This window comes from Callospermophilus lateralis, chromosome 11 (genome assembly GCF_048772815.1).
Source record: "Callospermophilus lateralis isolate mCalLat2 chromosome 11, mCalLat2.hap1, whole genome shotgun sequence".
NCBI classification, from domain to species: domain Eukaryota; kingdom Metazoa; phylum Chordata; class Mammalia; order Rodentia; family Sciuridae; genus Callospermophilus; species Callospermophilus lateralis.
Window position 1 is genome coordinate 39979254 of NC_135315.1, and position 120195 is coordinate 40099448.

The window sequence follows — 120195 nt, forward strand, 5'->3', positions numbered from 1 at the left end:
GAAACCAATACACATTTTACACAGAAAATGGTGTAAGAGTGACAAATGCTATAAAGAAATATAAACAGAATAAAGGGTTAGAGAAGGATAGAAGATGCTATTTGGATAGGGAGGTCAAGGAAATGCTCTCTGAAGAGGGGACATGTCAGCAAAGATCTGAAGAAAGAGTCATGGCGGGCTGGGGATGTGGCTCAAGCGGTAGCGCGCTCGCCTGGAATGTGTGCGGCCCAGGTTCGATCCTCAGCACCACATACAAAGATGTTTGCCCGCCGATAACTAAAAATAAATATTAAAATTCTCTCTCTCTCTCTCTACCTCTCTCTCTCTCTCTCTTAAAAAAAAAAAAGAGTCATGACAAGTCTTTACCTATCTGAAACAAGACTGTATGAGGAAAAGTAAACAGGGAGTGCAAAGATCCTGGGGTGAGTACAGAGCTGTCCAACTCTATACTATGGTGCCTTGTTCATGCTGCTCCCTTTCCTACTGCAGCTGTCTCTCTCTGTTCACTAGCTGCCATGGGTCTAGCGAACTTCTGCTTCTATGACCAAATTCAAACCTTATTTCTTGCAGTCTGCCCTTACATCGCTTGTTCTCATAGTTTTTGTATCTCTGTCACAACAATCATTATTCTGTTCTACACTTGTTTTTTAACCTATTTTGTCTCAATCAGCAGTGTTTAAGCACAGATTGTCCTGTGCATTCTTGTACCCTTGATTGCCTAGCCAGTGTTGGGCCCAAAGTAATGTTGATTGTTCCATTTCTATGAAATGTTCAAGATGGGCTGATTCACAGAGACAGAAGGCAAATTAGTGTTTGCAGGGTGGGGTGTGTGTATGTGTCAGAAACTAGAGAATTACTGCTAAATGGGAATGAGGTCTCCTGTTAAGGTGTTGAAATGTTCTCAAACTAGACAGTGGAGACGGCTGCATAACACCATGAATGTACTAAATGCAGCTTAATTGCACACTAAAATTGTTAAAATGGTGGATTTTCTTATGTGAATCTTGCCACAACTTCAAAAGATAGTGGTTGACTTGAGTGGAGTTGAGACCATCAAGAGACAGGTAGTCCTGCTTATGAACGTCTGCATTCTGAATGAGACAGGGTGGCCAACAGAGAGTGAGAGAAATGAGAAATCTAGCCTTGGGACCCGAGGAACCAGAAAATAAATCCTGAGCAGACACAAGATGATTGTTTACAATTCACACCTTTACCTGGAACACTGAATGAGAAGTGAGTCAACCAGGTTTTAGTCATGGCTACAGGTGAAGGGATTGGAGTGACATCTGTTAAACTTCGAACATTGACAGGGAGAGGGGCGGGTCTCCAATGGAATCAGACTTTAAAAAATGGGCTCAAGAATCCCCAACTTCTCAAGCCATTGTGGCACACGCCTGTAATCCCAGCGGTTTGGAAGACTGAGACAGGAGGAGTTCAAAGCCAACCTCAGTGACTTAACAAGATGCTAAGCAACTCAGTGAGACTCTGTTTCTAAATAAAATACAAAATAGGGCTGGGGATGTGGTTCAGTGGCTGAGTGCCCCTGAGTTCAATCCCCAGTACCTCTCCCTGAAAAAAAAAATCCCCAACTTCTCTTTCCTTATGTTATTATACCTAAATTAACTGCATTAGAGACTGTCATAGAAAGCATCTGAGTATTTTTCTCTTGGGGCCTTTTTTTTTTTTTTTGACAACCACACTCATCTTAATCTATATACTCAGTTGTTTTATTAATAACATCTCTCCTTGCATAACACAGTTTACCAGTGATTCCTATAATATAATTTCCACAATAATCTTCTAAGAGTGATACTTTGAGCCTTAATTTGCAAAAGAGAAAACTTTTCTTATAGCAATAAACTGAGATATATACATAATATGTAGATATATACATAATATGTTGGAGCATGAGCCCAAGTATTCTGATTCTGGAATGTTGTGTGAATGTTGGTTTAAAACAAATTTTTTTTCCCCCTGGTACTGGGGATTGAACCCAGGGTCTCTTAACAGCTGTGTCACATTCACAGCCCTTTTTACTTTTTGTTTTGATTTTTTTTTTTTTTTTTTTTTTTTGGTGGTAGTGCTGGGGATTGAACCCAGGGCCTTGTACATGGGAGGTGAGCACTCTACCAACTGAACTATATCCCCAGCCCTACTTCTTGTTTTGAGAGAGTCTCACTAAATCACTTAGGGCTTCACTAAATTGCTGAGGGTTTTTAAAATTTTTGATCATTTGCTTAACAATATTAGTTCTGTACAATATTGAAAAAAATAAAATATAACATAAAAGCAGAAAAAAACCCCAAGACTTCTACTACACTAGGATTTGTAGAATCAATTATTTTTCTTCTATATCATAACACAGAGGTGGGGATGGGGCAAAGAGATACATGATGTGCTCCAGTCCCTGAACAATCCATCTAAGAACCAACAGCTCTTTCTTGGGAGTCTAGCTGCATTTGAAGACACAAATGACTCTGGGGGCTAAATAGAGTAGATTGTGTCACTACATCGACATTCAGACTTTATATGATACATACCTAATTCAATGTAATTTGGAGAATTAACCTTTCAAGTAATCTTTTATTAAAGTATAACAAATACAACTGTAACTGTGACTAAGCCTGGATGACACATATCATAAGCTTCAACTTGATGGATTTTACATTTAAAAAGTACCCAGAGCTTAAAAATACACAGAATATAAGACTCCCCCTCCATTCCCTCTTCAGGGACCAGTCCCAGAGGTAAACTGATTTTTATCAGATTAGTTTTGCCTGGTCCTATATTTTATATATAAGTGTGTGGATTCTTTAACCAGACATTATATTTATGAGATTCATCATGTTGCTGGATGTAGTTGAAATTTCTCAATATACCCACAATCATTTGACATTAATGTAGTCCATGTTTTGGCTAATACCAGACAGTATAAACACTCTTATAATCGCGTGAACACTCATTTAATCATGTGAAATTGCTATTTGTGTGTGTGTGTGGGGGGGGAGATAACCAAGGATTGAACTTGGAGGCACTCAACCACTGAGCCACATCCCCAGCCCTACTTTTTAAGTTTTATTTAGAGTAGGGTCTCACTAAGTTGTTTAATGCCATTGCCTCAGCCTCCTGAAGTGTGCCACCATGCCTGGCTGTGAAATTGCTATTTGACAGCTGTTAAATGTTGGCAATTTCATATGTGTAGTTCAACCAGTTATACATTTTAAAGTGAACATGTTTGCATTGCATTACATTGGACATACATCCAGGGATCAGATTGTCAGGCCACAGGTTATATATGTATCTTTGGCTTTTATTGGAAACTAGATATTGCCAGTATTCCAAAGGGTTGTACCAACCCACACTTTCATTAGCATGTATGAGATCTCCAGATGTTTCACATCCTTGCCAACACTCCAATCTCTTGATGCATTAATACTGTATTTTTCATTTTACCTATACTTGTGGGTATATAATAGTATCACAATGTGTTTTTAATTCACATTTCTCTAATAATGAGTAAAATTAAAATCTATTCATTTGCTTATTGGCCATTTGAATATCCTCCTTAGATGATGTATTTATTTAAGTCTTTGATTCCCCACCTTTTTTTTTTTTCCTTTTGGTACCAGGTATTGAACCAAGTGGCACTTAACCACTGAGACACATTCCCAGCCCCTTTTTAATATTTTATTTAGAGACAAGATCTCACTAGGTTGCTTACAGTCTCACTAAATTGCTGAAGCTGGCTTTGAACTTGTAATCCTCCTGCCTCAGCCTCCCCAGCTGCTGAGATTACAGATATGCATCATCATGCCCGGCCTTTGCCCATTTTTTAATTGGGCTACTCACCTTTCTTATATGAATTTGTAAGAATTTTGACGATATATTCTGGATACAAGTTGTCAGTTATAGCATTGTAAATATCTTCTCTCACCCTGTAACTTGCCTTTTCATTGTCTCAATGTGTCTTTTAATGAACAGACATTATAACTTTAATTAAATCCAATTTATCCATTTTTCTTTAAGTTTAATGCTTTTTATATCTTGATAAGAAATGTTTGGGGGCTGGGGATGTGGCTCAAGCGGTAGCGCGCTCGCCTGGAATGCGTGCGGCCCGGCCCGGGTTCGATCCTCAACACCACATACAAACAAAGATGTTGTGTCCACCGAAAACTAAAGAATAAAAAATATTAAAATTCTCTCTCCCTCTCTCTCTCTCACTCTCTCTCAAAAAAAAAAAAAAAAAAAAGAAATGTTTGTCTACTTCAAGGACATGATATTATAGAACATTAACCTTTGTTGTTTTCCCATACAGAATTAACCTGTGTTAATTAAACTAAGCCAGTGATTTCTTACATAGAATCAGGGAAGTGAGAAAGAGCTACTTTCTGAAGGAAGATGTATGATTTTTCATTTTGAATGCACTGATTCTGGTTTACAGTGAATCATGAGCACTACTTCCAGTCTGGTCAAAGTATAATTCTGAATGAATGCTCTGAGGAAAAAGGGCCTTTCTCCTCAAGGTCATTAGTTCTGAAGAAGAAGTGATGCTTCATGGAAAAACTAACATTTCTTGAAACTTTCATTACATCTTGGATACTCTATATCCTGTTTCTTGTGAATACTTCAAACAGTCTGTCTTTTGAGTTAGGTATCATTATCTCCATTTTACAAATGAGGAAGCTGAGGTTCAGAGGATAAAAAACTGCCTAAGTTTGTGAAGTAAGTGCTAAGTTGTGTCTTGCCAGACAACTACTCCATCTCTGAAAGCATAACCAGGATTCCTTATTAATTAGTTTCATCCAGATGTTGTAAGAAGTCACCATGAATTGGGAGGCTTAAAACAAGAGAAATTTATTCTCTCACAGTCCAGAAGGCTAGAAGTCTGAAATCAAGATGTCAGCAGGGTTGCTTCCTTCTGAGGGTTCTGAGGAGAATCTGTTCCATGCCTTTCTCCCAGCTTCTGGTGAATGCCTTCCTTGGCATGTAGTTCTATCATTCCATCCCTCTTCATCATGACATTCACATGGCCATCTTTTTATAAGGACAAGAGTCACACTGGATAAATCACTGCCCTAGGCCAGTGTCATCTCATGTTTTTCTGTTTGTGTTTGAGACTGGGGTATTACTATGTTGTCCAGGTTGGCCTCAAACTCTTGGACTCAAATGATCCTCCTATAGCCTCTGGAGCAGCTGGGATATAGGCAGTGACTGTGCCTGGCATTTTCACCTTTTTGTTCGTGTGGTGTGATCAGGTACTGGGGACTGCAATTTGTGCCTGGTGCATACTAGGCAAGCATGCGACCACTGAGCTACTCACCCAGACCCTACCTTATTTTAACTACTTACATCTACAATGCCTTTATTTTCAAACAAGGTCGCATGGTCACATTCTGAGATATTAGGGGTTAGGACTTCATCTTTTTTTTTTTTTTTTTGGCACCAGGTATTGAACCCAAATATGCTCAACCACGGAGCCTCATCCCCAGCACCCCTATCTTAAAAAACAATTTTTTTTAAAAGTGGGTGTAGTTGTAGATGGACATTACCTATTTTATTTATTTTTGTATGTGGTGCTAAGGTTCCAACACAGTGCCTCACATATGCTAGACAAGTGCTTGGCTACTGAGCCCCAGCTCCAGCTACGCCCCCAACTTTTTTGGGAAACAGGGCCTCTGCTAAGTTGCTGAGGCTGGCTTTGAACTTGAGGTCCTCCTGCCTCAGCTTCCTGAGCAGCTGGAATTACAGGTGTGTGCCACGGAACTCAGCTCAACTTTTATCTTTTTTGAAGAATGCAATTACAATATTTCATTAAGTTGCATAAGCTCTGGAGTGAAATGGGAATCATTTTCTCCTGATTTGGAGGATTTTGCACAAAAACTTAACTTTATTTCTTGTTAGATTCCTAACTTCCCCCGGAAACTGTCAGGATTCTTAGAATTCCTATTCTTAGAATTCTCATTAATATTTATTATTCCCCACATCCTCATTGCCTTCTGGGCAATATCCACAGGGACAATCAATCTATTGCTGCCCCACAAAAAACACAAACTCATTACCTTTTTCTTCCTCCTGACTTCCCATTTTTCACAAAATTGGCTAAAGCCTCCCCATTTTCCAGAAAGAATCCTTTTCTTTTCAGCCTCCTCACATCTCCCAGATTCAATTCCTTACTGTTCCCTGTCCCTTGGGAAGATAGTCTAGCTTCCCGACTGTTCTTCATGTTCCCAGGTTCTTCACCTTCAAGCCGGTCTCACATTGGCTATATACACAGCCATTTTTTTTTTTTTTTTTTCTAGAAAAGTTCCAATCTAACTTTGCAAAATCAAAGACCAGCGACCTGAGGTAGCTCTTCAACTGCTCCACCCTGCCTCAGATGACCAACCAAACAGAGCGCCACTCAACTTTCTCCAGCCAATCCAAATGGAATACTTCACCCAGGGGCAAAGCCTTCTCCTCCTTCCTCGTCCTCCCTGATATCTTGCCTGCCCTCTTTTCCTTGCTGAGCTTCTGAAACAATTCGGGCTTCCCTCACTTATCCCGCTCGACCCGAAGACATGGTTATTGGTGCACCTTTCTACTTCTCGTCTTTCCCATCCCCACCCGGCATTAAGCTCCAAGCTGGGTACCAACTGGAGCTCCTCCATCTATGCGTCTCTACTCAACCCAGGAAATTTTCCCCCCCAAGAGGGCCGTAACGAACTACAGATGAACCTAGCCTAGGTGTTTCCTTCCCGGAGATTCGGTCCAGCAGCTACCATGGATAGGTCAGAGCAAGAACATTTCCCGGAAGCAAAGAATGAGTCTGCGGGCCACCCGAGGCCTTGTGAGAAGCACACAGGGGTGTGGCCGCCGGCCAACCCACTGCGAAGCCAGGTGTGTCTCGGAACGACACTTCGGCCGGAATCTTTCCGCAGAGCCCAGGCCGGACGCTTTGTGGCGAAGCAAACAGGAACCGGAAGTCAGTGGAGGAAGCCTGTAGCGGTGGGACTGGAGGATGAGCGTGTCTTGTCTGCTCAAAGCGGGAGGTAGGGTACCTAGAATACAGGGTTGTTCTCCCATCTGCCGTTAGCCCCTGAACTTGGAGTGTTTGTCTTCTCCTGTTCCGTATCCAGGTCGTCCGCTTGGAGCTGTAGCCGAGCTGTCGGGACGGTTCTGTTCTCCGAACCTTGGAGCTTGTGTGCCTCCCTGGCCCATGGCTCCAAGAGGAGGATTGATCCCCCCCTCCCCCGCCCATTCTGGGGATCCAATCCAAGTGGATTCAGATTCCAACAGCGATTTGCTTACTTCTGGCTGCTTTATTCCCTGTGGCTGCGACCTCAGAGTGACTCTTCCTGGTTTTACAAAGTCATTTATTTTATGGTGTTTCTTTTGCTTGCAAAAACATAGTCATAGTAGAAATATTGAGGAGTTTATAGAAGAAAATTAAAACCACCCTTTAATAAGGCGCCTTTAAAATTGGCTAAAACTTTTCTTATAAACATAAAATTTAATTTTCTTAATTCCACCAGATGAAAATCCAGTGAAAATGGAAGTGAAGATAAATCTTTATTTTTTTTTTTTTTGAGAGAGAGAGGGAGAGAGAGAGAGAGAATTTTTAATACTTATTTTTTATTTTTCGGCGGACACAACATCTTTGTTTGTATGTGGTGCTGAGGATCCAACCGGGCCGCAGGCATGCCAGGCGAGCAGGCTACTGCTTGAGCCACATTCCCAGCCCCTGAAGATAAATCTTAAAGAGAGATCAGTTACAAAGAAGATCCCTCACATATCAAATATCAAAAAAAGTTAATCAGTTGAAATGATTATTTCAGCTAAAAACCAAGCGCTGCTGGAGATCAACCCAGGATCTCAAGAGTGCCAGGCCAGCGGTCTACCGGTGAATTATGACCCCAGCCCTTAACTACAACTTTTTGACGGGCATAAAATTACAAATTCTAGGTAGTGAAATTTAGGACTGATCCATAAAAATCAGAAGACAATTCTTGTGACTTAAAAACAACAAAAGCCCTAAAGGAAACGAAACTACAGGCCCATAGTGGCTCAGGCCTGTAACCCTAGTCATTCAAGAGGCTGAGATAGGAGGATAAGTTTGAGGCCAGTCTCAGAATCTTAGCAAGACTCTCTCAAAACAAAAAGTGAAAAGGACTGAGGATGGAGTTCAGTGGTGAAGTGTCCCTGTGTTTAATCCATAGTGCCAACCCTCCCCAAAACAAAACAAAAAATGTATATTTCCTATTTTAAAGTTGATTCTCTGTAATAATTTAATATGGCCCATTATTTCTTTTTACTTAGTAGTGTATTATTATTCTTGTTTTTGTACTTGGGTTGAGCCCAGGGGTGTTTTATCATGGAACTACTCCCCACCCATTTTTGAGACAAGGTCTTCCTAAGTTACTGAGGATTTTGCTAAACTGCTGAAGTTGCCCTTGAAATTTCTGACCTCTTGCCTCAGCCTCCAAAGTTTCTGGGATTACAGGTATGTCACTGCACTTGGCGAATATAGTCAAGTATTTCTTAAATTATTGGAAAGTCTGTGTGACTTTGCAAAGGATCTGGTCAAGCTTGTAACTAACACTATATAGAAGTAGGACATCTGGTTTATATTTTGTTAATTTTCCTTTTAGGGAGATGGAGATCCTTTCCAGTTCCAGTGGAGTTATCCTTGTTCCAGACCCTACGTAATTTCTGCTATAGGAAAAAATCTGCACCTGAGAAAACTATCAGCAGTGTTTCTTTTTATGATGAAAATGCAAAGGAGTCTGGAAATGCACTTGACAAGCTCTTCTCTTCAGAACAGCAGGCTTCCATCCTGCATGTGTTGAATACAGCATCTAATAAAGAACTTGAAGCTTTCAAATTGCTTCATGGAAAAAAGTCCACCAGTATTATAGAACACAGAGAAAAGTTTGGGCCATTTCAGGATTTGGAGAGTTTGATGAATGTGCCCTCCTTCCAGTTTAAAACTATTGTTCAAGTTTGTAACTCCATTCTTTGTCCAGAGGGTGAAAAGAAAAAAAGAAAATTCCAGGAAAACCGACTGTTGGGAAAGCTCATCAAACCAGACATAGAAAGAGAGAGACTTAAGGTATGTCATTTTCTTATACTGCTTAATGTTTGAGAAGTTTGTAAAGCACTGTTCTGGGCATTGTATGAGTAGGTTACTAAGATAAATTTCTTCATGCTTAGTTGGTGGATCTAGACATATAAATAGATGACCTATTACACAAAGTATCTCATTTGAGCACCATACATGAGATGTACAGACAGTAAATTGACAAGTGAGAGAAGGGAAAACTTAGATATGACTGTTGGGGAAAGTTTACTGGAAGAACTCAATTTGGATTTTGAAAATTAGGCTGGCTGAAAAAGGAGAGCATTATAGATAGAACAGTCATCAAGAAGTAGGTCTGTGCGAGGTTTATTTAAGAGGACTGTCGTGAACCAGGCGCAGTGGTGCCAGCCTGTAATCCCAGTGGTTCAGTGGGAATTTTAGACAGGAGCATTAAAAATACAAAGCCACCCTCAGCAATTTAGGGAGGCCCTAAACAACTTAGCAAGACCCTGTCTCAAAACAAAAAATAAAAGGTCTGGGAATTTGGCTCAGTGTTTAAGCATGTCTGGAATTGGGTCCCCTGTACAAAAAAAGAAAAAGGAAGACCCGGCCCACGTGGAGAGCCTGCAGGAGAAGGCACAAGTGGCCCTCACGGAGTACGTGCGGGCCCAGTACCCGTCCCAGCCCCAGAGCTTTGGCCGCCTGCTGCTGCAGCTCCCTGCCTTGCGAATGGTGCCTTCCTCCTTCATCTCCCAGCTGTTCTTCATGCGCCTGGTGGGCAAGACGCCCATCAAGACGCTGATCCCGGACATGCTGCTGTCAGGAAGTACCTTCAACTGGCCCTACTTGGGACAGTGACTGTGGGAGGGCTGGATGCACACTGGCTGATCTGCAGACCTCAAGGGACATGGATGCTGGGCATTGAGGGACCCAGGGTGAGGGCCCTGGCTTCTCTCCTGAGACACCTATTTTTTAAAGACTGGAATGTTTGTCTTTCCCGTTTTTTAAATGATCATAAAACCAAAAAGAGACTGATCTTCCAGGCCCAGCTGGCCCCTCCTGGAACCCAGCCCAAGGAGGGCCTAGGGATGGAGGGCCCAGTGCCAGGCCTGTCTTGTCCCTCTATGTCTCGAGCATGAACTTGCAGGAGGGTGGGGTTGACCTCCTGGTGATGTGGGCGAAGGCCTGGCCTCTGGCCTGGAGGGGCAGCCGCATGTGCAGGCAGCTCCTCCGGACATGGGGTCCGCGTTGGACACTAGGTGACACACATGAGGCCAATAATAAAGCTGTTTCCTACTTGTGTAAAAAAAAGAAAAGAAAAGAAAAGAAAAAAGAAAAAGGAGAAAAAGAAAAGAGAGAACTATTGTAAGATAGATACCCAGCTCTGTTTGAGGGTCATGTTGGAAATAATGAGAAGATATAAATATGTATTATGACTGAGGAATGATTCTAGAAGAGTATATCAGTCTTTCCAGCAAAATTTAAAATTATTTTCTGCCCCCACCACCACTTTGGTTTTTGGTACTGGAAATTGAACCCATGGTTGCTAAACCACTGAGCAACATCACCAGACTTTTTTCTTTTTCTTTTTTTTTTTTTTTAAAGAGAGAGAGAGAGAATTTTAATATTTATTTTTTAGTTTTTGGTGGACACAACATCTTTGTTTGTATGTGGTGCTGAGGATCGAACCCGGGCCGCATGCGTGCCAGGCGAGCGCGCTACCACTTGAGCCACATCCCCAGCCCTTTTTTATTTTTTTCAAGACAGGGTCTTGCTAAGTTGCTTAAGGCCTCACAACTGCTGAGACTGGCCTTGAACTTGTGATTCTCCTGCTGCAGCCTCCTGAGTTGCTGGGATTACAGGTGTATGCCACTATGCCCAACCCACTGCCACCTTTAACAGCGGTTCTAAAAGCCAATCTTTCAATGTTATGTTAAAAGATAAATATTCAGGGGCTGGGGATATAGCTCAGTTGGTAGAGTACTTGACTCACATGTACAAGGCCCAGTACTTGACTCACATGTTCAATCCCCAGCACTAAAAAAAAAAAGATAAGTAGTCACGTTACTTGACATGTTGGTCAAGTAATAAGCTTCGGAGCATTTAGGTCCTGTGTCACATTGCTTGATAAAATATTCACTTGTCCCATAATAAGTATCATTTTTATATGAAACAGTAGTTCTCAGGTTTTGGGGGGAATATGGATATTTTTAGTTAAATTTTTTTTTTTTGGTACTGGGGATTGAACCTGGGGGTGCTTAACCACTGAGCTGCATCTCCAGCCCTTTTTATTTTTTGACAAAGTTTCACTGAGTCGATGAGGTTGGCTTCAAACTCACGATCCTCCTGCCTTGGCCTCTCAAGTCACTGGGATTACAGATGTGCACCACCATACCCAGCAATATGGATAAGTTTGGTAAACAAACTTTCAACTATCATAGTTGAAAGCTATGGACCTTATCCCCCCCCAAAAAAAGCATTTTTTTTTGTGTGTGTGTGTATACACATACATACACACACACAGAACATCACACATGCTTTCAGAGGACTTGCAGATGCCATTACATATATCTGCAGGCTCAGGACAGAACTCCTGCTGCAGTTGATGTGGAATATATTTCATTCATATCTTTCAGGGAAGATTTTCATCCAAATTTATGGCTAAAACTATACTTGGACTATAGTAGGGCTGCATCTTGTTTATGGGTTTGGTTTTTTAAGTCAGTTTGTAGGGAGAAAATTGTGTAGCGCAATCCTTAAAATCTGTTGCCCAAGGAAATGCTATGCACAGTATGGCTCAGTGATGTTTATGCAACCTAAAACTAAAAGAATCAAAAGGAGGACTGTGTTTTGTAGATGTTTTTGCATCCAGATTATTCTGCCCGCAGATATTTATCCAGTGATTTATGTAGCAGTGAAAGGGAAATGGGTGTAGCATTATAAACTATTATAAACTATTCTTCTTTATCCTGTATCTATGGAACACATTAGTAGTGTCTCTCTCCATAAATGAGTCTTATGGGAGTGAGGTGACATCATTGTACTTTATCTCCAAACTAAACTCAGCAGAGCTAAATCCATATAGCCAATCAGCTGTTATACATCTTAGAAGCTCTATAGGTATCTCAAACTCATTAAAAGAAACAAAAACAAAAATGCCTCATCTCTGGGCTGGGATTGTGGCTCAATGGTAGAGTGCTTGCCTAGCACAGGCGGGACCCAGGTTCACTCCTCAGCACCAAATAAAAATAAAGGCATTGTGGAAAAAAAACAAAAAAACAACCTCATCTCCCACCATGTTCCTAGTTGATCTGCCTCTTACCTTCTTCTTTGAGTATCAGTTCTGTTCCCACTATTCCTTGGCAGGGTGGGGCAAGTACTGGGGATTGAACTCAGGGGCACTTGACCACTGAGCCACATCCCCAGCCTTATTTTGTGTTTTATTTAGAGACAGGGTCTCACTGAGTTGCTTAGTGCCTCATCATTGTTGGGGCTGGCTTTGAACTTGAGATCCTCCTGTCAGAGCCTCCAGAGCCATTGGGGTTATAGGCATGTGCTACCATACCGACTCTCCCACTCTTTTCCTTCTTGTCATTATGTTTTGTTCTTAATACTATTAAGAACAGTTCCTTACACAAATCCCTACCTTTTGTTAATCCCCTATCGTCCATCTCCCACACAGCTGTCAGTGATTTTTCTGAAATGTCAGTCTTATTATTTCTTAAATTAAATGTTATGTTCCTTGTTTCCCAATATCTATCATATTAATAATTCTCAGTTTAATTACTAAATAAATTTTATATTACATCAACTACTTTGGCATTCTGAGGTTGTAAATCAGGTTTTGCATCTGTTAAAATGTTTACATTCAATAAAAAAAAAAAAAAAAAAGTTTGTACTTGAGCCAGGCATAGTGGCATATGCCTGTAATCTCAATGACTTGGGAGGCTGAGATAGGAGGATCCCAAGTTTGAGGCCAGCCTCAGCAATTTAGTGAGAACTTGTCTCAAAATAATATAAAAAGTTCTGGAGTTTTATTGAAAATCCAATGAAAGCTATGGACTTTATTCCCATTTAAAAAAAAAAAAAATATATATATAGTACATATATACATGGTAGAGTGTCCTTGGGTTCAATCCCTGGTACTGCAAAAAAGAAAAAAAAAGTTTATTACACTTATAATTAAATCGGCTCTTTTCTTTTAGGCAGCCAATAGTATTTTATCTATTGTTTTTGGTACTCAAAGAATTGCCTGGGCTCTCCTTGATCGCAAATTGACAGTGCTGGACTGGCAGCAAAGTGACTATTGGAAATTAGTGAATAGAACCTACCCATCATCACTCTATTTAAAAGAGGTAAGACTGTTGCATCTCCACGTTCCTGTTACTGTATAGCTTCTTGTGTATGCCTGCATAGCTTCTTTGTAGTTTTTAATCTTCTGCTCCCAAAAAGAATGTAATAAAATAATGATATTGATTATTTTTTGTGATACTTATTACTCACCCACTCCTGTTGTTTTTGTCACTTTTGATTAGTTCAAGAAATGTCTTAGGTATCAAAGGCAGATATTGAGAAAATCAATGGTAAATATATAAAGGACAGGGGCTGGGGATGTGGCTCAAGTGGTAGCGCGCTCGCCTGGCATGCGTGCGGCCCGGGTTCGATTCTCAGCACCACGTACAAACAAAGATGTTGTGTCCGCCGATAACTAAAAAATAAATATTAAAAAATTCCCTCTCTCTCTCTCTCTCTCTCGCTCTCTCTCTCTCTCCCTCCTCTCTCACTTAAAAAAATATATTTAAAAAAAAAAAATATATAAAGGACACTATATAAAGTGTCCTTTATATATTCTGCATGTTATAAAAAACTTCACTATCTTGTATTCATAGCTTATTTTCAAAATGCTATCACTTGTTTCATTTAAGTCTTCAAAATCTTTTGAAATGGTAGGGAATTACTGTCTTGATTATACACATGAAAATTGCTGTTCAGTCATTTGCAGAGATTATTAATTCTTGGTTAGTTGTTAAAATCCTATGCTCTAGGTGGGTACTCCTGTAATCCTAGAAACTAGGGAGGCTGAGGCAGAGGATCTCAAGTTCAAAGCCAGCCTCAGCAAGAGCGAGGCACTAAGCAACTCAGTGAGATCCTGACTCTAAATAAAACACAAAATAGGGCTGGGGATGTGGCTCAGTGGTCGAGTGCTCCTTAGTTCAATCCCTGGTAGCTCTGACCCCCGCCCCCGCCCCCACCAAAAAAGATCCTATATTCTGCCCTAGATTATTATTATTTTTTGGATACTGGAGGATTGAATCCAGAGGTGCTTAAACACTGAATCACATCCCAGCCCTTTTTATTTTTTGAGACAGGATCCTATTTTTTGTTTTTAATACTTTTAGTTGTAGATGGGCACAGTGCCTTTGTTTATTCTTCTGTAGTGTTAAAGATTGAACCCATTGCCTCACATGTGCTAGGCAAGCACTCTACCACTGTGTTATAACCCCAGCCCATGCAGAGGCTGGTTTTGAACTTGTAATCTTCCTGCCTAAGCCTCCCGAGCCACTGGGATTACAGGTGTGCACCACGAACCTGGCTGTCGTAGTAAATTTTTTTTTTTTTAAAGAGAGAGAGAGAGAGAGAATTTTAAAATATTTATTTTTTTCAGTTTTTGGTGGACACAACATCTTTATTTTTTATTTTTATTTTAATGTGGTGCTGAGGATCGAACCAGCACCCCGCGCATGCCAGGTGAGCACGTTACCGCTTGAGCCACATCCCCAGCCCTAGAAAAAATTTTTTAAAATATTTTTTAGTTGTAGGACATAATACCTTTATTTTTTTTATGTGGTGCTGAGGATCAAACCCAAGCCTCATATGTGCTAGGTGAGCGCTGTACCGCTGAGCCACAACCCCAGTCCCTGTCATAGAAAATTTTAAATGGTTCATAAAAGTTCTGAGTTGGGTAATCTTTGTCTTTTTTTTTGGTACTGGGAATTGAAACCCGGGTGCTCTGCCAGTAGCTGCACCCCAAACCTTTTGATTTTTTATCTTGAGATGGGGTCTAAATTGCCAGGCTAGCCTTGAATTTGATCCTCCTCCTTCTGAATAGCTGGTATTACAGGTGTCTGCCCAGCAAATTGTCTAAAATTAAGTCCCTATAGGTTTTTAGAAATTATGAAGCCTATTTTACAGATGAAGAAACTGTACTGAGAACTAAACATTTTCTTAGCTTAGCCTGTTCCTGAAAAAATCATGACCAGAGCTTGACTATCCATAAAATGCTTTTTCTCTTATTTCAAATTGTCAACAGTAATATTATGTAAGTTACCTAATGAGAATATTTGAAGATAAAAATGGGGCTAAATATGAAACTAAATGAATTATTTCTGCTTATTTTGTCTTTTTTTTTTTTTTTTAATAAAGATTTCTTCAGTCATTTCAAAAATGCCTAAAGCAGATTTCTATGTTCTGGAAAAAACAGGACTTTCCATTCAGAACTCATCTCTGTTTCCTATACTGTTACATTTTCACATCATAGAAGCCATGCTGTATGCCTTATTAAATAAAACTTTCATCCAGGATGGCCAGCATCATGTGCTGAGCATGAATCGGAATGCAGTAGGGAAGCACTTTAAACTGATGATTGGCGACACTCGAACTAGTGGGAAAGAACTAGTGAAGCAGTTCCTCTCTGAATCTGTACTGAAGGCAAAGCCTCGGGTGTTCTTTCCACCAGACAAAGTGGTACACTATCGACAAATGTTTTCATCTGCTGACTCGCCTGACTCACACAGAAGAGAAGAGTTATATGATTCATTGTTACAAGCTGTTGCTTTCTATGAGTTAGCGGTTTTTGACACTGAGTCTTAGAATTCTGAGATGAATGTACCTGCTCTGTTGTACTATATATATTTATTCTAATTATAAAATCAGCTGTTCTGAACAACCAAGTTAATGGAGAATAAAACACATTTTGAGTATGTTTTAGATGTTTAATTAATGTCTGACTTTCAGTTATGAAATGGTATACACAATCATAAGCCAAGACTAGATCAATAAATATTTTGAGATTCTGTGCCTTTTGGGATTCAGCATCAATAAAATGCCCTGCCCAACTAAAAGAAAAACAAAGTTTTCTGCTTTTATCAAGTAGATACCATCTATATTGAGGATTTGCATTATTATGTTGTTAAAAAAATAGAGAAAAATGAGTTCTTATGGGTGACTTATGAGAATAAAGCTTAAGACAACAACAAAATTTTTAGACTCATTCTCTAGGAAGAATATGGTTTGGCATACTGTCTGCAGTTTTAATTAGCTCAAATGTAATAACCCACCCAGGCACAGTGGTATGCAGCTATAATTCTGCTAATTGAGAGGGTAAGGCAGGAAGACTGCAAGTTCAAGGCCAGCCTATCTGGCCTAACTTAGTGAAACCTTATCTCAAAACAAGAGGTTGGGGATGTAGCTTAGTGGTAAAGCATCCTTGGGTTTAATCCCTAATACTGGGGGATAAAAGTGAAATATGCTTCTTGGGAAAAAATTTCAAATAATTAAAAGTATATATATAAATAAATAAAGCAAGTAGAAGTCCTGCCTCATCAGCACCTCCAGCTGCCTGGAGTCGTGTACATTCTTGCCAGTCACATGTAAGTCTCCACATTTATGTTTGTGATTATGAATTTACACATCTCCCCTTAGAAATGTAGGCACATAAACTAAACGTGACTCACTAAAATCAGTCTGTCTTCTTTCAAATCATCACCTTTGACGCTGTTTTCTACCAGCAAATGGTTTTACAAAGTACACAGTTGTTCATGCCAGAAACATGGCATTCTTCTCCCACATGTTTCTGGAAATAATTGAAAACGTCAGCTTTAGACATTCATAGGATAATATGCAAAGTATTGAAAAGTCATCGAAACTTGATTACTTTTATCACAAAAGTGAATCTAAATCTTAGAGGAATTTATTAGTTTTAAGAAAGGGGCTGGGGATGTAGCTTAGTGCTAGAGCACTTGCCTAGCACGTATGAGGCCCTGGGTTTCATCCCTACCACCATTAAATAAATAAATAAATAAACCATTTCCCTAATAGGGAGGAAAATATTCCCATTATTTCTTGATTTTCGATGATTTAAATGTAGTTCCTATGGAGTTACTCTACTTTGGTTCATCAATTGTTGAGAATTATCACTTTCTAATAATAAAAAAACAAATTATCAGGGCTGGGGATGTGGCTCAAGGGGTAGCATGCTCGCCTGGCATGCGTGTGGCCCGGGTTCGATCCTCAGCACCACATACAAAGAAAGATGTTGTGTCCGCTGAAAACTAAATAAATAAATAAATTAAACAAATTATCAGGTAAGTGGTCTACTCAAAAGCTTTGTAGAGGGCTGGGGTTGTGGCTCACTGGTAGAGCACTTGCCTAGCAGGCATGGGGTGCTGGATTTGATCCTCAGCACCATATAAAAAATAAATAAATAAAGGTATTATGTCCATCTACAGCTAAAAGAAAAAAAAAATTGAAACAAAACCAAAAACCTTTAAAGCCTGGGTCAGGAGGATCACAAGTTCAAGGCCAGTCTCAGCAACTTAGTGAGACCTTGTTTCAAAAGGTTGGGGTATGGCTCAGTGGTTAAGTGCCCCTGGGTTCAATCCTTTGTACCATTAAAAAAATGCTTCAGAACACCTTATTTTCTCCTATGCAGGATGAAATCTGTAGAATTCAGCCTATATCTGACCCACCACAAATATACACATTTACCAAGATGAATACATCTTGAACTCCTACATAATACTATGTAAAGTCTTTAACCTTTAATTAGATCAATGTACTAATCAATACAAGAAGAGGTACGTTGAACAAATAAGGTAAAAACATCTTCATATACATTTGTAAACAGGTATGCATCTATGCTTTTAAAAACTATAAAATGAGGATCCTTGAGTTAAAAATACAATTCATCAGCTAAAATCTCTAAATATTAACATAAACATTTGAAATATAGATACAGCAATTTTAAACACACCTGATTATCCAATTGCAAAATGATCTCAAGTGATGGGATATTTTAAAGTCTTATCACTAAAATAAAAATATATACTCCCTCCCCACCCCCAAATCAACCTTTCTGGGAATGGTAGCATGTGCCTATAATTCCAGCTACTTTGGAAGCTGAAGCACAATTGCTTGAGCCTATGAATTCTGGGCTAGCCTGGCCAACATAGCAAGACCCTTTATCAAACAAACAGGGCTGGGGATATAGCTCAGTGGTAGACCACTTGCCTAGCATGCATAAGGTCCTGGGTTCCATCCCCAGCACTGCAAAAACAAATTTTAACATTAAGTAGAAATAGCTATTATGTAGAAACCTTATGGTAGAATCCACCTTTGTTACATTTTTAATGAACCCCAGCTTGGCCAAAATAGATATATAAAATGTAAGAAAAATTTACAAAGCAAATGATTTGAGTTGGCAAAATAAAGAAGATAGCACCCATGTAGGGGTCCTAAAAACAATTTAAGAAAACTATAATTTAGAATATTGATTTTACTTTGTCAATATTCAATGATTCAATGGTAAAATATGCTGAAGGAGTATACTAGATAAAAACACCAGGAAGTTCTTATGTTTTTGGAAAATGAGGCATAATTTTCTTCCTAGGAAGTTAATTGTTGAGTATTACATATGTAATTTTATGTTCTGTATTGTGTAAACTTATTATAAAAAGATTACCATTTAGGTGCTTCATATTTACAACTGGACAGAACACTGACACTTGTAAAGGGATGGATTACAGGTAACAGGAAAGGGAAAGATTATAGATTAGTTTTGTATTGAAACATCTTGAGAAATATCTTAGTGAACTCTACTTCCAATAAACAGCTCAGTCACATACAAAACAACATCAACAAAGCAAAACTAGATTATACATAAATGCAGAAAAAACTATGATCATATATACAATTTATAATCCAACTTTTTCACTTTAAATATTTGCACAATAAAAAAATACAAATAGTCTGTTTTAAATGTACATTAAGAGAAATAAACTCTTCCATGAAAATCAACATAATACAAAAATGCATCTTAAGGACCACATAATCTGTACAAGACATTATTAATGGAGAATATTAAGGGAATTCAGCTGCCAAAGTATTCACAGTCTCTTTTGGAATGTCAAGATGAATTCCTTCAAAATAGTGCAGAAACCTGTCAAAATTACAAAGAAAAATATAAGTTAACATTTTCATCTCTTGAGAATATTTATTAATCCTGAAATAGCTCTCTAAAATATTATTTTTTTATAGAGCCTTTACCTTCTTTTACTTTTTCCTTGTTCTTTTAGCTTCTCAGTCCTACAGATATTGCGGAGAACTGGCAGGTATTCAATTACACTAGCTTGTCTATTACCCAGGTTCAGAAGAGATCGACTAGAAAACACACTTTTAATGACTGATATCCTCTTCCAAGCACTGCTGGAAATTAATACATTACATAATTAAAAGTAATACATAATTTTTTAATGCCCAATAAAAATAACAATTGCAAACTTAACCAGTTTTTCTGCCTCTGATCTATACTGGATGATACTTCTAGATTAATTTCTTGTCATTAATTACTCTCATACATACTAAAAATTATATACATATATATATTTTTTTCAATTTTTACTTTTTTTTGTACCAGGGATTGAACTCAGGGGCACTTAACCACTGAGCCACATCTGCAGCCCTTTTTTTAATATTTTATTTAGAGATAGTCTCACTGAATTGCTTAGGGCCTTGCTAAATTGCTGGCTTTAACTGGCAATCCTGCCTCAGCCTCCACAGCCACTGGGATTACAGGTGTGTGCCACCACACCCAGCTCTTACTAAAAATCTTAATGGCTACCTGCTATCTGGCAAACTTGTTTTCCTGTCACTCAGGGATTTTTCACATCTAGCTCACCCTAATCTTCCTTATAAATCACTCTGATCTCCTTAATTTTCATTAGAAGCTACTTTATTATTTTTTTAAAAATATTTAGTTTTTAGTTGTAGTTGGACACAATACCTTTATTTTATTTATTTATTTTTATGTGGTGCTGAAGATGGAACCCAGGGCCTTACACGGCTAGGTGAGCACTCCACCACTGAGCCACAACCCCAGCCCAGAAGCTACATTATTAATATGAAGGACTTAACATGATCAATAGTCCAGCATTTTAAAATTAGTAAGAATAAATAAACTAGTTATTTCCCCTTTGTCATTTATCTGAAAAATAAAAAGCAAAAGAAGACTTACTCTAAATCAGTTGCTGACTGACTAAAGCATACATTATTGTGCTTCTGTGAAACACTAAAAGTAAGATCCTTGGTTGGATCTCTTCCTAATTTCTTGCAAGAATTCAAGGAGGATTCCAATTCTTTTGAAATAGTAGAAGAACATTTAGTAAAGGTAAGAGCTTCTGCAGTTGCCTTTAGTTCTCTAGAGCTTTGAGAAGTCCATCCATCATTACTCTCAAGACTAAACTCATCACAAAGTCCACTTTTAACCATTCCATCTGTCCAACGAAAGTCATTTTTCCCGAGTTCCTTCTGTTCCTTTATATCAGTTAAAAGGGCATCCAAGAAGGACATGTTATCCATAAACTCAGTGAGAGAATTTAAACAACGAGAGACAAGGACAGAACTTTTTTTCCCCGCTGGTGTTTTAGGAGGATGAGGAATAGATTCAATCCTAGACTCTAAACTATTGTTCAGGTTCTTTGTCCCTGAACTGCTGTCTCTGGTCTTGCTTTCTTCTAAATTTGAGGAAGATGCAGGCGATAGGTTAATAAATTCAGAAAAGTCCAAGTCACTGTCAAATAAATCACTATCATCTAGTGTCACGATCTTTTTCTTATGTTTCTTTTTCTGTGACTTATTCAATGGCCGCTCTCCTTCAGTACATTTCCTAGCAAGACACTTCATGCTTCTTGCTGCACTGGCATCCACATTTACTGATGAGCCACAAATGGTTTTTGATTCTGGAATGATATCAACTGGTAATGGTAGAATAAACTCAAGATTGCTATATAAAAAATCTACATCCTGCATGTGGAATTCTGTAAGAAGCTGGATGAGTTTATGCCATTCTTCCTTTGTAGTGATTTTGTGCTGAAAAGTAATTTTGAATACAGAAATGTTATAACAGTACATTATATCTACAGATATAAATACAGTGTTTTCTAACTTTAAATACTCAGTCACTTACCTCTTAAAATTTTATTAGACTCCACTTAATACATGAAAATAGAACTGAGTCTAAAAACTAAATTTAGACTGCTAATTTGGAGAAATTAAATGCTCTAATATTTAGTAATATACACCAACTCAATAATTAAAAAGTCTTTTAACAGCTACTCTGAAATTGTTGTTTTACAGATGACAAGGAATATAAATTTAACATTCCAAATACACATTAAAAATACCTTTAAAAATGAAAATAAATCTTCAGATGGGGAAAAAATATTCTTGAGTCCAAACAAGGTCTCAACACAGCCAGTGTCACATTTGGGAAGGTCCACATGATTGCTTTTGGTATTTCTAGTGTTATTTTTGGAAGCAGGGCCATTTTCAGAGCAAGATAGTTGTTCATTTTTGCTACTTCCTCCTACAATAAAACAAATTTTATCAAACAATTAGATGCTTTGACACCCTTTGGACCCATATTCTACTTTGTTTTCTATATATGCATTTAATTTATCAAGAGAATACCTACATCAAATAAGGTGATGATGGCTTTCAATATAACTCAATAGAAAAAGTGCAAAGACTGAATAGGTAAAAAAAATTAGGTAAAAATTACCTATTAAATTCATAAAAGATATGCAATAGAGGGTTTGGTGGTGTACCCCTGTAATCCTTGGGCAGGCTGAAGCAGGAAGACCACAAGTTCAAGGACAACTGGGCAACTCTCTGAGACCCTGATTCAAAATGTAAAAAGGGCTGGGGATATAATTCAGTGGTAGATCACCTTGGGTTCAATCCCCTGTATTAATCAAACAATAAATAAAAATGTAAACTGCTGAAGTTGTAGTTTAGTGGCAGAGGACCTTCTTAGCATGAAGAAAGTCCTGGGTTCAAAAACTAGGACTACAAGGGGGAAAAAAGATGTGTAATTTCTCTAGTGATCACAGAAATGCAAATTTAAAGTTAAATACTGTCCATGTTTCACCTTTTAAACTGGTAAGATTAAAAAGATTGATAATTGCTGGGCACAGTGGCACAATGTTTGTAATCCCAGCAACTCATGAGGCTGAGGTTGGAGGACTACTAGTTCAAAAGCCAGCCTCAGCAATTTAGTGAAGTCCTGTATCAAAATAAAAAAATAAAAAGGACTGGGGATGTGACTTAGTTATTAAGTACCCCTAGTTTAAATCTGCAGTACCAAAAAAAAAGAGGGGGGGACTGAAAAAGACTGGTAATCTAGTTCTATCAATATACACAGCTGGGCGTGGTGGCAGATGCCTATAATCCCAGGGGCTTGGGAGGTTGAGGCAGGAAGATAGCAAGTTCCAAGACAGCCTTAGCAAAAGCACCTCAGTAAGATCCTGTCTCTAAATAAAATACAAATAGGCTGGGGATGTGGCTCATGGGTCGAGTACCCCTGAGTTAAATCCCTGGTAATAACCACCCCCACAAAAAGAAGGTGGCGAATGCCTGTAATTCCAGAGGCTCGGGAGGCTGAGACAGGAGGATCACAAATTCCAAGCTAGCCTCAGCAAAAGTGAGGCACTGAGCAACTCAGTGAGACCCTATCTCTAAATAAAATACAAAATAGGAATGGGGATATGGTTTAGTGGTTGAGTGCCCCTGAATTCAAACCCCAGTTCAAAAAAAAGAAAGAAGAAAGAAAAAACCCACAAACAAAATCCAAAATACAAAACTATTTTTAGAGGGCAATCTGGCAATATAAAGTATATGTAACCTTTGACCCAATAACACACTTAAGTATTCTATCAGAATTATTCAGACTTGTTTAAGGATATATGTATAAAGATATTCACTGCACATCACTATGAAAACAAATAAGATAATTTAAATGTCCACGAATAAGTAATGATTAATGAAATTATAGTACTTCTATGGAATAGCATGCAGCTATGAAAAAGATTAGGATAGAACTGTACATGATACCAAAAAAATGCTGGGTTAAAAATCAGTGATTAGGCTGGGCACAGTGACACATGCCTGTCCCAGCGACTGGGGAGGCTGAAACAGGAGGATCGTGAGTTCAAAGTTAGCCTCAGCAAAAGTGAGGCACTAAGCAACTCAGTGAGACCCTGTCTCTAAATAAAATACAAAATAGGGCTGGGGATGTGGCTCAGTGGTCAAGTGCCCCTGAATTCAATCCCTGGCACCAACAAATAAATAATTAAATAAACCAAAAAGCAAATATATAAATAAATAAATTTATAAATAAATAAGCAAGCAAGCAATGGATAAATAAATAAATAAGTAAATAAATAAGTTCTTCCCTTAAAAAAAATTCAGTGATTAGAACTGGGGATAAAGCTTAGCGGCAGAGTGCTTGCCTAGCATGTGTGAGGCCCTGTGTTTAATTCTCAATATGTCCTCCCCCAAAAATAAAATTCCAAAAATTTACTTAAAAGAAATTAAGTAGGACTGGGGATGTGGCTCAGTGGTAGACTGCTTGCCTAGCATGCGTGAGGCACTGGGTTTGATTCTCAACACCACATATAAATAGATGAATAAAATTAAGGTCCATCAACATCTGGAGGTGTAGTTCAGTGGTATGGCACTTGCCAAATACATATAGGGCCCTAGTTCAGTGCCCAGCACAGTAATAACAAAACAAAAACATAACAATACATATAAAATCATATATATATATGATGTACAAACTTTGCTAAGTTTGTAGCAATATTATATATGATTAGATATAAAGGTTTAATGGGTGCTACCTTTAATAAGTAGAGGAAGGGGCTGAGGCTATAGCTCAGTGGCAGAGTGCTTACCTGATCCTTAGCACCACATGAAAATAAATACATAAAAATAAAGGTATTATGTCCATCTACAACTAAAAAAAAAAAGAGGTAGTAGAGAAATATTTTCATTTATATATATTTGAATTGCCAAGGATGGCCTTAATCTTGAGATCCTCCTGTCGTGGCTTCTTGAGTGACTAAGAATATAGGTATACACTATCATCTTGGGTGGTCTCTGTGTTTCTTTAAAAGCAGGAATGAAAAATGTAAGATCTTCAAGAACAGAAACTGTGTTATACTTAGTTTCTGCTTTCTAAAGTTCTTTTTTTTAGCTTCAGGTGGACACAATATCTTTATTTTATTTTTATTTGGTGCTGAGGATTGAACCTAGTACCTCAAACATGCTAGGGAAGCACTCTACCACTGAGCCACAACCCTGGCCAGTGCTTTCTGAAGTTCTTAAGGGGGTGGGAGACATAGTTCAGTGGTATAGTGCTTGCCCAGTGCTTGATACCTAGTACTGCCAAAAAGAAAAAAAAAATCTTGGGTATGGCAGTTTATATCAAGTGGCATGGCAATTGTTATTATTAACTCATTTTTTTAAAATATTTTTTTTTAGTTGTAAGTGGACACAATACCTTTATTTTATTTATTTATATGTGGTGCTAAGGACTGAACCCAGTGCCTCACAGGTGCTAGGTGAACACTCTACCGCTGAGCTACAACCCCAGCCCCAATTCATTTATTTTTAATACCAGGATGTTTCTCGTTTTCTATTTATTACATTCACCTTTTGAGAAATAGTTAAAGCTATCAGCTTACATTGAATTAAACATCGAGGTATGTCTACTTTGAAAAAAAAATAATATGTAAAAATTCTGAGCTTATTAGAGGCAAAAAATTATAGGGCATTAATATTATAGAACTTCATTTTGGTTCTATTTAAATATGTATTTCTCAGATCAGAATCTGTACCTACATAACAGTGTCTATGGAGCATGGAAAGCACAAACTAGCAACTTCTTCAGGGAAGAAACATGGCTTACTCATGATAACACAGGACCTGGCACAGAGAAAGTATTCAATAAGTGTCTGTGCTTTGAGTTAAGTCACAATGAAGACTGAAAAGCAATAAGAAACAAAAGCATTTCTGAAATAAAGTTCTTGGGAAACACAGAATTACAGACTACTAAATAAGCTAAAAGGAAGCTTATTTACAATATAGTCACATAAAAAGAATGAGATGTATCTATATACACTGATATATTGACATCATCAATATGCCTTTTTAAAAAATTTTATTTATATGCAGTGTTGAGAATTGAACTTAGTGCTTCACACATGCTAGGCAAGTGCTCTACCACTGAGCCACAACTCTAGCCACCAATATGACTTTAATAAGTGAAAAAAGGAAGTTGCTAAGTAATAATTATAATTCTATTTATTTTATACCAAACATGTTTATAAACATATAAATAATAGCTTAGAAAATTAAACAATCAAATGTTTGAGGAGGTAGGAAATGGGAGGGATTTTGTTTTTTGCTTTGCAGTGTTGGAGATGGAATCTAAGTCCTTGCATATATTAGGCAAGTGCTTTACTACTGAGCTACAACCAGTTACTTTTTTGAGAGAGAGAGAGAGAGAGAGAGAGAGAGAGAGAGAGAGAGAGAACTTCTAATTTTCCAGATGAAGAAACAAGTTCAAAGAGGTAAACTGAATTTTGGAGGTTACGCAGAAAGGAGAGAATAGGCAGGTGAAGATCTATTTCTAGGATCAGTTTAATAATCTTACTTACTTACTTGTTTTCACAGACTTTTTTTTTTTTTTTTAAACATTTATTTTGTTTAGTACTTGGCGGACACAACATCTTTTGTTTGTACGTGGTGCTGAGGATCGAACCCGGGCCGCACGCATGCCAGGCGAGCGCGCTACCACTTGAGCCACATCCCCAGCCCCTTTTACTTACTTACTTGTAAAGTTTACAAAACTTCTCATGAGCAAAGCTGAGATATGTATATGTATTTTGAAGATTAGCATGATAACTAGATGGTCAAAATTTTTAGTCTTTCAAATATTTTGATATATATTTTAAAATTAGGTCCTGCCAGGTGTGGTGGTGCATGCCCATAATCTCAGCAATTTGGAGACTGAGGCAGAAGGATCACAAGTTTGAAGTCATCCTTGGCAATTCAGTAAGACCTTGCCTCAAAATAAAAGTAAAAATAGGGCTGGGAGTGTAGCTCAGTAGTAGAGTGCCCCTGGGTTAAATCCCTAGTACAACCACATAATATATAATACAGATAGACAGACAGTCTCATAATGGAAATTTCTCTTATAACATATGGACTTACGACAATGGGATAATGGCCTTTCTTCTAAAAATCCACCTCCGCTTCTAATCCAAAATTGTAGGTAAAGGATACTTTTTCTGATATCACAACCATTTGCAGTTAACAAGGTTACAAAGTCTTTTACATCAGTTCTGAAATTTTCAGTTAAACATATCATTTGTAGGTAGGTGGCAACATTTAGCTTAAAAACAGGGACAGAGTGAGAAAGAGAAACATGGTTAGTTGCAATTAATAGAAAAAATATAGCAATAATAAATCTAAACATTATCTAAAAGAAATTTTGCTATAGTTCACAATATTTTAAAGAACGAAATTGCTCTAAAACATATAAAGCAATATACCAAATGAAAGGCATATATACATATACTATTTCTATTTATTGTATATAATCCAGGATAGCCAGGAAACTTTTAAAGAAGGTTCTCCAATCTGAACACATTTTACAAATCTTGAAAAACCCTTAGGATTGTGTAATGGTATAGCTCAAGAGAATATTTCATAGCCATCAAAATTATGAATAGTATAACAACACTGAAAAACATATGATTTTTTAAAACTGCAATTAGGAAACTATCAACAAGTGCATAAAAGCATATATGTATTAGGTGTGGGGTGTGTACCTAAAATCCTAGCTTACTCTGGAGGCTGAGGCAGGAGGATCACAAATTCAAGGCCACCTTGGGGAACTTAGCAAGACTCTGATTCAAAATAAAAAAAAAAAAAAAGAGAGCTAAGGATTTAGCTCAGTGGTACATCATCCCTTGGTTCAATCCACGGTACTTCAAAAAAGGAAAAAGAAAAAAACATATATGTACGTAAATAAGAAATAAAAGGGGAAAAATCTAAAACATTTTATTTGTTATGAGTTAACAGACTCATAACGAATTCTTTCATTTTATTTAGTATTCCAGTAGTATGTATGGTTTATAAAATATATGTGTGTGCATATATGGACACATATATGTACAATTCTCTTTACATTGTTTCCTGTGGAAAAATTTTTTTTTACCTTGAAAAACTAAAAGAAATAAGTTGTACTTAAATTTCATAGATTTTATAAACCATTATTGCATTTTCACTATACTAAATAAGGCAAGTAAAAAAAAATCCCTTTGAAATGTTTACCTTTATTCTACAAATAAACATTTACTCTTGCATACTTCTGGGATTTATGTTTACCATAAACTGGGAATTCTATATCCAATACAGAGTAGTGAATACCAGGAAAACTTGGCCTGTGTAAATAACTATAAACTTATAATTAACTGCAAATAAATTAGCCACTTGAAAGTACAAGACAGTGAACAAAAGTAGACAAAACTGAAGAGGGATTCATTAAATGGCCCTGGGTGAATCCCCTCTACCCCTTTAATTATTTTTGAGGGAATGCTGCAGCAGGGTGGATAAAATTCAGAGAGCAACTCCCAGCTACTGACTTAAACAACCGGAGGACAAAGTCTGGAATGATTTCAGTGTTTGGAAAGAGAGGAAAGGATCCAGAAAGTAAAGAAACAGAAATTCTAGCCAACAGGAGGACTCAAATCTGGCCTCTCTAAAAGCAGCCCAGCTGAAACTACAGGGACCAAGCACAAATTTGTGCTGCAATAAACTGCAGGCACATAGTTGTTCAGAGGAACTATCAGGATCCTGGTATCCATAATATCATTCACAAAGTCCAGGAGGAAAATCTAAACAGACACATGAAAATTGGAAAAATAACCAATACTTTAGAGACATGCTAATCAAGAACAACTGAACACAAGACAATAAAGATATTAGAATAGGCAGATAAGGATTTTTTTTTATAGATAGTAAAATTGCCAATAATGGTGGCATACACCTGTAATCCCAGCTACTCATGAAGCTTGAGGAGGAATTTCAAGTTCTAGGCCAGCCCCAGCAATTCAGTGAGACCCTTTCTCAAAGTGAAAAACTTAAAAGGCTAGAATGTAGCTCCGTGGTACAGCACCCTGGATCCACTCAATCCCTAGGACCCTCCCCTTTTCCCCCCAAAGAATAAATTCTACAGGAGCATTAAAAACATAAAATACCTAAGAATAATTTAAAGAAAGGTTTATTAAAAACCTAAAAACCACCAATACTGTTTAAAAAAAATCAAAGATAAATAAATGGTGAACTCTACCATGTTCATTAACTGAAAAATTCAATATTGAGATGCCAGTTTTCTCTTAAATTGATTTATGAATGTAACATAATCCCCATCAAAATGCTGGAAGTCTTTTTTTTGGTATCAGGGATTAAACTCAGAGGTGCTTAACCACTGAGCTATATCCTCAGCCCTTTTTTTTTGGGTGGGGAGTACTGGGGATTGAACTCAGGGGCACTCAATCACTGAGCCACATCCCCAGCACTGTTTTGGACTTAAAAAAAAAAAAAAAGAAAAGAAAAGAAAAGTTCTTTTTTGTTTTTGTAGTTGTAGATGGACAGAATGCCTTTATTTTTATGTGGCACTAAGGCTCAAACCCAGTGCTTCACACATGCTAGACAAGTGCTCTGCTATTGAGCCACAGCCCCAACTCCCTATTTTGTATTTTATTTAGAGACAAGGTCTCACTGAGTTGCTTATTGCTGAGGCTGGCTTGGAACTTGCGATCTTCCTGCCTCAGCCTCCTGAGCTGCTGGGATTATAGGCATGTGCCACCAGACCCAGCTCTGGCAGTCTTTTTTAAAGTAAAAAACAAGTTAGAGGTAAGTTTACTGGTCACATGTGTGCTTGACATGCTTTAGGCCCTGGGTTCAAGCCCCAATACTTAAAAAAGAAAGAGCAAGGAACTTAGAAAAACCAAAACAACTTGAAGAATGACGAAACTCGGGAACAAACTATCAGATATCAACATTAACTATAAAGTCATCAAAATTAAGAAATATGGTAAAGACAGGTGTGGTAGCAAACACCTATAATCCTAGTACTAAGTGAAAAGGCTGAAGTGAGAGGATCTCTTAAGTCCAGGAGCCTGAGATCAAACTGAGTGAAACTCTGCCTTAAAGTTGGCAATAATGATAAATACATCAGTGCAGCCAAATAAATAATCCTGAAAGAGATCGACATGTGTGTACAGAACTAAAATTATTTTTTAATATACCAAAGCAATTAAATGGGGGAAAGTAGATTCTATTCAGTAAATAAGGGTAGGAACCGGTGGAAATCCATGAGAAAAGAGAAATTTTGACTTACTATCCTATGCCAATCACAGAATTTAATTTGAAATGGATGATAGACCTAAATGAGAAAACTAAAAATATTAAAAATATTTAAATATTAAAAAGATCTAAGAAATGTAAGGAATTATATTCATAATTGTATTGTATGCTATTAAAATCAGAAAAAATCAGATTTCATAACAAAGAAAACTAAGTGGTAAAATGGGACATTTTATACTGATAAAATCAACTGATCAAGAGAATATAGCTGGGGCTGGGGTTGTGGCTCAGTGGCAGAACGCTCGCCTAGCATGTGCGAGGCCCTGGGTTCAATCCTCAGCACCACATATAAATAAAGGTATTGTGTGCAACTACAACTAAAAAATAAACAAATATTTAAAAAAAAAAAAAAAAGAGAATATAGCAATCCCAAATATAAATGCATAAAACAGTAGAACTTTAAAATCTATGAAGCATCCCAGTGACTTGGGAGGCTGAGACAGGAAGATCACAAGTTCGAGGGCAGCCTCAGCAACTTAGTGAGACCCTGTCTCAAAATAAAAAAATGAAAAGGGCTGGTAATGTAGCTCAGTGGTAAAGTGCCCATAGGTTAGATGCCTAGCACCCCTGCCCCCCCCAAAAAATTTATGAAGCAAAACCTAATAGAATTAAAAAGAAAAATAGATAAATCCAGGGGCTGGGGTTGTGGCTCAGTGGTAGAACGCTTGCCTATCACGTGTGAGGCACTGGGTTCGAACCTCAGCACCACATATAAATAAATAAATAAAAGTCTAACAACAAATAAAATAATTTATACACACACACACATACACACACACACACACACACATATGTCTATAATCAAAGATCAAGTTTTAATGTCTTTCCCTCATCAAATGATTGAATAATAAGTAGTAGAAAGGCTAATGGCCATCCTAACAGGTGTGAGATGATATCTTATTGTGGTTTAATCTGCATTTCCCTAATGACTAGTGATAATCAACATCTCTTCATATACCTGTTGGCCATATGTATTGTTTTATTTTTTGGAGAAATGTTTATTCAAGTCACTGGCTCATTTTAAAAACCTGGTTGTTTATTTTGGTATTGAGTTGTAGGAATTCCTTATGGTTTGGCTCTTAATCCCTTATTAGATAGTTGATAAATTTAATGGAAATTCTGTACTTTGCTGTTCACTCTGTTGATTTTTTTCTCCACATTGCAGGAGCTATTTGATATAGCTCAGGTGCTCCCTCCATTGTGGTGCCATCTTCAATGAGGCCTTCACAAGAGCTGAGCAGAAGCTGGCACTATTCCATTGGACCTCCATACTTGGGAGCTAAATTAAACCTCCTTTCTTTATAAAATTACACAGCTTCAGATATTTCCTTATAATAACAGAAATCGATACACCAAGGACTCAATTTTACAAAATATGTGCAAAGTGTGTACAATTAAAATTATAAAATCTTGCTTATAGAAATTAACATCTCCCTTTATGAATCAGAAGACTCAATATTGTTTAATGTCAGTTTTACCAAAATTGATCTGTAAGTTTAATGCAATTCCTAGAATAAACTATAAAGCTGTAAAGCTGTTTCTAAAATTAATAGAGAAATGAATAAGATGTACAATAGCCAGAAAAATTCCGTAAAAAACAAATTTGGGGGCTGGGGTTGTGGCTCAGTGGTAGAGCACTTGCCTAGCATGTTGAGACACTGGGTTTGATCCTCAGCACCACATAAAAATAAATAAAATAAAGTCATGTCCATCTACAACTAAAAATTTTTTAAAAAATGACTTCATTAGAAGTAACCCATATGTCTATCAACAGGTGAAATGATAAACACACTGAGGTACATCTATGACAGAACACTGCTAATTTAAAAGGAAAAAAAAAAAAAAAAGAACAGACACATTACATGACTAAATATTAAAAAAAAGTTTTGGGATGAATAAACACCAACTATTACATACTACAAGATTCTAGCCAGGCACAGTGACACTCCTGTAATCCTAGAGGCTTGGGAGGCCAAAACAGGAGGATTACAACTTCAAAGCCAGCCTCAGTAATTTAGTGAGACCCCATCTCAAAATAAAATATAAAAATGGCTGAGGATGTGGCTCAGTGGTTAGTGCCCCTGGATTCCACCCCTGGTTTAAAAAAAAAAAAAAAAGATTTCATTTACATTAAATTCTATAATAAGCAAAACTACAGTGACAGAAAAACAGACTGGTAGTTGACAGGGCTTAGGAGTAGGGGAAGGGTCTAAACACAATGGAATCTTTGAGGTGATGTTCATTTTGTTCCTTTATTTATTTATTTAGAGAATTTTAATATTTATTTTTTTTTAGTTTTCGGTGGACACAACATCTTTGTATGTGGTGCTGAGGCTTGAACCCAGGCCGCACGCATGCCAGGGGAGCGTGCTACCGCTTGAGCCACATCCCCAGCTCACATTTATGATTCTACCAAAGCCTAAATTTAAGGAGAGCATGGATTACTAAAAACATCCATGTTTACGTTGCCTAATGCTTTTAAATTTCAATCCTATTGGTAACTACATATTTGTTTCTTCCTAAGATTATATATTCAACCACCCCCCTGTTGAAAATATTTCTTTTTTTAAAAGAGAGAGAGAGAGAGAGAGAGAGAGAGAGAGAGAAGAGAAGAGAGAAGAGAGAGAATTTTTTTTTTTAGTATTTATTTTTCAGTTTTTGGTGGACACAACATCTTTATTTTTATGTGGCGCTGAGGATTGAATCAAGCGCCCCGCGCATGCCAGGCAAGCATGTTACTGCTTGAGCCACATCCCCAGCCCTGTTGAAAATATTTCTAATCCTCTTACTCATTTTATACTTTGTCTGATCTCCTAACTTATATATTGATATCTATTTTCTTACATATTTTCCCAAGTACATTCTTGTGACTGACTCTTCAATGTGTGCTGACATTTACATTCACTCTCTAACAGAAACCCTATTGCAAAAGGACTTTTGTTCCTTTTTTTAAAGTCATAGTCTCATATATTGCCCAAATTGGCCCAGAATGCACATCAACCTCCCAAATAGCTAGAATTACTTGGTGTATGCTACCACACTACACTTAAAAATATGTTCAAATCTTGATGCACATTTCCTATAGCTACATTTTGTCAAACTCATTGAACCATACACTTAGAGTGAGTAAATTTTACTATTATGTAAATTATATTTCAATAAAGCTAATTAACAAAAACACAAACACAGATGAATAACACCACTGTGGCTAAAGTTAAAAAAAGACTGATAACTACAATTCTCATGAACAGACCTATTTGGCAGATTCTTTTTTTTTTTTTTTTTTTTTGGCAGCACTGGGATTAAAAACAGGGTATTCAACCATTATGCAATATCCCCAAGCCCTATTTAATTTTTGTTTTGAGACAGGATCTTGCTAAGTTGCCCAGGTTGGCCTTGCCATTCCCTGCCTCAGCCTCCTGAGTTGCTGGCATTAGAGATACATACCATTGTACCTGGTTTATCTGGCAGACTCCTAAACAATTAAACAAATACCTACTGCATATGACTCAACAATTCCACAAACAGAACAGCATGGATGAATCCAAAAAACCTGGTGTTGAATGAAAGAAGCTAGATACGAAAGGGTGCTTAATATTTGTTTCCTATTATTTGAAATTTCAAAACTAATCTCAATTAATAGACATTAACATGAAGAAGTTTTATGGGGTGAGAGAATTATTCTGTATCCAAATTATAGTGATGGTTTCATGAATCTATATAGGTATTAAAGATCATAGAACATAACACCCCAAAAAGTCAATTTCAATGTATGTCATTTTAAAATTACAGAATTTTTTTCCCAAAGGTTAAAAGAAAAAATAAACAAAGTGCAATGTTCATCAGTGAAGAAAACCAGAAAGGGAATAATGGTTACTTCTAGTGGGGAAGGTCATGCTGACCAAAAGGCCATTAGGAAGTTTAGAAGGTGATGGAAATGTTGTATATTTTGATCTCAGTGATGATTTTATTGGGCTTTTACATATGATAACATTCATTGAACAGTACATCTAAGAAAAGTTCAAATTTCAACTATATTCATATTTTCCCTTAATTAAATACTGTTATTGGTGGGGGGGGACCCAAATGAACATTTGAGTCCAGAAAAAATTTAATTATTTTTTAGAAATCTTTTTTTAAGGAAAAAAAAAGCCAGAAGTTCCCTAAAACTAACAAAAGTTGTAATATATCCCTTAGCAAACACATTTTTAAATTATGATATCTAAGTTTAATAAGAAACCACTTTTCACATAATTATGGTGTACAATCTATGATCATCAAAATTCAAAACTTACCAGAGAAGGAGTACTGAAATTGATTTCTTCAAAGCAGCCATCAAACAGTAAACTAAATGTTGGATCTACAGAAAAAAAAAAAAAAAAATTAAACATTAACACCATTAAGTAACTTTTCCCAGTTATACTTGTCTATCAAAATATTAAACATTTCATTAATAATGAAAGTACAGTAGTCTACCCTTAGCCATGGTTTTGCTTTCTGCAGTTTCAGTTACTTACAGTCAACGATGATCCAAAGATATTAAGTAGAAAACTGTAAAACTAAACAATTCATAAATTTTAAATTGCATGACATGATGAGTAATGTGATGAAATCTCAAGCTATCCTGCTTGAGAGATGAATCATCACTTCATTAGGTATACCCATGCTGTATATGCTTCCCTCCTGTTAGTCATTTAGTTCTCTTGGTTATCAAATTGATTTTTGTGGCTATCACAGCGCTTGCATTCAAATAACTCTTATTTTACTTAATAATGGTCCCAAAGTCCAAAGAGTAATTTTTTACAGTATATCATTGTAATTATTCTAATTGATTCTTTGTTGTTAATCTGTTACTGTGCTTACTTATAAATTTAACTTATTATATAGGGCTTGGTGCTACTTGAGATTTCAGGTATCCACTGGGGGTCTGGAAGTATCCTCAGCAGGTAAGGGGAGTCTACTGTACAATAATACCATGCACATCATTGATCCTTATGGAACTAACTTTCCATCTTGACCTAAAGTAATTATGATCTTCTAATTAAACTACCACCTTATGATGAACAGGATTTTTATAAATATTTTTAGAACATAATCACTGTTAAATGGGTCATCAATTTGTAGGTAAAATCTAAAACAAACACATTTTCCTATAAGTCTATGGCAGAGCTAGTCTCCTGAAAAATGCAACGAAACATATTAGACAAAAATGAAAATATAATATTTGTAATTTTTTTTAAAAGAAAGGAAATTGTATGAGTTTTGAAAACTATGCAATGCTAATTCCCGAGAAAGGAGATTCTGTTAGGTTGATGATAGCTTACTTTAGCTAAAATGTGCAATAATCCATATTGGAAGTGTCATAAGGGGCTTAAATTCAATGTTAAGTAACTGTAGAAACGACTAGAAAATGAGGTCTGCTGATCTAATTACAGATACAATGAAGAAGAAAGAAAATTATCTAATATTTTTTCCTACTATAACACTAGCTAATCCATAAATCTATCTGTGTTCCAGGCTGTAGTCAGCTTACTAAATATTTAATACTTAACATGGTTATCCAATATAGTACCTATTTTTAAAAAGTCATTGCTATTTGTGAAATAATACATTAGTTTTATAATTACTGAAGGTTGCAAATCATTTTTTTTTTTTTTCCAAATTTGAAGAATCCTTAAATTTAAAAGTAAAAATGGCCAGGTCCAGTGGCACATACCTCTGATCCCTATGGCTCAGGAGGCTGAGACAGGAGGATTGTAAATTCATTGCCTGTCTCAGCAATTTAGCAAGACCCTGTCTCAAAATAAAAAATAAAAGGGCTGGGGATGTTGCTCAGTGGTTAAGCATCCCTGGGTACAATCCCCAGTACCAAAAAAAAAAAAAAAAAAATGGCTGGGGTTGTAGCTCAGTGGTAGGGGACTTCCTAGAATATATGAGGCCCTGGGTTCAATCCCCAGGAACACATACACACACATACATAAACACACAGAAAAAGAAAAACATCTAGGAGTATCCCAATTTCAGAAAACAGACTGTATTTGACAAGAGTGTATGTGTGTGTGTGTGTGTGTGTGTGTGTACTGAATCTAGGGCACTGCACATACTAGGCAAGGACTTTACCACTGAGCTACATCAGAACCATGTACAGTATACATGTGTGTTCTTTTTGTTTTAGAGACAGGATCCTGCTATTTGCTCAGGCTGGCCGTGAATTCCAGGGTTTAAGATATCCACTTGCCTCAGTCTGTAGAGCAGCTGGGACTATAGGCACACATCACTATTTAGACCAGTCTACTCATTTTTAAAGGAACAAAATTAGAGGCTCTCTCAAACATTTTAACCAAAAGTAATTTTTTATACTAAAATCACTGTTACATACCACTTGTAGTAAGGATTACAGGTCGTTTCGTTGTTGCCATGAATGTTTTGATTGCATTCAAAAACCCAGCATCTTCATCAAAAATGACATCAACCTACAAACCATTTATTAGAATATTAACAAGTAACAAAATACTTACTGGATCTCAATTATGTATACATAGTAAAAATACTATACGCCTGTGAGAGACAAAATTTATTAATTTTTAAAAAAGTATTGTCAGCCCATGATGAAAGCTTATATCTTATACTATAAAATTTTTTTTGATTATCAAATATTAAACACCTGTCACCTGTAAGTAGATAGATGAAGGTCAGAAGAATTTCTATGATCATTAAATAATTAGTAACATTGAATTGCATTAATTATCTTCCTAAAAAAATTTAAGAGATAACAGTTTCATTTGCTTTAATCAAATAGACTGGCTTTCTTATCTATTTCATTTTATTTTTAATTACAAAAACATAGTATAGGCTGGGGATGGAGCTCAGTGATAGAGCACTTAGCTAGCCTGTGTAAGACCCTGAGTTCAATCCCCAGCACCATGGGAGGAATGAGAGAAAGAGAGAGAGAGAGAATGTGTGTGTGTGTGTGTGTGTATATATATATCTTTTTAAAGAAATTTTTACCCTGAGATGTCATGAATGTTGTACCTCTGTAAGCCTACCTCCTCAAAAAGAATAAGAGATGTTGCATTTTTCCTGTTGGGTTCTTCGGCTCCAAATTCTTTGATGTTTGAATTAGGTGCACTTGCAGATTTAGTCTGAGTAATTTGCTTCTGTTCCAAAGAATTTTTAATTCCTGAATAAATAAAATATTGCTATTTTAGGCAAAATCAACATTTTTTTTCTTATGGAGATGAACCCAGGGGCTTACACATACTAGGCAAGTGTTTTACCATTAAGCTACATCCTCAGTCCTTTACATTATTTTTTTTTTTTTTAATTTTGAGATGGTCATATTAAGTTACATAGACTGCCCTTGAACTTGAGGTAGTTCCTGAAACAGCTTCTCAAGTAAATAGCCAGTAAAATCAAACACAGTATAAGCATCTTCTGAAATCCTTATCAAAACTGAAACGGGACTGAGCTTGTGGCTCCATGGTAGAGCACTTGCCTTGCATGTATGAGGCCCTGGGTTTGAATCTCAGCACCACATTTAAATAAAATAAAGGTCTATTATAACTAAAATAAATATATATTAAAAAAAAAAAACTGAAACAGAACATTAAAACTTCTAAATGTAGATCCTTCAGTATAATTCAGCTTTCAATAACAGCAATAGGAACTCATGAAATATCTTCATATTTTTATATATCCGGATCATTAGTATTAAAAAATGCCAAGTTTGGGCTAGGGTTGTGGCTCAGTGGTACAGCATTTGCCTAGCATGTATAAGGCACTGGGTTTGATTCTCTGCACCGCATATAAATAAAGTCCATTGACAACTAAAAAAAAAAACATTAAAAAAAAGCCAAGTTTATTTGTCAATTTAATGATTTACCTTTATTACTTTCTAGAAGTTCTCCTATTTCTTCATTTTTTTGGGACTTGGAAGATACTTTAAAGTAATTTGCCAAAGTTTTAGGGGGAAGTCCTCGCTTCTGCCCATTACTTTTTGGTGATGATGGAGGAAGTTTCCTTGGTGAAGTAACAACTTTCTTAGGAGAGTTTAATTTTTCTGCACAAAACAAACCGTGTTTAAGGATAAACATTCTAAAACTATACAGATAGCAAAATTGTATATTTCTCCTTATCAGGTAAAAATCAAAGATACAGAAATTTTCTTTCATTCTTACATTCAAATGCTCAATACAAAAAAAAAATTACTATATTGTTACTTATGCCCACTATAGAGAAGGACAAACCAACCATTTGGAAAATGGAAAATTTGGAAAACACTCTTTTCCAAAGAAATACATATTTTTGAAACAAGTAATGATCATAATCCCTTTAGTAAGTTGCTCAACATTTGCTTGAGGTCAGAAGAGGATAGAGGAAAAATGACAACAGAACATAAATTTTATTGTTCAACTTCAGCTTATCCCTACTGTAAATTGACTTTAGAAGTAAGAAATATATACTTCTAAAGATGCTTTGGAGGATAGAGTTAAAAAAATTAATTACTGATCTCTACCCCAAAAGCCCCAAGGCATTATTATTAATTCCAGAGCATATGTTCTTTTTCTAAGTACCTTGATTTAGTCATTACATGTCCTAATTATTATCTAGACCCAGAGAAGGATCTTTCTCATTTACCCTCTTAGGTGCACAATTTCCAAAACCTATTTTTGGTTCCTCATTCAACACATCTTATTATGTCCCTTTCATACTAGTGGTTCTCAATAAACTGGGCTCAGTGGTACACACTTATTATCCCAGCTATTCAGGAGCCTGAGGCAGGAGAATCGTAAGTTCAAGACAAGCTTTAGCAACTTAGCAAGGCCTTGTCTCAAAATTAAAAATAAAATGGGCTGGAGATGTGGCTCAGTGGTAAAACACCCCTGGGTTCAATCCTTGATAACCCTCCAAAATACATAAATAAGTAATAAAAAATTAAAAAGTAATAGATATCTGGGGTTGGGGTTTGAGCGCCCAGTGTTAGAGCACCCGCCTCGCATGTGTGAGACTCTGGGTTCTATCCTCAGCACCATATAAAAATAAATAAGTGAAATAAAGGTGTTGTGTCCAACTACAACTAAAAAAAAAAAAAAATTATAGTGGTCACACCTGTATCCAGTTACTCAGGAGGCTGAGGAAAGAGGATGGCAAGTTTGAGGCCAGCCTGGGCAACTTAGCAAGACTGTCACAAAATAACAATTAGAAAGGGCATGAATGGGGGCTGGGGATGTGGCTCAAGCGGTAGCGCGCTTGCCTGGCATGCGTGGGGCGCTGGGTTCGATCCTCAGCACCACATAAAATAAAATAAAGATGTTGTATCCACCGAAAATTGAAAAATAAATATTAAAAAATTCTCTCTTAAAAAAAAAAAAAAGAAAAAGAAAAAGAAAAAGAAAGGGCATGGGGCTGGGGATGTGGCTCAAGTGGTAGCGCACTCGCCTGTCATGCCTACGGCCCGGGTTCGATCCTCAGCACCACATACAAAGATGTTGTGTCCGCCAATAGCTAAATAAATAAATAAATATTAAAAAAAAAAAAAGGATATGAAGTAGAGGGAATAGTATTTAAAAAAGAAAGAAAGAAAGAAAGGGCATGAATGTAGCTCAGAGGTAGAGCACTTGCCTAGCATGCACAAGGCCCTAGTTTCAAATGCCAGTATTATCACCATAGATAAAAAAAACACAAAAGTTACAGTGAAAAATATTTCTTTATAAAAAATAAGTATCAACTTATAAGAAACACTCTTTTGTTTGTATTTTTCTTTTCTTTCTTTTTCAGTGGCACTAGGGATTGAACCAAGGGACTTATGCATGGTGGGCAAGTGCTACATCCCAGCCCTGCCTCCCTGTCCTCTACCCCTTACTGAGGATCAAACCCAGGGCATCACACATGCCAGACAAGCACTCTACTAGTGAACCACAATGCCAGCCATTATTTTTCTTGTTTTGACACAGAACAAAGGTTGTTTGATCACAGTCTGAAGACTGATTTTAAAAAAAATACATACCAACTTTCATTTTAAGAAACTCAAATTACAAATTTTTAAATGTTAACATTATCTAAAATGTAAATGATATATATTCTTTGGAAACAATTTCCACATAAAAAAATCACCTACCTGAAGAAATAAGTAACTAGGTCTGGGACATCTTAAAATGCCAGAAAGCAAATATCAACAATTGCTGGGGCTAAGTCAAAAGGACACAGACCATTTAAAATAGTTTCTAGCTAGTCAAAGATGGGCATATATGAGCACCAGAAGAAAAAAGATATTATTCTAGTTCTAGTCAAGAAATGGTAACTGGAACCAGATTTACTGTCCTATCTGAAAAAAAACGGACATAATACATGAAACAACATTTTTTTTTTTTTTTTTAAGACTTTGGCTATCATCCAACAAAGGACAGTAAGCCCAAAAAACAAGATAAAAGCTAGGATTGCCCAAATTATTGCTTTGAGAGAATTTCCAAGCCACAGTGGGGAGGGAAAACCTAGTCCAGTTTTTCCTGTGTCGATGAGACTCTACCAGATGCCTGGGGAACAAAAAAAGACAGCTGATGCAAGGACAGCTCTGGACATCTACAGAGTCCCCAAGTCAAAAATTAAGTGGTGAAGAATCAGAGGAAATAATCTCTGGGACTAGATTTACCATCTGTCTGAAACAACAAGACTAGGAATAGTTTTTTTTTCCCTCCAGGTGGAGTTTTAAACATCATAATTAATGGCTAGAGTGCTCAAAAAGATTTGGCTTAAGTAATGGGACAAAATTAGCCCTAATCTAATGCTGCTGTTGAAATGCCTAATACAGCTTAAAAGACCTGAAAAGAACAAACTAACTGTTTCTAAGTAACTTAACTGCATCCCAGAACAAAGTTCAAGTATAGTTACAGGATACAACAAGATCTAGCAACCAACAAGGTAAGGTGTAAAAAGTCTGACACCCAGTCAAAATTATCAGCTATCCAAAGAAACAGAAAAATACAATCCATAATGAAGAAAAAAAGAAAAAACAATCAATCGAAAAACCAAATCAGAGACAATACAGATAACAGATATACATAGATTAAAAATATTAAAATAGTTACTGTAATTATACTCCTTATGTTCATAAACCTCTATGTCAATGTGGCACACACCTGTAATCCCAGCAACTCAGGAAGCTGAGGCAGGAGAATCGAATGTTCAAAGCCAGCCTCAGAAACTTGGTGAGGCCCTAAGCAATTAGCAGGACCGTGTCTCAAAATAAAAAATAAAAAAAACAGACTGGGGATGTGGTTCAGTGGCTGAACAACCTTGGGTTCAATCCCCAGTACAAAAAAACAAAACAAAACAAAAAAACTATATACTCTATGTATGTATAATATGTCAAAATGTGCTCTACTAAAAAGAGTATATCTAAAAGAACAAATGAAAAAAAAAAAAAAAAACTATTGGAAAGACTGAGTACATGTTAAATAGAAATACATTAGAGTAAAACAGACCCAAATAAAAAGTACAGAAATGGGCTGAGGATATAGCTCAGGTGGTAGCATTCTTGCCTTGCACGCACAAGGCCCTGAGTTTCATCCCCAACACCACAAAAAAAAAAAAAAAAAATTACAGAAATGAAAACTACACTATGGCACTGAAAGCATATTAGATACTACAGGAGAAAAGGTCTGTAAACTTGAGTAAATAGTAATAATTATTCAAACTGAAACACAAAGAGGATGAAGATTTAAAAATGAACAAAACATCACAGAGGCCAGGCACAGTGGTACACACCTATATTTCCAGTGACTAGAGAGGCTGAGGCAGGAGGATCGCAAGTTCCAGGCCAGCCTCAGCAACTTAGGGAGACCCTGTCTCAAAATAACAAATAAATATATATATATATATATATATATATATATATATTTATATATATATATAAAAAGACTGGAGATATTGGTCAGTAGTAAAGCACCTGGGGGTTCAATACTGTACCAAGAAAATAAAAATCACTGAGCTGTGAGACAACTACAAGAAGTCGAAGATATCTGTAATTAAGTTTCCAAAGGTGGAGAACAGAAAAAATATTTCAGGAAAGAATGGTTGAAATTTTCCAAGTTTACTGAAAACTATTAACCCATATATCAAAGAATCACAACACACCCAAACAAACAAAACATGCAGAAAATCACCAACGAACATCATAATCAAATAAATTAAAACTAGTGCTAGCACAGGAGTGCATGCCTGTAATCCCAGGGGCCAGGAAGGCTGAAGCAGGAGGACTGTGAGTTCAAAGCCAGCCTCAGCAATTTAACGAGGCCCTAAGCAACTCAGTGAGACCCTGTGTCTAAATAAAATACAAAAAAAAGGTCTGGGGGGGCTGGGATTGTGGCTCAGGAGTAAAGCACTCGCCTAGCAAGGGCGGGGCCCGGTTTCGATCCTCAGCACCACATAAAAAAAAAAAAAAAAAAAAAAAAAAGAAAGATATTGTGTTGTATCCATCTACACTAAAAAATAAATATTAAAAAAAAAAAAAAGTCTGGGATGTGGCTCAGTGGTGAAGTGCCCCTGGGTTAAATCCTTGATACCAAAAAAAAGAGAAAAAAGGAAAAAAAAAAAAAAAAACCTAGTGATAAAGAAAACAATTTTAAAACTGCAATGAATAATGAACACAAAGGACTGAAAAACATTAAATATATTAAAATCCATGAGTTCATAGTAATACCAACCCCCCCCCCCAAAAAAAAACCCTCCTTGGTCAATTTGGAGGTTGCTAGAATATCATTACTCTAAGAACAAGAAAATAAAAGAAAGAGCTGGTCATGATGCACATGCCTGTAATCCCAGTGGTTTGGGAGGCCAAGGCAGAAAGATAGCAAGTTCAAAGCCAGCCTTAGCATTTGAAAGTAAATGGATGGAACTGGAGACTGTCATGCTAAGTGAAATAAGCCAACCCAAAAAACCAAAGGCCCAGTGTTCTCTCTAATAAGCAGATGCTAACATATAATAAGTGGGGAGGCAGAGAAGATCATTGGATTAGACAAAGGGGAATGAAGGGGAAGAGACTGAGAATGGGAATAGGAAAGAAAGTAGGATGAACCTGACCTAACTTTCTTATGTTCATATATGAATATATGACCTGTGTAACTCCACATCATGTACAACCACAAGAATGGAAAGTTACACTGCATGCATGTATAGTAGTCAAAATACATTCTTTTCTTTTTCTTTTTAGTTGTAGATAGACACATTACCTTTATTTTATTTACTTATTTTTATGTGGTGCTGAGGATTGAACCCAGTGCCTTATACGTGCTAGTCAAGTGCTCTAACCCCAGCTCCCTCAAAATATATTCTGTTGTCACATATAACTAAAAAGAACAAGAACAACAACAAAAGGCCAGCCTAATCAATTTAGTGAGGATGTAAACAACCTAGTCAGACCTTGTCTCAAAATAAAAATTAAAAAGGGACGTGAAGGACTGGGGCTATAGCTCAGTGGCAGAGCACTTACCTGGCATCTGTGTGAGGAACTGGGTTCAGTTTGATTCTTAGCACAATATATAAATAAACAATAAAATAAAGGCATTCTGTTTATCTACAATCATAATTTTTTTTAAAGGGAGTTGGGGATGTAGCTCAGTGATAAAACACCCCTGGATTCAATCCCCAGGACAGAAAAATAAGAAAGAACCATTTTACAATATAGTTTATATCTATGAACTATATTTTAAAGTATCCAAATAGTTGACAAAGAATAGTGCTTCTCAGAATTCCCACTGATAAATGCAAAAAGGCTGAGAGAATTACAATATCATTTTAAAATCCCTAATAATAATTATTCCATTAGACAAAGATCATTAGTGGCTCTAAAGTACCATTAACTACAGGTAAGGGAGGTTATAGTATATGGGTCAGAATGAAAATACTTGAATTCATTGATTACTCTCAATATCACGAAGAAGGATGTGTGTTCTGCTGCTATGTCATAAGAAGTAGAAGCCTACCTATTCACATATGCCACACACAAAACAGAACCTGAATGTAATCAAGCCCCACTATCTAAAAACCAATTTATAAGAAATATAGGGAAGAGGAAAATGTTAACTGACACTGTGAGGATATAATCATTGCCAAGTCCAAACTGTGAGAAATCGGATGGCAAATGACAGGCTGTTCAACATATAAACAACATGAAAATAATGGGTCAGGGAATTGTTAAGGAGATTAAAAAAAAAAAAAATAAACCCACTAAATATAAGATATGAACCTTGTTTGGATCCTGATTTGAACAAACAATGTGAACAATAGGAAACTAAAATCAGTATAGTAGAGGATATTAAGTAATATATTGCATTTTGTTAGACCTGATTATGATACGATTGATATGTTTTTCAAAAAGCCTTTATTGATTAAAAGTATATGTGTGTGGCGGGGGCTGGGGTTATGGCTCAGTAGTAAGCTTTGCCTCACACGAGCGAGTCCCTGGGTTCAATCCTCAGCACTATACAAAAAAAAACTGATTGATTAATTAATTAATTAAAGGTAATGTGTCTTACTACAACTACAAAAAAAAAAAAAAATATTTAGGAAAACAGAAAGTATATGTGGGTAAAATTACATGAAGTCCCTCAGATTTATTTTGTTTTAAAATAGTCCAGGGGAAAAAACAAAACAAAACATGTTAATATGCAAGAAAAGATTTAAAATGAATGGCAAGCAGGGCATGGGGAAATACACCTAAAATCCCAGCTACTCAGGAGACTGAGGCAGGAGGATCTCAAGTTGAAGATCAGCATGGGTAACTTTAGCTAGACCCTGTCTCAAATATAAACTAAAAAAAAATTGGGAATACTACTAGATTCTACACCCCAGTTATGGAAAAAAAAAAAAAAGGCAAAATGTTGACAATTAAAAACTATTTTCTCAGGTTTCACTTTTCTTAAAAGGCTATACCTTAAGAAAAATAATTTACTTACTTGGTGACTTGCCTATGTTGTAGCTATTAAAAAAGCAGGGTTTTTGTGAGTTTACACCTTGCTTGTCTACTTGATGGGACTGAGTAGCTTCCTTCAGCTGAGACAGAATCTGTCTACCACTTCGCTGGGAAGAGGCATTCACTTCAAATATCTAGAAGAATAAATGAGAAAATGGCAGAATATTTTATGTTTTCTTTTAGTTCAAGGTTACTTATTAACATTAACATTCTTCCACTGCACCTACTAACCTTGAATCCAAGTTCCTGAGCACAAGCATACACTGCAGCAGTTTTTCCCACTCCTGTTGGCCCTGTTATAAGAACAGTATTGCAAAGACGACTCTCTTCCTCATCATCTGAACTGCCTTTAAAGTCTTTGCTATCTGACAAATCTGAAAAATTATTCAAAAACATATAAAATGATTACTGTTTAGGCAGCAATTCTATCTCATGAAACCCAATAATCAAACACCCCAAATTTCTTTTCCTTTTTTTAAAATATTTATTTTTTAGGTTTAAGTGAACACAATATCTTTATTTTACATTTATGTGGTGCTGAGGATCAAACCTAGTGCCTCATGCATGCTAGGCAAGCACTTTACCACTGAGCCACAACCCCAGTCCCCCCAAATTTCTTGACAATAAATACTGAAAAATGAATTTATAAAAGTTAAGCCAAATATTATATACTAATTTTGAAATTACATAAAAATGTTTGAGCTAACTTAACTCTAAAAAAAAGTTCAGTTAAACAGGAAAAAAAATGAGTCAAATACCTTCCTGTTTCTCATCTCTTTTTCCCTTCAAATTCTGTCTTTCTTCCAGTTCAGCTCTTTTCTTCCAGTCTTTCAACCAACTGTCATAAAGTATATTAATAAAAAAAATTCACAGAATATCGACATCTCTTAAACTTTAGATATTATAAAAATAAGTTTTAATAGCAGTATCTTTGGGCCGTGGAAATATGAGAAGAAAGAAACTTCACTTAAAATTCTTTTTTTTTTTTAAATGATGTTTCCCAATGGATGGCATTAGAGCAGATTATACTAAGTGAAGCTAGCCAATCCCTAAAAAATAAATGCCAAATGTCTTCTTTGATATAAGGAGAGCAACTAAGAACAGAGCAGGGAGGAAGACCAGGAGGAAAAGATTAACATTAAACAGAGTCATGAAGTGGGAGGGAAAGGGAGAGAAAAGGGAATTTGCATGGAAATGGAAGGAGACCCTCATTGTTATACAAAATTACATATAAGAGGTTGTGAGGGGAATGGGAAAAAAATAAGGAGAGAAATGAATTACAGTAGATGGGGTAGAGAGAGAAGATAGGAGGGGAGGGGAGGGGGGATAGTAGAGGATAGGAAAGGTAGCAGAATACAACAGTTACTATTATGGTATTATGTAAAAATGTGGATGTGTAACCGATGTGATTCTGCAATCTTTGTAATGTTTTGAATAACCAATAAAAAAAATAAATAAATGATGTTTCCCATTTATTATGTTAGTTTGTAATTTCTAACTTTTAGATTTAACTGAACACTAAATTTATAAAATTTTTAATGCTTTACAAATTTTACCAACCTATGTAACTTTTTAATAGCTAACTCATTGCCTATGAGTTCACTGGCATTCTGAGGTTGATACTTTTCTGTCCAAAGCATGTCTTCAGTTCCAGAATCTAAAGCAGAAAAGAAAAAGCTAAGATAGTATTCACTCCTTGACATAAGCATATATTCTTAGACATTTACATTTTTTATAATGAAATAATACGTATTTGTAAAAATACTTACATTTATAAAATGCCAAAAATGTAATTTTTAAAACTTAAACATTACTTTAATATTTTCTACACCAAATCCAACTCCCTGGGGGGGAAAAAAGCAACAACAGTAACAAAAAAACTAACTACTGCACTCAGTGGGCATGCAGGTCTGCAATCCCAGCAGCTCTGGGGCCAGAGGCAGGGAGATCAGAGTTCAAAGCCAGCCTCAGCAAATTGGTTAGGCCTTAAGCAACTCAAGGAGACCATGTCTCAAAATAAAATATAAAAAGGGCTGGGGATGTGACTCTGGGGTTAAGTTCCTCTGGATTTATTCTCTGGTACCAAAAACCCCAAACCTAACCACCATAAAATCTCATGAACGATATAAAGAAGTACATCTTAAAATTTAACAACCAATCAAGAAACATGACTATTAAAAATAATTTTTATAAAAACCAACAATCTATAGAACAAAGGCAGCATATAAAAACACCATATGAGATCAATCAGTATAAAAAGACAAATGCTAACTCCTAATAGAAAAACTAAATATTAATTCAATCCTTAGCACCACAGGAAAAAAAAAGATTAGTGACTTGAAATACCAAATATTAAATTATACATAAAGTTTATATAAAATGGATGAATTCAAAGGAATACATTGGACATACATTAAAAGTTGCAATAGATGTATATTAAAAGAAAGGGTGGTAAGGAATGGTGGTGTCTGCCCACAGTCCCAGCTACTAAAAAGGCTAAAACAGGGCTGGGATTGTGGCTCAATGGTAAAGCGCTCACCTAGCACATGTGAGGTTCTGGGTTCGATCCTTGGCAACACATAAAAACAATATAAAGGTCATTGTGTACACCTACAACTAAAATAAACATTAAAAAAAAAAAAAAAAAGGCTAAAACAGGAGGATCTTGAGTTCGAGCCTGGACTGGTAACATAGCAAGAACCCAGCTCAAAATTAAAAAAGCAAATTTTTTTTTTTTTTGGTACTGGAGATTGACTTGGGGGCACTCAACTACTGAGCCACATCTCCAGCCCTATTTTGTATTTTATTTAATTTAGAGACAGGGTCTCAGGGAGTTGTTAAGCACTTCACCATTGCTGAGGATGGCTTTGAACTCCCGAGTCACTGGGATTACAAGGGTGCGTGCAGCATTGTGCCTAGTTTAAAAAAAATTTTTGAGAGGGGGGAAAATGGCTGGGTTTGATGGTGCATGACTGTAATCTGAACAGCCATGGAAGCTGAGGTAGGAAGATCCCAGTTCAAAGCCAGCCTCAGCAACTTAGAAAGGCTCTGAACTATTTAGTGAGATCATGTCTCAAAATGAAAAATAAAAAGGGTGGGATGTGGCTTAGTGGTTAAGCGTTCTCCAGGTTCAATCCCAGTACCAATAATAGTAATAATAATGATAATAATGAAAATAATGATGATGATGATGTGGCTCAGAGGTAGAGCACACTCGCCTGGTATGCGTGAGGCACTGGTTTCGATCCTCAGCACCACATAAAAATAAAATAAAGGTATTGTGTCCATCTACAACTAAAAAATAAATGTTTAAAAAAAATAATCAGAGACGGAAGAAGAATGAGAGATTAAAAACCTAGTTCTGAGGCTGGGGATGTGGCTCAAGCGGTAGCGAGCTCGCCTGGCATGCGTGCGGCCGGAGTTCGATCCTCAGCACCACATACAAAAAAAGATGTTGTGTCTGCCGAAAACTAAAAAATAAATACTAAAATTCTCTCTCTTAAAAAAAAAAAAAAAAAACAAGTTCTAAGTTGAGAAGAAGAAAATCCAATTTACCAGAAATGGAAGATATTTCTGCTGGAAACTCTCTGTCACCATCTATGATCAGAATATCATTATCTTCTACTGCTCCTGTTTTCACTTTACGTGGTGTACTCAAAGCAGTTTGTTTCTTCCGAGACATTTTAGAAAATATACCTTTGGAAGAACCCAGCTTTTTCCCAAAAGAGTTGTTTCTTTTGTCAAGTTCTTCTGGCTTCCCATTTATCTTTACTGGACTTACTGAATTTTCATTTGGTTTCTTTCTTTTTGACTTCTGATTTTCTATTTCCACTCGTTTCCTTTTGCTTTCTTTTTGATTGTTATCAAGCTCTACTTGTAGATTTTCTGATTTGGGAAATCATAAAATGCATGTGCTTGTTAATCAACAAAAAGCATTTTCAACACCCAATAATCTTCATGTCACTTCTAAATAGCCTGTAGTCTTATGACATTAAGATGAAAAGGTAAGAATGGAATGTGACATACTGAAAGTAAGCTGAGATTTTTAATATTTGAGTGCCTTTTGTACAAGATATGTAAGTTAAAATCCTCTTATCTGTCTTTCCTTAAATGAATGATTTATAATTAAAACTGTCTTTGGATTGACATCTATGGAAGCTGGCAGGCACTAATACTGCATTGCTCAAGATGCTTTGCTTGAAGTTAACATTTCTCCTTGCCATCTGTAAGCAATGTTCTGTCTATGGTGGCTGCTTCTAAGAGTCAAAGCCTAAGTCTTTATGTTTCAAAACCAAAATATTAACATTAATGATCACTAACCTTGTTTACCATGATACTCAGAAAGTGCCTGGTGCTCAATTTGTTTTTTTAGAAGCAAGGGAAAATATTTTCCCACAGAAAATTCAGGATTTGACCACCTAATTTCTTCTAGCAAAAGATTTCTTACTTCTTTAGTAAAATTCTTCCTTTTCCTTATAAGCTGCAACGAAGAATAAAATGCATAATAGCAAACACATATCATTTATGCATGTTAATCACAAAACTATCAACTATGTTCTGTTCATATTAAGTCAATATAAATGTTGGATTAGCTTTAGTCATTAAACACAAAGCTGCACTTGCATAATTTTTGAAAGATTTATTTCATATATTTTTTCTTTACAAGTAATTGTACTTTACACACTTATTAGACAGTGCTGACTTATAAAGCATCTAACTGTGCTATATAATCTAACATTTCTTTGAAGTTGGCTATTATTAATTCTTAAAAATGTTTTTCAAGCTCTATATTTACAGGGTGTGGTGGCACACGCCTATAATCCCAGCAACTCAAGAGGCTGAGGCAGGAGGATGGCCAGTTCAAGGCCAGCTTAGGCAATTTAGGGAGATCTGTCTCAAAATTTAAAAAAAAATTAAAAAGGGCTGGGGGCGCTGGGGATGTGGCTCAAGCAGTAACCGCACGCTCGCCTGGCATACGCGGGGCGCTGGATTGATCCTCAGCACCACATAAAAATGAAATAAAGATGTTGTGTCCACCAAAAACTAAAAAATAAATATTTAAAAATTCTCTCTCTTAAAAAAAAAAAAAAAAAAAAGAATGGGGATGTAGCCCAGAGGTAGATTGTCCTTGGATTCAATCCCCAGAACTGAAATCGTGTGTGTGCGCGCGCGCGCACATATGTAACTATGAATATTTAAAAGAAATCTGTATTTCAATTAGATACACTTTTAAAAAATTGGACATTAGGGGAAGAAAAGGAATTCTAGGTTAAAACAGTAGCTATCCAATTTTTTTCCTCTGAAGGATGTGAAGAAAATGCCCTACAACAACAGATTAGCTCTCTAGTACTTACCATGACAGCAGAATTACTTTTTGAATTTGACTTCAATGTTGAAAATTCACCAAGAGCAATAACACATTTTGAGAGATCTATTACTTTAGTATTAGACTCCTTAAATGTAGTTAACAGAGGACAAGAAGGTAGTTTCAAATTCCATAACCAACACCCTGAAGAGAAACAGAAAAACTATCTTAATTAACTTTTTATACTGTGTATTTACTGAATGTCGAATATGAAAAGACTTGACAAATCCTAACACCAAAAAACAAACAACAATGATGTGACAACCACATAGTTATCATAAAAGTACCAAAAACCCAAATGAGTACAAAGGGAACAATATCCTCACCTCTAACAAATACAATTAATAAAAATTCCTCCCAGTTGTTAAAAGAAGCACATATTAGCAAACTTTCATTTCTTTTTTAATCAGCTTTGATACTTAGGGTAAAAATTTTAGGATTTTGGGGCTGGGGATGTGGCTCAAGTGGTAGTGTGCTCGCCTAGCATGCGTGAGGCACTGGGTTCAATCCTCAGTACCAAGTAAAAATAAAATAAAGATATTGTGTCCACCTAAAACTAAAAAATATTTTTTAAAAAAATTAGGATTTTAGGAGGCATTAGCAAACTCATTTAAAGTTTAAACTTTAAAGTCAAATCTGTATTTCATTCCAAATTCTGCCAACTATCATTCTTATATAAACAAGATTCCAAATTTTAATTTCTTCACTTGTAAAATGAGTGTGATAAGTGCTCAGCAGAATTCCGGTTAACAATGAGTACTTCATAATTATTAGGGGTGTAAAAGAAAGGGGATTCCCTCAGCTCTTGCCTCATCTGCTCATCTAAAAACAAAAATACTAAATTTGGGCCAGGCATGGAAGTATACACCTATAATCCCAGTGACCCTGGAGACTGAGGCAGGAGGATTGCAAATCTAAGGACAGCCTAGGAAACTTAGCAAGACCCTGATTGAAAATGAAAAATAGGACTGGAAATATAGCTCAAAATGGTACAATGTTCCTGGATTCAATCCTTAGCAACACCTGCCCCCAACAAAAAAGAAAGAAAGAATGCTAAGTTTTATAGTAGCACTTCTTTGAAAAATCACATTCAGGGGAAAAAAAAAAAGCATAAACCATTTTTATATTTAAACATGACATTAGAAAAGGTTGAGTTGGGGATATAGTTCAGTGTTACAGTGACTGCCCAGCATGCATGAGGCTCTGGGTTTGGTTCCCAGGACCACAAGAAAAAAAAGGTTTTTTTCATCAACTTAATGACAGTGGCAGAAATGCAAAATAGGGAAAAGCAGAAAAAATTATTAGACTGAGAAATTCCCTATACCAAAAGAGGCTGAACAAAACTTATTAGGTAATAAGGTCAGAAACACAAAAGGAAAAGAAAAAAGAATAGAAAACAATATGCATTTAATGGTCATGAGGAATGCCCAAAACCAACCCTCAAAACCAGCGAGCTGAACTTGTCTTTTAAAAAAAATCTTTATTTTATTTACTTATTTACTTTTATGTGGTACTGAGGATCAAACCCAGTGCCTTACACTTGCTAGGCAAGCCCTCTACCTTTGAGCTACAACACCAGCCCCAGAACCTTGAAGCTACAAAATAAAACGAAACAAAAACATCTCTAGGTAGAAATAATGCTGATGTAATGATAAAAGCCTTTTTTGTACTTTATCAGTAACTAAAAACTGTAAGTAAAGGTTATGGTTGTTATAGCATCTGAATCCAAATAAACTGGATTATGATTAGGCTGACACCATGGAATAAGATACTTTTGCACAGCTTCCTCGCTACTTGTTACCTGTGTATTCTATAAAGAGACTAATATGGTACTAAATAGCTGAAGCTGTTCTGAAAGGATGTGAATGGATTTCTCTGAGCATACAATAATAATGGATAGGACAAATGTGTGTGTGTTTACTTACAAACACACACACACATGCTTTTTTTCTTTAAAGAGTGCTGGTGATGGAACCCAGGGCCTCATGCATGCTAGGCCAAGTGCTCTCCCTGTGAGCTAAATTCCCAGCACTTCAGAGAAATAAAGATGATCTGCTCTGATTTCAGAGAGGAACTGACTTCCTTTTAGAATACAGTGCCTGTCTAGAGAATATTCACTCAAGGTCCTTCACACTGTCCTGCACGTTCCTGACAAGCTATGGAGGAAGGTTTCCTTTGGCTTCCTTGCTCTGCAAACCTCCATTCTCATTAAACTGAGACAAAGGCTAAGGAAAAGAGGATGAAACATATACTTAAAATTTCCACTAAAATCACAAAAAGAATGACCTGAGGCTAGGAAAACTTAGCCTCATTTTAAACTGCCTATATAGTTTTATATTACTTCTAAAAGTTAAAAAAGAGTAAATGTTCAAAAATAATAAACTTACCATCATCTTTTTGTTGTATATGAACAACTTTCTGGAAACTGGTACTCAATGAATTGTACACATCCAGAACAGCAGCTTTCTTTGCAATTTGTCGTTTCAACAAATCTGGCAAACCACTCATTAGAAAATCACGCTTTGCTTTAAATTGTACATCACAGTCCTGAGATTTCTCAGATGTATCTTGACTTTAGGAAATGATTTGAAAAAGAAGAGCTAAGGTTATAAACACTTAAAAGAATAAAATACCTAGAAAATAAATACTAAAATTTAACTTAAAAATTAATCACCCATCTAAGATGTTAGCTAGTCGAATTCTTTTTTGCTTATATAACACTAATATAAAAGCCTGCCATATTAATTAATAAAAACAAATATGTATTTTTAAACAATGACTTGAAGGACATCCACCAAAATGTTAATGGGATATCTGTAGGTGGAAGGAAAGTTTTTTCCCTTGTCATTTTGTTTTGTTTTCAGTGCTGGGAACCTAATGCAGAGTCTCCAGCATGCTAAGCCAATACTCTACTACTGAACTACATCTCCATCCCTAGGGTTTTTTTTTTGTTGTTGTTGTTACTGAGCCATATCCCCAGCCCCTTTTGTATTTTATTTTGAGACAGGGCCTCGCTTAGTTGCTGAGGCTGGTTTTGAACTTGGGATCTTCCTGCTTCAGCCTCCTAAGCTGATGGAATTACAGGCATATACCACTGCACCCAGCTTAACTGGCTTATCATTAGATTTTGAATCACAGGAATCTTGACTACAATGGTAGAAGTGGAAGAGGTGAAAGAGTGGGGGAGAATGGAAGGCTAGAGTGGTGGTGGTGGGGGGGGAGGTCTGTAGTGGTGGTATATCACAGCTTATATATCCTTTCCTAACTGCCAGATAGAGAGTTAGAATTGCAGTATCTTGAGTGAAATGAGCGGAAGAAGAGTCTTTTTTAAAATATTTTTATTAGTTGTTGATGGACCTTTATTTTTTATATGTAGTGCTGAGAATTACACCCCGTGCCTCACACATTAGAGTTAAGCGCTCTATCACTGAGCCACAACCCCAGCCCCGGAAGAAAAGTCTTGAAGCCAGATTAGAAAAATTAATCTTAGAACTGAGGAGATATATTTTTTCTTTTGTTAATAGGAAGAAAGGGGGAAAAGAGGTATAGTTGTAGCTAAATTAGTGTGTTCCGAGAGCAGAAAGTAAACTTCAAGGAGAGAAATACAAGGTGTTAATATAAAATATGCATATATATTATATATAATATGTTATATATTGAAAAATAGTTTTAGGGGTGTGTGTGTGTGTGTTTTATCTCAAAATAATGAAAATTTATTGTCTCATATATCTGGGGTATAGAAGTCAGTCCTCAATGTGACGGGAGGGTCATGCTCCCTTGAGAAATCCAGAGGGAAGAATTCAATTAATAAGATTAGAGATGTAGTGGGCTGGGGATGTGGCTCAAGCGGTAGTGCACTCGCCTGGCATGCGTGGGGCTCTGGGTTCAATCCTCAGCACCACATAAAAACGTAAAATAAAATAAAGATGTTGTGTCTACAGAAAACTATATATATATATAAAAAAAGCCTCCCAACAGAGAAAACCCAGGACATAATAGAGTCACAGCTGAATTTTTCCAGATCTTTAAAAAACTAACAGCAGTCAGGCAAAGTGGCACATTATCTATGACCCCAGCAGTTCAGGAGGCTGAGGCAGGAGAATTGCAAGTTCAAGATCAGCCTGGGAACTAAATGAGACCCTCCCTCAAAATAAAAAGGGCTGGGGGTGTAACTCAGTGATAGAGCACCCATGGGTTCAATCCCCAGTACTATACAATAAACAAACAAACATACCAAAACAAATAAGGCCAATTCTCTAATTAGTACTTGAAATAGAAAGGGAGGGAATGCCTCCAAACTCATTATACAAAACTGGTATCACAATAAATTAAAACTGGGTAAAACACATCAAGAAACGAAAATTATAGGACAATATCCTTGACGAACAAAGGTGACAATCCTTAACAAACACTTTCAGATCAAATTCAATAGCACATTAAAAAGGGCTGCAAAGATGTTTCAACATTTACAAATCAATAAATCTAATAGACATAAATAGAATCAAGGACAAAATCACATGATCTCAATAGATACAGAAAAAGCCTTCTGGTCTCTCACAGCTTCTGGGGCAGCCTTTGGTGTTCCTTGGCTTAGATACCTCACTCCAGTCTCAGAGTTCCTCATTTCAGGGCTTTCCCCCATCATGTCCATGTCTCTGTGTCTCCTGTCCTCCTCTTACATAGACAACAGTCATACTGGATTAAGGGGCCTCATATTAATTGCATCTGCAGGAATTCTATCTCTGAATGAGGACATGTTCTGAGGTACTGGGCATTAGAACATTAATCTATCTTTTGTGGGGACAAAATTCAACATATCAGAGATTTAGGGGACCACCCTGCATTCTTCCCCCCCTTTAGATTTACCACTATCACCAGAGAAAGTGGAGCATGTATAGCCCCAGCACCACACACACATACACACACATAAAAAAAATAGGCTACAGTATCTTGCATTCTAGAATGGGAACAGTGCATCCACTATACTGAGACCCCAGCTGATGCTTACTGAAGTTTCTATGGCTGAGTTTGCTAATGCACCCCTGTACTAAGGCATTCAAGGCAAGCTATCACACACACACACAAAAATTTTTTTTAAAGGGCTAGAGGTATAGTTCAGGGGTAGGGTATTTGCCTAGCATGTGTGAGGCCCTGGGTTCTATCCCCAGAACTTAAAAAACAAAAACCAGAATCTTTAAAAATTAAGAAATTAAATTAATTGTGTAGAGTAGGAAGCAGCAGGGGTTTTAGAGACCCTGCTGCCCAGGCCACTTGAAGCTGTGTCCTAGGAGGCACAACAACCAGGGTACAGGTAGAGTGAATAGAGGGCTGGGAAGAGCCATTCCTGTTGATATAGCCTTGTTCACACCTTTTCTAATAAACTGGGGCTGGGTTAAAAAAAAAAAAGAAGAAGAAATTGAGTCAGGCGCAGTGATGCACACCTGTAATCCCAATGGCTGGGGACGCTGAAGCAGGAGAATAACAAGTTCAAAGCCAGCCTCAGCAATTTAGCAAGGCCCTAAGTAACTCAGCAAGACCCTATCTCTAAATAAAATACAAAAAGGGCTGGGAATGTAGCTTAGTGGTTAAATGCCCCTGGGTTTAATCCCTGATATCAAAAAGAAAAAAAAAGAAGAAAAAGAAGAAATTAAGTGAATTGGCAGATTATAGGATATTCAGGATAAAGATGAATTAATTATCTATAAAGAAACAAACAGCCAGGAGCAATGGTGCACACCTGAAATCCCAGGGATTTCAGAGGCTGAGGCAGAAGTATCCTAAGTTCAAGGCCAACCTTGGCAACTTAGTGAGAGACCCTACCTCAAAATAAAAAACAAAAAGGGCTGGAAATGTATCCCACTAGTAGAGTACCCCTGGGTTCAGTCCTCAGTATAAAAAAATCTAAAATTAGAGAAATAAACAACTAGAAAATAAAAAATAGTACCATTTACAATGAAAATTAAAAAATAGTACTATTTATGATGAAAATAAAAAATAGTATCATTTACAAAAACATCAAATAATGAAATACTTAAGAGATCCATTTAACAAAATGTGTGCAAAATTTCTACACTGAAAATTGTAGCACACAGTCAAAAGAAATTTCAAACTAAGAAAGATGTACTATGTGCCCAGATCAGATAATTCAATATCATTATCTTTAAATCAATTTTTTAAAGTTAACACAAATATTGGAGTCATGATATTCTGTTTTCTTTTCGTGTTTATTTATTTACTTGCATATTGGGAATTGAACCTAAGAGTACTCTACTACTGAACTACATCCCCATCACTTTTTTAAAAATATTTTTTTAGTTGTATATGGACACAAGATCTTTATTTTTATTTGTTTATTTTTATGTGGTACTGGGGATCAAATCCAAAGTCCCATGCATCAGAGGTGAGCGCGCAACCACTGAGCTACAACCCCAGCCCCCCAGCCCTTTTTATTTTTTTAATTTTAAAAGGGTCTCACTAATTTATCCAAGCTGGCAAATTACAACTTGAATCTCTCATTCTATTCTCTGTGCAGTTGTTAGATTAATTCAGCAGGCACATTAAACTTCCAAAATCCAATTCTGCTTATATCCGTATTATGCTTAAAACCCTTTGGCTACTTCTTTTTGTTCTTAGTATAATCAAAATCCTTTTAGACTGCCTCCAAGATCTTATATTGGCTAGCACCCACCTCTCCAGCTTAATCTCATATTCTTCCCACCCTTGCTCTCTGTGTTCAAGTCACACTGGTATTATTTCAGTCTTTGGAAACTCCCATGTTCCATCTAGCTACAAGTACTTTGACACAGGTTGTTCTCTCTGGCTGGAACACTGTTCCTCCCCCTGATGAACTCCTGATATTCCTTTAGATTTCAGTTCAGGTATCATTTCCTGTACAAAGCCTTCCTTGATCAAAACCAAACTTCCTTAATATAAACTCTAATAGCATTTTGTACCTCTCCTTAGCACAATGCCAATTTTTCATTTGTTGACCTAATATTTAATTATAGAAACAATCTTTTATTCAGTCTATAATCCTCATGAGGATGGGGGATTCTGTCTTCTTCCCCAGAATATACCCAGTGCCAAAAATACTGCATGGCACACAGTAGCTATACAAATATTTATAGAATGTTCATAATCACTCTTTTATATTTTTGGTTTGTTTATTTACTATTCTCATTTTATGTCTAGAGATGACCACAAAGCATTTGTAAATAATCAGGATCATAACAGTGGTAGCACTTTCAAGAGTGTCATCTTTTTCGGGGTTGGAGGTAGGGTACTGGGGATTGAACCCAGGGGCAATTTACCACTGAGTCACATCCCCAGCACTTTTTATGTTTTATTTTGAGACAGGGTCTTGCTAAGTTGCTGAGGCTGGTTTTGAAGTCACAATCCCCTGCTTCAGCCTCCCAAGCAGCTAGGATTACACACATGTGCTACTGCCAGACTCCGCTCTAGTGTCATCTTTTAAAATGGACTTAGTAAAGCTCTAAATGATAATATACATGTTTTCTCACCAAAATAAATGAATAAATACAAAATGTATTCCATATTTTGGCATTTTAAAACTTACATTGGACTTACCTGCTCTCATCCAAACTAAGGTCAGGTTCAGTTGTTTTTGGAACCTTTCTGGCAATAAATAAAGGGGCAACTTTTATTTTTCCTTTAAAAAAAAAAAAATGACTTCAGTTAGTATCAATGCTTACAATCTCCACTTACTTTCCGCTACTTTCAAAATTATATCTTTTTAGAATTCTAAAAATTAAAAAACAAATTCCCCCTGGTACTGAGGAGTGCCCTACCACTGAGGTGCATCCTAAACCCTTGTTATTTTTTACTGAGACAGGGTCTCATTAAATTGCCCAGGCTGGCCTCAAACATGTGATCCTCCTTCGTCAACCTTCCAAATAGCTGGGATTATAGGTTAATTATAAAATTTCTATATAATGATCTATTCCTTCAACATGGCAATATTGGAATCTCCTTGGAAGCTTTTCTTTGTAACTAAAGATTCCCACAACCTACCTCTAGAGATTCTTGTTCAATATAAATAGGAAAAGATCTAAAACATTAATAAAAGTTTTAATTTAACCAGATAATTTTTAAAAAATATTTTTACTTGTTGATGGACATAGTACCTTCATTTTATTTATTTATTTATTTATTTTTTATGTGGTGCTGAGGTTCTTCACACATACTAGGCAAGTGCTGTTCCACTGAGTTACAACCCCAGCCCTTAACCAGATAATTTTGATGGTCAGTTAAATTTGGGAAACACTAACTTAAATAAATAAATATAATAGAGATGCAGTAAGTTAAAATATACTCACAAACTTAAAATTGTGAACAAAGCTGGGCACAGTGGCACACACTTGTATTCCCAGCTGCTTGGGGAAGCTGAGGCAGAATAGTGAGTTCAGAGTTAGCCTCAGCAACTCAGAGAGGCCCTAAGCAACTCAGCCAGATCCTGTCTTTAATACAAAAAAAAAAAAAAAAAAAAAAACTGGGGATGTGGCTCAGTGGTTGAGTGCCCCTGGGTTCAATCCCTGGTATCAAAAAAAAAAAAAAAAAAAAAAAAGACAAAGTGAAAAAAAAAAATGACTATTTCCCTCCGAAAGACTCTTCACTGTATCAAAATTTTGCTTATTAAAAAGGAAATAATAATTTAATTAAATTATCCAGTTTACAAAAGAGACTAAATTTCCATCGTCATGAGTACAGTCAGAATGATCTCCCCAAAGGTTCTACTATTCATTATAAATGGTATTAAATCTGATTACCAGGTACATTTTTAGGAGACTTGTCAAGCTTTTTTCCTAGCACATCGTTCAAACACTGAAGTTTCTTCTGATTTTTCTCTGATGTCTTTAAAGAAGTAGGACTTGAATCTATTATTATAACATCCTAAGATAAAATAAGAAAAAAAATTAAATAGAGTATTTCTCCTTACAGGGGATATATATTCCAATAATTCCAGTGGATGCCTAAAATCTCAGATAGTTCAAACCCTACACATACTAGGTTTCTTTTTTATATATACTTATCACATACTGTTGCTGTTGTTTTTGTAGCTTGAGATATGAGAGCAAAACTAGAATGAATTTCTTTTTACTTCTTCATAATTTTACAGATAAAAAATTCCTTCTTATTTTTACTTAAAAAAAAAAGCTTGGCTCTTTTTAGACATATTCAATTGCTAGCCTCCCTACTCTTGCACTTTGGGGCCATTATTAAATAAAATAAGGGTACTTGAACACAAGCACTACAATACTGCTTCAGATGATCTGATAACTGAAATGACTACTAAATGATTAATGGGCAAGTGGTATGTAGAACATGGATATACTGATCTGCACTGTCCTAGATCAGACAGAGTGGGACAGCACAAAATTTCATTAAGCCACTCAGACCCTAATTGCTTATTTCTGGAATTTTTTATTTATTATTTCCAGACTATGATTGATCATAGGCAACTGAAATCATTGAAAGCAAACACAGGTAAGAGAGCTATTATAAATCATACAACTAATGTCATTAAAATATACAAAAGGTTATAGTGATAGAAACCATAGATCTGGCAATTAAATTAGCAGCTCCATGTATCTCCTACCGGACATTATTTGATTGAAAAGAAAAATCATGATAGAATGATAGGAGTATATGTTTATATCATACAACTTTATATGATAGCAAATAGTAGTTTTAATATGACCATGGGACTTCATTTTAAAAGAAGCAACTTTTCTAAAAGAGAAGGATCAATATGGCCAAGCTATAAAAATTCTAGCCATATCCTTTTTAGAACTATACATCCTAGAAATTAATATGAAGTTTGATATTTTCCTGTGGTCAGCATATTTATTGAACACCTACTATATGAGTTAATACAGGAGGCTCTGGGAATACAAAGACAAATAATACTCAATTGTCTGCTTTAAATGTTACAAAAAGGATTAGGAGAGAGAGAACTAGTACATGAGTAGATAGTTTAGCTCTAACTTAGGGTGTTGAGGGCAGTATCTGCTAAAGTATAAAAACCCATGAAAATAAAATACATATAGGAAAGGAAGCTATTGGTCTCAAAAAAATCAGCACAGCTTTCAAGGAAAGGTGGTAGAATTTACATAGAATTATTTATAATAGCCAGAAAGAAACAACCCAAATATCCACCAAATGGTGAATGAGTAAATAAAATATAGTATAAACATGGGGAAATTATTTGGCAATAAAAAGAAACACTTAGGCTACAACATGGATGAATTTTTCCAACATATACTAATGAAAGAATCTGAACAAAAAGGACCACATGTTATATGATACCGTTTTCATGAAATGTTTTGAATAGGCAAGTTCATAGAAATAGAAAGCAGATTAGTAGTTGACAAGGGTGGGGAATGGGAGGATCAGGAATTGACAGCAAAGAGAGACTGGATGTCTTTTAGGGGTAATGAAAGTGCTCTAAAATTGATTATTATGAATGCATAACTGTGAATATACTATAAGCCACTGAATTACACACTTTAAATGGTGAATTATATGGTATGTGAATTAATTCAATAAGCTTTATTTTAAAAAAAAAGAGAAGATATTGTCACTTTAGCATAATCTTTAAGGCTGAGCAAGAAATCTCAGGTAGAAAAGAGTACTTGGAATATGTATCTCAAGATGAGAAAAACACAATGAAATCAGTGAAAATTGTACCACGTGAGGAAGAAATTAATAATTTAGTGTGACTGGAGTAAAGAACTGTTTCGAAAAACGGGAAGAGCTGGTTCAGCTATGGAAGATTTTCATTTGACTTGAGAAAGATTCAGGTTGTATTTTGTAAGCAAAAGGAAGCCAAAGGCTTCTAAAGCAAAACTGAAAAGGATATTCTGTCTTCTACTTCAAGGCTATCATATAGTGCTACCTATAACCTTATAAAGTTTCTTTCTCTCACTCCAAGCAAAATAGGACAGAATTAATACTATAGATATTTATAGTACTTACTTCTGTTTTTGGTGGTTTCTCTCCTTCAGGAAGCGTCTGATGTCTAGAGGAACGCCTTAAAGGTATCACTGTTTCTTCAGTAGCCTTTGACCTACAGATGTGTAAAGCTTTTGCTTTTTCGATCAATTGTTTTGCTTTTGATATATTTTTTTGAGTTTTGCTTGCCTAGACAAAAATTTGAAATATTAATTTAGCCATGGAAAATATTTTATATTTAATAATAGAAAAAAGTATATAATAATAGGAAAATATAACTGTAAATCAAATAACCAAGAAAGAAATGGTTATCACATCTTACTAGGAACCTTAAAATGAGATGTATGTAGTTATGATTAGTTTACTTTTCCTATTTGAAATTATCTTGATAAATATTTACTTGTAGGCAAAACACCTAGAAGCATGTCTGTAATATAGATTAGGATTGATGGTTATTTTCTCATCATCTTCATGGCAATATATTCCTTTATTTTAGTCACCAAAATCAGGTAAAATAGTTTCCAAATACAAATAGTCACTCAGTCTACTGTATGCAAAGCTCTGAATTGGATACCATAAAAGAAAAAAACATAGTACGTGAACCTTGACCTCTAGAAACTTTTAGATGGCAGGGAAGAAAGTAAAAACATACAGGCAATTACATAGTATATGTTATTGTGTGTATGTATATATCTTATATATACAGAGAAAACAAGAAACACAGAAAGACAGACTGGGAGAATGATACATACTAGATACATAAAAAAATAAGCCATAGGTGTTTAGGAGTAGAGAGTATTTTAGGCTGGATCCTTTGGAGTGAGGCAGAAAAGGTATTATGATATGTAAAATGGTACTAGCCAAGAATAACATTTGACTTTCAAACTTGGCTCTGCCATTGAAGTGTAATGTGACCTTGTACATTCAAATATTATCTTCCAGAGAATGTGCTTCTCCATTCCAAATTCCTTTAATCTTTACATTGATTCAATCTAATCATTCTTTCATTAGCACGTGCACACCCCCCCCACACACACAATATGAACAGTATAGTTGCTTCTGCAAAAAAGCTGCTTGTCCCCAGTATAGGAGAATTGGATTGTCTTCAGAGTGAATAGATGTGTGCATGTTCCAGAAAAGCCACCAAGTGACTCTGATATAATCCTTGAGTCAAAACTGCTACTTCTAGGAGCTGAGGCTACAGCTCAGTGGCACAGTGCTTGCAGTTCATGAAATGAGGAAACTCCAGCACCACACACACACACACACACACACACACAAAAAAAAAAAAAAAAAAATCTAAGCACAGAAGAATAAAGTTTAAGGAAAATTTAACTATTAGTATAAAGGCATTTATACTAATAGGTATACAATCCAATTCTCTCATAGCGGGTCAGACAAGCAGCTTTATTCTGCAGAAGCAACTAAACTGTTCGTGTGTGTGTGTGTCTATATATATCTCCTGCCTATTTCTTTAGAGGAATTGTTTTTCAAGGGAGGTGATTTTTCTCCTCTCTGCGATTGATATTTAGCAATGTTTGTGAACATTTTTGGTTGTCATCACTAGAGGAGAAGGAGTGTAACTGGTTTTTTAGAGATAGAGACCAGGGTTGCTGCTAAATATCCTATAATAAATGCATAGCATAGCTCTCCACAACAAAATCATCCAGCCCAAATATCTAGGTTGAGGAACCATGTTTCAAAAAATCTAAATTATAGATATAAAATAGAAATACAGTAATAGAAATACAGTTATGACCTATAGGTATGATTTAATGCATCCTATGTAGAAATCCTAACCCTCAGTGTGATAATATTAGGAGGTAGGGCCTTTGAGAGGTAATTTGGTTATAAGGATAAAGCCCTCTCTTGGTTTGCTCTCTGCCTTTGAGGAAGATGGCGGCGCGTTACACATAAGGTACTAGGTCTCTGCTGGGACCTTGATCTTGGACATCCCCGTTTCCAGAACTGTGAGAAATAATACTTTCTTTCTCAACTGCTTTCACCTCACAATAAGAGTTTTTAATATCTTAAAGCATTATCTAGAGGAATGAGATAATAGTGAAAAATAATAGAAGGTCATAATTAACCAATGTATGAAATATGAATCTTTTGGCTTATTACCTCCACAGTACTTAGTACCATGGGTTTTTGCTTTTTTTTTTTTTTTTTTTTTTTAAGAAAATAAGAGCCAAGTGTGGTGGTGCACAGCTGTAAACCCAGCAACTCAGGAGGCTGATGCAAATTCAAGGCCTGCCTGAACAATCTATCTCAAAATAAAATTAAAAGGATTGGGGATAGATAGCACAGTGGCAGAGCACCCATGGATTCAAACCCCAGTACCACAAAATAATAAATAAATAAATAAGTATAAATAGAACATAAAAAGGAAATAGTTATCATTTATAGGACTCCAATATTTCAATTACCTTTCTATTTTGAGAAGTAAAATCTCCACCGGTTGCCTCTGATTTCTTAGACTTTTTATTATATTTTTTCTTAGATTTTTTGGGAGTACTAATTCTGGTAAATTTCATTCTGAAAAAAAGATGAAGTATTTAGAAACATTTTCATGACTATAACATGTAAAATTCTCAGTTAAATATAGGAATAAACCAAGTAACACTCCAATTTTTGGACTTAATTATAAGAAGACAGAAGGAAAAAAAAACAATTCTTAACGATTGATTCAAAAGTAGTCAAACTTGCTGGGTATGGTGACACACACATGTAATACAGTAACAGGGGAGGCTGAGACAGGAGGATTGCAAGTTCAAGATGAGTCTCAGCAACTTAGCGAGGACCTAAGCAACTTAGGAAGACCATGTCTCAAAAAAATAAAAAGGGTTGAGGATATAGCTCAGTGGTAAAGCAGCCCTGGGTTCAATCCCAGGTACCTAATAATCATAATCATAATCATAATCATAAATCATAATTTTTGGGGGGAAGCCAAAGTTTACTATTTGTTAATTCCTTTAGAAATAATAAGCCTTAGGCCAGGTGTGGTGGTGCTCTCCCTTATTTCTAGTGGCTCAGGAGGCTAAGGCAAGAGGATCACAAGTTCAAAGCCAGCCTCAACAACTTAGCAAGGCCCTAAGCAACTTATTGAGATCCTGTCTCAAAATAAAAAGGGCTGAGACTGTAGTTCACTGGTAAAGCACTCTTGGGTACCAAAAAAAAAAAAAAAGAAAAAAGAAAAAGAAAAAAATTATCCTCTAGGATCATTCTTAAATTTATCCAGAAGCAGCATGCAAGTATATACTTCTTCACAAATGTGTCCATTTATTCAAGAAGTTAATACTTGGGCTGGGGATGTGGCTCAAGTGGTAGCGCGCTCGCCTGGCATGCGTGCGGCCCGGGTTCGATTCTCAGCACCACGTACAAACAAAGACGTTGTGTCCGCCGATAACTAAAAAATAAATATTAAAAAATTCTCTCTCTCTCTCTCCTCCTCTCTCTCTCTTAAAAAAAAAAAAAAGAAGTTAATACTCCATGATTTATTTTTAATCTCATTTGCTAAATGAACAGAAGACATATTTGAAGCATAGTTTTTCAAGGATTATCAACTGTGACAATTAAGAGTTTAAAACTCATCTAAAATACATCTAGAACTTTTCTGAAATTATGACTGATTAAAAATTACATGTGAGAAACAAAAAGCATTTTGAAATCCTTTTCGCCTTCTTACAAATCAGCTGTGTTCTAGAAAAAATAATGCCCTAGTACAGGAAAGGAGAGGGAATGGGAATGGGAAAGAGAGTAAAATGAATTAGATATAAATTTTCTATGTTCATATATGAATACACAATCAGTGTAACTCCACAGTCATGTACAACCACAAAAATGGGAAGTTATACTCCATATATGCATGATATATCAAAATACATTCTACTGTCATGTAAAACTAAAAAGAAATATGTATATATCTGTCCATATCTCCCTAGGGGATGACAGGTGGAAGGAAGGAAGGAAGGAAGGAAGGAAGGAAGGAAGCCAGCCCTCCAACATATGTAGTATTTTCATTCCCAAATAATGCATGCAGAATATTAGAACTTTGGAATAAAAACAAAACTTTACCTAATAGGGCTCTCTAAATCAGAGGGTACTGTTAGTAATTCTGCTGTGTATAGGCTATGCTTTTCTGATACACCGGCTGTTTTGGGAGTAGAAAATTTTACTGGACTATTGTCTTGTATATCTTCATAATCAGGACCTCTAATGGTAGTAGGTGTGCTGCTATTTCTTATAGATCGTCTGGATGATTTAGGTGTGGAAACATTTACCAATCTGCCTTCAGGTTCAGCTTTAGGATATATAATCTTTTCTTTAATTGATGTGCTGGTTTTTCTTGATGATTTATTCTTGTCACACAGAGAAGAAATCATTAGAGGGTCATCATTTGCTATACCTTCACAAACAAGATTTTCACTGTTAAGTAATGTAGTGCTTTTGAAAATTTCTGATTTCTTGTGTCTCAAACTCATTCTAAGTCTATTCTGATTTTGTTTACTTCTTAAGGAAAGAATTGTTTCTTTCTTTTGATTATTTTCTTTTTGGTTTTCACCTGTAGTAGCCCCAGTATCTAATGTTTCCTTATTCTTTTTCTTTAGCATTTTACTTTTCTCCGTAGGAAAACTTCTTCTATCAGTGTGTGACTGTGAACTACCATTTGAAACCATTTGGATATTAGGATTTTCCATGATTTTCTTAGAATTATTATCTTGTCCTTCTTCATTTAAATATTTTTCATTGAGGTCTTTCTGCTTATCTGAAGACTTTTTGACACCATTTTTAATTGCATCTGATGCTGGCTGCCTAAATGCTTTCATAAACTGCTGCCTTTCTTCTAGGGTACACTTTGGTTTCACAGCTTCAGAACTTCCAGCTTCCAACACAGCCAATTCTAATTCTTCCTCCTGTATAACAACATTAGATTTTCTTTTCTGAATTGTCTGTTCATTCTCAGGATCAGAAAGACTATTTTCCATCTCAAATTTCTTTTGTTTCAAGAAAATTGGGGGTATTTTCTTTGTCCTTTTTGGAGGAATGGGGTGAACTTGTGCAAGGACAGTAACTGTCTTAAAGCGCATCAGCTGAGATATCTCACAGTTTTCTGATTCACTTATATAACCACTTGTGCCTATTTCCTCAACAGTTTCAGAAGGTAAACAAATTGACATTGTTGAGTCTGGTATCTGTTCCACTTTATTTTCCTTGTGACTTTTTAAAAATTCTTCATATGAGACAGTTATCGTACAATCACTTAAATGGGCTGTTTCAGTAACATGATCACTAGAGTTTGCATCATTTGTAGTACTCTCAATTTCATTAGTTAGGGAAGATACTATCTCTTTGCTGTCTTTATCACTATTTTGAAGCAGATTTAGTTCTTCTGCCAAGGGTAAACTTTCAGATAGATCTATTACATCTCTATATTTCCTTTTTCCTAACCTTTTACAATCACCTTTTGTCATCCTTTGTTTAGGATTCACTTTCTTAGAATTTTTCTTGAAAGTCATAGCATTTGACTGTCTTTCAACATCATGAATACTTTCTACAAGAACCTCCACATGTTTATTGTAAAGTAAAACAGAAGCACTATTTTCCACAAAATCATTATTTAAACTAGAGTCTTCTTTGCTATCATCACTATTAATTTCAATTGGAGATTCATTCTCAGTTTTTATATTATTTAGCTGTTGAGATAAATTAACCCTCTTTACTTTCTTCTTAAATACTGTATTTGAGAATGTGTCCAAAGGTTTTTTACAATCTTTGTTATTGTCAACAGGCAATGGTGCAGATGACTTTATCTTACACTCTTTCACTGAGTGTGTCTTCTCATTTGTGGGTGAAGTCTTTCTAAAATAATCCATAATATTACTAGATTTTGGTGGAGAGAAAACTCTGTCTCCAGTCTTCCCTATTGGTGATAAATATTTTGTAATTGTTTTACAGGAAGATCGGTCATCATCTTTTCGTCGCTTCTTGCATGGCTAGCAATTTAAAACAAGAAAAAAGTATTTATTTAAAGCAAAATAAAATAAAGTGCAACTTTTAAACGTTTCTCTAACATTTTAAGAAACTGAAGCCAGGTGTGGTAGTACATGCCCTGTCACCCCAGCAAATGGGAAGGCTGAGGCAGTTGAATTGCAAGGTCAAGGTCAGGCTCAACAACTTAGTGAGGCCCTATGCAACACAGCAAGACACTGCCTCAAAATAAAAAACAAAAAGGACTGGAGATGTAGCTCAGTGATGCAGCACTCTGGGTTCGATCCCAAGTACCAAAAAAAAAAAAAAAAAGAAAGAAAGAAAGAAATTGGATTAATGGGTTTGGTAGCACAGGCCTACAATCCCAGCCTATAACCCCAGCTAAACAGGATGATGAAACAGGAGGATTGCAAATTCAAGGCCAGCCTGGACAATTTTGCAAGACCCTGCTTTAACAATTAAAAACAAAAACAAAAACAAAGGCTGGACATGGTGGTGCATGCCCGGAATCCCAGATACTCAGGAGACTTGAGATAGAAGGAGGCTGAGACAGAAGGATCACAAATTATAGGCCAATCTTAGAAACTTAGTGAGATCCCACCCCAAAATAAAAAAATAAAACCAGGTACAGTGACATTTGCTTGTAATCCCAGCTATTCAAGAGGCTGAAGCAGAGGGATTGTAAATTTGAGGGCAGCTTCCGCAACTGAGCAAGACATTGTCTCAAACTAAAAAATAAAAGAGGATGGAGATGTAGCTCAGTGGTAAAGTGACCCTCAATTAATACCAGTAACACAAAAAACAATAATAATAAAATTAAATTTAAAAAGGGACCACACACCTGTAATCCCAACAACTCAAGAGACTTAGGCAGGAAGAATGCAAGTTCAAGACCAGCCTCATGGGGCTGGGGATGTGGCTCAAGTGATAGCGCGCTCGCCTGGCATGCGTGCGGCCCGGGTTCGATCCTAGCACCACGTACAAACCAAGATGCTGTGTCCGTCAAGTACTAAAAAATAAATATTACAAAAAAAAAAAAAAAAAAAAAAAAGACCAGCCTCAGCAACTTAGTGAGGCCCTAAGTAGCTAAGTGAGATCCTGCTTCAAAAATAAAAATGGGCTAGGAATGTAGCTTAGTGGTAAAGTGCCTCTGGGTTCAACTGCTAGTCCCCTCCAACACCTCCCCAAAAAAAGATGGGAGTAGGAAAAAAAAAAAAAAAAAAGATGGGAGTAGGGAAAGAGGTGTAATCCAGTAGTAGAACACCCCGGGTTCAAATCCAAGTACTAAAAGAGAAAGGAAAAATAAAATAAAATTGGACCAAAACTGAGTGTGGTGGCACATGGCTATAATCCCGGCTACTCAGGAGGCTGAGGAGGAGGATCACAAATTAGAGGCCAATCTAGGCAATTTAGCAAGACCCTGTCTCAACACAAAAAGGGCTAGAGAGGTAGCTCAGTGGTATATAGCCCTGAGTTTAATCCTTAATACCATAAAAGTAAAGGAGAAATTGGATTGTGCATGGGGGGCTCCTTTAGATGCAAAAAAATGATATATTAGAAAGAAACAAGCTTTATTCATTTATTTATTTATTTTTGGTAAATAAATGAACCCAGGGCATGCAATCACTGAGCCACATTCTCAACTCTTCATATTTTATTTAGAGATAGGATCTCTCCCTAAGGGGCTTAGGGCCTCACTAAATTGCTAAGTCTGGTTTCAAATTCACAATCTTCCTGCCTAGGCCTCCAAGCCACTGGGTTTACAGATATGTACCACTCTGCTTTAAAGTTAAAAATACATTCAAATCTCAGTGTCACCTCAATTTGCAGGCGCTCGCATACACACACACACACACACACACACACAAACACATCATACTTCAATAAAAAGTTTATATTGAAACAAAACCAAGATTATTATACTTATGAAAAAATTATTAATGTTTCTTGGTCTCTGTTTATAACCTTTGATTACCAATAACCACTTTACAGAATTTGTAATACATATATAAAAATATGTGAAGTTTGACACATGGTAGGGACCACACAGTTATCAATTGCATTCCCTTTTACTTTTTTAGTTAAAAATAAACACATGGGCTAGGGATGTAGTTTAGTGTAGAACACTTGCTTAGTACATGTAAGACTCTGGGTCTAATCCCCAGCACTGCAAAAAATAAAAATTAAATAAACACATTATCTTACTATTGCTAAGATGCAGATACTTAGCAAACAAGCCCAGAATCCCAAAATTTACTAAATCAAGTAGAAATTATATTGAAAGATCACCAAAAGAACACTTGCCACAATTCCAGTTTTTTTTTAATGTTAAATTTTTTAAGTTGTAGATGGACACAATACCTTTATTTTATTTATTTAAATATTTTAAGTAGGCAGTTACTGCCTACTTCCTGCACTAACTATTACTCTCATGGTATCAAGGTGATTAAGCTAAGGATAGTCATATTTTTGTCAGTCATACATTAGTCATTTGTGGTCAGCAACAATGGACGCACCCAAGTAAGTTGAGCCAATGTTATAATGAGCCTAGGTGTGGCTGAAGAAGATCCAGAGAGGCACTAGCTGTTGTGAGGAAAGCATAAAGCTCAAAATGAAAGTCATGAATCAGATGATACTATCAAGGAAATTTAATTTTTCGTGTGTAAACCCAGGATCCCACACGTTAGACCACTGAGCTACATCCCCAGTCCTTTTAAATTTTTATTTTAAGGCAGAGTCTTGTTAACTTACCCAGGCTGACCTTGAACCTACTATCCTCTTGCCTCAGTCTCCTAAGTAGCTGGGATTACAAGTACGACCCCATCTGGTCCAGTAAATATTGATCCTTTCTGCTTATGGAAGTTGATTAAATTTTCTGGTTATGATATTGAAAATTAAGGTTGGGCATGTGGTATCACATGCCTGTGATACTAGCTACTTCAAAAGCTGAGACAGGAGGATCACAAGTTTGAAGTTAGCCTGGCAATTTAGTGAGACATTGTCTCAAAAAATAAAAAGGAGTAGGGCTGGGTATAGTGGTGCCCACCTGTAATCCCAGCGGCTCAGGAGGCAGAAGGATAGAGAGTTCAAAGCCAGCCTCAGCAAATATGAGGAGCTAAGCAACTCAGTGAGGCTCTACCTCTAAATAAAATACAAATTAGGGCTGGGGATGTGGCTCAGTAGTCAAGGGCCCCTGAGTTTAATCCCCAGTACCAAAAAGAAACAAGAGGGTAGGGAGGTAGCTCAGTGGTAGAATGCCCCTGAATTTAATCCCCAGGACTGAAAAAATAAAAAATAAAAATAAAAAAGCAGGGGGCTGGGAATATAGTTCAGTGTAGAGTGCTTGCCTGCCTGTCTGAGACCCTGGATTCAATCCCCAGTACCTAGGGGCAGCAGATGGAGGATCACATATATTGGGACTTGATACTGCTCTCTATAGCCTAATAGCAGTCTTTCGGTGCATCTTGACCACTGAGCCACATCTCTAGCCTTTTATTTTTTATTTTGAGACAGGATCTCACTAAATTGCTTAGGGCCTCACTAAATTGTTGAGGCTGGTCTGAAACTTGCAATCATCCTGCCTTAGTCCTACAAGTCTCTAGGAATATGTGACACCATATGCAGCTTAGGTTAGAATTTCTAAATGGTATCTTTGAAAAGATGTCATTTCTCACTTTACTCCAGACTAAGTTTGCAGCATACCTTAGGACTAAGACAAACTTCCAATGGCTTGGGAGGCTGAGGCAGGAGGAACATGAGTTACCAAAATAAATAAATAAATAGATGGTGTAGATAAGCTACTTCAAAAGCCCATTAATTATTTGAACCTGGCCCTAGAAATTCACTGATTTTAAACAAGTATATATGCACAAATAAAATGGTGAAAATAAGTAGATAAATAAATCAGTAAGTTGTATAATAGGAAACATATCATTTTATTGGTTACAAAAAGTTACATATTGTTTTTACAATGATGAGGATTGAACCCCCAGCATTAAAATTGCTAAGCAAATACTTAACACTTTACCACTGAGCTATGTTCCATCCATGTATCTGTCTTAATTTTGTGAGAATAAATTTGCCAGAATAACAAGAATAATTTTCAAAGCTAAGTAATAAATGGGGGATTTGCATGTCTAGAAAATTAAAATGTATTATAAAGCCTTCAGGATTAAAAGCATACTTCTCATGCATTAGTAGGCAAGCAGTGTGATGTAATAGATTAGAAAACCAGATACATCCATGTGTGGTGGTTTACCCCTAAAATCCCAGGGACTAAGGAGGCTAAGGCAGGAGGATAGCAAATTCAAAGCCAGCTTCACCAACTTAGTGAGGTCCTAAGCAACTTAGCCAGACCCTATCTCAAAAACTAAAAAGGGCTGGAGATTTGGCTTAGTGGTAAAGCGCCGCTGGGTTCAATCCCTGGTACCAAAAAAAAGAAAGAAAGAAAACCAGCAATAGACTTAAGTTCACATTTAAGAACTTGTATGTGGTAACAACAGCATTCAAATTGGTGAGAAAAGTAACAGTTAATGAAACATGCTGGGACAAATTTCTCAACATTTGGATAAATATGAGGCAAAATTAATTAAAGACAGATTAAATTATACATGTTAAAATGAAATTGTAAATGTATTCAAAAAATGGTATTATTATTTATGTAACTTTCAGATGGTATCAGAGGCTCTATATAATAGGCTCTGGAGTCCGGAAGATCTAAGTTCAAGTGCTGACCCCAACATCAACTGGAAGGGAACCTTAAGCAAATCACTTACAACTTTTTGTTTATTTTTAAAATTTAAGATGGAGCTGGGTTTGGTGGCACACGCCTATAAATCCCAGCTACTTGGGAGGCTAAAACAGAAGGATCACAAATTTGATGCCAGTCTAGACAATTTATGGAAACCTTGTCTCAAAATAAAAAATAAAAAGGACTTGGGATGTAGCTCAGTGGTATAGCACTTAGGCAGTATGGGTGAGGCCATGGATTCAATCCCACACACACAGAAAAAAATTTCTGAACTTACTTTAACCTACTTTTAATTACTTCTTAACCTTCCTTCATCTGTAGAATAGAGATAATAATACCTCATCATAGCTTGATATTAAGCAAAATAGTGCAAAAGACCTTACAATTAATCACAAAGTATCATTATTATGAAATAGGCTCTCTCTAATCAGGGTACCAAAATCACAAACTATTAAGCAAAAGAGTGATACAACTGAACATACAAAATCAAGATTTGTGTAATTCAGTGCCAGAAGTCCTTCACACCTGAGACAAACTGAGTAATTCAATTGATTTAGCAAATATGAGCATCACACTTATTATGAAATAGATGTTACTTGATTCTAAAAGAATAAGTCAGAGTTATGGGAACTTGGAGCTAGGACTTAACACAGTTGAGTCTTAGCTAACTTCAAGGACACCAGGATACCTGAATTAGAATGCCAGTATGAGATGAAAAGGTGTAAAGAAAGCAACTATATACCTGAAAATGCTAACCCTCTACTTCACAGCGCAGAATAACATTATGATTACAGAGTGTATTTCACCGAAACTTGATGAATCCAGGAGAACATCAGCATGCTGGGCTAGGACTCCTAAGGTTCTGGAGCCTTAAGAAATTGATTTTTTTAAAACTACGAAAATTTTACGAAACGGAAATTACGAAAATAGGTGGATGTATTGACTACTTGAATGTAAAGATCTTTTTCAAAGCTTAAGTCCTATGATTCCAGATCACGACTGAGAATCTGACCCTAGGATCCTGCCGTGACATGTCACAAGTCTAAGACTTCAAGTTCCACCAACATTTCAGGATCTGGGAATGGGCTACGTCTTCTTAAATCCTGAATTGCAGTGACCCCACAAATATCTCACAATCCCAATGTTTGTCAGTATTTACTACGACTCTAAGAAACAACACTACGTTGGCAACTGTCCCACACAAAGTTCTAACTGTGGGTCCTTACCATGGCCCTCCTTTGCCATTCCGTATGCAAACCAAGGATCTCCCTCCTCCCACCCCCACCCCACAAACCCCAACAGATGAAGGAAAGAATTTGACAGAAACTTGACCTCACCTCAATCTCGTAGTCCTTCACTGGAGGGGGAGCAGCTGCAGCCGCCATGGCCAGGACCCCCACCATGCTCCCTGCTTTCCCGAATCCCAGCTCCTAGGACCTTGCGCGGTCCGGCTTAGCCTGCCTGGAGGCCATGGAGCTGGCCGGCTCCGGTAGGAGCGAATTGCTGGGCGGCCGAGTCAGTCTCAGGGTCCCACCGCGCCCACCCGCCCAAAACGGGCGCGGAGACTGGGCCCAGCTCCGTCCAGTCAAACGCGGAAAAAGGCGGTGAGAAAGCGCGGGCAGCGAGGGCCCTGGGACGCAGCCGGCAGTGCAGGACGTCTCTGAGGCGGCAGTTCCAGGCTGAGCGCCCGGGACTGGAGCCCGGGTGCCTACAGCCAACAGAACACAGATCGGGCCGCGGGGCTTCGGCGGGAGTTCTTGTCAATTGGGTTTTCGCGCCGTCCAGAGCGCAGGGGGCGGAGTTTACGGCTGCTTTGGAAGCCTACGCGGATGGTGAGCCAGGAGGGCCAAAATAGGTCTCTTGACAAACCTGCAGAAGACGGAGCCAACCGCTTTGTTTAATTTAAAATCAGCCGGGGTTTTGGACATTCAGACTTTTTTCTGTTGTATAACACAGTGTCACCATTAAAAATTAATGATTTGACTAAGGTCACCTAGTCAGTTAATGGCAGAATGAAAACTTAGACTCTGAGCTAGCCCTTTTTTAAAAAGTGAAAATGGGAAAAATACGAAAAATTGAATAATTGATTACATTCCTAAATGTAAATTGATTATAGACTAAAATGCTAATATCTTGGTAGCGTCCTACCTGGAGACTCGTCCATTTGGGGGTCCTAAATTTTTATACCTCTAACTGGACTCTAGAGGCATTTTCTCATGGATTTCATTGTTGGGAGCAGCAAACAAACACAAAATTATTGCCTCATCTGGCATGTTTTCAGTTTCTGTAGGATATCAATAGTTCGCTGGTTTCTTGTGATGGTAATCTCATGCAGCAACTGCAATATTTTCATGGATTCTTTAAACTTTTATTTTTTTTTTTACCTAAAATTGCAATTACACAAATAAAAAATTTTATTTAAGTGCATAGTTTCAACAGCATGGTACTTAAGAACCGGGTTATGTAAACTGTTTTTAACTATTAATTAACCTATTTTTAAATTTTTCTTTATTTATTTTTATGTAGTGCTGAGGATCAAACCCAAGGCTTAGCACATGCTAGGCAGAAGGCACTACCGCTGAGCTACAACCCCAGCCCAATTAACCTTTTCTTTTATTCTTCCCTCTTGACGTGCAGCTTCATTGAGAGAGCTCCAAGGTAGGACCTCAAGCAAGCTCCTATTTTTACAAATTGTTATTATTAACTCATTTTTTTTTTTTTTTTTTTTTTTAATCTTGAGACATGGTCTCCTTAAGTTGCTTAGGACCTCACCAAATTGCGGAGGCTGGCTTTGAACTCCTGAGTCCTGAGTCGCTGTGACTACAGACGTGCACTGTGGCGCCTAGCTTTTTAAATACCATAATATTGTCACCAGCATGGGGTCTGAAGAAGTTCCCAGAAGGGAAAAGGGGACCTCAACGCAACCCTGGTGGGTTCTTAATTTATACTACAGAAAGGAGAGGCACAAAAATTTAAGAAAGTAGTCTGAGGGCTGGGGATGTGACTCAAGCTACCTGTAGCGCGCTCCCCTGGCATGCGTGCGGCCCAGGTTCCATCCTTAGCACCACATACAAAACAAAGATGTTGTGTCCGCTGAAAATTAAAATATAAATATTAAAAAATTGAAAAAAGAAAGTAGTTTGAAATGGGTGTAATCCCAGGCAGGAGGATCGCAAATTCAAAGCCAGCCTCAGCAAAATTAAAAAATTAAAAATTTAAATAAACAATAAAAGGGCTGAGGGCTAAGGATGTTGCTTAGTAGTTAAGCGCCCCTTGGTCCCATTCCTGGTACCAAAAAAAGAGTAATTATCTCAGGGGGAGTCCTGGATGAGGCAATTTTCAGCCCTGACATTCTGGATTAGTAGCCCCCACACTATGGGTGCTAGGGACTACATTCAACCTGTTACCTGTTTTTGTATAGCTTTTCAAAGAACCATTTTTTTTTTTTTACCTTTTTAAATAGTTGGGGGAGCATGCAAAAATTATTTTGTGATTTGTGAAAATTATGTAATATTCAAATTTCAGTGTCCTTAAGTGTCTTTTTTTTTTTTTTTTTTTTTCCTCCAGAGACTGGGTCTCATTGTGTTTTCCAGGCTGGCCTTGAACTCCTGGACTCAAGCGATCCTTCTGCCTTATTGTCCCAGTAACTAAAGCTACAGGCACAGGCCACCCCACTGCGCTGGGCCCATAAGTTTTTATTGCACTTGATCACACCCATTTACTCACTACGCTGCAACAGATACGTCATGAACAGACAAGTCCAAAATATTTATTACTTGACCCTTACAGAAAAATACTGCCAACACCCTTCTTAGACTTGCGCCGGGATTGCTGTATTGCTGGTTATCCTTTAGGCCTCTCTGGGTTCCCTTCTTAGATGATGAGCTCCTAGGCGGTGGTGTCTGGGTTGCTGTAACCTCCAAGAACGCCGGTCGTGGCTAGGAGTCTCACTGACCAGGCCCGTAAAACAGCGACGACTTAAGGGCCAAGGCTCCGGCGGCGTCTGCTTTGGTCCAAACTGCTGAGCTTGGGAAAGATAATTCCCTTTTCTGTCCCTCGGCTTCCTCCACTGTGCAATGGAGATAAAGGCTGTAAAGTGATATAAGAGAGAGATAAGATGTGGAAAGCACCGCACAACGCTCTTACTAGTCTTGCCGTGCCTCCAAACATTTCCTGAGGAAACACTGAGCAACAGCGTGGCGCGGGCGCAGGGCCGAGGCCAGCAAAGTCACAAGGTGGGAGACACTGGGACCCGCAGGCCCTACGCCGGGGGGCGCCGCCGAACGGCTGTCAATCAAAGTCGTCTTGGGGCGTGGACTGGAATGGCAGGGCGGGGCATGGTGGCGCTTCCGCCAGAGCGAGGCCGCCCCGGGCCTCCAGCCGGCGCGGGGCACTCTCGGGAACCCGCTCCCGCAGCCGCCTGCGGCGCGGCCTGATGAGAGGGACCATGGAACTGGAGCCGGAGCTGCTGCTGCAGGAGGCCCGTGAGAACGTGGAGGCGGCGCAGAGCTACCGGCGCGAGCTGGGCCACCGGCTGCAGGGGCTGCGGGAGGCGCAGAGGCAGGTCCGAGGGCCGCACCCTAAGGGGCGCTGTGGGCCCGGGAGGTCGCGGGGTGCCGAGCGGTGGGCTAGGACTCCGGATGGTGGGAGTGTCCGAAAACTCCGGAGAAAGAGGGGGAGAGCTCTGAAGAAGGACAGGGACCTCGTAAGGTCTGAGAATGGGGCGCTGGGAACTGGGGAAGTTTGGGGGGGAAGCCAAGTTTGGGGGAATCGTACGAAAATGTGAGGAGTGTTCCCTAAACCGTGAGGGACAGCGATGGGAGGGAATAGGATTGGCGTCCGAGGTTGGGGAGAGTGAGGGACCAAAGCAAAATCCGAGGGATCCAAAGGGTAGTGATGACTGAACAGAATCGGGAGGTGGGATTATTTGGGAAAACTTGTGTGTTAGCGATTAATTTTAGAGAGCCTGAGAAAAAACGGGGGGCAGTGATGACCTGGTGAGAGCTGAAGGGGGAGGAGACAAAATGGATATTGGAACCCAAGGACTGTAGTGAAAGGGAAGAAGTAGGGATAGAGAAACCGTAACGTTAACACTAAATGAATGGGGTTAGTGTTTGAATGCCTCATATGATCTTGAATTCATTTCGTAGAAATCGGAGTCATCTCTTCTAGGTAGTTTACAATTTAAGGGTAAGGTTAATTGGAAGGGCAGAGGAAAGAAAATGAGATGCTTGAAGGAGGGTATACAAAGGCCAAGGGACAGATTTTAAAGAGAGGAGTGCTCAAAGTAGAAGCTAAATATACCTGCAAGTGGTGGAGTTATCTGTTCCAAGGGGAAAAGGTTATCAAAGTTGTAGGAAAGCCACATGGTTTCTCTACACCCTCAAACATACACAGAAAAAAAGATATAACCTACTGCTTATGTGTGATTGGACAAGTAGTTCTTTAAGTCTACTATTAACCTAAGTGCTTCATAAATGCATTTTTGAGTGGGATTCCATCTGAATTTCTCTAGGTCTCATTTGTTATTAATAGATATTGTCAAGCTAGTCAGTCCTAGTGGCAAAGAATCTGAAAATGTTAGAAGACTGTTGTCATAGTGTCTTTGGATCTTGTCATCACTAAGAATACTCAGCATACCTTGGGCTTTATGTATTTTAAAGTCCTTGTAGAGCTGATGTAGGCCAGACATCATTTTCATTTTAATAGCAAAACTGAGACTAGAATCTAGGTATGATTATCCTGATTTGGTGAACACTTTTTCACGGCATTCGAATACACTTCTCTGGATTTTCCTTTGAAAACGTCTGCATTATTCCTTCTGCTATTTTGATGTAAAGGACATTGTTTTAAAAGATATTAAAATACCTCTTAATATACAACTAATGTGTCAGCCAGTTAGAATATGTCTGAGCATAGCAATTGTTTTAACAATATCAGTAATTAAGTATCAGTAGACATAAGAGGAGTGAGCACCTGGGAGTGGTACTTATTAACTTCTCATGTGATATTGAATGCATTAAAAAAAATTAGTGTGACTCCATCCTTCATGGTTTAGTATTCAATTTCCAAACCAATATTCTTTTAAATTTTATATCCAATAATTTAAATAGAGGACATACTTTCCTATAATTTAGTATTATTTAGTATGGTTTTTCTTTTTTGTTCTGTTTCGTTTTGAAAGCCATTGTCTTGGACCTGAGGCAGAAAAAAACTAAAGGAGCATCCATCACAGACTTCTGATGACATTGCCTTCTGACAAGGAGGCTAAGTGTGGTTCTCTTTTGTCAACTGGAATGTGTTTTGTGCCAGTGCCAGTTACAAAGGCTAATTCTATTCGATTGTGTGTGTTTGAGTTTGTAGAATAAGTCCACTGTTAACTTGTTTTTTAAGGAAGGTCTGTGTTACAAAAATATTATCAAAATAAGCAGTTGGTTTTGTTTGGTGGTTAGGATATTTTTAGAGTCCCAGTCATTTTCAGAGTAACTACATAAAATATATGGCTTTTTAGCCAAAGAGTTTGCATGGGGAAGAATGAGATCAGAAAGGAAGGGATGTATTTAATTTTTTGCTTGCTGATTTTATTTACTTTTGATGTTGGGGGCGGGGGTGATACCAGGGATCAAACCCAGAGTCTTGTGCAGGCTAGGCAAGCACTTTACACTGATATGCCTCCAGTCCCTGATATTTTCCAATTGAGATATAATTTATATACCATAAAATTCGTGTTTTAAAGCATTCAATTCAGTGTCTTTTAGTGTATTTACAAGATTATTAATTATTGATTAATTCCAGAATCACCCCCCTCCCCCCCCACCCCTCCCTCCCCACCCCGAAAAATTCCATACCCCTAATTGTTATTCTTACCAGCGCCTGTCAACTAAACTATTTTCTGTTTCTATGGATTTGCCTATTCTGGGCATTTCATATAAATAGAATCATACATTATGTACAATATGTATTCATTCTTGATTATCATCATTATTTATTTATTTATTGAGACAAGGTCTTGCTAAATTGCTTAGGGCCTTGCTAATTTGATGAAGCTGGCTTTGACCTTGTGATCTTCCTGCCTTAGCCTCCAGCCAGACACCATGCTGGGCCCTGCTCTTTTTTATTTTAATTTTGAGACAGAATCTGGCTAAGTTGAGACGTTGTCTGGCTGGTCTGAAACATGCAATTCTGCCTCACTTTTTCTAGTAACTGGGGTTACAGGCTTGCACCACTATCCTGGCCATGTTTTTACCGTTTTCTTCTTCTTTTTTTTGGGGGGGGGGTGGTGGGTATGTGTGTAGTACTGGGGATTGAACCCAGAGCACTCTGTATCCCAGCCTTTTCATTTTTAATTTTGAGACAGGGCCTCACTAAATTGCACAGTCTTGCCTTGAACTTGGGGTCCTCCTACCTCAGTCTCCCTACCTAGTAGCTAGGATTACAGGCAGGCATCATGGCAGCCAGCTATGTTTTTACTTTTTTTAGATTATATTAACAAATTTCTGGATCACATGGTAACTCTTTTTTTTAATTTAATTTTTATTTTTTAAAAGAAGTTATTTTTTTTTAAAGAGAGAGAGAGAGGAGAGAGAGAATTTTTTTAATATTTATTTTTTAGTTTTCGGTGGACACAACATTTTTGTTTGCATGTGGTGCTGAGGATCGAACCCGTGCCGCATGCATGCCAGTGGAGCCCGCTCCGCTTGAGCCACATCCCCAGCCCAACTCTTTTTTTTTTTTTTTTAAATACCTTTATTTTATTTATTTATTTTTGTGTGGTGCTGAGGATCGAACTCAGTGCCTCACACATCAGAGGCAAACGCTCTTTCACTGAATCACAACCCTACCCTCTAACACATGGTGACTCTTTTTGTTTTAAGATTTGTTTAACCTTTCCCGGAACTCTTGTCATATCTTTTATCTTTACTTTTGTTTCTTACCCTTTAAAAATATCTTGTGAAATTTGTCTCATGTTAAGAAATCATGTGCCAGGTATATAATCTCTGCAAGTTGGTAGATTGAGGCAGGAGGATTGTGAATTCAAGACCAGCCTCAGCAATTTAGCAAAGCCCTAAGTAACTTAGTGAGACCCTGTCTCAAAAAAAAAAAAAAAAATTAAAAGAGCTGGGGATGTGGCTTAGTGGTTTAGTGCCCCTGGGTTCAATCCTTGGTACAAAAAAAAAAAAAAAATCAAAAACCTGTCAACATGTAGCAGTTTCTCCTCTGTGGTTAAGTTTAGGCCTTCCTCTCTGTTTTCAGAGAAAAGGAAGTTCTGTGTAGGAATGCAAGGGTTGTCTGTAGCTTTTATTGTTTGAATAAGTTAAAGGCAAGAGAGATGTTGGTTTTCTTCAGGAAATCAGATAATGTTTACAGCCACCCTATCCTGAGGTTGAAATCATTAAGAAGAATTCTTTATAGTTCCTTGGAATCTTTGGTTCTAAGATGTAAATACCACAGAAATTAACTCCCACTCTCCTAAAATGTTCATTTATTCATTTACTCAGTAAATATTTATTGGGCATTAGAAGTACTTCTGTATACTATATACTGTGGTCAGAGAAAAGATCACTGTTCTCATGGATTTATTCTTATCTTTGGTGGCTGATCATTAGGTTACAATCCCTAAAAATACAATAAATAAGAAAAACTAAATTCTTGTGTATTCATTTTTGGATTTTATTTCCATTGTGGGTTTTTGTTTGTTTGTTTGTTTGTTTGTTTGTTTTGTTATCACTTGCCCTATTTCTACAGCATTAACTTTTCTGCTTGTAGAGATAAACTGATCAAGGGATGCAACTGTCTGTTCAGGCCTCACACAGTGAGGTACCTTGAGAATATTGTTACAATCTGAGGCCTGGTCCTTAAACTTTGCAAATCCAGAATCGCCATCTTTCTCTGTTATTGAAGGGGGATTGCCTTGCAGTACTAGAGGTGCCTATGGTGAGAAATGCTAATATTTTAGTTCAGGTGCAGTTAATTGTTTATAAAATGAATCTACTGGCCTTCATGTGTCTTTTAATAGTGTGATTTTTTTGTTGTTTTTTGTTTTGTCTTTCCTGGCACTGACAGAATGAAGTGTTTCTCCCTCAGAGAATATGATTAGATCCTGGTACATAATTGAGATGCTGTTTGAGAGCCCTGCTCAGCTCTGGCCAGTGGTGTCCCTTAGATCCTTGCTACAAGTGTGATTCATAATCTTCAGGAGTATTATCACTTATGAAGAATTCAATTGTGTGGTGGTACACTCTGTAATTCCTGCAAGTTGGTACGTTGAGGCAGGAGGATTATTATTTGTGAAGAATTGAAAATCTCAGGCTCCACCCCAGACCCACTGAATCAGAATCTGCACTTTAGCAAGTTCCCAGGCATGATATTCGTGCACATTAAAGAAAAGGCACACTGTCTTAGAGTACATCATTATTGCTTCAGCTCTTTACTGATTTCTGTTGCTTAAACTGTGTTTTCATACATTGCTGTGGTTATCTTCAAGGTTAAAATGTTGTTTGAAATACTGCACATTTGTTTGTTAGATAATTGTGCAGAGATATACAAGGGAATAACTGACAAACTCAAGTCAAAACTTGTCTAATATGTCCTCATACCTGTAACGTGGCCATTTGATGAATAAGGTTTCCACAGCATTTTCTTTTCTTTTTTTTTTTTTTTTGTGTGTGTGTTTGTTTTTGTTTGTATGGTACCAAGGATTGAACCAGGGGCTCTTAAACTTTGCAAATCCAGACTTGCCATCTTTCTCTGTTATTGAAGGGGAATTGCCTTGCAGTACCTTTTTTACATTTTATTTAGAGATGGGATCTTGCTGAGTTACTTAAGGCCTCACTAAGTTGCTGAGGCTGGCTTTGAACTCTCAATTCTCCTGCCTCTGTCTCCTGAGCTCCTAGGATTACAGGTGTGTGCCACCCCTTCTTACTTGCTTCATTTTTTAAAAATATTTATTTATTTTTCAGTTGTAGTTGCACACAATACCTTTATTTATATGTGGTGCTGAGGATCGAACCCAGGTCCTTGCTAGGTGAGCACTTTACCACTGAACCACAACCCCAGCCCCCCTGCTTCATTTTTTAAAACAATTAATTTCTGATGACCTTTTGAAGATTTTGCTGCTATTATTTCTTAAATTTTTTATTTGGGCCAGGTGTGATGGTTCACACTTTATAATCTCAGCTATTTGGGAGGCTGAGGCAGGATGATCACAAGTTTGAGGCCAGTCTCAACAATTTAGCAAGGAGGCTCTAAACAACTTATTGAGATCCAAGATTTAAAAAGAAAAGAACTAGGGATGTACTCAATATTAGAGCACCCTTGAGTTCAATCTCCATTTCCAAAAAATAAAATGCAAGTTTTATTTGTTATTAAAAATTTACATTTAAACGGCTTTCTGTTTTTGTTTTTTTTTTTTAATGGTACTAGGGATTGAACCTAGGGTAATTGCCCATGCTAGACAAGCATTCCACCACTAAGCTACATACCTAATTCTTATTTTAAGACAGGGTCTTGCTAAATTATCCAGGCTGACCTTGAATTTGCAACCGTCCTACCTCAGCTTCCCAAGTCCTGGGATTACAGATATGCACCACCACACCCCACTTGACTGGTACTCTTGATATTCCTGATGTATAATACTACATGCTTTATAGATCACAATTCCCACAGGATTTGAAGATACAGTGTACTAAAGACTGGGACACATATAGAACCCAGTAAAGAAAAAAATAAGTTATTTCAGAAAACCAAGACAGGAAGTCTTAGTAGCTCAGCAAAGAAAAAAAGCTATTATTGCTCCTTTTATCTCTCACTTCCCCTCTGTTACCCATTTTCAAAACAGTACAAAAAATCTGCTTGAATCTAATTTTTTACACCAGTAGCACTTTAAAATGTCCCTGTTGTACTACTGTAAGAAAAATTTAAATCTAGATCTAGGGAAAACCAAGAACAAATGAAATCCTTTAAAAATAATCTCTAATTCTACTATTTGCTGACAGCTGTGGTAAACATTTTGGTGTATCCTACACCTGCCTTACAAAGTTGAGAGACTTCTTCTATACATGCAGTTTTGTATCTTTTTTTTTTTTTTTTTGGCTAGCATTGTAAGCATTTATCAAGAAAACCTTTTCACCTGCAGCATAACTTTTAATGCAGAGGTGAGTGGAGTGTATTATGTAGATTTTTGTGGAGCATTTGTTGGTAGTAGGCTGAAAGTATTTACTTAGGTACCCAAAAATACTGAAAGCAAAGCTCTGCAAGCAAAACTAAATAATTTAAACTTAGGTGGGGGTAGGAAGGAGGGGCCACACAAATATCTCATGTGCTATTTAATAATTTTCATAGAGAAGAACTACTCTTATTACTATAAACCCAGGAAATATGATTGAGTTTGTCATTCAAAAATCCGAACAAGAGGGACTGGGGTTGTGACTCAGTGGCAGAGTGCGTGCCTTGCATATATGAGGCACTGAGTTCAATCCTCAGCACCACATAAAAATAAGTAAAGTAAAGGTATTTTAGAAATTAAATAAATAAATAATAAAAAGTTATTATGTCCATTTACAACTAAAAAATGTTAAACAGGGTGCGGTGGGGGGAGGTTTGCTGGGGTTGTGGCTCAGTGGATAGCGCTCGCCTAGCATGTGTGAGGCACTGGGTTCAAGTCTCAGTACTACATATAAATAAACAAATAAAATAAAGATCCATTGACAACTAAAAAAATATTAAAAAATAAAAATAAAAAGCCAAACAAATGTAGGGTAGTCTTTTATTATTGAGAGCTATCAGCGAATCACTTATACTTGCATTTACTTAACAGGGACAAGTTAGCTTCAAGATCCAGTGAAATGTAATTTTTCTGATATTCAGGTTCCTTAATTGTAAAATGAGGATCGAAATAGTGCCTACTGTAGCTGACCAATGTGAGAACTGAAATGAGAAACATATTTAAAATGTTAAGCACAATGCTTAAAATGTGAGACGTTCTTAATTACTAATAGCCATAATAATAAATCCACTATGTATTGTTTTCAAGGTGACAATTCCTACTTCAACTGGCAGCTTATTCTTTAAGCTTATAGTCTCTTCTAGCAGAATGCCTTTGTTTTATACGATTTATTTTAATTTTTTTTTAGTCATACATGACAGCAGAATGTATTTTGACATATAATACATACATGGAATGTACATACATCAATCATATTGTCTATTCTATTCTAGCAGAATGCCATTTTTGAACTCTGGTGGCAGTTTGTGGTTGTCCCACTTTTAATGCTTATTATACTTGTACATACAGTTGTCTGTCCTCCTTGCTCAGAATGAGAGATTTTTTTAGATCAGGACCATGCCTTATTTATCTTTACTATCCCAATTCCTGGCATGTACTAGACCTCAAAAATTGGTTGAATGAATGCCTTCAAGAATTTTGTGGGTTTGGGCTGGGGATGTGGCTTAAACGGTAGCGCACTTGCCTGGCATGCGCGGGGCGCTGGGTTCCATCCTCAGCACCACATAAAAACATAAAATAAAATAAAGATGTGTCTACCGAAAACTGAAAAATAAATATTAAAAAACTCTCTCTCTCTCTCTCTCTCTCTCTCTCTCTCCCCCCTCTCTTCTCTCTTCTATCTTAAAAAAAATAATAATTTTGTGGGTTTGATTTTGCAGTCATCCTTTTTAGATTGTCTGCAGCTTTCTCTGTGACAAACAGGGTCATATATACCCTATTTATTAATAAAGTTAATTAAGAATTAAATATTTGTTTTATCATATAGTTTCGTTATCTTGTTGTATAATAAACTGTGCCAAAGCTTAACAGGTTAAAAAACAATCATTTTATTTGCTTACAGTTCTGGAGGGTGACTGGAGCTGAGTTTTCTTGGCAACATCTTATGGTTGCAATCAGATGGCAACTGGGGCTGGAATGTCCAAGACAGAATGTTTACTTACGTGTTTGGAGCCTTGGAATGCTGGGCCTCAGCACCACTCTCTTTCTCCTCCTCTCCCATATCTTCCTCTCCCTTTCTCCTTCCTTCCTCTTTTCCCCCTTCTTCTCTCTTTCTCCTTTACCCCTCCACCCTCCACTTGTCCTCTCTATAAGGATAGCCATGCTACTTTTCAAACCATACTACTTTGAAACCACAAGAGTAGAAGTTGCCAGGTGTTCTTAAGACTGAGGCCTGGAACTGTCACTCATCAGTTTCACTCTATTGCTGTGCACATGTGACTATGTTGTTAGTCATAGGCCAGCCCAGATTCTAGGACAGAGGACTACAGGAGGCTCTGAGTAGCACTGGCAGTTGTGTTTCCTGGTTCATTGGGGGCCATTAATATAACAGATTACTAAATCATATACTATACTTTTTCTGTTGAGTGTTTTCAAATAAGAATTTTTAAAAACATAACTATAAACTAGATTTGGTGGTACACACCTCTAATCCCAGGGACCCAGGGGGCTGAAGTAGGAGAATCACAAGTCCATGGCCAGCCCAGACAACTTAGTGAGACCCTCAGCAACTTGTCCCAAAAAGGACTGGGGTTGTAGCTTAATGGTAAAGTTCCTCCTGAATTCAGTCCCCAATACTGGGGTTTAAAAAAAAAAAAAAAAGTTAATATATTTAAGTCTTAAGAGTAAACATAACAGGCTTAGGAGTTAATATTTGAGACAAATTCAAATTCTTCAAATTCTCTGCCACTTCATTGACTTAGTGATAGGAGCAGGTACGTTAGGCTGACTCCCATGTTACTCATCCATAGATGATTTCTATATAGAGTTGGTATTTATTTTTGATATTGGGAATTGAACCAGGGGGCACTTAACCACTGAGCCACATCCACAGCCTTTTAAATATCTTATTTAGAGATAGGGTCTTGCTGAGTTGCTTAGGGCCTTGCTAAATTGCTGAGGCTGGCTTTGAACTCTCGATCTTACTGCCTCAGCCTCCCAAATCACTGGGATTATAGGCCTGCACCACTACACCGGGCTGTGATAGGGTTTAAGTGAAACCATGTAAGTAAGTACCTGGCACACCAGGTGCTCAGCAAATGATACCTGCTGCTTTGTTATCGTTGCTGTTGTTATTAATGAGTGATATCTTTGTCAGTGCAAAGACAGATAACTAATGTTGTGCATTTCATATGAACTGAGAGATACAGTATTTTGGTTAGATTCTTCGATTTCAGTTGACTATGTTATATCTCCCCCGACCCTTTTCCCTTTTTCCCTTTTTGGTTCTGGGAAGAACCCAAGGCCTCACACATGCTATGTGTATATTCTACCACTGATCCTCTACCCAAGCCCTTTACTTCATCTTTTATTTATTTTTTTTATTTTTATTTTTTTTTAAAGAAAGAGAGAGGGAGAGAGAGAGGCAGAGAGAGAGAGAATTTTAATATTTGTTTTTTAGTTTTTTTGGTGGATACAACATCTTTGTTTGTATGTGGTGCTGAGGATCGAACCCGGGCCGCACGCATGCCAGGCGAGCGCGCTACCGCTTGAGCCACATCCCCAGCCCCCATCTTTTATTTTTGATCATTACGTTCTTGTTAGCTAATGTTTCTTCTTTTTTTTTTTTGTACAGCTCTTTTATTTTTTATTTTGAGACAGGACCTTGCTAAGTTGCTTAAGTCCTCACTAACTTTGAACTTGTGATTCTCCTGCCAAGTTGCTGGAATTACAGGTGTACACCACCTCACCTGGCAGCTAATGGTTTCTAAAGAAAGTGTGTTAATTTTACCCAGGTTTTAGTTTTTTATTGGTTGAGAAATTGAGAAAATACGTTCTTAGATTAAGCCTGAAAAATGCTCTTTCTTCTATAAAGTCATGCACATTCATGTTTTAGAGATGATAGCATAAATTTCACGTTACAAACCATTAAAACTTATTTGGTGAAATATAATATTATATTGACATAGCAATTGTATATTGCTGCTTAAGACTAGAGGTCTTTAAATCACTTTCTCCATAGATTTTATGACTTTTTGTTTGCTCAACTCTGAAGGAAAATATGTCAATTATTTTGTTTTGGAGGGTTGTATTCTCTAGGCCTTTGGTTAGCTAGTATTGATGAATGACATTTTTGTGTGTGTTTATCATCCTGTTAAAACTGTAAAACAGTTACTTTGAAATTAGAGTCAGCTTAAGTAGAAACTTTGTAAATATGTTTAATGGGTTTGTTACACTAGAGGTTTTAGTGGTAAATGAGTTCAGGTTATGTTTAATCAATATATACAATGTGTTATAGTTTCCCTTTTAGACCTTGACTTTTCTTTTGTTTGTTTTCTTCTTAAATCTATCTTGTTACAAGCTATGAGAATTGTTTTTGCCCTAAATGATGTGGTAACATTTCCAGCTGATGGTTGCCATACAATGCTTTATGTAGGGGCAAAAAATACATGTTGTAGGAAGAAGTGTTTGTAGCCAATATATAATTTACAGTTTTTCCTGAGAACTCTTTAAAACAAGGTCTGTAAGTACCAAACAACTTGGTGTAGCAGAAAGAGAATGGTTCTTGGGAGTCAGACTGTTTGGGGGGCCCTATAGAGTTCAGTTGTAAACAATGCAGACTCATCTCTGAGTTGTGAAGATTTAAAAAGTTAACTGTGAACACAGTAGACCATTGATACCATGTCAAACATGAGGAAATTTATTCAGCAGTGAAATTCTCATTTTTAAATTAGTTTCATAAAGCCAAGAAAATGAATGTGATTAAATGAGAATTTCTGGGAGAAGGAGATAGATCCCAAAGTAGTAGTATCAAGTTTGAAATGGCAAGGGACCAAATTTACAACCAGAGCACAAGAGGTGGGTTTAGAAATGGATTCTTCCTTTCATAGTTCTCTGGATATTTGTGTTCACTTACTTCCCTTTCCCCCCCCCCCCCTGAGGTTCTGAAACAAAAGCAAAACATAGTCAGGGTCTGCAACTGCTGAAGGAGCTTTTGAATTCTTTCTAAAGAGGAAATTGACTTTACCTAACCAGTGTACTTCCTGTGTGTGCTGTATCCGTTAGAGAGTGAAATAAAACCTTGGTATAGTGCTCAACTGCAGTATTTCCTCTTGGTGGTGGGCTTTTGAAATGTTCTATAGTGTTCTGACATGCTGCCTTCATTTTTTCTGCCATCTGCACTGTGGATACAAATCACATGGGGCCTTGTTCAAAACACAGGTTCTGATTTGGTACTTCTGGATAGAATCTGAGATCTTGCATTTCTAATAATATTCCAGGTGATATAACAAAATCACAAAGCCTTCTCTCTCCCTGGTTCTTTCAAAATGTTTCTTAAAACACCCATAATTGACTTCATTTTTATTCAATGTTTATTTGTCACATGCTATGTAGATTGAGGCCTGATTCTCAAGGATCCCAGAGTTGAACAATGTACCAAAACAAATACATTTTGGGTTTATGGCCTTTTTTTTTTTTCTTTCTTTCTTTCTTTTTTTTTTTTTTTTTTTTTTAATATATATATATATATATTGTACTTGGGTTTGTTTCATAGTTCTGTAGTTAACAATTAAATTTAGATTAGGATTTCTATATTTATTTTTGATATAAGAATTTCTTTTAGTTACTATACAAGTATAATTATATTAATGTCAAAAGGAGAAAACAATTATTTGCATGATCTGCCCAGCACATGAAACTACTCCTTCTTTCTGTGTTTCAGTTCTTGGGCATGGGAATCTTTTGTCTTTACATGTTGTGAAATCGCTTGAAAACAATATTCTCTTCTGCTTTTTTTTTTTTTTTTCCTTTTCATTTCATTTTTGGTACCGGGGATTGAACTCATTGGTACCTTATCACTGAGCCATGTCCCTGGAACTTTTTTTTTTTTTAATATATATATTTTTTAGTTGTTGTTGGACACAATATCCTTATTTTATTTATTTATTTCCATGTGGTGCTGAGGATCAAACCCAGTGCCTCACACGTGCTAGGCAAGTACTCTACCACTGAGCCACAACCCCAGACTCCCCCCCCCCCTTTTGATACCAGGGATTGAACTCAGGGCCACTTAACAACCAACTGAGCCACATACCCAGCCTTTTTTTATATTTTATTTATTTATTTATTTATTTTTTAATATTTATTTTTTAGTTCTCGGCGGACACAATATCTTTGTTTGTATGTGGTGCTGAGGATCGAACCCGGGCCGCACACATGCCAGGCGAGCCCGCTACTGCTTGAGCCACATCCCCAGCCCTTTATATTTTATTTAGATGTAGGGTCTCATTAAGTTGCTTAGGTCCGCCCTAAGTTACTGAAGGCTGGCTTTGAACTTGTGATCCTCCTGCCTCAGCTTCCGAAGCTGCTGGGATTACAGGCCTGCGCCATGACTCCTGGCATCCCCAGCCCTTTTTACATATTATTTTGATACAGGGTCTTTCTGAATATCTGAGGTTGGCATCAAACTTATGATCCTGTCGCCTCAGCCTCCCAAGTCACACTGATTACTTGTGTCTTCTGCTTTTTATATTTGCTATTAAGAGAGTGTAGAGAAAGCTTTCTAAATTTCTCTATTAACTGTTGAAATATTACCCTTTATCCATATTCTGATATGTTGTTTCTTGGTAGATTTTTCTTGTATTTCAAACTCTTTTTTAAAAAATATTTTTCAGGGGGTTGGGATTGTGGCTCAGCAGTAGAGTGCTCGTCTAGCATGTGCGAGGCCCTGGGTTCGATCCTCAGCACACATAAAAATAAATAAATAAAATAAAGATATTTTGTCCAACTACTTCTAAAAAATAAATATTAAAAATATATACAATTCAGATAACACACAATCCATTGTTTCTCCTTAGAGCAATTCTAACTCAGTTAAATTAAAACAAACACATAAGCTGAGACTGTGGCTCAGTGGTAGAATGCTTGCCTGGCATGTGTGAGGCACTGGATTCAATCCTCAGCACCACATAAAAGTAAATAAAATAAAGGTATTGTGTCCATCTACAACTAAAAATTAAAATATATATATATATATATATATATATATATATATATATATATATATATAAATTAGTTGTAGATAGACACAACACCCTCACTTATTTATCTTTATGTGGTGCTGAAGATTGAACCCAGGGTCCCACACACCCTGGGCGAGTACTCCACCACTAAGTCACAACCCCAGCCTATATTTCAAACTCTTGCTAAGAAAAAATTAGCAAAAGGGTTAGGGGGTAGTAAACATAATATTATATGAGACTGGTATAATAATATTTGCAAAGAAGAGTATATATTTCCTTATTTATTTATTATATTTGCAGTGCTAGGGGTAGAACTCAGACACCTGTATATACTAGGCAAGCGTTCTACCATTGAGCCACATCTCAGCTTATGTGTTTGTTTTAATTTAACTGAGTTAGAATTGCTGTAAGGAGAAACAATGGATTGTGTGTTTTCTGAATTGTATTTCTTTAAAAACAAAACAGTAACTCACTCTTACATTGCTGGTGGCACTGCAAATTGGTGTAACCACTCTGGAAAGCAGTATGGCAGTTACTCAGAAAACTTGGAATGGAACCACCATTTGACCCAACTATCCCACTCCTTGGTCTACACCCAAAGGACTTTAAATCAGCATACTATAGTGATGCAGTCACATCAATGTTTATAGCAGCCCAATTCACAATAGATAAATTGTGGAACCAACCCAGATGCCCTTCAATAGATGAATGGATAAAGAAACTGTGATATACTCTCGCACACACACAATGGAATATTACTCAACATTAAAAGAGTATAAAATTATGGCATTTGCAGGTAAATGGATGGAGTTAGAGAATATCATGCTAAGCGAAGTAAGCCAATATCCCCAAACCAAAGGCCAAATGTTCTCTCTGATAAGTGGATGCTGATCCATATGGGGGGAGGGGGCATGTGAAGAATAGAGGAACTTTGAATTGGGCAAAGGGGAGGGATGGGAGAGGGCATGGGGGTAGTAAAGATGATAGTATGAGAAGGACATAATTACCCTAGGTACATGTATGATTGCACAAATGATGCAACTCTACATCGTGTACAACCAGAGAAATGAAAAGTTGTGCTCCATTTTTGTACAGTGAAACGAAATGCATTCTGCTTCATGTGTAACTAATTAGAACAAATAAAAAAATTAAAAATAAAAACGATTTTGTTTGTTTCAGTACTAGGGGTTAAACCAAGGGGTGTGTAACCACTGAGATATACTCCCAGCCTTTTTTTTTTTTTAATACTGAGGATTGACCCCAGGGGCACTTAACCACTAAGCCTCATCGTCAGCCCTTTTATTTTTCATTTTTTAAAATTGTGTATAGACTCAGTGCCTTTATTTGTTTTTATGTGGTGCTAGGATCAAACTAGTGCCTCACACTTGCGAGGCAAGTACTCTACCACTGAGCCACAACTCCAGCCCCTTTATTTTTCATTTCGAGACAAGGTCTTGCTAAGTTGCTTAGAGCCTCACTAAAGTATGAGGCTGGCTTTGAACTTGCAATCCTCCTGCCTCAACCTCCTGAATAGCCTGGATTATTGGTGTGTGCACCATGCCTGGCCAACCTGTTTGTTTTCAAAATATGCATGAGATGTAACAAATTTTCTGTCATATCTTCTCAAACTCGGGTTCTAAATCTCAGCATTGTGGACTTAGGGCAGTGTTTCTTAAAGTGTGGCCAGCAGAATCTCAGGTATGCTTGTGAAAAATGAGAACTCCGTCTATACACTCCTGTAGCTCTTCCTCTAAGCTTCTGGTTTGAGATGGAACCTGGCAATTTGAATTATAAGAAGCAGCCTACATGCAAAGAAAGTTTTATAATTACTACTCTGGCAAGCCATGATTTGGGTCTGAAGAATTTCTAAACTTAAATTGAATATTTTTTGAGGGCATAGATTATTCATTTTTTCTGGGAAGAGAGTCTTTAAACCTCTCATAACTCAAGAAGGATTAAGTCATTGTCCCAATTAGGCTACTTTGGACTATAATTTATAGTCCTGTGGACTATAAATTCTATTAAGTTGAATTTTAATCTCCTAGTAATTAATTTTTTGTACTGAAGTGTGCTGTTCCCCAAAACTACATTGGGTAAATAATAATTCCTAACATTTATTTATTGAGAACCACAATGTGCTAGTTATTTTACGAAATGCAATACATAGATTATTTTACGAAATGCAATACATAGATTATTTTAATCTTCATAGCAACTCCATGAAGTTATTGTTATTATATTCATTTTACAAATAAGAAATTTGAGGCATGGGGTACTTAATTAACTTAACCAAATTGACATAGTTTGTGAATAATGGAACCCAGAAATTGAATTCTTTCTGATGTGACTCAATTTTATGCAATTCTGCAAGTTTGCACAAATGAATTATGCTTAGTTTAGGAATAATGGAAAGTGTGTGTGTGTGTGTGTGAGATAGAATATTATTCAGCCTTTTAAAAAAAGAAAATGTTGTTGAGTGAAATAAGCCAGATATGTTTTAAAAAAATACTACATGATTTCACTTATATGTGGTAATCAAAAAACCCAAATGCCTAAAATAGAATGGTTACCAGGGATGGGGTAGAAAGGGATAGTAAGATATTGGTGAAAGGGTACAAAGTTTCAATTATATATGATAGTTTCTATAGATCTAATGTACAGGATGGGGATTATAGTTAATGATACTGTATTATACATTTGAAAATTGCTAAGAGATACCTTAAGTGTTCTCACCACATACAAAAAGGTAACCATGTGACAATATGGATATATTAATTAGCTTAATTGTAATATTAGTTGACTACATTATGTATATTAGAACATTACACTTTCTACCTTAAGCATATATATTTTTAACTAAAAATTTTAAAGAATAGAAGATGATAGTTATATGTAACTTTATATAATTAAACTTTTTCTAGAAATTCAGATTTTGAATTTTTAAGTTGTTTCTTTTTCAGATCAAAGACAGTGCATCACAGACAAGGGATGTCCTCAAACAGCATTTTAATGATTTAAAGGGAACTCTTGGGAAGCTACTCGATGAACGATTGGTGACCCTTTTGCAAGAGGTAGACACCATTGAACAGGAGACCATTAAACCACTAGATGACTGCCAGAAGCTCATCGAACATGGAGTTAACACTGCAGAGGACTTAGTTCGAGAAGGTGAGAGTCCAGGAAGCCTATTAAATATGGTTCATTGAGATTGATGTTTGGCTGATTTCTTAGGATACCAGAAGGCTTCTTGACATCTGTGTGGTGCTTGGGATGTTTCTACCTTGACAGCTTATAATACAGGATTAAAGATATACTGTGGGCATTCCAGGGTACATGTAATTGAGGTATTTGAAACAAGAAGGAGTGAATGATTTGTCTCAAATAGTTCTATGGTAATAATATCTGTTTCATTTTTAATACAATTTTAAGGTAATTTTGAATCTGTTCAAATATTTTTCAAGGATCATAGAATTTAAATCTAAATTAAAAGGGCTAATTTAAGTTTAAATATGATTAATGTTGACTCATGAAATTGAGTTGTTATATTTCTGTCTTCAGCCAGTATTTTTAAGTCATGCCCAGATCTTGTCTTCTTGTCTTCTTTCCTTCATGTTGACTTCCCTGCCTTCAACATAGGTCTTTGTCAAGTGTTTCATTTCTTTTCTTTTTAAAAAAAACTGGGGATGGAACCTTCAGCCCCAATTCTTTTTTAATTTTTATTTTGAGAAAAGGTCTCACTAAGTTGCTGAAGCGTAGCCTTTAACTTGTGAGACTTCTACCTCAGCTTCCTGACTCAATGGGATTACAGGTGTATGCCACCCTGCCCAGCTCTTTGTAAGGTACATTAAATGTTCTTTGAGGTTCACAGCCCAGTGGGAGAGATATACATGCCTAGAGAGATGGAAGAACTTACTGGAACATGGAGGAGGAAGTGCTTCAGTCTCTCTGGAAAAGTAGAGGGTAGATTTTTGCAGGAGGAGTTCCACAGAGGCTGGAAGAAAGACATCAAGTAGACAAGGAAAAACAGAAGGTAACCATGATTCCAAGCAGAAGTAATGTCTGGAGTAGAGTGAATGGCATATTCAAGGATTTATTGAAGTATTTTTTTAAATGACACTGTCTACAGTCTGGAGATTGGATCATAGGTGGTGAGACTGGAGGTAGAAAAGACTGATTAGAAAGTTACAGTTGTCCAGAGAAAAATGGAAAGATTATCAAGTGAAGATGAGTCAGGGCTGCTTTTAAAGAGGTTTTTGTTTTGGTTTGATTTTGAGATAGAACTGAGATTATCAATCAGCAGCTATTGATTTTTGGTGATTACCGAGATATTGGATAGAGAGGAAAAGGGGAAAGCCAACCTAGTTTTGGATGATAGGGTGAGTGGTGGTGCTAAAGGGTGAGGAGAGGGTCTTAGTGAGTATTTAGGCATTTTTTTTTTTTTTTAGTTGTACACAATACCTTTATTTTGTTCATTTATTTTTATGTGGAGCTCAGGATCGAACCCAGGGCCTTGCACATGCTAGGCGAGTGCTGTACCACTGAGCCACAACCCCAGCTCCTAGGCATTTGGTTTGAAGTGAATTTGAGGTACTTAACACGAAAATGTGGGTATAATGCTTAGGAGAGAGATCATGCTGGAGATGTCAATGTGGTGTTGATTGCATACAGATCATATCTGAATCTGTGGGAATAAGTAAAATCATCATATCATGAGAAAAATAAGTGACAGAGGGTAGAACACTAAGGGATGCCAGCATTTAAAGGACAGTTGGGATAAAGAAGCCTCTGAAGGAGACTAAACTCTTTCACAGAGTGAGCACTATGAGTGGCATAAGATAAGAAATCTAGATAGCTCATAAGCTTGGAACTAAAAGTTAATCACTTTTGTCCTACTTAGAATATGGCACTACTGTTATCTTTACATGCTAATAATAGTTTTCTCTTTTCTTCAATGGGAAGTGTTTATTTTTCACTGACCTTAACAGTGCCTTTGAGAAAATTCTTTTCAGCAGAAACACAGGCTGTCTTTTCCCAGAGGCTTTGCATTTGGAAACAAACCCAGAAACAGGTCAGCACAAGTCAGGGTTATGCACCCATTGCCCTAAAAACTAAGAAATGTTTTCATTTTAGAAAAAGTCCTTTGAGGCACATAACATGTTTGTTGTAGCATTTGACACTTGAATTTTTTTTTTTTTAAATACTGCAGAAATATTTTTCACAGGCTGGGGTTGCGGCTCAGTGGTACAGTGATTGCCTAGCACTTGAGAGGCCCTGGGTTCAATCCTCGGCACCACATAAAAATAAAAAAATAAAGGTATTTTGTCCAACTACAACTAAAAAATAAATATTAAAAAAATATTTTTCACTTCAGACTCTTTCTTGACTCTTTCTCTCAAGGGATAAACACTTATTTATGAAATTTTGAGGATTTTGAGGGAGTATTCAGTATCTCTGTTTTTCTTTTGGTCAAGGAGGTCAGATGGTCTCAAAGAACTCAAGTAACTCCAGGGCACTTTTAAATGGAAAAACATTCTGGCAGTGTCCTTCAGCTGTGGAACCATAATTTTCTTACCCTCTACATAGCATTTTCTTTTTCTTTTTTTTTTTAATATATTTTCATTGTTGATGGACCTTTATTTTATTTATTTAAATGCGGTGCTGAGTATTGAACCCAGTGCCTCACATATGCTAGGCAAGCGCTCTTCCACTGAGCTACAACCCCAGCTCCATAGCATTTCTTTTTTGTTGTTCTGTTGTGTGATTTCTGATCTGCTAAGATTCTCTAGGAGAGATGGACAGAAGTTCCTGAGCCTGCTGCTTTGTGTAAAATTGATTGTCAAACCAATTTTGCTTTTTTAGAGCACAATCACTAATCTCTGGCAAAATGTTGCCATTTTCCCTTCTTGGGCTTACTTCTTAAATAGTTTCTACTTTACATATTAGGAACTTGACTATGGTGTCACTTAGGAACTTTTTGCAAGAAAACTGGAAACCCAGGTAGATACTGGTTGTGTTGATTATACTAGTTGTGTGACCATTTTTCACTGTAATAGTTCTTTCTCTTGATTGTAGGTGAGATCGCCATTCTTGGTGGCATAGAAGAACAGAATGAGAAACTTTGGAGCTTTACCAAAAAGGCCTCACACATTCAGTTGGACAGGTAAAAGAGTTTTTGACTTTTTGACTTTTTTATTTTTCTTTTTGTGGCATTGAGGATTATATTACTACCACTTCAGACATTTTTTATTTTTAAAAATTTGAGACAGGTTCTCACTAAATTGGCCAGACTGGCTTTGAACTTGCCAACCTCCTGTCTTAACTTCTCTAATAACTGGGATTACAGATGTGTGGTACTATGCTCAGCTGGATTTACTATTTTTGGGGGGTGGGGGAGGTACCAGGGATTGAACTCAGGGGCACTCAACCACTGAGCCACATCCCCAGCCCTATTTTGTATTTTATTCAGGGACAGGGTCTCATGGAGTTGCTTAGCACCTTGTTTTTGCTGAGGCTGGCTTTGAACTCACGATCTTCCTGCCTCAGCCTCCCAAGCAGCTAGGATTATAGGTGCGCACCACTGCGCCTAGCTGGACTGACTTTTAAACATTTAAATTGTCTTCTTTTGCCCCCATTAAAGATTCTGATTAAGGGGGATAGAGAATATAGTTTTCAAAGTGTCATTACTCATTATCATTAGTATTAGCATCAAATAGTCGTGATTATAAATCTTTGGCATCATAATACTATAGATTTTTTTTTTCAATTTCAGTGGAGAAGAGAATTGTTGTATTTGCTTTAGGCAGCATATACACTAAAGTTGGAATAATTTAGAGAAAATTCGCATGAACTCTACGGGGACAGAATTCTGAATATATCATTGAAATTGATACATATTTTAGTAAAGCAGATCTTTTGGTATAAAATTGACAGTTGTGATCCTACCAGTTTTTGCCCCTGTTTATTTGAGAAGATAATTGTTATGTAATCTTTTTTTTTTTTTTTTTTTTTGGAACTGGTGGTTGAACTCAGGGCTTTATGAATGCAACCATATGCTTTGCCTCTGAGCTACATCCCAGCCCTGTTATGTAATCTTTATGAAGACAAAAGACCTTCACCACAAAGTCCCCCACTGTCACAAGAATTATTTACCAAGGACTTCAGGACCCTTCTAGGATGTTGCTAATCTAAAATATTCTTTATATCTTTAATTTTATTCTAGTTTTTAAGTTAAAAGCCTCATAAACACATGAGCTTTGTTTCCTCAGCTTACCAGAAGTGCCTTTACTGGTTGATGTGCCTTGTTTATCTGCTCAGTTGGATGATTCAATTCTTAACATAGTGAAAGATCACATTTTCAAGCATGGAACAGTAGCCTCTCGCCCACCAGTGCAGATAGAAGAACTAATAGAGAAACCTGGAGGCATCATAGTACGATGGTGTAAGGTATGTAATTCAGGATTGTAGAAGTGGCCTCAACATTATAGGTTTAAGATTGGGAACACTAAAGTTCTTTCATTGAACTACCTTTAAATATTTTCTTATCTTTCCAAACAAAAGTCCCTTTTGCTTTACAATTAAGATAAAGACACTGTGAACATAAAAGAGGGTGATTCTACAGTTTGAAATAAATAGTTTTGAAGGTACTTTTGTGTGTGTGTGTGTGTGTGTGTGTGTGTTATTAGGGATGGAACCCAGGGCTTCATGCATGCTAGGCAAATGCTCTGCCCTTGGGTTCTATCACCAGCCCCTTGAAGATACTTTGAAAAATCTATTTCAACATTGTGTTTTGTTTGTTCTTTTTAGATATACATGACAGTATGGTATATTTTGACATATATACATGGAGTATAACTTATTCTAATTAGGATTCCATTCTTGTGGATGCACATGATGGTATGTTCTTATGTCAACAAAGGAAGGTTATGTCTGATTCGTGCTACTGCCAACATTGTGGGGTTTTTTGTTTTGTTTTGTTTTTGTTTTTTGATAGCAGGGATTGAACCCAGAGGTCTTAACCACCAAGCCACATCTCCAGCCCTTTTGTTTACATTTTATTTAGAGGTAGGATCTTGCTGAGTTGCTTAGGGCCTCACTAAGTTGCTGAAGCCGGTTCTGAACTCTGATCCTCCTGCTTCAGCCTCCTGAGCTGCTGGGATTACAGGTGTGTGCCACCGTGCCAGCTAATATTGTTTCTTTCTTTTTTAAAAATATTTTTTAGTTGTATATGGACATGATACCTTTATTTTTATTCTCTTTTTAATAGCTCTACTTCTGAGCCACAACCTCAGCCCTCTTTTTTTTTTTTTTTTTTTTTAATGTGGTGCTGAGGATCAAACCCAGTGTCTCACACCTCCTAGGCAAACGTTGTACCACTGAGCCACAACCCCAGCCCCCAACATTGTTTTTTAACATACATTTCTGAGGACTTAACTCTCAGTGAATTGAGAATTTCTTCCTTTTCTATTTATTAGAAAAGCCAGAAGATGACAGTGAATTTGACTATCTTAATTTTTTTTTGTTCAGCATTGAACTAATAACCTTTGAAATAGGATTTCTGATTGGGCTCTGTGGTGCACTCCACCCAGCAGCTCGGGAGGCTGAGGGCAAGAGGATCTAGAGTTCAAAGCCAGCCTCAGCAAAAGGAAGGTGCTAAGCAACTCAGTGAAACCTTGTCTCTAAATAAAAAATACAAAATAGGGCTGGGGATGTAGCTCAGTGGTTAAGTGCCCTGAGTTCAATCCCAAGTACCCCCCCAAAAAAAAAACAAGAAAAAAAGAAATAAGACTTTTTTTTTTTGAAGAGATAATACTTCTTTTATATATATATTATATATATATATATATATATTTATATATATATATATATATTTTTTTTTTAATTGTAGTTGGAAACAGTATCCTTATTTTATTTTTATGTGGTGCTGAGGATCGAACCCAGGGCCTTGCTCATACTAGGCGAGCTCTCTACTGCTGAGTCATAACCCCAGCCCCCTGAAATAAAACTTTTTTGGTACTGGGGGTTGAATGATTAACCACTGAGGCATGTCCCCAGCCCTTTTTATTTTATTTATTTTTGAGACAGGTTCTCCAAGTTACCTAGGGCCTCACTACATTGCCTACGCTGGTTTTGAACTTTCAGTTCTCCTGCCTTAGCCTCCCTAGTTGCTGGGATTATAGGTGTGTTCCTTAAACTCTCAGAATTGCCCAGAATTTTGCGTATTAAGTCATGTTGTGTGTTTGATTTAACCATATTTTAAGTACAAACAACATCAAAATTAGCTATAGTATATAATATGTTAACTGTGGAGAAATACATCATTCAGAGGGGAATGCTTAGCTTCTGGAAGGTATTTTCTTAAATGGATTCTTTTTTTATATATTTTTTTTAGTTGTAGTTGGACACAATACCTTTATTCCATTCATTTATTTTTATGTGGTGCTGAGGATCGAACCCAGGGCCCCACACATGCTAGGCAAGTGCTCTACCACTGAACCACAACCCCAGCCCCTTAAATGGATTTTTTAAAAAAGTTTTTTAGCTGTAGATGGACACAATACCTTTATTTTATTTATTTAGTTTTATATGGTGCTAAGGATGGAACCCAGTGCCTCACATATGCTAGGCAAGTGCTCTACTGCTGAGCCACAACTCCAGCCTTTTTTAAAGAGTCTTATTAAGAAAGAAAGAAGTAGAGATGCTTTTGTTGGTACAAAAGAATTCTATTATTGCTCATATTCTCTACCACCACCATCACCAACAAAACAAAGAAACCCTGACGGGGGCTGGGGATGTGGCTCAAGCAGTAGCGCGCTTGCCTGGCATGAGTGCGGCCCAGGTTCGATCCTCAGCACCACATACAAACAAAGATGTTGTATCCGCTGATAACTAAAAAATAAATATTAAAAATTCTCTCTCTCTCTCTTTCTCTCTCTCTCTCTCTCTCTCCCCCCTCTCTCACTCTCTCTTTAAAAAAAAAAAAAAGAAACCCTGAGGAATCTTATTTTATTTTTATTATTTTGCTGGTCACTCTATGTAGGGTTATTTCCAGTTTCTGTTTTTTTGCTATAAGCATTGTTATTCGTGTTTCCTTGCACAGAGGCATAAGTTTTTTTTCTGGTGTGTACCTAGCTGTAAAATGATGAGATCTTAAAAGTATTGGATTTATATGCTGTTAGGTAGTACCGGTCTTTTTAAAAAATGATTGCATGAGTTTAGCCTTCCATCACTGTATGAGAAAGTGTTCTTCCGTGTCTTCACCAGTACTTGGTATTGTCAGATTTTTTATTTTTGCCAAAATGGTATTAATTATGGTTTTTACATTGCATTTCCATATTATGAATTGGTTTGAATATTTTTCTTTTGGCTATTTACATTTACTTTTTACTTCTTCATCTTCTTTTCTTCTCTCTCTCTCTTTTTTTTTTTTTTTTTTTGGTATCGGGGATTGAGTCCAGGGGCACTTTATCATTGAGCTACTTCCTTAGCCCTTTTACTTTTCATTTTGAGACAGGGTCTTGTTAAGTTGATTAAGGATTAAGGACTTGCTAAATTGCTGAGGCTGTCCTTGAACTTGCAATCTTCCTGCCTTAGCTTCAGAGCTGCTGGGACTATAGGCATGTGCCACTATGCCTGGATTGCAATTTATATTTCTTTCTTTTTTTTTTTTTTTTGGTTGGTGGGAACATTGGAATTGAACCAAGAGCGCTTAACCACTGAACCACATCCCCAGCACTTAAAAAAAAAAAAAAAAAAATTTTTTTTGTAGTTGTAGATGGACAACATGCCTTTCTTATTTTTATGTGGTGCTAAGGATTGAACCCAGTGCCTCACATGTGCTTGGCAAGCACTCTGTCACTGAGCTACAGCCCCAGCTGCCCCAGCACTTTTCATTTTTTATTTAGAGACAGGTTCTCAGTAGATTACTTACAGGCCTGCTAAATTGCTGAAGCCAGCTTCAAACCTGCAATCCTCCTGCCTCTGCCTCTCAAGCTGCTGGGAGTATAGACATGCACCACCATGCCTGGCTCTTGGCGATTTGTATTTTTTAATCTAACTTATATCTTTTGCCTATTTTTTCTATTGAGTGTCTTGTCTCCTATTTATTTTTAGGATTATACATTGTAGGTATTAATTCTTTATTATATGAGTGATGTATAGATCTTTCAGAATTATTCCTGAATTCTGAATGTTTTACTAAGGCATTATTATTATTAGAAAAACATGCCATTTCTTCAAGGAATCAGATTTTTTAAAATATCAGTCTGGTAAGTATTATAAACACTTCAGTCAATAAAGAAAAGAAAGGAACTAGTGATGACATTATTTCCTATGGCCTTCCCTAGAATAGCCCATATCCAATCTATGGGTCTGTATGCTTGATTCAAAATATCCCCATTCATTTCCTGGTTTTTACCTAACATAAAACCTTTCTTTTTAGGTGGATGACGACTTCACAGCCCAAGATTACAGGCTTCAGTTCCGTAAATGCTCTTCAAATCATTTTGAAGATGTTTATGTAGGTTCTGAAACTGAATTCATAGTATTACACATAGACCCCAATGTTGATTATCAGTTCAGAGTCTGCGCCCGAGGAGACGGCCGACAGGAGTGGAGCCCGTGGAGCGTCCCTCAAATAGGTCATTCTACATTGGTGCCTCATGGTATGCGATACCGTCTCACCTCTAAGGCTTAACTGCATATAGAAACAGTTACATTCTGTGCTAAGGGCTACCTACTGACAACCTTTTTTCTTTTCTTTTAAATGCTTTTATTTTTGAAATACATGACAGCGGAATGCATCACAATTCTTATTACACATATAGGACATAATTTTTCATATCTCTGGATATAAAGAATGTTCATACCAATTCATGTCTTTATACATGTACTTTGGATAATGATGTCCATCACATCTGACAACCTTTTTTCTAAAGATAAATTAAATCCTGAAATGATGAGAAGAACATGAAACATCTTGTACTCAAATTACTGTTCCTTCATATAAATTTTGTTTTTATCAGTTCTTATCAAGGGATTTCAAAAATAATGCTAGACATATTCTTAGCATCACCTAAATTCAAAGATTGAATATATTGCATAGGACACAAAGTTTTTCAAACCTTCAATAAATATCTGGGCAGAGGCAATTTCTTAAGTCTTAAGATTTGAAATTGGTCTCTCTTCTCTATTACTATTTCTAAAGACATATTCTTTTTTCTCCTTTTTTTTTTTTCTTTTTATTGATAAAAGACAGGGTTTCACTATATTGCCCAGACTGGCCTTGAACTCCTGGGCTTTACCAGTCATCCTGCCTCATCTGCCTGAGTAGCTGGAACCACAGGCATGTGCCACACACCTAGCCATCTACTCATTTATTAATTAGGTAGTTTTTTCTTCTTCTTCTTCTTTTTCCCCTAGTACTAGGGATTGAACCCAGGGCCTCACCCATATAAGGCAAGTGCTCAACCACTGAGTTATACCCCAGCCCTTTTCATTTTGTTTTGACACAGGGTCTTGCTGAATTGTCCAGGCTGGCCTTGATGATTGCAGTCCTCCTGCCTCGGCCTCCCAAGTAGCTGGGATTATAGGCAGGTGCTACTATGCCTGGCAGTGTTCTTTCTTTAATGTGGTGCTGGGCATTGAACCCAAGGCCTTGTTCATGCTAACCGTGCACTCTACCATTGAGCTACACTCCCAGGCCCTGTTAATTAGTCAGGTTGGAATAAACTCGAACAGTTAGACTTTACCCATGATTTTTTTTTTTTTTTTTCTGGTACTGGGGATTGAACCCAGTACTACATCCCCAGCCCTTTTTATTTTTTAGTTTGAGTCAGGGTCCTGCTAAGTTGCTGAGGCTGGCTTTGAGCTTGCAATCCTTCTGCCTCAGTGTTCCAAGTTGCTGGGATTGCAGGAGTGTGCTATCACACCAGATTTAAAACGTGATTTTTATTAGCTAGGAGATAACACTTAATTGATGCTGTACCAAAATTGTGTAGGAATGTTCTAAAATCTTTCTGTAATTTGTAAGAGTACCATGATACCCCCATAACTGAAACCCTTTATCTTAATAAATTTGGCCATGACCTCTATAAGTAGTCATTTTTAATGTGCCCGTATTGAAGTTATCCTTGAATAGGAGTCTAATAATTTTCAATATCTTTGCTTTTAAAGAGTGGACAACTGGCTTTGAGGGATACAGTCTGAGCAGTCGAAGAAATATAGCACTCCGGAATGATTCTGAATCCTCAGGTGTTCTCTACTCCAGCGCTCCAACCTATATTTGTGGGCAGACATTAACATTCAGGCAAGTGGATATGAATATATCTGTCATAATCTGGGCACAGTGGTGTCCATCTGTAGTCCCAGCTACTTGGGAGGCTGGGACAGGAAGATTGCTTGAGACTATGAATTTGAGACCAGCCTGAGCAGCATAGCTAGACCCTGTCTAAAACATATTTTTTTAAAATGATAAAACATCTGTCATAACTTAAGTAACATATCAAAGTACACAGAACATGTATGAGCTTTAAATTAAAAATATCCTGAATTTATTTACATTCATAGGCAGTGTTACTTTGGGGAGGATTCTTTATTTCTGTGTCAGTTTTCTCATCTGTATTCATAAAGTATTATGAAGATTAACTGATATGTGTATAAAAATGTGTGTAAAAACTCAACATGAGGGGTTGGGGTTGTGGCTCCATGGTAGAGCGCTCGCCTAGCATACATGAGGCACTGGGTTTGATCATCAGCACTGCATAAATGTAAAATAAAGATATTGTGTCCACCTAAAACTTAAAAATAAATATTTAAAAAAAAAAAACCTCAACATGAGGACTGGAGATATAGCTCAGTTGGTAGAGTATTTGCCTCGCATGTGCAAGGCCCTGGTTCAATCCCCAGCACCACCAAAAGAAAAAAACAAAGAAATAATACCTCATAAATCTCTCCACCACCTCCCCTCCGCCGCCCCCCCCCCCCCCCCCCGCCTTTGATACTGGGAATTGAACCAAAGGTCACTTTACCACTGAGCTATATACCCAGATTTATTTTTTATTTTAAAGTGTTGGGTTTTTTTTTTTTTTTAAGTTATAGATGGACACAATACCTTTATTTTATTTATTTATTTTTAAAGAAATTTATTTTTAAATAAATAAATAAAATAAAGGTATTGTGTCCATCTACCACTGAGCCACAACCCCAGCCCTTTATTATTTATTTTGAGATAGGGTTTTACCCAGGCTGGCCTCAAAATTGGGGTCCTCCTGCTTCAGCCTTCCAAATTGCTGGGATTATAGACAAGCACCTCCCCACCTGGCTTAAAAATCATTCTTAATGTCTGAGGTTGTGGCTCAGTGGTACAGTGCTTGCCTAGCACATGTGAGGCCCTGGGTTCCATCCTTAGCACCACATAAAAATGAAGTAAAGATATTGTGTTCACCTACAACTGAAAAAAATAAATATTTAAAAAAAAAATCCATTCTTAAAAATTCAGAGGCCGGGACTGGGGTTGTGGCTCAGTGGTAGAGCACTTGTCTAGGACATGTGAGGTGCTGGGTTTGATCCTCAGTACCACATAAAAATAAATAAATAAAATAAAGGTATTGTGTCCATCTACAACCAAAAAAAAAAAAAAAAATCAGAGGCCAAGGATTTTATTTGTTTTGTCAATCTATGAGAACAAGTCTCTGAGAGAGACAATATATCAGCGTACACAAACCATACAGATGCTTCTCTGTAAAATGAGGTTCCTCATGGTAGGGTTAGTTACAAGAAGGAGCAAATAATTAGAGGGTTGGGATTTTTTCAGCCCCACCTACCAACATCCAGGAAAGGGCATGGGGTAGGCAGTGCTGGAGAGTAAACTCTGTAGAAACTGTTGAGTCACAAGGTTTGATGAGCTTTCAGATTGCTGTACACAATGATCTGCTGGAAGGGCGTTGTACCTAGAGGGAGTGTGCCATCTCTGTGCCCTCCTTTATCCCTTACCCTATGTATCTCTTTGTCTGCTCATCTCTGTTCTTTATAAACTGGTGAACATTGTTTCTCTGAGTTCCAGGATCATTCTATTAAAATATCCCCCAGAGGAGGAGGAGGTCATGGGAACTCCTAGTTTATACCAAGTTAGTCAGCAGCATGTGAAGCTCAGATTTATGATTGGTACCTGAAATGGGGGCAGCCTTGTGGGATCTGATGCTGTCTCTAGGTGGAGTGTCAGAATTGAGTTGAGTTATAAAACATCCAGCTGGTGTCCAGGGAGTTGGAGAATTGCTTGCTGTGGGGTGGGGGAAACAGAACAGCCCACACATGGTCAGGGAAGTAAATGTTCTGTGCTGTACTGAGGATGAACACAGAAGAAAAGATTGTTTTTTCCTTCACATGGTGTTAGATTTTCAGCTGTTGTATCCTCAAGCTTTATATTCTCATTCTCAAGAGAAGCCCCATTTATCATGTATTATTCTTTAAATATATATCTGATTTGGTTTTTAATATTTTATTGAGGATTTTTGGGTCTTCACAGGAGGTGTATTTGTCTTTTTTCTTATGCCTTTGTAAACTAGTTTTATTATCAAGGTAATGGCCGACCTCAAAGAAATTTAGGAAGTATTTCCTCTTTTGCTTTCTGAAAGTATTTGTATAGAATTGGTATTATTTCATCCTTACATGTTTACCAGAATTTACCAATGAATTTGTCATCCTAGAGTTTATCTGTTGGAAGATTTTCAATTTCTATAATAGATATGGATAATCCTTCAAATTATCCATTTCTTTTTTTAAGAGTATTTTTAGGTTCACAACAACTAAGAGAAAGGTACAGAGAATTCTCATGAAGTGCCCTCTGCCCCCATATATGCATAACTTCCTCTATTAACAGTATTTCCCACAAGAGTAGTATATCTGTCACAACTGAGAAACCTACATTGACACATCATTGTCATTCAAAGTTCTTGATTAATATTTTAAGAGACAATAAATCCTATTTTAGAGTTAGTGTAGCAAGGAATATATTTCTGTATCAAAAATCCTTTGCCACAGGCTGGGGTTGTGGCTCAGTGGTAGAGCACTTGCCTAGCATGTGTGAGGCACTGGGTTCGATTCTTAGCACCACATAAAAATAAATAAAGTCCATTGACAACTAAAAATAAAAAATTTTTAAAAAATCCTTTGCCATGAATTGATAAGGCATCCTTCTCTCTTCCTTTTTCTTAACAAGTTTTGTTTTTTTTTTTCCCCAGTTTAACAAGGACATGTTTGTTGACATATCATTTAATGCCTCTTCCTTGGGATTGTCAGACTTACTTGTCGCATTCCTGCAGTATGTGATTGTCCCAATGTCACTGATTCGTTTAGCAGCATTAAGTATTGATATTTTTTCCTCAATCTGTAACTGATAGACAAAATAAAATTCTCATTTTGTTATTTCTTAAGTTTACTATGAAGTTAATCATTTTTCACAAGTTTATTAGCCATATAGCTAAATTTTTAAAATCTTTGTTCTAGGTGTTCACTTTAGGAAGAAGGAAGCTTGAGATTGTATATTAATGATACCTTGCTATTTAAATCTAAAATTAGCCAAAGTGCAGATTAATAGGAGTAAATTAGCTAGCTGGTTTTTTTAAATTGTCATTGTACTTTTATTTTATTTATTTATATGTGGTGCTAAGACTCGGACCTAGAGCCTTATACATGCTAGGCAAGTTCTCTACGACTGAGCCACAACCCCAGCCTTAGCTAGCTGTTTTGATGTCTTTGAAGTTTCTCCCTTTTTTGGACCTTGTTCTTTTTAAACCATTTTACCTTTGAGAAAGATTATCATCTAGAACTTCTATCCTACTCTATGAAATAGATGAATTCCAACAAACTTTTACATAAATTGATTTTTTAAATTAATATTTGTCAGGTTATTTTTGTATGTGGTGCTAGGAATTGAAATCAGCAACTTAGCAGGACCCTGACTCAAACTAAAAAATAAAAAGGGCTGGGGATGTAGTACTGGGTTCAATCCCCAGTACCAGAAATGAAATTACTGTGTCATTGTGTGTGTGCATCATCAGTCCTTTCTGCTTTATGAGGTATTATCAGGTGGCTTTCCCCAGCAGCCATCTTGGTTTATGTTCTAGTCGTGGTATATGGGAGATCCTGTTTCTTTAGTTAGTTAGACTTTAACTTTAACTTTAGTTAGACTTTAACCAAACCTTATAGAAGGTTTTACCTCCTGCATTGAACCCAGGGGTACTCTACCATTGAGTCATGTCCTCCACTCTTTTTATTTTATTTTTATTCTTCTGGCACTGGGGATTGAACTCGGGGGCACTCTATCCCATGTCCTTAGCCCTTTTTATTTTTTATTTTTAGACCAGAGTCTTGCTAAGTTGCTTAGGGCTCACTTAGTTGCTGAGGACTGGCCTTGAACTTGTGATCCTCCTGCCTCAGCTTTCCAGATGGTTGGAATTACAGGCCTGTGCCACTGCCTCTAGCTCTGATATCTGAAATTTGTGTCAGGATTTTATTATGTAAGTTGACTGAATCATAGTTTGCAGTTCATATTCCCTCCCCTCCCCAGAGGTTGAGTTGATATCATGTGGTTCAAAGGTTGGTCTTTGTGGTAGTTTCCATCCAGAGTCATCTTGTTAGCAGTAAACTATTCAGGGACCCACCTTGAGTCACTTTATTAACTTAAGCTGTCCAGTGTGAGAGGTCCACCATGAATAGCAAACACACTCCTGTCTCAAGGAAAATTCCTCCCAGGAACCAGGACATAAACCAGCCAAATTCTTCATTATACAATACTATAACAAATATACACTATTATTTATCCAAGATTCATAAGTATTTATTTTTTAGAGAAATAACAAATTAGGGATAAAATTTAGGTCCTAGCTGGGTACAGTGGTGCACAGCCAGGTACTCTAGAGGCTGTGGAAGGAGGATTGCAGATTTTGAAGCCAACCTGGGCAACTTAACCAGACCTTCTCAAAATAATATAGAAAGGGCTAGGGATGTCACTCAATACTGCTAGGGATGTCCCCTAATTGGTAGAGTGCTTGCTTAGCACGCACAAGGCTCTAGGTTTAAATATCTTAATGTTTATTTTAGAATAAAACCAAAGATTATCATAATCAGAAAATTAATAGTTATAATACTATTATCTAGTCTTTAGACCCTACAGATTTAGTTGTTTCAGTTAACATTCTTTATAGAAAAAGTCTTGCATCATGTATCATGTCTTGATAGTCTCTTTTAATCCGGAATAGTTTTTCTATTTTTGTTTTGACTCTCTGAAGAGTGTAAGCTAGTTATTTTATATAGTGTTCTCCAACTTGGGGAGTATTTCCTAAGGATTAAACCCAGTAATGGATCTTTGGCAGAATTATTATAGAAATGATGTCACATTCTTCTCAGCATCATATCAGGAACCATTTGATGTTAGTTTGACATGTTACTGGTGCTATTAAGTCAATAAGTCCCAAGTTTTTAATTCTGGGAATATTTTAAATGAAATTGACACAGGTTCATTAAAATAGGTTGGAAATCATAATCTGGAGTTTATTGATTTACTATAATAATGTTAATGACATTAATAATGTTAATGATATTAATAAATATTATCACTGATCATTTTCTGTTTTCTCAAAAGAATAGATCTCTTAAAATATATATAATTTTTCAGTGTTGAGCATGGTGGCACATGCCTATAATCCCAGAGGCTCAGGAGGCTGAGGTAAGAGGATCATGATTTCAAGGCAATCCTCGGCAATTTAGTGAGGCCTTAAGCAACCTAAGGAGACCCTGTCTCAAAGTAGAAAATATAAAATGGGCTGGGGATGTGTGATGTGCCACTGGGTTCAATCCCTGGGATCAAATATATATATATATATTTTTTTTCAAAGTTGCCATAAGTGTTGTATTTTACTATTAGTTACTTATTTGTGGTAGTAGGAATGGAATCCAGAAGCTGAGCTATATCCGCAGACAGGATTTTGCTAAATTGCTGAGCCTGGCTTTGAACTCACAATCGTGCTGCCTCATCCTCGCAAGCCACTGGGATTACAGTGTGCACCATGGTCCCAGGCTCCCCAGCCTTTTTATTTTGAGACAGGGTTTCACTAAGTTGCTCAGCTGGACTTCAACTTGTGATCCTTCTGCCTCAGTCTCCCAGATTGCTGGGATTACAGGTACAGGACTATTGTCTGTTACTGATTCTTTCCTGAATTGGTTATTACTTGGTAATTGTTAGTGGTTTTTCCAATTCTATTATTTCTTCTATATTACTTTACACTGTGAGAGTTTTTTCTTCTGTATGCATTTATATCAGTATAATCTCATGGTTGCTTATTCTGTTCAAAGGGCTGTACTACATTACTGCCATGTTTCTTAAAATCATTTAGGATTTGGGGTTTTTAAAAATTATTATTATTTAAATGGTATTTGCTATACTTTGAATGTGTCTCCCAAATTTCAGGTGTTAGAATCCTAATCCCCAGAGCTGGGGTTGTAGCTCAGTGGTAAAGCGCTTACCTAGCACATGTGAGGACCACACTAAAAAAAAATAAATAAAACAAACATATTGTTTGCATTTACAACTAATTTTTTTAAATAAAAAGAAAAAAAATAAACATAATCCCCAGTACAAGGGGAATGTTGAGAGGTGGGACCTTGTAGGGGCGATTAGCTCATGAGGGCTCTGTCTGCACTAGTGGATTCATGTCACAAGAGTGGGGTTTTTCGGGGGAGGAGGAACCAGGGATTGAACTCAGGGGCACTCGACCACTGAGCCACATCCCCAGTCCTATTTTATATTTTATTTAGAGGCAGGGTCTCATGAGTTGCTTATTGTCTCACTTTTGCTGAGGTTGTCTTTGAACTCTTGATCCTCCTGCCTCAGCCTCCTGAGCCACTGGGATTCTAGGTGTGTCCCACCAAGCTCAGCTATAGGAGTGAGAGAGAGAGAGAGAATATTTATTTTTTAGTTTTCGGCGGACACAACATCTTTCTTTGTATGTGGTACTGAGGATCGAACCCGATGCAGGCATGCCAGGCGAGCACGTTACTGCTTGAACCACATCCCTAGGAGTGGGTTTTTTTTTTTTTAAATATATTTTTTAGTTTGTGATAGACCTTTATTTTATTTATTTATTTGTATGTGGTGCTGAGAATTGAACCCAGTGCCTCACTCATGCCAGGCAAGTGCGCTACCACTGAACCACAGCCACAGCTCCTCAGGAGTGGGTTTTGATAGAGCAAGTTTGGCCCACTCTCTCTTTCTGTGCTCTTTTGGCCTACCGCTTTCTGGTATGGGATGTACCAAGCTCTTGCCAACAGATGCTGGTACTTGGCTGTTGTACTTTTGGCCTTGGGAACTGTGGCAAATAAATTTCTTGTCTTTATAAATTACCCAGACTTGGTATTCTGTTTAGCAATACAAAACAGACTAAGACAGTATTACAGTAAGTAATCTTATCATTCTGTAGCTTCTCTTCCCAAAGCTATGTTTTGAGATTGAGACCAAACTGAACTAATTTATTTTTTTTAACTTGCTGTATATAATTTTTCCATTTCCTTACTGATGGGTTTTGGGACATTTGGAGTTATACTATTATAAACAACACTCCAGTGCTGTAGTGAATATCCTTGTACAAGTCTCCTTGTATTCCTGTTAGAATTTTTCTAGGTAAAATACACAGAAATGAAATTACTGTGTCATTGTGTGTGTGCATCATCAGTCCTTTCTGCTTTATGAGGTATTATCAGGTGGCTTTCCCCAGCAGCCATCTTGGTTTATGTTCTAGTCGTGGTATATGGGAGATCCTGTTTCTTTATGTTTCTTCTAGAATTTAGTGTGCTCCTGTGTCATAAAGTTTTGTCTGTCTTATAAATGGGAAATGATCTTTCACTGTATTTTTTTATCTTCCCTAAGTTCTAATGAGGTTGGAATTTATTGGCCATATAGGTTTTCATGTTGGTGAATTGTCTGATTCTGTAATTTCCCTATTTTTCTTGTGGATTATCTGCCCTTTTCTCAACTTGTTGATAATTGCTAAATTCTGGAACATATCTTCAAATACTAGACTTTTTTGAGATAATTTTTGTTCTAGATTTCATCTCAAAATAATTTTCCAGAATATTAAAAATAAAATATCTCTCATCTTTTAATTGTAGCAAAAAAAAAAAAAATGCCATGTGTGGTGGTGTATACCTATAATCTCAGTTACTCAGGAGGCTGCGTCAAGCCAGCTCTAGATTTTGTAATTTTTTTTTTTTTAATATTTATTTATTTTTTTAGTTATCGGCAGACACAACATCTTTGTTGGTATGTGGTGCTGAGGATCGAAACCGGGCCGCACGCATGCCAGACGAGCGCGCTACCTCTTGAGCCACATCCCCAGCCCAAGATTTTGTAAATTTTTTTTATATCAGCCATGATAAAGCTCTGATGTAATACTGAGGGATCTTAGGCTGGAGATGTGGCTCAAGCGGTAGCACGCTCGCCTGGCATGCATGCGGCTTGGGTTCGATCCTCAGCACCACATACAAACAAAGATGTTGTGTCTGCCGAAAACTGAAAAATAAATATTGAAATTCTCTCTCACTCTCTCTCTCTTTGAAAAAAAAAATACTGAGGGATCTTTTTTTTTTTTTTTTGGCAACTCTTTTTAACATTTAAGTTGTAGATGGACACAACACAATGCCTTTATTTTTATGTGGTGCTGAGGATCGAACCCGGGTCCCGCCTGTGCTAGGCGAGCACTCTACCGCGGAGCCACAACCCCAGCCCCAGTTGGGGTTCTTCTATATATTTGGCTATTAACCCCTTATCAGATGTATTGTTTGCAAATATTTTCTCCAATTTCTGGACTGGGGATGTGCCACAATGGTAGAGCACATACTTAGCATGTGTGAAAAGCCTCACACCAAAAAAAGAAAGAAAAATGACTCATTCCATAGGGGCCTTTTCACTCTCTGGATGGTTTCCTCTGCTGTGCAGAAGTTTGTTCCAATCCTTGTCCATTCTTGCCTCTGCTTTGAGGGTTATGTCTGAAAAATCATTGCCAATGCCGGAGTTCTAAGGCCTTTCCAAGTTTACTTCTAGGAGTTTTATAGTTATAAGTCTTATATTTAGGTCTTTAATCCATTTTACTTAGTTTTTGTGTATGGGTGAAAGATAAAAGTCCAACATGATTCTTTTGCATGTAAACATCCTGTTTTCCCAGCACCTTTGTCTTTTCCCCATTGGATAGTCCTGACACTTTTGTCAACAAACATTTGACTGTAGACGTATGGGTTTATTTGGGGGTTCTCTGTTCTGTTCTTTTGACATAGATGTCTTATCCTTATGACAGTACCATACTATTCTGTATTGTTAATATGTTTTGGTCTGAAAGTATAAGTCCTGCAGTATGCTCTGCTCTTCTCCTTCCTGGAAGCTATAACAGAAGCTGGGGCCTTCTTGCCCAGCACTGAGCTGCACTGGCTTGGAGAAGGGACATATTTGTTAAGATTAAAGTAACACCAACTTCATAGGTTGTTATGAGAATTGGGAAAGATTCCATCTATGAATGACAAGGACACATTCTGGAAAATGCATCATTAGACTATTTCCTCATGGTACAAACATCATGGAACGTACTTACACAAACCCAGCTGATGTGACTTACTACACACCTAGGCTTTAGAGTAACCTTTGTGTATCCCAGGCTATAGAACTTGTACAGTATGTTACCGTACTTCATATTGTGGGCAGTCATAATGCAATGGTAAATATTTGTGTATCTAATCATAGAAAAGATATGGTAAAATACTAGATGACCAGAACTTTTCAGCTCCGCTATAATCTTAAGGAACCATCATTTTATGTGTACTCTACCATCGATCAAAACATCCTTATGTAGTGCATGACTCTAAAAATATTTAAAACAGTGCTTAGAATATAGTAAGTTCTCAATTGTTATTTATTATTATTTAGAAAAGAGCAATTGTGATGAAATTGCTTTTTCTTTTTTTCTTTTTGCCGTATTGGAGATGGAATCCAGGACTTCATTCATTCTAGGCAAGCATTCTACCACTTAGCCATATCCCCAGCCTTTTTTATTTTATACAAGCTGGTCTTGAACTTTCAGTCCTGCTTCAGCCTCCTGAGTAGTTATGCTTACAGGTTTGTTCCACCATGGCCAGCAATGAAATTGCTCTTCTTTAAAAGAGAAAAAAATATATGTGTGTGTGTGTGTATATATACACACACACATATATATACATATATATATATATATATATATATATATATATATATAGAGAGAGAGAGAGAGAGAGAGAGAGAAAGAGAGAGTTGTTAATGGACCTTTATTTATTTATTGTATTCCATGCTGAGAATCGAACCCAGTGCCTCATGCATGGTAGGCAATAACTCTACCACCGAGCTAAAACCCCAGCCCGAAGTTGCTCTTTTTATATACATACTTAGTCATAGTTGGACACAATAGTTTTATTTTATTTATTCATTTTTATATAGTGTTGAGGATCGAACCCAGTGCCTCGCATGTGCTAGGCAAGCACTCTACCACTGAGTCACAACCCCAGCCCCCCAAAATTGTTCCTTTTTTTTTTTTTTTTTTTTTTTTTATGGTGCTGGGCCTTCTGCATGCGAGGCAAGCATTCTACCAACTGAGCTATATCCCCAGCCCCCAAAATTGCTCTTTTTAAGATGGTAGCTGTTACGGGGATGGGGTTATGGCTCAGCAGTAGAGCACTTGCCTTGCACTTGCAAAACTCTGGGTTTGATCCTCAGCACCACATAAAAATAAATAAAGTTTAAAAAAAAAAAAGGTAGCTTTTTAATAATTTGTTATTAAAAAAAAGACAAAATAACCTTTCTACTTCATTTACAGAGTTGAAACTGTGGGACAGCCAGACAGAAGAGATAGTATAGGAGTATGTGCAGAGAAACAGAATGGATATGACTCTCTGCAGCGCGATCAAGCTGTATGCATTAGTACCAATGGTAAGAGATAAATAACTGTCATTTTTCTTCAAACATGTTAATTACTGTAGTAAAATATGAGTTTGTCCCAACAGCATACATAAAAAGATGAGAAGATTTAGGGGTTTTTTTTGTTTCTGTTTTTTGGCAGTGCTGGGGATTGAACTTAGGATCTACACCATTGAGCTATAGCCCAGGATTCCTTTTTTTATTCCCCTATACTGGGAATTGAACCCAGGAGCAGTCTACTGCTAGACTACTTTCTTAGTCCTTTTTATTTCTGAGACAAGCTTTTGCTGAGTTGCAAAGGCTAGCCTTGAATTTGAGGTTTTCCTTCCTCAGCCTCTAGGTACCTGGGATTAGAAGTTCACACCACTGTGCCTGGCAAGGTTATTTTCCATATGTAGTCTCTGGTGCTCTTTGGTCCCTTACTCCACAGTATCACACTTCTCAAAGTCACTATTAAAACAGTTCAATATTTTGCAGCAGCATAATATCAAGCACTAAGTAGAACAAGATTCCTATTTATTCCATATGAAACAATCTTGCTATTTTATAAATTGTAATTTTTTTTTTTTTTTTTTTTAGTACTGGGGATTGAACTCAGGGACACTCCACCACTGAGCCACATCCCTAGCCCTATTTTGTATTTTATTAGAGACAAGATCTCACCGAGTTACTTAGTGCCTCACCATTGCTTGCCATACTGGCTTTGAATTTACAATCCTCCTGTCTCAGCCTCCTGAGCCACGGGGATTACCACCACACTGGGCACAGGTTGTAATTTTTTAGTAGTTTCTTTTGATGTGTTCACCTGGGAGGTTTATGCTCTATTGAAAAAGACTTGAATCTGTACTAGAATTCTAACATGAGCCAGACATTGTGGTACATACCTATAATCCCAGCCACTTGGGAGAATGAGGCAGGAGGATCACAAATACAAGCCCAGCCTGGGAGATTTAACAAGACCCTCTGTAAAAATAAAGTAGAAAAACAAAAAGAGCTGGGTAGATGACTTGCCTGTCAATTGTGAGGCCTTGAGTTCAATCTCTAAGATTGCAAAAAATAAAAAGTTGAGGGGAGAGAATAAAACGTTAGTAAGGCTTTAATTTTTTCTTCTACTGTAGATGGTATTGATTAGCATATTTAAATTCATTATTGATGTCAATTTGGCATTCTGAAATGTACTTTTTTCTGAATTAGGAAATTAGCTATGTTATCAGTTACATGGAGGCTCTGTTAAGTTAATTATCTAACAGTCATTGCTCACAGGTAAATTACATCTTTAACATTTCTAGGTGCAGTTTTTGTAAATGGAAAAGAAATGACTAATCAATTGCCTGCAGTTACCTCTGGATCCACTGTCACATTTGACATCGAAGCTGTGACTCTAGGAACTACCAATAATAATGAAGGCGGGAACTTCAAGCTCCGAGTAACTATTAGCTCAAATAACAGAGAAGTGGTTTTTGATTGGTTACTTGATCAGTCTTGTGGTTCTCTTTACTTTGGATGCTCATTTTTTTATCCTGGATGGAAAGTATTAGTGTTTTAGAGTTTTGGATGCTTGGCATTGGTTTACTGTATCTGCCTCATCCCAGTTTAGTTAACTTTTGTTGTTGTTGTTGTTTAAAGTTAAATTAATCTTTCAGGCCATTGGAAATGAAAAGTGCCTACTGACAACATTTTTAACAATAAGAGAGTTGAATGGTGTGGACAAAACCATAATTCAGTCAATTTTGGTTTTAGCACATTATTAATAATACAATAAAATCAAATTAGCTTTAAGTGTCTGGGAAGATAAAAATCCTATACCCTTCCATTGTACATCTTAAAGTTGGTTTAATGTAACATTTTATTAAAACTCTTTCAACATCCAAGACCATTGTAAAACTTTATAACAACAGGAGTAGACCAGATAAGAAGCCAGAGTTCTGTAAAATTCATTCACTCGTTTTTTCCACAAGAGTGCATTGACTGTTTGCTGTATGTTCAGGAATTTGAAAGCAGTGTTAGCGTTTATCCCATTTTCATTAATCTTTAAGTCTAAAAAGCTTTATGATTTTTTTTTTTTTTTTACAATGCCTGAGTCAGTGTCTGTGATAGGCAAGTATTGTCTTTTGTTCTTGTAGTTTGATTCAAGATAGGATAGAAGATGCAGGGTGCAATGGTTCACACCTGTAATTTCAGCAAATCAAGAGGCTGAGGCAGAAGGATCACAAATTGACATCAGCCTCAGTAACTTAATGAGACCCTGTTTCAAAATAAAAAGGATTGGGGATGTGGCTCAGTTGCAGAGGGCCCTGGGTTCAATCCCTAGTATTGATTAAATAAATAAATAAATAAAAAAGAGAGAGAGAGGGAGAGAGATAGGATAGAGGATTTTGTACAAGGTGAAACTACTTATGGAAGTAGTAAACGCAGCAGTGTTAGTCATTTCACAAGTACATTATATGTACATGTGTGCCTTCAGGGTCAATGATATGCATATTGCTATTTGTAGTTACTAGATCTAGTCCAGTTAATGTCAGTTTGATAAATGGTCTGTTAGTGGGCCAAAGAAATATAGGGTAAATACTTGACCAATTTTTTTTTTAAACTTAAATTTGTGTAAGATATTTATTTGAGGGACTTAATATGTAAAAAATAATAGCCATAACTTGATATAGCAGCTTACAGATTTTTTAATGTGAAAAGTAATTTTTTTTTCATTTTTATCAGTAACAGAAAAATGGAAAAGCAAGCTTGATATTTTTGTAAGATAATTTATTTTGGGGCTCATGTTCCCTGTTAGACAATCGTGACCAATTTTCTTCTTGCCTTTTTATGTATAAGTGCCTTTCACATGTTTAGTGACTATAAAGAGGTTCCAGAATGTAGATGCCTTGCCCAGCCATCTGAAACAAAATAAAAAGTTCAAATCTAAATATGTGTATTTTTTATTTTGTGAGATTAAAGGGAAAGGGAAAGGGTTCTTGTGGCTCCAGGCATTTGATTTAGATGTTATGGTAACTTGTGGAAAGTTCTTTTTACTTTCTTATGTTCTCTGGATCTGATACTAAGTGTGTACCTGACGAAATGTGCCCTATAAATGTTGGACTGAATGAGGATAAATCATTTTCTTCATACATCTTCATCCCATTCCTTTCATTCATCAAATATTTATTAAATGCATTTGTTTCTTATCCTCTATGAGAAAAAGGCACCTTAAATATGCCTTTTCACAAAATGACTTAAAACTAATTCTAGACAGGAGTGTAATATCTTGAACTCTGAAACTATTTTATCTTAAAGTATAAACTGAAGTTTGTTTTGTTTTCAAAGCAAACTCATTCTGTTCAAACAGAGGTACCTAACATAGTATTAGGTACTATGCCTAGAGGGAAAAGAAAATTGGGGGGTTAATAAGAATTGATATTTATTGATCTTCTCCTGTGTACTGGGCATAGCATTAGATTTTCCAAGTACATAAGTGATCTCAATCTACATTTCATACTTAAGATAGATGGCATTCATATTAAAACTTACGCTCAAGAGGTGTGAACTAATTGTCTAAGGTCATGGTTAACAGCAGGTCTTGTCCAGACTCTGGCCCCAGTGTGGAGATGTGGGGGGTGCGGTCTAAGTGGAAAGCCCCAAGTTGTTCAGAAAGTGAAGTTGTGTATGAACTGTTTCATAAAAGAAGAGTAGAAATCCGATAAGCGCAGAAATGGCCTCTGAAACAGAAGGGAAGGATTTGCAAAGTCACAGTAGAGGAACAGGGTTTGTTAGCGCTTCCCCCAAAGTGGTGGTGGGAGTGCTATGTGAGGCTCAGAGTGCAGTGGCTGGAGACAATCTGGGAGGATAGACCAGGATCAGATTGTAGAGTCTTGGATACCAAGTTACAGAATTGGTATTTTTCAAAAACATTGATATTCAGTCTTATAGGTAAAGAGATTTCTTTTCAAAACATGAGTTAGAATGGAAGACACCAGGCAATAGGCTGTCATCCTTGAGACATTCAGCTGCAAAATGAGACAGTGACAACAGAGATGTTTGTATAATTATATCAAAATGGATTCTGCTGTCATGTGTAACTGAAAAGAACCAATGAATTAAAAAAAAAAAATAGATACATAACCAACCAGTATTTGACTTAGACCCAAAAGGACTTGACTACTGATGTGAGAGAATTAACCTGGATTTGAAGTCAGACTAATTGGTGACATCCATTATCACCACTCCATTTTCACCCAGAAAAATCCGATGTTTTACTTTTGTACTTTTCAAGGAAACCATTAACAAAATGCAGGGTTTTGTTTCTTTTATGAAACTAGATGATTCTGTTGTGAAGACTGATTAATAGTAACTCATTCTGAAACAAAAGTTTCTAGAATGATTTATTTTTAGGGGATGTAAATCTGAATGTGTTCTATTAAAAAATGAGACCTGATATGTAGGTATCTATCTGATACAAAAAAATTTTACTTAGAGTCAAGGTCTCACAGAGTTGCCTTCCCTAAGTTGCTGAGGCTGGCTTTGAACTTGCAATCCTCTTGCCTCAGCCTCCAGAGCTGCTGGGATAAATACTTTTGAAATAAGACTAGTACTTTTCTTGTTAAAAGACAAAAACCATATTTATTGCCAGGTGCCATGTCACAGGTCTGTAATTCCAGCAACTCAGAAGGCTGAGACAGGAGGATCTTAAGTTCAAAGCCACAGGGAGGCGCTAAGCAACTCAGTGAGACCCCAAAATAGGGATGGGGATGTGGCTGTGGTTGAATGTCCCTGAGTTCAATCCCCAGTACCCCCTGCCAAAAAAAAGAAAAAGTTTATTGAGGGGGCTAGGGTTGTGGCTCAGCAGTAGAGTGCTCACCTCACATGTGTGAGAGCCTGGGTTTGATCCTCAGCACCACATAAAAATAAATAAATAAAGGCATTGTGTCCAACTATAACTAAAAAATAAATATTAAAAAAAAGTTGGGGCTGGGGATGTGGCTCAAGTGGTAGTGCGCTTGCCTGGTATGCCTGTGGCCCGGATTCGATCCTCAGCACCACATACCAATGAAGATGTGTCCGCCGAAAACTAAAAAAATGTTTTTTTTTAAAAAAAGTTATATTGAATAAAACTCATCCAACAAAAGCTTTTTTTTTTTTAATATTTATTTTTTAGTTTTCGGCGGACACAACATCTTTGTTTGTATGTGGTGCTGAGGATCGAACCCGGGCCGCACACATGCCAGACAAGCACATTACCGCTTGAGCTATATCCCTAGCCCCCAACAGAAGCTTTTATTCCAAGTTTAACATTAATTAAAACAAAATAGACCATTCTATACCACTTCTATGCATCATTCTTACATAAGGCTACATGGAAAATTTGTTGTTTTATTTATTTTTATTTTTTTAAAGAGAGAGAATTTTTTAATATTTATTTTTTAGTTTTCGGTGACACAACATCTTTGTATGTGGTGCTGAGGATCGAACCCGGGCCGCACGCATGCCAGGAGAGCAGGCTACCGCTTGAGCCACATCCCCAGCCCCAAGTTTGTGGTTTTATAGAGAATTAATCTGTTTTAATATGCTCTCAGGAGACTTATGCTCTTAAAATAGGTTACCGAAGAGAGCTGGGGCTGGGGCTCAGTGGTAGAGCCTTGCCTAGCATGTGTGAGGCACTGGGTTCGATTCTCAGCACCACATGTAAACAAATCAATAAATAAAGGTCCATCAATAACTAATAAAAACTAAAAAAAAAAAAAAAAACATAGGTTATGGAAGAAGGAGCAAGCTTACATTATTTAGCATGTGATTTTTCTTCCTAGGTGGGAGTGGAGGATTGAAGTAAACAAAACTGAGGTTTTAGAAAAGGGAACAGTGATGACCCAAAGTCAGTTATTGTGTTAGGTACCTTGAGGGAGATGTTTAATCCCATTTCACGTTCACATTCTAGTTACTTCTTGAGTTAAGAACCTGCAAGTACCCTAAAGTTGAAGTTCGATTCCAGCCTAACAACTTCAATGCCTGTAATTCTTCCACCATACTAGTGTCCACAACACTAGTCTTGAGATTAGACACTATGAAACAGGACTAAAACATAAATGTCTCCTTCTTTAGACTTCAAGATTAACAAGGACATTAACAATATGACTTATTTATCTTTCTATCTCCATGACTAACACACAGGCATTACTAATTGCAGTTAAGTGTCTTATAAGGCTCTGATGGTCTAATTACCCACATGACAACTATGGATCTTCCCTACAAGTACCTCAGAAGAGAAACAGGAATAGTCTAGAGAGGATCTATTCAAAAGAAAACTGTAATTGGATTAGGAGGTAAGGTTTATTGGACCCTATTACATATTCTACATAAGCAATTCAATATTTCTTAGACTATAAAGAAAAATATTCTAATCTAATGCCTGTTTAACTTCACCTTTTTCCTGTAGTGACAAGCAATAATTCTACCCAAAGGGATATACTCTTATTTAGGGATAGGAGAAAGAGGCAAACAACTGCAGTTTTTACTATAAACCTTGGGAGAATTTTGAAGCAGGATCTCTTCCTCAACTTCACATTCCCAGCACTCAGAACAAGTGGAAACACTCAGATCCCCAAAAGATGAA

The 120195-nt window shown here is 37.0% G+C and overlaps 3 protein-coding genes and 1 long non-coding RNA gene across 6 annotated transcripts; 2 read left to right on the forward strand and 2 right to left on the reverse strand.

The window, feature by feature from the left end:
* Positions 1-6781: 6781 nt before the first annotated feature.
* On the forward strand, positions 6782-16037 carry Tefm (transcription elongation factor, mitochondrial). 2 transcript variants are annotated; one of them, XM_076869401.1, is made up of 5 exons: positions 6782-7028; positions 8456-8479; positions 8628-9088; positions 13261-13410; positions 15479-16037. In XM_076869401.1, exons 1-5 carry the CDS (start codon positions 6998-7000, stop codon positions 15923-15925), a joined length of 1113 nt encoding a protein of 370 aa, XP_076725516.1. In that variant the 5' UTR covers positions 6782-6997; the 3' UTR covers positions 15926-16037. The 2 variants fall into 2 exon arrangements, with proteins under 2 accessions (XP_076725516.1, XP_076725517.1); XM_076869402.1 differs by lacking the exon at positions 8456-8479 and having other exon boundaries at positions 6787-7028.
* Positions 16038-17943: 1906 nt separating this feature from the next.
* Atad5 (ATPase family AAA domain containing 5) lies at positions 17944-73180 on the reverse strand. 2 transcript variants are annotated; one of them, XM_076869399.1, is made up of 23 exons: positions 72991-73180; positions 64990-66908; positions 63342-63450; positions 60937-61101; positions 58728-58851; positions 57529-57610; positions 52329-52513; positions 49931-50085; positions 48897-49056; positions 48132-48461; positions 46137-46233; positions 45335-45414; positions 44808-44950; positions 44560-44710; positions 37491-37667; positions 36655-36788; positions 35988-36081; positions 33904-33968; positions 26387-26567; positions 21514-21695; positions 20346-21199; positions 19379-19534; positions 17944-19271 (listed from the first exon to the last, which is right to left on the reverse strand). In XM_076869399.1, exons 1-23 carry the CDS (start codon positions 73054-73056, stop codon positions 19193-19195), a joined length of 5688 nt encoding a protein of 1895 aa, XP_076725514.1. In that variant the 5' UTR covers positions 73057-73180; the 3' UTR covers positions 17944-19192. The 2 variants fall into 2 exon arrangements, with proteins under 2 accessions (XP_076725514.1, XP_076725513.1); XM_076869398.1 differs by having other exon boundaries at positions 19379-19537.
* Positions 73181-75397: 2217 nt separating this feature from the next.
* Positions 75398-75952, reverse strand: LOC143410264 (uncharacterized). Its single transcript, XR_013092714.1, has 2 exons — positions 75800-75952; positions 75398-75722 (listed from the first exon to the last, which is right to left on the reverse strand). It is a non-coding gene; the product is annotated as an uncharacterized LOC143410264 (long non-coding RNA).
* A 63-nt stretch (positions 75953-76015) lies between these two features.
* On the forward strand, positions 76016-116518 carry Crlf3 (cytokine receptor like factor 3). Its single transcript, XM_076869852.1, has 8 exons — positions 76016-76217; positions 92578-92785; positions 95690-95777; positions 96883-97060; positions 101055-101277; positions 102788-102920; positions 113500-113612; positions 114890-116518. The coding sequence occupies exons 1-8, from the start codon at positions 76089-76091 to the stop codon at positions 115144-115146; spliced, it is 1329 nt and encodes a 442-aa protein (XP_076725967.1). The 5' UTR covers positions 76016-76088; the 3' UTR covers positions 115147-116518.
* The last annotated feature ends 3677 nt before the right edge of the window (positions 116519-120195 follow it).

Excerpts from the sequence above, each read along its gene's own strand:
- Tefm (XM_076869401.1), top strand. The coding sequence starts at position 6,998 with ATGAGCGTGTCTTGTCTGCTCAAAGCGGGAG. Across the intron at positions 7,029-8,455 it reads TTGTCTGCTCAAAGCGGGAG|CCTCCAAAGTTTCTGGGATT; the intron begins GTAGGGTACCTA and ends CTCTTGCCTCAG. Across the intron at positions 8,480-8,627 it reads CAAAGTTTCTGGGATTACAG|GGAGATGGAGATCCTTTCCA; the intron begins GTATGTCACTGC and ends TTTTCCTTTTAG.
- Crlf3 (XM_076869852.1), top strand. The coding sequence starts at position 76,089 with ATGAGAGGGACCATGGAACTGGAGCCGGAGCTGCTGCTGCAGGAGGCC. Across the intron at positions 76,218-92,577 it reads TGCGGGAGGCGCAGAGGCAG|ATCAAAGACAGTGCATCACA; the intron begins GTCCGAGGGCCG and ends TTTCTTTTTCAG. Across the intron at positions 101,278-102,787 it reads TTCTACATTGGTGCCTCATG|AGTGGACAACTGGCTTTGAG; the intron begins GTATGCGATACC and ends TTGCTTTTAAAG.
- Atad5 (XM_076869398.1), bottom strand. The coding sequence starts at position 73,056 with ATGGTGGGGGTCCTGGCCATGGCGGCTGCAGCTGCTCCCCCTCCAGTG. Across the intron at positions 58,852-60,936 it reads AGAAACCACCAAAAACAGAA|GATGTTATAATAATAGATTC; the intron begins GTAAGTACTATA and ends ATTTTATCTTAG. Across the intron at positions 57,611-58,727 it reads GTCTCCTAAAAATGTACCTG|GAAAAATAAAAGTTGCCCCT; the intron begins GTAATCAGATTT and ends TTTTTTTTAAAG.